This window comes from Chlamydotis macqueenii, chromosome 2, assembly GCF_036417535.1.
Source record: "Chlamydotis macqueenii isolate bChlMac1 chromosome 2, bChlMac1.mat, whole genome shotgun sequence".
Taxonomy (NCBI): domain Eukaryota; kingdom Metazoa; phylum Chordata; class Aves; order Otidiformes; family Otididae; genus Chlamydotis; species Chlamydotis macqueenii.
The window spans coordinates 139,512,714-139,634,937 of NC_141557.1; the positions used below are offsets into that span (position 1 = coordinate 139,512,714).

General features: G+C 44.3%; 4 protein-coding genes and 1 long non-coding RNA gene across 9 annotated transcripts; 2 read left to right on the top strand and 3 right to left on the bottom strand.

The window, feature by feature from the left end:
* Window positions 1–19,084: 19,084 nt before the first annotated feature.
* On the bottom strand, window positions 19,085–30,781 carry GDF6 (growth differentiation factor 6). The gene is made up of 2 exons (XM_086742490.1): window positions 30,460–30,781; window positions 19,085–21,660 (listed from the first exon to the last, which is right to left on the bottom strand). The coding sequence occupies exons 1-2, from the start codon at window positions 30,779–30,781 to the stop codon at window positions 20,756–20,758; spliced, it is 1,227 nt and encodes a 408-aa protein (XP_086598616.1). The 3' UTR covers window positions 19,085–20,755.
* Window positions 24,104–26,254, top strand: LOC147601841 (uncharacterized). Its single transcript, XR_015257874.1, has 3 exons — window positions 24,104–24,229; window positions 24,328–24,485; window positions 26,092–26,254. It is a non-coding gene; the product is annotated as an uncharacterized LOC147601841 (long non-coding RNA).
* A 32,954-nt stretch (window positions 30,782–63,735) lies between the features above and the next one.
* UQCRB (ubiquinol-cytochrome c reductase binding protein) lies at window positions 63,736–68,466 on the bottom strand. Of its 3 annotated transcripts, none has more exons than XM_086741061.1 (4): window positions 68,324–68,466; window positions 67,071–67,142; window positions 65,144–65,310; window positions 63,736–63,977 (listed from the first exon to the last, which is right to left on the bottom strand). In XM_086741061.1, the coding sequence occupies exons 1-4, from the start codon at window positions 68,412–68,414 to the stop codon at window positions 63,900–63,902; spliced, it is 408 nt and encodes a 135-aa protein (XP_086597187.1). In that variant the 5' UTR covers window positions 68,415–68,466; the 3' UTR covers window positions 63,736–63,899. The 3 variants fall into 3 exon arrangements, with proteins under 3 accessions (XP_086597187.1, XP_086597189.1, XP_086597188.1); XM_086741063.1 differs by lacking the exon at window positions 68,324–68,466 and adding an exon at window positions 67,583–67,674; XM_086741062.1 differs by lacking the exon at window positions 68,324–68,466 and adding an exon at window positions 67,574–67,674.
* Window positions 68,467–71,510: 3,044 nt separating this feature from the next.
* On the bottom strand, window positions 71,511–87,346 carry MTERF3 (mitochondrial transcription termination factor 3). Its single transcript, XM_010124517.2, has 7 exons — window positions 86,808–87,346; window positions 84,472–84,624; window positions 83,259–83,448; window positions 78,305–78,452; window positions 76,974–77,045; window positions 74,020–74,181; window positions 71,511–71,765 (listed from the first exon to the last, which is right to left on the bottom strand). Exons 1-7 carry the CDS (start codon window positions 87,130–87,132, stop codon window positions 71,571–71,573), a joined length of 1,245 nt encoding a protein of 414 aa, XP_010122819.2. The 5' UTR covers window positions 87,133–87,346; the 3' UTR covers window positions 71,511–71,570.
* A 201-nt stretch (window positions 87,347–87,547) lies between these two features.
* PTDSS1 (phosphatidylserine synthase 1) lies at window positions 87,548–121,500 on the top strand. 3 transcript variants are annotated; one of them, XM_086741064.1, is made up of 13 exons: window positions 87,548–88,096; window positions 93,374–93,465; window positions 94,997–95,041; window positions 97,326–97,450; window positions 100,928–101,086; window positions 104,964–105,115; window positions 107,203–107,344; window positions 108,319–108,431; window positions 109,918–109,983; window positions 114,908–115,007; window positions 116,175–116,243; window positions 116,761–116,830; window positions 118,129–121,500. In XM_086741064.1, the coding sequence occupies exons 1-13, from the start codon at window positions 87,918–87,920 to the stop codon at window positions 118,239–118,241; spliced, it is 1,425 nt and encodes a 474-aa protein (XP_086597190.1). In that variant the 5' UTR covers window positions 87,548–87,917; the 3' UTR covers window positions 118,242–121,500. The 3 variants fall into 3 exon arrangements, with proteins under 3 accessions (XP_086597190.1, XP_086597191.1, XP_086597192.1); XM_086741065.1 differs by having other exon boundaries at window positions 118,132–121,500; XM_086741066.1 differs by lacking the exons at window positions 114,908–115,007; window positions 116,175–116,243; window positions 116,761–116,830; window positions 118,129–121,500 and adding an exon at window positions 110,092–110,221.
* The last annotated feature ends 724 nt before the right edge of the window (window positions 121,501–122,224 follow it).

Consider the following 122,224-nt stretch of genomic DNA (forward strand, 5'->3'; position numbering starts at 1 on the left):
TCTGTACACAGTTGACAAAGGAGCAGAGGAAAACAGAGGTTGTTGCTTACAGAGGGGAGGAGGCCTGTGTCTGCATCTGCAAGGGATTGGGAATCCAGAGATTATTCACTGCAGCTGCAAGCTTCATCATGGGCAACTTCAGCAGGAAGAGTTTTCCTAGTTGCCAAAAAGATCATCTCACAGTGTTCAGTTGTCCCTAGCTGTACCGAGTGAAGCAGAAATGTCATGATTTCTTTGATCAACAGTTCAAATGAGTACTCGAAATGCTGAGGTTGTTTGCAGACTCATTTTCATCTGAACCTAAAGAAGATAAAGGCAGAGCTTGTTCAGAACTGATAGTTACCATGTGGTGATCTGCTCTCCTAACAAGATTCCAGACAGAAAAGTGAGGATTTTCTCTAAAAACCTGCCAAGTCACAGCTGCCCTAAGTCACGTGAGAGAGCTGCCATTTGCATAAACCTCTTTGCAAGGCCTTCTATGTATGAAGAGGGTTTTTTTCCTAGTCTGAATTTGACTAAATCAGAGCATTGCAACTACTCAGCAAACTCACTCAGATTCCTCTGGCCATCTCAAAGGCAAAGCTGTTGGTTTGAGAGGAGCTAGGGACAGATTTCCCATTGACATCACTTTCCCGGCTGTGACAGGAAACCACAACGTCTTTATTGTTCAGGTGTTTAATGCAGTCAGAGCAGTCAGTAATAAAAAATAATGACTCTGTGTATGTATTGTGGACCAAAATCCAGTGATATGCAATCCTGTGCACTGCTCCCTCCGTGCACTGCTGTTAGTCATGCACCTCTGCTGTGTAATTCTAAAATATGTCCTTTTTTTCTATGAAATATAATTGCCTGTGGCTTTTCCTGAAGATGGTGAGAAGATTTCTCCTATTTACTGCAGGGTTCACCTCTCTAAGGACCTCCACAGAAAGTGAATTTTGCGGAAAAAGAATCCAGGGTTACGTTGCCTCCAGGGACTAAAATCACACCTACCTGCTGCCTTCACTGAAATACCTTCTCAGAGCTCATGTTTTTTACTAGCACTGCTGGTGGGAATCCTCCCAACCTTTCTTCTTTGCTGTGTAATTTAGCCAGCTTTTTCAGAAAAGTAGGTTTGAAAAAAGTTCTGAGGGCATGAAGTGATCAGCACTGTGCCAGGAAACCCCCTGCACTCCTGGAAAACAACCTCAGCTCCCTTTTGGAGATACACTGAAGAGGGTATATGTTCACTTTTTGACACAGTAAGTAGGATTTAATTGCCTCAGCATTGGTTTTTAAGGCTATTTGAGATGCCGCAGCCATTCTCATCTGGCCCCAAGCAGCTGGAGAGCAGAATCTCCCATAAACTCTCTCCCCATCAACCATGAGCAGAAGTCTCGGTGTGTCAGGACCTCTCAAGTGGCACTAGACACCTATAGTTGCGAACTGCACCGAGATGGTTGGTGCCTTCACTAGGAAACTCCCAAGGCGGGGTTAGATCACACATCTGAAATCTTAAATAGACACTTGTGGTTTAAGGCTGGGCTACTCATTTTCTAAAATGGTTTGGAAGTGATTTTGTTGCCTGACTTAATTTGTAAATACAGACAGCAGTGAGCATGTCAGCTTACATTTGTGAATGTCTATGTTGTTCTCCATATACATGTCTGTCAGTGACTGTGTGCATACCAGTTCCAGCACACAGACGACACTCAACAAGCACCGAAAGCAGGTGGAGATATTACAGGCCTGGCTTGGATCTAGATCTAGATCTTAATTCCCTTAAAGTCAGGACGTGTTTGGATTCCTGCAAACCTCAGCTTCACCTGCTCCCTCCTGCTGCCTCCCACTGCAGAGCACGAGAGGAAAGCAGGCAAAACTGACTTTGCCAATTGGGCACAACCAGGCACAAGGGGAAAATTCCTCCCTGGTCCCTGCAGGGGAGTTTGTGTGTGGTGGTGCAAGAGGTCTACTTACCTCAGTCTTTTCCTGCCCAGCTCCAAGTGTAATTAATTGATATAAAATTATCCAGACATTTTTCAAATCCTGACCCATTGTTTGAATCAGTGACCTCCCGTAGCACCAAATTCCACAAGTTGATTACATACTGTGTGAAGTAATATTTCTATCCATTTACTAACCATTAATTTCTGGCCTTTGGGAAATCTGAAACATGTATGATCACGTGAAGGCTCTTGAGCCGTTCATAGTTGTGTGTTGTGCAAAACACATTTGCTCGTTTAACTAACTCCCAAGTTCATTTGGCCCTGACTTGAGCACCAGGCAAGACAAATCAGCCCAGAAAGCAAGAGGAATAGCAAGAAGCAAGCTGCCAGCTGTTAGATGAGCAAATGGGGAGCTACAGAGATTCCCAGAGCCAAATTCTTATCTTATTTACACTAGCATAAATCTAAAGTAACTGCACTGAATTATTCTGGATTTACCCTTCTGTAAAAGAGATCAGAATCTGACACTCACTTTGGAAACTTTCTTCCTCCGATTTCCATTCTTCCTAGAAACAGAATGAGATACGATTGTGCCACAGCTTTTTCAAATATTTCTGTACAGAAAAGGATCGAATAACCAACAGTTCTGGGGGAAAAAAGTCCCTTGCAAAACCTTCAATATTCAAAAGAAATCTCACAGTTTTACAAATCCAGAGGTTGCAATGCCAAAAGAACTAGCCAGAATTAAAGTTTTAAGTGTCCTTTGTCTCTTTGGCTGCTACAACTAACTGCTGTAAATTCCAGTTGTGGGTCCCAGTCGATCCTAGCTGTGGAGCTGGATTTGATCACTGGCAAATGCAAAGAGAGAGCAGGAACAGAGATGCTGCAGATGAAAAGGAAAGAGTTGCAGGCAGGTTCGAATGCGCACTGTAAATTCAAGTGTTCACTTGTTCTTTACTTTTTTTCCTCTCCTCATTATCCCTTGCAACCGTATCACAAGGCTCTTGTGAGAGAGAAGCAAAACGCAAATGTTGCAAAAGAAACACAGAGCAGGCTGTAATGCTGACTTATGTAATAACATGCTGTTACAAACCAGACTGTCCTGAAAAGAATATTACTGCTTCCCTCATTCCTAGTAAAGCCCCCAGCTTCTTTTTTCTAACACATACTATTTTTATTGCCAGGGTGTTTTATGCAAGACGTGCCTGATTTGCAAAAGTAGTTCTGAAAAGTTTCTTAAACGATTACCTTGCAAACATTCTGGGACATTTAATTGAAATGGCATCACCCTGTTTTAAAACATTGCAGTGTTAAATAAACTTGACCTGTAGCACCAAAGCACTCATTTTTCTCCAGCTACATCATACCCTTGAAATGTATATGAACGTATACAACACCCTGACTGCTCCAGCTGAAAGACAAATGCAAGCCCACATTTAAAAATAATGACGCTCCCATCTTCCCTCTTGTCACAGAGACTAATGGAGGAAGAGGCTCTAAGAAAGAGGTGGCTTGATCTTAATTACCAACGGAAAATGAGATGGAACGGGACAGGTATTTTAAGCATACACTCGTGCTGTGAGTCCAGCTCCCATTTCTGCCACCCCGGCCAGCAGCCAGCTCTGCCTGCGTGGGTGCACTGGGAGGAGGGAGGGCAGGCATGGGGCAGGGTGTCGCACCGGGACCATGGAGGTCAGAGCATCGCTGTGCCACAGGGACACAGGCAGAAAGGGGAGAAGGGTCCCAGCAAGACACGGGGTGAGCTAAGGGCACCCACCATTGCATAGCCAACGCGTGCATGGCCTCCACCTCACCCTGCCCCTAACTGGGGCTGAGGAGGTCTCCAGCTGCCTGCCAGGAGCCATGTGATAGCCTTTGCAAAGCTTGGTAGGGTAAGGCAGAATCCCTCATCCCTTCCCCCTCTCCAGACCCCGCCGGCCGTCCCTCCTTCAGTGCACTTGTTTTGGGTCAGAATTAAAGAAGAGGAAGGCATGGCTCAGCACAGTTACCTGCATCGCATAACTGCACTATGAGAACCAATAAAACTATTAGCTGCTAGCATCAAGCCAAGAATTCATTAATAACAGACTGGTATCTCTTCAGGAATGTAAAATGTTTTACTAAATAAACATTAAAAGCAGAAAGCGTTCAACTTCTGTCATTAGGTAAAACTCCAGTGTGATTCTATCCCAAGGAGGAACAGCCAGGAGGTGAGCAAGAAAACTTTGTTTCACTGATAAAAAACCTATTTAGTACCAGGAGGAGCTGGTGAGATGTGCTTTACAGTGCCTTACAAAGCGTGATGAATGAAGCTCGATGCTTCCATGGGATCAACACACCGACTATATGGAAAGGAAAGGAAGGCAGGGATCAGCGCAGGCAGAAGGCTCCATCATGCAGGGCAATATTCAGAAATCAGCGCACCAAATTTGGTACCTTTTTCTGGCTATACAAGCAGAATTAAGAATAAATGAATGTAGAAAGCGTGCTAAAAGCCTGTTAGCCTGTTTTTTCTTTCTTTTTTTTTTTTTTAATCTGGGGATCACTGCAGTGTGCTTGCAATGTTACATGTGGGAAACATGATGAAAAAAATATAAAAGTTAATGCTCCCTTCCCCCAGAGCACATGAAATGTCCAGCCCATATCGTGGTCCTCCCAGTGCTAATGTGTGAGATCTCCATTTGAGGGCAGAAATTACTGTTCTTTGAGTCAGAGAGTCTGGACCCCAAAGAAGGTTCAAGACAAAGGCAGAGCACTGTGGCATCACTGTGCTCTTATTTGAGGTTTTCCGGTGAAAGAGACCTGAAAACCAACAATATGGACATTTAAGTTCCCACAGTTCACACGGAGGCAACTTACCCCGACACAGCTTAGACACCGAAGGAATCCATCTCTTGGACTTCAGGAGGAAAAGAGAAAGCATGGTTAGATGGCTACTTCCAATGGTTATATCATTGGAAGGATTACAGTGTACAGCAGGTGGAACACACGATCAATATTAAGAAGGCTAAGGGGAGACTTAAATGGTGGGCAGCTAAAGAGAAAAACACACAGCAAGAAATTTTGAAGACTATCAGTGGCAAGACACTTGTAAGAAAACCTGTGGCTCTTCTAAACTCATGCAGAGCAAAAGTCATCACAGGAAGGTAAAAAATATGTATATGCTGCCAGATACAGCATTGCATAGCGATAGGAGAGCCCAAAGTGTATTGTGATGGCCAAGATAAGATAGTATCACCCTTCTTGGAAAGAGGATGGGATTTCCCACAGAAGCTGAAGTCTTGGTGGCAATACCAGGTGCAGGCTCAGTGCAAGTTAGGGGAGACCCAGCTCCAGGAGTCTCACCAGGTGCTTCATACCCTGCACAGCTCTGTCTCCAGACAGCCCGCAGAGCAGAGTTTCTCTTGCCCTGCAGCTTGGGAGACAAGCTGTCTGTTTGACCATTGGTGCCCCAAATGCATGCAGCCTCTTCCACCCAAGCCTGCCCCAGAGAAGGGACCTCTTTGGTGAGTTCAGAGCCTCAAACTCTTAGATTCTCAGCCCAGATCTGAAATTACTCCTGCAGCCTTGACAAACTTTCTCATGTCTCTGGTTCCCATCCTCTGTAGAAGAAAAGTCTCTAAATCATCTTTTTACACCAGATAGGGTCTTGGTCTTCCCATGCAAACCTGAAATTAAAGACAACACACAAACTGGTCTGAGGTTGAAGTAGGTGAATGTGGTTTCTTCAGCGGGCTGGGTATGAAAGCCACCTGTGGCACACTTCCACCCGGCCTCCAGAGCCAGCACAAGAGCCTGTCTGAGCAGCGTGCTCAAGACACAAGAAGGTCTACTAGGGGATAATGCAGCCTGCCATCCCCAGAGGCAGCTTGCTGCTGCTGGGGCAAGCGGATGAGCAGTTGCTTGAGCAGGGGTTGAGATGTAGTGTCTTGGGGAGCTATTTGCAAGCGGACAGTAGGGAAAAGACTCAGAGGGGGAGCAGTGCAGAGTCTAAATCAAGTCCTCTGGGTATTGAGATGGGACCATCCAGATCTACAAGGTGCAGATCACTTTGGTGCACTTTGGGCTAGAGGCAGGGGTTAGCTGAAAGCAGACATTCGGTGCTTCAAATTTTACTCCCCTTTTTGCTCTCTGTTTTTTACACAGGGTGCTCATCTGCACAGACATGTACCAATTGGCTTGACTACAGCTACATCTATGCAGAAAGAAAACGGTTTAAAGCCAGATCCTCAGCTGCAATAAATCAAGCAGCTGTGGACCTAGGCCAACAGAGACCATACGTGAGATCTCCCAGTTTCTCCTCTCTAACTGTTGTGTTAAACTAAACATAGGATTCAGTAGCTCCCTATCTTTGCCTTGTTTTTGTACTCTGACATTTTGTCTGACTTCATGTGCCAGGGTAAATACAAGAAAGATTATCACACCAGAATTGCATCCAAATTGTCAATGACTCACCCGCTCAGACAACTACCTCTGTAAGGAAATAGGGGGATAGTTTTCACCTCTTGCTATTTTAGGGAAGAGGAAGCATAATCCATGTGGTCTTGCACAGATATCATCCCTGGAAGAAGATCTTTATAATTCTGTACCTCAGTGTGTGGGATTTAAGAGCCAGCCCCGCAGGTAGAAGGGGGTCTGGGCAGCCCTGCCCAGGGGCCATCTCTCTTGAAGCTCAGCGGTGAAGAGGTGCTGCTACCCCACAGGGCGCTGCCCGCATGGGACCACCTGATGCTGGGATGGGAAAGCCAAGCAGTTCCTCTCTTTCTAGGGTTTCTGCAGAACATCGCTGCTCTCTGTGCCACCTCAAGCCACCTGAAGGCTGCTGTCACTTGTTTGGTCATTTTTGCAGAGCTTGGTGGGCTCTGTGAGGTGTTGGTAGGAAGATGCCTTGCTGCTACCCTTTCCACGAGCACACCAGAGAGGAAAAGGCTGTTACACAGTTTGTTTCAGCAACACAAAAGGATTCCCTGGCACCACAGGCACACTCCACTGGTCAGGCAAGTCAAATAGCAAGGTGCTTTGCATAAGTAGATACAAGCACCAAGCAGCCTTTGCAGCACTGGAGGTGTCCCACTTGGGAATGAGAGAGGAGCCATGAGTGCTCTGGCACACCACAAGCTCAAGCCAACCACGGCCACCCCGTGAGGGCACCCCTGTCACCTGCTGTGCCCAGGAGGACATGCTGCACCCCAGCCCCTTCCTCTGGGACTAGTTAAACTGGCTTTTACACCCTTTTGAGAACTTCTCAGGCACATTGCATGAAAAACATCAACCCTATATAAGGCCCACAGCCAGTATCAGGCCCCTTGTCCCAGATTCCTCCTGGACCCCTGATTCAGCAAGGAAAGGGTTGTAGGTGAAAAAGAAAAAGATCCTGGTTTTTTTTTTCCCCCAACAGCTTACAAATGGTATGGCCTGGATTTCCTAACTCCATAGAGACGATTCCTGCATACAGCCCATCTAACAAACAGATGAGCAATGGCTGTGGCATCCGAAGGTGACTGGTGGCTTGCTGCTCCACAGCACTCAGGGGAGGCTCTTCGGTTTTCACATCTGGGCCAAGCTGTTACATTTGTGTGACCTTTCAAAATCAAGGGAACTTTCTGTGGAATACACAGGCAGCCAAATATTTAGGTCTGCAGAGGTATCGTGGCCCATTATTTACTTATCACAAACACAAGGCTCAGGAGAGACAGAGCTGTCCAAAGTTTGGGTTGCATGTCAACTCTTCACATTAATGTACTTTGTCTGTCATTAAAGAGCAACACTATTTTTCTCCAAGGGCTTACTCAGAGCCCATTTTTGGTAGGAACAGGTATCAAGGTCTGTTGTCCTAAGGTATTGACCAGGGCTTTCCTTCAGCACATATATGCCCTACTTCCAGACAGTCCTCTCCCTATAAAAGCAGCTCTTCTCCCTGTCACACCGCCACTAAGCACTACTCCACCAAAAGGGTTACGGAAATTAAAGCTTGTGTTTCCTCAATGGGTCAATAACAGCACATTTTCTCCATACACCACGCTTACCTCCCCACTCGGTGCAGGTGACGTGACACCCCTCGCAGTGGGACACAGGAGGACTTGCCACCAATTGAGCCTCGCACACGCCTTCAGACTGTCTGCTGGCCCTCAACACAACCGCGTGTTTCACCTCCCAAGGTTTTGTGCTTGGTGCTAAAAGGTTAAAATTGTTTAAGATCTCTTAACTTCATTAACCCCAAGGGACAAACCAAATGCTGGTTGTTGCCGTTTGATTTTTTGGGACGCCTGATTTTAAGGGAGCGTGACGCGCAAAATGTTCAGAGCATCAGACTACTAAAAAATCAAGTATTTTTTAAAAGTGTATTTCAAGCTGGGGACTCAGAAGTCAAAGACCCTAAAATTGCTTTTGTGCCTGGCCTCAATTGCTCAGGGTTGTGTGTAGCTGCAAGTGCTTGGAGTCAACCCTTTGCTGTGTAGTAGTCTTTGGACAGCTTCCAGCAGACATTTTATTCCCAAGGTCACTTCACTGCCACACGAGGGTAGAGGCATACACCACACTTTCCAACCAGGGCTGCTCTTCCTCATCAGTTGCTTCCCTCACTTCCAAGCAGATGCTCCTTGCAGAGCTCAGACCTGCTTCGCTGCTCTGGCACATGAGCCACCATCTTCACATGAAGCATCCGCCATCTCGGAGAAGTGACAGGCTCGCCTCCTTCCAGCTTCTCCCCACCCCGAATGGGCACCAGAGATATCCTCTGTAGGGTTGGGGGACCGGGCAGGGCCAGGAAAGGGATGTGGCAATGAGCTCTTTGAACTCCCTCTGCCAGAGCAACTAGACACTTGTGGCCGGAGAGCCATGACCACCTCCACCAGCTACCCCAGGGCCCCCGCGGAGGCCCCATAGGCATCATCCAGGGGCGTGTCTGAGCCAAAACACGAAGCAGAGTGCTTATTACCCTTAATGACAAATGCTGTGCCTCTTCTGCTCACTCAGTGTTTACGAGCGGCTCGGTCCCTCACACACCTCTGAGCACCACCACTGCATTTGCATTTTGATTTAATCACAAACGTCCAGAACCGGAGCTGTGCTGCTGAGCCACTGCTGCTCACGTTACGGACATAATGTCCTCTCTCCTCCCAGCACAAATAACAGCAAATCCAAAGCATGACAACTATGCAATTTGCTTTTTACCTGCACTTTTTAACTTTTTTTTTTTTATTTTACATTTGATATTGTTAACAAAATTAGCATTTTAAAACCTAATGTTTTTGTTGCCTGTGGAACCCAAACTTTGCAGTACTTGAGCACCATGGGGACAGGAATGTAATCGCACTGAATCTGTTGCAAATCGCGACATGTAATGACAAAAAACGTGCTGCAATTTCCACATGCACCATGCAGGGCAATGTCTGTCATTGTTTTGCTGTTTTCAGTCTTTACTGCAGCATGAAAAACCTTTTAGAAATATTCGATATAATCATAGTATTTGCCGCATCAAGAGACATCGCAAGCTGTCTGCAACAGGGAAATACCGAGCTGCTCCAGAGGTCTCCGCCACGGGAGCCACCTATGCCTGCCCTCAGGTCACATACATATTTCTCCTCTTCCCACAGCCTTCAAATCTCTTTGAATTTGTGAAAACAAGGGATGGGTTGCACCCTGCAAGTTGTGTCAGGTTAGGTCAAGCAGGAGCCATGAGCACGCTCGGGAAAAGCCAGCGTGGACAAGTGCGGCACCCGGGTTGATCGCTCAGCGGTGCAAGGGAGGTGCACTCAGCACGGGAAGGTTCCTGCTCTCAGGGCCACCATCACCTCCCGGGGAACCCCACGGTGCACCAAAGACCAGCACATTCACCTGCACCCGGTTCCTGCAGCGCTGAGACCACCGGGTCACTGAGCATCCCGGCTGCCCCAGCAGCTCCTGCTGCCGAGGGAAACAGTTGATGATTTTGCAAAAAAAGAAAAAAAATAAACCAAAACCGTGCTGCGGTGAGGAGGGTTGCTAAGCAGATGAGTTTTTAATGAAATTAAAATGCTTACTCTGTTTATAAAAAATAACTTCAAGTCTTTAGGGCTTTGTCCTTTCTTATTTTGCTTGGCTTTTGGTATGGAAATTAATGGAGAAGGCAGAGATGAAAAGTCACATAAAGTGTATTTTACCTCCATCCTTGCACAAGTTTCTTTAATACCAACAGTGAAAATTTTTCAGTGATTTTTTCACACATAAAAATCTCTTTTATTCTTCTTAGAAATCTCTTTTCCAGTGGAAGGGGAGAGCTTTACATAGAATCATAGAATCATAGAATGGTTAGGGTTGGAAGGGACCTTCAAAGGTCATCTAGTCCAACCCCCCTGCAAGGAGCAGGGACATCCCTGACTAGGTCAGGATTGTAGCCATTTTTATGTAAAAATGAGAACGCAAAAAAAGGCACTGGGAAAAACAGGTTTCTTTGCACACCAGAGGCAGGCTCCACCTTCACTATCAGCGTTTTGCCAGGCTAGTTTTGGCAGAGGGTGTGAATTGAACCAGCAGGATCTCCAGGGTACAGCGTTCCTGAAGAAAATTCTATTTTTTTAGATATGAGAGTGGCCAGAGATTTGTGATCTGGGAGTAGGAAGGGGTGACTAACAGGGGAAAAGCCACAACTGGGAGAGGGAGAGGCAGGAAGAACGAGCAGATGCCGTCGTCTTCAAGGAGGCTGAGGAGCTGTGCCCTGAGAAACTACAACATCCAGGCTGGTAAGTGGCTGCACAAGATCTTGCAAGTAAAACTCAGTGCAAAAGGGACAGAGCCTGCAAAAGAAAAAGCAGAGGGAGGGGTGTGAGAGGGAAGTGCTGTTAGCCTGAGCAAAAGAGCGGGATAGTTATTTACTAGCTGTGCTTGGCTGGGACGGAGGGGAGCGATGTCAGAGCCTGGACGGGTGCAAGGGAGCAGAGCGTGTGATCAGCAGGCAGGGAACGGCAGCGTTGAAAGGGATGGATCACTCCAGGGCAATGGTTTACACTTGCTTCGTTATTTAAAAGTAGGCTGAGGCAGGTAATTACTCATGAGCCTGACCACGAGGTATTTAGCAGTTGAACCACAGAAGAAACTGCACGCACAGCCTACCTCTGCCTGGCAGAAGGCATAAGTTGATGATTAATACAGCTTAAGTCACTTACAGCTCACCTCTCCGTGGGCCTGTTTTCCTTGAGGAGTAGGTCTGCTGCATACAGCTTAGCTCCTGCCAACTTAGAGATGCTGCGAAAAGATGCCTGCACCTTGCGAGGCCATACAGGAGCAGAACGGCAGCCTCTCCACCCAAAGACACCCACCACTCCCATCTGGCTGCTCCCCACAGTGTCCCAGCGAGGCTGAGGAAGATGTGGGCTGAGGGTGGGTGCTGTGCCCTGAGGGATCGTGAGTCAGGGGCCGGGGCCTGGAAGAAGTGCTGTGCCCTGAAGCAGCATGGGCTTCATTTCTCCTGGGGACAGGAAAGGAGAAGGCATGGGCACTCCAGCCCAAAGTCACAGCTGTTCAAAGCAGCCTAGCCCATTTGCACGTGTTGGCTTCTCAACATGTACTTGGGATGTATAGCTCAGCAATAGCCTTTTTTTCAATTGTACTCTGCCTGTTGTAACAACAGGAGGCTTAATTTCGAACAGCACTACGAAACCAGAGAGATAGACATAAGTATTAGCTGATACTCAATACGAGGAATGACCTGTCTTTCATGTCCTCTCACTGTTCTGGTAGAAGCCTACCAGAATGCAGGACACATGTTTTCCAACTCAATAGCAGGTATCCAGCTGGAGAAATGTGTTTCCCTGAATTATGGCCATATGCTGTATATCCCACTTTAACATATCATATCATGTTCCCTCTGCGCAGAATTCGACACTGCATAAAACAATCTGCTTTGAATTTGAATGCATATACTTCCTTGCACAAAACCAAACCCTCTTGCTAGGCTATGAGTCTAAACGCCCTGGAGTTTCTGGTGAAGCTTGTCCCACAAGCAGAAAAGACTACAAGCAAAGCTGTAGGGAGGAGAAGGCACGACCACTGAGCTGTGCCATCTGAAACAAATTCCACCTTCGCAACGAGCAGCTTGTCCTGGTGTTTGCTGAGAGTGGACAGAGCAGAACCCAGAGCAAGAAATATTAGCAGACATCCTAGGACTACCTAGCTGTACAAAGGATGGTATGTAGGAGTACATCACTCAGGCTTTCTCTAAGCTGCTCTAGCCCATTCACATCTGTAACCATGCAATACTTAAAAGGCTGCTAGAGAGTAAATGTCTCAGCAATTTCTAATACTATAGCACCCAGAAGTATAGAAAAATTCAGAAAATTTTAATCTATGTTGAAGACAGCATCTCTTTGCACAGACTAACTGCTATGACAATCGGGCAACACAGAATGGGGTTTTTTGTTGTTTTTCAAGGAAATGAGAATGCTTTCCAATTGTTTGCCACACTTCTAATGGCCCCAGGGTGATCCCACCTGTCACACCCCCTCACATATTCACCCTCTCCTAAGGAGGGCCATTCCTCCTCAGGAAGAAATGTGAAGTCAGAAATACTCAAGAAGTCCTTAAATGATGAACACTTCTTTATTTCCTCTTTCTCTCTCAAAACCTTTCAGCCGGACTTGCTGTAGCTGCTTTACATTTGATGGCTCTGCTGCCTGTTTCATCAATGATTAATTTGTTCGCATTGCCTCCCAGCAGACCAGCCTTTGGCAGAGGTGCATCCCACGTAAAACAGGTTTTTAGCCCCTAGTCTAAAAGAACAAAAAGAAACAGCAACTGAATGATAGAGAAGGGTCAGTACAACTTCGGCACCGTTAATGAAAAGAGTCTGCTTGTAGGATATTGACAAAAAGGGAGAGGAGTATGTTTTACAGAATTTCAGTTCTTGATGACAGTAATCATTTATTTCACTCTAAAATAACAGAACAAAGCAACTAACATTTGGGACCCTGCGGCATACTGGACGCTGATCTTCTTCACTAGTGAAAGATGTACGTGAAGGGGTTGATTAGCAGGTATGCTGCATTCAGCTCACGGCTGTACGGAGGGCCTACAGACAAATCCAAGAACTACTTCGCCTCAGGTCTGCAGGGTTTCTGGTTCAAGATGGACCAGAGCTTTCTATTGCTTTTATCTGTCTGATCACAATAAGATCCAAAACTCCTCTCCGGAGATCCTCATCTGAACCAACATGAATAGTAAATGACAAACAGAACAGCAATGTCAGATTAAAACTCTTGAGGATACAAAACCCAGACTCTGAAACGTATTTGGGAGTCAAGCTGCAGGACACAGCTGGTTTTAGGAAGATTGAGGTGTGAGACTTTTTTGGCCAGCATCAGCATCAGCAGCAGATCGTGCCTGGTGAACTCACAGAAGGCCATCAAAACAGTGCATTGTTGTCATGCCATGAGCCATTGTCTGGTTTATGATGGCAACAAGAGACACTCATCCAGCGCAGGACTCCACCGAGTGGGAGCGAACAAAGGGTCTCTCTCATTCTGAAGCATTCAGCTGGCTGTATTAAACAGAATGCCTTAGATAAAGTTATGGGAGACATTTATTTCACTCTGCTCAGTACTAATGACATCCCAGCAGGAGTACTGCCCAGTTTAGGTGCCACAATAGGCATTGCAATAAATCTCCTTTTTTTTCCATTTTAAGAGAAAAATTTAGGCCTGTATTTCTCAAGGGAGTTAATTGCAGATGAGTGCATAACAGTTTTTAGGAGTACCACGGCATCCAATTCTCCTCTGTCTCAGGCAATTTATGATGAAAACACCTCAGGCACTGTGGCACTGCACAGAGTGCTCCATGCACTGAGACCCTGGAAGCTCCATCCCTTCCTCTTCTGATGGCAAGGGACCGAGCAAGGCCCATTCTGGTAGAAATATTTGAAAATATTTTTCAGAGCATAGAGAGAAAGAAGGCAAAGAACATTGGTCTGTGGACCGCGAGCTGCCCAGCCTTACATATGTATCTGTCGTGCCCAGATATATTTAGGTTCCAGGCCCTGTTAGTCAGTCTGTGGTCAGCAGACCACCAACGTCCCACCAACCCACCAGGCATCAGAAAATTATCTGCATTAGCATGATCCCTAAAACTGAACACAGAACTCTACCTGAGCCTTCATCAGTCCAAAGCATTATGGAGTATTTCTGACACGTAATATCCCAGTTACCATATTCTGGACTATCCTGCGCAATAGCATCATTTATTACATTATATTCAGAATTCATTCCACTATAAAGCCCAGATTCTTTCTTGCAAAGCCATTATCTAGCCAGATTTGCACCTTCTGCTTGAGGTGATCCTTCCTTAAGTGTAATATTTTGCATTTGTTGCTATTACACTTCATTGTACTTACGTCAAACTGCCCCTTTACTGTAGCAAGATCATTTGGAAACCCATTTTCTTAAGTGTTTGAGTTACATTTCACTCTTATCAAACAAGAACATTAGACTAGTAGATATCATTTCTTCCAGATAAATTCACATTGGATGTTTTTATCACATTATCATTCTGCAATTGCTATTATATAAAGAACTTTAAATTTTTTTGCACTATTTCTCAAAGTATTTGAGCTATCTGGGACAGGTTGGCCATCAGCAATCCTTGGTACCTCTTAATTCGTCTGTATTCTTAAATACAGTTGTTAATATTTCAGAAATGACTGCGGTTAGTTCTTCAATTATACCAGTGCAAACCTGCCCAGGACTTCCTGCTCTGAGTACATGCACTTTATTCAAATGTTCCTTCACTTCTTTTCCGTGGCCTGGGTTTCAGTTCCCTTGCTAGCTCTAACTGTGTTTGGCCTCTCGTATCAGGTGTCCCCTACTTGCAAAGAAGGTGTTTCACACTTCAGCCCGCTCTGTCGTTTGTCCTTTGGTCACTATCCTATCCCCGTGAAGTGATAATCCTTTTCCTTCTTTTCTTCTCATTTCTTTTTCTGGCCCCTTTTGCATTCTTTATACATCAGCCCTTCTCTTTTGCTTTTCCTAGTACAGTGCCTTTGCTCATTTTTTGTATGATGACCAAGTAGCTCCTGACTCAGACACTCTGATTTCTTCCAAAGCTGTCCTCCTTGTCAGCAAAATAGCTTCCTACGGGACCTTTAAAACCTTCCAAACTGCCTGTTTCCTTAAGCCCCTTTCTCCTTTCTGCTCCTCCCTGCATAACCTTCCCTATCAACTCTCCAAGGTGAGGAAATCTGCCTTACAGGAGTCATTTGGTCTTGCTCTCCTCCTCTCAAGCCTCCTTTTCCACAAATGCATGAACTCCAGTTGCCTTCTAGCAAGTTTTTCCTTATTAGTCCAATCTATCATAGCTTATCTGGCCATGTCTCCTGTAACTGCCTCCACTTTTTGAAAAAAAAAAAAAAAGTTGTCCAACACATTCCAAAAACTTGAGGAACTGTCTGTGCTATGCTGGTTTTGTTTTGTTTTGGTTTGTTTTTTTTCTTACAGCAGATATCAGGTTAGACAAAGTCCTGGATTACCACTACCTCACATCCTCAGGGCACTCCCAGTAGTTGCTCAAAAATCGTGACATTGACCTCCTCCTCCTCATTAAGTAATCTTTAGAAGCACTTTACAGTTCCCTTTATTTTATCTCCAACAGCTCTGTCTCTCCTCTCTTTCTGGCTTTCTACACATTCCTAATATACCAGATAATCCTATTCCCTCTTTTCCTGCCTGTCCTTCCTACCCAAATTATTCTCTCTCTGCTGCTAATACCAAAGTGCTGCAATTTCTTCCACTGAGCCTGTGTGACGTGATTTAAACCGTAGCCTTTGTTGTGTCCCAAGACTTCCAGTTCTTCCTGTTTATTCTCCATACTCTTAGCATCAGTGTAAAGACATCTCAGATGTTTGGCAGTTTGCCCTTACGTTATCCCTTTTGTTTTTCTACAGCCCTCCTGCAATTTCCCACTCCCACTGTAGAAACAAGTTGTCAACCAGACCTCTACTTTTCTTATTCACCTGAGGTCTTTCCTGCCCACCCAGTCAAAAACTGGTGTCCTAGGAGTCTTCTCACTCATTCTTCTCTAGTAATAAAATTCTCACGTTCCAAAAAACAATGTTTTTTCACCTGTTAAACAATGCTCCATAGGATGGAGATTCTCCTAAGGGTCTTCCTAAAAAAATGGTGCAGAAAGCTGCTAGTAGGAAAGTGTTCTTATGGGCTAAAAGTCCCCAGTCTAATTTCAGACTTCTCCATTCCAGAGAGAGGGTTGACAGCATTCATAGTTTAAACGAACGCTGGTTTAGCCAAATATAGGGTCCCATACTCTGCGTCAGGCTGCTGGTGTGCAAAACTAGCTCCAGTTAAAACCTTGGGGGAACCCTTTCTAATTCCCAGCAGTACAATACACTGAATAGTAACAGATATTAACTAAGACAGTGATACTTTTCAAGGCTGCAGTCATCAAGGAATAGGCAGATGATAAGCATAGCAGGGATAACATGTTGCCTCTCCTCCCTCACAATTATGAACAGCTGGAACATCCTCAGTTTACAAGGGGTCTGACACTGCAAAGAAACAAGAACAAATATTTGGAAATCTAATCGTATAATATAGCCGAAGGATGACAAGAGGACCCCCCTCTAGGGGAGTACACTCCTCTACAGCACACGGCTGCTGTGTGAGAGAACAAATTACATGCTATTGAAACCTCCTGTCCTGCTGCCCAGCCTCTGAATGACTGACAAGGGTGAAGTTCAGTCACTCGACTTCCTCAAAGCTTCAGACGTGCTTCTGAAGCAAGGATTAAGAGGTTATGAAGGGAGATGTCTCATACAATGCAATCAACTTGGTCCTTCAGCTAAAATTTGAGGATAAACGTTGAGGTGTTAAAAATAAACATGCTTGTTTTATACATTTCAGTAAACAGACCAACCTCTCATCTAGGTGGAGACAATGAAGAAGACGACTGGTTCTACTCTTTACTCCAGCATTTTCACACATTTTCATTCCCAAAACTATTTTCAAAAATACACCCCTCCCATAAATCAATGTAAGAGGGAGTCTGCAGTCCAAAAAGGAGTAGTACTTACAAAGTAAGGGCTTAATCCCCACACTATTTTTTTCATTCACGTACTTAGAATTTAATTGTTCCAATGCATATCTAGACTTCAAAGATGAGCCAGTGATGTTCTTGTGTTTGAGCAACACAACCACTGCGAAGGATGAATTGTGTAATGTCTGCTGATACCTATCACACCATCAGCCAGACCGACTTCAGCTGCCTTCTGTCCACTGGTGCCTATTGCCACTGCTTCACAGATTCTGCTCCCTCTTCTGGCCAACAACATAACAAAAGAAACCATTTCCCCTTTTAAAATATGATTTTGAGCATGGGGAGTTGATAAATGGAAAAGAAAATTCATATTACTTTGGCAGGACAAAGAGATCTGAGCCGCTGAATTTCCATATTTGGATTTCTCTGTAACAAATGCTTGCAGTATTTGTGGTAAAAGCTGAAAAAATAATCACTGGTGGTTTTTGTTCAGTTTACTGGTTAGTTCTTGGGAGGAGGGTGGGAGAGAGGAAGGGAGGTGCAAGGAAGGAAAAACCATCGATCAGCTTCGTTGTATCTTTTCACTCCTCCTTCTCAGCACCGCACTGCTCCTTTTCAGTTTTGTCCAAAATAATATTGCAGACCTAAATAGGGAAATGAGCAGAGATCCCATCTTCAAGAACAGCAGACTTGCCAAAATGGGCTAAGATAATGTTATATTAGCTCAGAAGCTAATTAGCACATGCTCAGAAAGGCCAGTGTTTCCTCTCTTTCAGTAAGGAAAATCCAAAAGGTTCATCTCCAAGGCGGAAACTGCAGATTCTGACTGGTTTTGCATTTTTTCAGGTCCTCTCACTTCCCTTGGAGGTTAACAAGGACAAAGCAGACATTTGGGACAAAGGGCTTTCAAACCTTTTCTGGCCATTGAAGATGTCACCAAAAACTCGGCTAATGTAGGACAAGGCACAAACTGCTGTACACTGTACGTCCAAGACAGCAGAATCTTCTCTGTTGCCTCTTTGAAGACTTCCTTTGAGAAGAGATTTCTTAGGCCTCCCACAGTCAAACTTTGTCTGATGAAGCTCCACAAAGCCATGTCTGAGGCGGAGCAGAAAGAACAGCTCGGTGACAGCTTGCTACCAAGCATGTGATGTACGGGGTTGCAACAGAAGCAATACTGTTTTTTACACGGAAAGGAAAATGCATTGAAAAGCTCAGCGTCTGGTTTTAGCCAAAGCATTGTCTGTACGCGCGATAATTCATTTGCTGACTAGACAGAAAAAAAAAAAAAAGAGATGATTCATTCAGTCTTCACTACCTGTGAATTTTGTAAAATTTCACATTTTTACATGGTGTTAATTTCCAGTTGACAGCGTCTGACATATCTTGATTACCTTTCCTCAGAGAGCATATTGCAGCCTGTTGGACACCATCTGCCCATCGCTTTCCTTCATAAAGAGAGCGGGAGCTTGATCCACAGCGGAAGACTGACCTGGTGTGGTCGGAGCAGCAACCGAAGTTCAACCTGGCTCAGAGCTGCAAACAATGAACCCGGCTTTAAAAACTAGCGCTCGTTTTAAAAGCTGTGATTTCCAAAATCTCCTATTAGTCACGAACTCGAAACACTATTAAGCCCTAAAAAGAAATATTCCTCTGGCAGTTGCACCAGCTCCAAGGCTGGACTTTCCCACAGGTCTCTCAGCTGCTGCTACTCAAACACTCGGGCCCGATTCTGCAATCCTTTGTTCAAGCACCAGTCCGAGGGGGTGAAAGTTGGCCGGAGAAAATCGCATGAGATCAGATCTTGTGATAGGGTAAAAAAAATCCACTTTCCATGAAAAGAACCTTGTTTTCAAACACATTCCACCAGGTGAGCAGCTCTTTCAGCTCTTCTGCATTGCATATAAGATGAGGCTTTTTTTTTTTACCCCAGCCCCAAGAGCGGGGGCTCACAGCCCCCACGCTGCCTGCACCACCTTCTCTGCACGCACCGCTGCAAGAGAGGAGGGGAATCCTTCTCTTACTGAAACAGCTACTCAGTGAATAGCATTATCTAAGAGATAAGCCAGGAAATATTTAATAAATATATTACCCATTGTATCAAAATAAATATCATTTATAAAACATTCATTGTCTTTTGCTCGTCATCATCATACAGTGTATATACACGTGCCCAGTACAGATGAGATTTACAAAGGCTTGCCTGAATTCTTCCCCTTAACGCATTCTCCCACTTACAGTAATCATTGCATAAAATGCATAAGAACATAATGCAGCTTCATGGCACAGGCATACACGAAAGACGGAATTAAAGATCTTGTGAGAGTACAAAAAGTCTTCAGATAGGAGGAATGGCTTTAGGTAGGTCTTAAAGTGGCACTTGCTCCAATTCAGCTCCGCAGCATTTTAGAACTGGAGCCAATGTTCAATTGAGAACTCAAAATTACTTAACCAAATAATAGAACATATAAAAGCAAGCTGACTTTTTGGAAAAAAAAACGTTTAATAGTACAGTAATAGTTGTAGTATCGTCCAGTAAAGGTGTATTGTAAAAATGTTCTGAATATTAATTTACCTCAGGTAACTTTAGAGTTGTAAATACTTGCATTATAGTGAGGTAGACAGTCAAAAAAAAAAGTTCTTTTCTCCATTATTAGCACAGAATTTAAATCTTGGAATAATATCTTAAGGAAACGATAATGTTAAGTAAGGATGAAATATTTGATTAATGCTTAATTCTGTACAACTCAAATATAAACTTTTAAAAATATTAGAAATTATAACATTTTGAGTGCATATAATGTTTTGTACATTAAAAAAAAGAAATGCATGTTGTTCATCTCCATTTTGCACTTTTCAGTCTGTTTAAATAAACAAATATTTACAACTTTTGTATGAACAACAGTGCATCCAAAGCAAAATGTGCATTTTAAATTATTGCTCCTGGTCGAGTCTATTAGCATTTTATATTATTATTCTCTTCTCTTTTTTTTTTATTTTTTTTCCATCAGTTTGTAGCTTTGCGAAACCAGATAAGCCAACAATTCGAGAAATCAGCTGGGAAAAGCCTGAAACTACGAACATACCAGTTATGCTAAAAAAGGGCTGGGCACGCTGTGAAGTGCACTTTCCTTAGGTGAAGCCGCAGCTGAGACCAAAAATGGGAAAGAAACAGAAATCTAACACAAAACGCCTCTTCCAGCACAACATTTGTGTGTAACACTGCTGGGGGGTTGCGAGGGCTGCAGAGCTGGAGCAGCCTGGAGACCGGGATGGGGCATCGTTGCGCTGCTCTGAAATCTGAAGGACTTTCCTGTCCAGTCCACCCGGGTTGTGCTTGCTGTAACACTTCGCTCTTCACAGTTTTTCACTGCTCTGTTGAAATAAAGCCTAGCTCGTCATTACAATCTTGAGCAATTTTTTTTTTTCCTTTTCTCCTTTTTTTTTTTTTCCTCTGGGGCGGGAGGGTCGTAGGCTATTTCTGGCTGGTAATCTGGCAGGAATGTGGAAGGGAGAGGGCAGAAGGGAGCAACTTCAGCGAGAGGGATCAGCCGGCTCCCCGACTCATTCTTCGCCCGCTCCCTAAATCTCCGTCACCTTCAGCGGGCGGGAGGCGACCCGGCGGAGAAAATCCCGCGGGTTCGGGGCGCGAAGGGAAGCGGGGAAGGGGCCTCGCCGCCTGCCCCGCCCGCTCGCCCTTTCCCGCCCGAGCCCCCGCTCCCGCCGCCGCCCCCCCGCCCTTGGCCCGGGCCGCGCTCCGGGCGGGCGTGGGGCCGGTCCCCGCTCGCCGCCGCTTTTCCGCCGGGGGCTCGGCCCGGCCGCTACCTGCAGCCGCAGGACTCCACCACCATGTCCTCGTACTGCTTGTAGACCACGTTGTTGCCCGCGTCGATGTAGAGGATGCTGATGGGAGTCAGCTTGGTGGGGACACAGCAGCTGGGCGGCGTGGAGCCGGGGTCCATGGAGTTCATGAGGGTCTGGATGATGGCGTGGTTTGTGGGCTCCAGGTGGGAGCGCAGCGGGAAGTCGCAGACCCCCTCGCAGTGGTGGGCCTCGTACTCCAGGGGGGCGATGATCCAGTCGTCCCAGCCTAGCTCCTTGAAGTTGACGTGCAGCGGCTTCTTGCTGCAGCGCAGCCGCGACTTCTTGCCGAGCCGCTTGCCGCGCTGGCTGGCGAAGGCCGTGCGCCGCTGGCGCCGGGGCGGCGGGCGGCGGCGGGCGGCGGGGCGCGGCGGCGGCGGGGCGGGGGTCGGGGTCGGGGTCGGGCCCAGCTCGGCGCGCAGCTCCCCGAGGAGGCTTCGCCGCCTGGCCCGGGTGAAGACCACCAGCAGACCCCTTTCTCGCGGCGGCCGCGCCCGGCGCCCAAAGCCCAGGCCCCGCAGGTCCAGCCAGGGCGGCGGCGGCGGCCCGCGGCCCGCTGAGGCCCGCAGCTCCAGGCACAGCCGCTTCCAGGGCCGCTGCTCCCGCAGGCCCTGCCGCACGTCGAAGACCTCCCAGCCGGCGGCCGGGGCCGCCCGCAGGTCCAGGGGCCGGGAGTCCAGCGGCCGCGGCGAGAAGCAGGGGAAGAGCTGCATCTGCAGCGGGGCGGCGGGCAGCGGGCGGCGGCGGGCCGGGGGTGGCCGGCGGAAGAGGCGCAGCTCAGCCCCCACCAGCTCCTCCGCCTCGGAGAGGGTCGACACATCAAACACGTAGCGCTGCCGCCTCAGGGGAGCGGGCGGGAGATCGTCTGCAAGATTAGGGAAAAAAAAAAAATCATCATCATAATTACGGTCGGTTGAGCTCAGGGGGGATCTGCCGAGAGGTCTCTGGGGAGGGGAGGGGGCGGGCAGGGCCGGCGGCTGCACGGCCAGGGACGCTCGCCCCCGCCTTGCCCCCGCCTCACCCCCGCCCCTGGCCAGGGCCGCCCCCGGGCCGCGACCAGGGGCTCCGCTGGGAGCGAGAAGGGAGGGCGGGGGGGGGAGGAGGAAGAAGAGGAGAAGGAGGAGGAAAAGGAGAAGGAGAAAAAAGAAAAGAGAGGAGGAGGAGGAAGAAGAGAGGAGGAGGAGGAAGAAGAAGAGAGGAGAGAGGAAAGAAGAAGACATATGGAAGGACCCCACACCAGACAGGAGCCCGCTGTCCCGCACCAGAAGCAGCCCCTGCTCCGTGCACATCCCCTGCCCGTCATTCCCGCCAGCGATGTGGGCCTGGCAGTGTCTGTGTGCTCAGGTACGTAAGGCACACATATAGACAAGTAGACACATATATATTCTCCTTCCAGGGAAAAACCTAGACTTCTTTCTTGACACACTGGTGTACGAAGCGCAGTGCAGAAAACAAACCAAATTCCCCTGAGCTGCTTTCCAATAAAATTGGAACCAGCAAATACAAGAAATTCCCAAAGGTCCTGGGTTTCCCCAGAAGCCAGTAAAGCTTGTGTAGATTTCAATAGTAAAAGTGTCACTGCAGCCCCTCGCTGCTTTCCCAAGCTCAGCCTGCTCCGGAGGTAGAAACGGAGACAGAAGAGAGAGACAGCCCCCTGTAATTTATTGATATCGGAGGTCATTGCGGTTCCTAATCAGTGTATTTCACAACCTCGGCTCTACCTGACAGGTCTGGGGGGAGGTCCTGGGGGGGTTCAGGAGGGACCACGGGGTGATTTATGCAAACCGAGACCCCCCAGACGCTCCACGGTGATGTAAAAAATCAGCGCGGATTAACGCGCAGTTAATCAGCGCGGATTAGCACACTCCAAAATCGCCCTGCGCTGCTGCATGTTGCCCCGGGCGCCGAGAGAGAGACGGCAGTGTGAACGGCGAGCCCACTCCGGGCCACACGAGTCCAGGGCGGAGCCTGCCCGCCCTCCCTTCGTCCTACTCCGCGAGAACTCGCCGTGGGAGGCCCACGCCGCACCCACGGCGACATCCCCACCGCATCCCTGTCGGGCACCACACACCTGCCCTGGCCCCGGGGCGGAGCCGGCAGGGGAGTCTGCCAAAAAAAAAAAAAACAAACCCACCCCACACACAGCCCGAAAAATGTCGTCACAGTCCCCCGGTGACGACACCGGCTTCTCTGTCTATTTGCTGGGAAGAAAAGTTAAATGCGGGGGTCGGGGTAGGGGAGGGCTGAGTGATGGGAGGAGGGGCTGGCAGCTCAGAGGGGCTCAGGGGCCATTGCGCCTTGTTCAAGGGGGTCCCGGGCAGATCTGGGATCTTCAGACAGAAGCGGATGTGCATCTCCCGGGTGCCCTTCCTCCTCCTCCTTCTTCTCGCTTTTGGCTTTCCCCTAACCCAGCGTCTCTCAGGTGCCCGAGTATCCGACGCGGCTCAGACGGGGCTCTCGGGAGCTGCCTCCCGCCTTCCTGCGACGGCTCCAGCGACCCGCGAGGAAAACAGATCAGCGCCGCTGCCCCTACCCCCGGATTTAGGCTATGGGCAGAGCTAGGCCTGGGCACAGCTCCGCTTTTAAGCCACTCCCTGTCGCCCTGGGGTGGAGGTGGGGGGAGCGCTGCCTCCTGCCCGCTGCCCCTCCGGAGCAAACACCCACCAGCTTCTCTCCATCCTGCTCCTGGCCGGTGCCCCCTCCTTGGGGGTCCCCGCATGCATGCTGGGGTGCAGGAGCTGGGCTTTCGGGGGAAAAGAGGGCAGCCCTTTCCCCCACCCACCCCCGGGACCCCCCAAGCAGGGGGGTGACTACGGTCCCGTCGGGGGCGACAGCCGGGCCAGTACAGGTTATGCGGGGGCTGAAGCGGCGAGTTCCCCGCTGCTGAAAGCGGTTTGTGAAAAGGGTCTGCAAACCGCTGCGGCTGGCGACACTGCACGGCCGGCGACACGGGTGGGAAAAAGGCGTCCCCGGGCGAGCGGGTCCCCCCGCCGAGCTCCGGCAGCACCGGCTCCGCGCCGGAAAACTCCCGCTGGTTCCCGCAGCTGCCGGCTCACGCTCCTCTCCCCGAAAGGCTGCCGGTTGTTTCAGACAAGCAGCTTCGAATCCGATCAGATAAATCGCTTTTTTATTCGCCTTTCTCACCTCCTAATGCCAGATGAACGCACAACCCTAACCCAGCGCTGGCTCCCTCCCAGGGCGGCAGAGGGGGTGGGAAAACCGGCGGAGGGCGGGGAGGGGAAACCGGTACCTCCGGAGCCTCCCCAAACCGGAGAGAGAAGGCTCTGCTCTGGGGACCCTTTGTTCCAGCGAAACTGCCGCCTTCCCCGCGCACAAAGAACGACGGCGTGGGGACACCCCACCGACTCCCTCACCCCCCCGTGAGGAGCACACACGGACCGGGGCTCATCCTCGAAACCCACGGAGCGGCTGGGGTGAAACCCGGGCTTTCCAACATCCAGCTCGAGAGCTGACTGGTTTTGGGTTTTGGGGGGGGATTTTAGTTTGTTTGTTTGTTTGTTTGTTTCCTCAGGCCGGCCGAGGCTGTCGTTATCGTTAATCCCGTTACCGAAATATTTGGAGAGAGAGGCAAAACCATCTCGCATCCAGCTGGGATGGGGAAAGCAGAAAACGCACCGAGGAGGTGCGTTTATATTTCTAACCTTCACTTAGACCAATGTTAGTTCCGCAGTAAGTATTAGTTTTATTTCGACTCTCCGTTGTTTTGGTTTTTTTTTTTTTTTCTCGGGCGAAAAGAAAACACTGGGAGCGGGAAGGAGGGAATAAATCTGGAATGTAAGCGTGTGTCGGGGGTGGGGGACGACAGCAGCCCGAAGTTCCCAGGCAGCGCCGTCCCTGTGCCCCCCAGGCGGGCCGGGGCCGGTGGGGGGGCTGCCCCGGACCCCCCCCCGCCCCCCGCCTTTTTGTCGTCTCCGAGGTGAAACGAGTGAGCGGGTTCCTCTCCCTTTTCTCACCTCGAAGCCAGCATCCCGGGCTTTGAGGCGAGCCGGGGGTTAACGACAGCTCCGCAAAGTTTTCCCTTTTTCATGGCAGATCAGGTACCGGGCTGCCGGCCAACTCATCAGGGCTCAGATGTGAACTTTTACATCACTGCAAATTACACCCAAACCACACTCCAGAAGAATTTTCCCCTTTCCCAAATTCTCTTTCGAGCAGTATTTAAACTCGCAAACCAAAAGCACATTTGCAGTTGAAAGACCCTTCGCAGGCGCTCGCTCAGCAATCATCTGGAAATTAAAACCTCTGTCCCCCGCAACGGCGACGACCTGCCCGCACCTTGTCCTTGCGGAATCGCAGGGCTGACAGGTATCGCTTTGGGAGCGTTACCCGAGCTTGGGAGCACGGGGCTGACTCTTCATGTGCGGTATTTCTCCGGGGCTCCATCTCGCATCTCCCAGCGCCTGGTTTGTGGGGTTTTTCTGTTTTTTTTTTTTCTTTAAATGTTGGGTTTTAAAAAAAAAAAAAAAGAAATACACTGAGAGATTAGATTTAAACGTTTCGTTCCCTTCGCTATCGAGTGACCAGTACAGACCACACCTTCCTCGGACGAATTCCCAGCCCTGCCAAAACCCCAGCGAACTGCTGGAGTGGCTGTTTCCAGGTTTTGGGTTTTTTTTTCAATTTTTTTTTTTCTTTTTATGTCCCCGGAGCGAGGAGGCACCTGGCTGCGCTGCACCTTTGCTATCGTCGCTTTACTGTACCTGCTCCGGGAAGGCTGCCTACCCTTGCCCAGCTCCCCTTCCCCGCCCCCCCCCCACTGCCGCCCCCCGCCGCCTTCCCGGTTCCCAGGAGCGACGCTCGGCCCACGGGCGCGGAGGGATCCCCGCAACGCCCGCGGGGCATCCCGGGGATGCGCCGAGGCGGAGAGGGGCTTCCTTGGAGGGCTTCTACCTGCTGTGACGGGCGTGAACCGAGTTCCTTTCCCTTTTCCCCGTTTGCGGCGATTTCGCTACCCGAAATCCTCCGACCATGGAGAAATCCATTCCTCCCAAATTATCCATGTTGAGAAAATCAGACCGAATATTCCCAGCTCTCGGAGCTGAGAAACGGAGCGAGGGGATGTTTTGGAGGGTATTTCCGAGCGATGCCTGTAGAAGCGCCGGGATACGGCAACGACCTGGCCGCGACGAGCGAGGGCTGAAACCTCCCCTTTCGCTCCCAAACCAGGCGTCAAGCACGGAAGGGCTCCCAACCTCACTTCCAGCCTGCCCCGAAATCGCAAGGAAAAGAGCATTTCTCCTATCGGCTGCTTTTTTTTTTTTTTTTTTTTCTATAGGACTACGAAGCGAGGAGGAAAAATGAGGGCGAGGCGCCCGGCTGCCGTGCCCAGCGCCGGGCTGGCCCCGAACTGAGCCAGGTTTTCTCCCGAAAACTCAACCAAACAAAACAATCCCGAAGCGGAGAGCTCGGTCCTACCGTCCTCAAAAAAAAAAAAAAAAAAGAAAGAAAGAAAGAAAGAAAGAAAAGAAAAAAAAGAATTTTAAAAAGTTAAATTAAACGCAGTCTCCTAGCAAGCCCCGGATTGCTTCTGGATTTAAAAATTTTAAAAATTTTAAAAATCAGAATCGGGTCCGAAATGAGCCACTGGAACGGCTTCTCAGGCTTCGCTCCTTCTCGTCCCCTCACGGCGCTTGCGGGCTGCGCTTTCCCCAGACCGCTCTCCCCGTCCCGCTGCGCTTCTGCGCGCAAACCTCCGCGCCCTCGCAAAATTAAAAAAAAACCCCAACAACAACAAAAAATACAAAACCAAAAAAAGCCCCAAACCCCCGGTTTTTGGGAGGGAGAGGCTAGCGGTGCGGCCGCGGCTTCCGAGGGGCCGCTCGACGCCCACGCCTCAGCCCCGCGCAGCGCTCCGCGTCCTCCCGCGGGGACCAAAAAAAATATCTAAAACCAACCAACCAACCAAAAAAAAAAAACCCACCCGAACCCTCAAACATCCCGCAGGGGTGGCCAGTGCGGAGGCGCGGCCCTCCCCTCCTCGCCCTCTCCCGCGCTTTGCCGGCTCCGCCGGCGCGGAGGCTCCGCTGGGGCGCTGGGTCGGTCCGCGGGCGCCCGGCGGGGATGGGCAGCGGCCACCGGCCGCCGCACTCCGGCCGTCTGGTCCGCATTAGCGTTTTTATAAGGGGCTCAGACAAACCGAATACAAGGTCACCAAATAATTAACAGTTGCGAATTCCCTCCTTCCCCATTAAAATACTTCCCTGCTTATATTTCATTTTCCCTCTGCCAACGACAACACCGCCCGGGCAAAGGCGCTGCACGGATTGCGCTGCACCGCAGCTTCCCGTCCACCCAGAAACCCGCTGTTTTGCATAAACACGTTGCGCTCGATGAGCTTCAAGTGGGATTTACGCCCTTTTCTTCCGCCCCACGCGCAGCCGGGCCGCTTCCAGCTTCCACACACGGGATCCCCAATTCCTCCTGCCCCCCCGCCCCGTCCTCACCCCCCTCCCGACCTGAACCGCTATGGGAAAACATCGACGGCCGGCCCCCCGCCCGCTTCTCAGCGGGAACACGATGCCGCACGAAGAAAAGGCGGAGAGAGGAAAGGGGACCTCGACCCTTTTGGGTTTCCCCATCCCTCAAGCGCGGAGCTCAGCGTTCCCGGTGCCAGGGCCCGGCCGCGGGCAGCTCCGCAGACGCGGGAGGAAAAGGCGAGAGGACCCGAAGCAGCCGGCCCCTGTGGCAGCCCCCTCCCACGGGAGACTACTTCCACAACGGCGCTCCCTCGCACTCTGGCTATTTCTTTTTTTGTTGTTGTTTTCGGTTTGTTCCGAGCCGTGCCGCGCTTCTTGCTGGCTGTGTATTTGCTTGTTTATAGCTCCCTTCTCCAGCTCCCTCCCGCTCTGTCTTCTTTTTTTTTCTTTCTTTCTTTTTTTTTTTTTTTTTCCCTGCCCCGGTGGAGTCCTTGCAGCTCCTAATTGTCCTGCCTTACTGTGGAGCTCCAATGCTGGGGGTCCTGAGGCCAGCGAGAGCACCATCTGCGTTTTAATGAGTTACTTCATGTGCCAACAGTAATTTTCCTACATTCAGCTAGGTCCTGTCTGATCTTGCGACCGTAACAAGGGGGAGCGAGTGGGGGGCGGGAGGGGGTAGAAAAGGGGGAATCGCCAACGCTTTCCCCAGCTTTCTGCACTGTACCCCAGGGAAAAAAAATACATATATATATATGTATAATGCGGTGGTGTGGCTTTCCTCCTCTCGAGCGAGGCTGAAAGCGATCTTATGAGCTTCAAGTGGGGAGGAAGGAAAGAAGAAGGGAAGAGGAGCGGCGGTCCGGTCGATGTCCGCACCGGAGCGCTGCGGGGACCGGCTGGACGCGGGGCGGCTGCAGCAGGCGGGAGCCCGCAGCCGGGCTGCCTTTCCCCCGGGAACGGTTTCCACGGACACGCAGGCACAGCAACCCACGCCGGGTGGGAAGGGAGTAAAAGCTGCTTGGCGCTCCTCTCCCCGCTGCAGCCGTGTGTGTGCGTCCCGCGTCCCGCATCCCAAACGCTGCGGTGAGGGGTGCCGTGCGGGATGCAGAGACGGCCACCGCCGTCTCCCACGGGAGCTACCGCTTAGGTGAAGAGCAGCCCATCTAATTGGGTCAATTTGGGCGACTATATTGTCTGCGGACGAATTGACAGAAACTTTCCTCCCCTTCCACACCCCCCCCCCCACCTCCCCTCCCCACTTTCTCTGAGCTGTGTTCATCAGCAGCACAGCTCCAGCTCGCCAATTAACTGGGCTAGGAGCCTACGGGGAGGTGGGCAGTAAAATAGCTACCACTTCAGAGGAACGGAAGCTCTCTTGAAGTTTTTTTCGTGGTGGTTTTTTTGGTTGTTTTTTTTTTTTTTTTGTTGGTTTTTTTTTTTTTTGGTGATGTGCCATTGGCTGGTCCGCTTCATTATGGGAGACCAGACAATATTTGATATGTTATGACATGAACACTCAATTAGATCACTGAGTTGAAATACTCCAATCAGCGGCTGGATGCTAAGCAACCCTCGGAAGGTCCAGCAGAAGGTCACAGCCTGTGACACATCAAATCAAAATCAATGGGGAAAAGTGAGGCTTTTCCTTAATCAAACCAGGACTTCTGTGAGCAAATCACTTCCCCCGGAGCAGAATCTCCCACGCAGCGAGATGAGCTAAATTTGGTAAATTAACTGGCTTTCTTCTGGTTATCACGAATAAGATGATCTTGAGCTCGGCTCTATTTCCCCGCCACTCGTGGAATTGGTACCCCGTTTCCTCTCCGGGAGGCAAAGAGGGCCAGACTTCCCAAACCGTATTTCTAGAAAGCGAGTCCTCTTCCCCCCATCTCCTTTATAACAGCGACGGAGAAAACAACCCCAAGGAGAAGGCGGAAAGCAAAAAAAAAACCCCGCGCCCCCCTCTCCCCTCGGAAAGGGCTGGGCGCTTCCGACCGAGGGTGGGACTCAACAAGAGGGCTTCCACGCACCCACCCGAGCCCCTCTCCGCGAGGGAAGACCCCCCGAGGGGACGGGGCAAGGGGTTGAGCAGTGGGTACCGGGGAAGGGGCTGGTTTGGATCCGGGCTGGTTTGGGGAGCGAGCGGCTCCTGTAGCTCCGTGCGGTTTTCCCGGCGCCGTGTTTTGCCCTAAAAGGACTGGGAAGCGGGGAGATCGGCCCCCGGCAGGTACACGAGCAGGGTCCCAGGGGGGTGGGGGTGAGGGACACGGACGGAGGGGAGGGTCTTCAAATCGGGGGAGGAGTAGGGGGGAGAAAGAAAGAATGCGCAGCCTTCATTACGAAAGCTTCCCCCGCGTACGAGGGATAAAACAACGAGAGAAAAGCAGAGCGGGGCCCCGGCCAGGGCTGTGGGTCGCGGAGGGGTCCCGGGACCCCCGCGGCACCGGTGCTGCCGGGGATGAATAGTGGGGGCAAGGCCTGGGGCCCTAACGGCCCCGGGCTCCGCCGCCCGCCCCGTCCCCCTACCCCGCTCCGCGGGGCCGCCGAGGGTCCCGGGGGGGTGGGTGAGGGCCAGCCCCGCACACACTAGGCTTACAGGGCGTCGGATGCGGGGCCGGGAGTTCCCTGGGCTTCGGGCTGCCCGCCTCCCGTAAGCGGAGCCGTCTGCGTCCCGGCCCCAGCGCTTCCAAACGGGGCTGGTGCTCTTCCAGGTAACCCCGATAAAGCGACCCCACGGGAGCGCAGCAAATGTTTGCCCTCGGTCGGTTTGAGCTCTCCATTCGCCTTACAGCCGCTCTGGTAAGAGCCATCCTTGCTCCAGGGACGGACCAGAAGACCGTTTGGTGGATTTTTTTTTTTTTTTTCCCCGAAGGTTGCATTCGCACCCAAAGTGCGCCTCCAAAGCCGGGGCGCGTTTCCCACCACCCCGTGACGATTCGGGGACGAACATGCATGTTTCTGGCACGCAGCGATTCACGGCTGCCACAGCCCGGGTTGAGCGCCGCGGGGCAGTTTGCTTGAAAATGAAACAAGGCGATCCACAATTTACAAAAAAATCCGCTTTTTTTTTTTTTTTTTTTTTTTTGCAATACCGAGCGTTGGGGCGGGGGGGGGGAGCGGGGAAACACCAGTGGTCGATGCAGCGCGTTCCCAGTGCCAGGGAAGGGGCGTCCGCAGCCCGAGGGGACGGTGAGGGGCGTGGGGTGGGGGGGGACCCCAGAACTTACCTCGTCCCCTGTCTACAAAGCTGGTGATGGTGTTCGCGGATTTGGAGGACTGAAAAAAGCTGGCGTTGATGCCCAGTTTCTCCGCGATGGAGTACGTCCTGAACAGAGACAGCATGTACTCGTGGGGTTCCGCCCGCGGGAGCGGCCGTCCCGCGGCGTGTCCCCCTTGCCGCGGGCGGTTATCCCGTGGGGACCGCGGCACCCTGCGGCCCCGTCCGTCCTTGGAGGGGGCGGCGGGGAGGGAAGCCGGCAGGCAGCAAGGTAAATCCCAGAGGAGGCCGGCGAGCAAGGCGGCGGAGAGCAGGGCCCGGTGCGCATTCATAGCGGGAGGAGGAAGAGGAGGGCGGCCCGACGTGCGGCTCCGGCGGCCCGGGGAGCGGCGCGGGGACTGCGCGGCGGCGCGGCGCGGAGCGGGGACTGCACCCGGGCGGGCTCGGCCCGCGGCAGCCCGCCCCGCCCCGCGGGTACCGCCCCGCCGTGGACCGCCCCGTGGGGGCACCCAGCCCGCCCCCGCGGGGCGGGACACCCCGCCGTCGGGGTCTGCGGGTGGGGGGCGAGGGACTTAGGGGGGTGCCTTTGCTCTCTTCTCGCCGTGGGCTCCACGCGGGATGCGAGGGCCGGGGAGAGATGCTGGGCGCCCGGCTGCCACCCTTGGGTGCTGCTTCTCATCAACCGATCTGCGCTTTGGGGCGTTCAGGTGCTTCTTGCGGTTTCGGGTGTGGGCAGGCTCCCGTGATGCTGATAGTCTCACTTGAGGCTCTCCACGTTCCCACGGCTATGTGCCTGCCGAGAGCTTGGAACATAGCAGGGGTCTCGCAAGAAGAAGAATTTGGCAGAAAGTGGGGTGTCTCGCCATGGGATGAACCAGGGCCCAGCCTTGGGGCAGGCCCTGCTGCCCATCAGAGAGGGAAGGGAAAGCAGAGGAGGAAAGAGCCAGAGAATGTTCTCCTCTCAAAATCTGCACAGCCACCAAGAGGGGACTGGCCTGAGAGGAGCATGGTGCTAGGTTGGGGCCAAGGAAAATGCAGCGGTGAGCAGGCAGCACCGGCAACATAAGTGGGGCAGCCTGGGACAGGCAGGAAAGCCTTCCCTCAGCGGGGCACGGATCCTCTGGTCATGCAGAAGGCAGCAGTGAAGCTGTCTTCTGCAAGAGGATTCACCCACCCTTTCTTATTTGGCATTTCAGAGGTGCATCCTCCAGTACACGACCAGTGTTGACTCTCCAGATGGTTTCATCCAACCACCCATCTAGGGTTCACGGCCATGGACAAAGCACGGCAACAAGCTTGCGTGACCCTACCTGTCCTACTGCCTCCTTGCTTCTTCCTGACCACCTCCTCATCCTTCTGCCTGAACCATAGCACTGCTGCTGCTGGCAGCCACAGGCCACCCTCCTCCACTTCCCCATGTTGCTTTCCTTTGCCTTGTACTGCACTTCCCTGCTCTCTTCTCCTCATCTTCCCCCACTGTCCCTCATTCTCCACTTTTTCCTACTTCTTATACCTGCTCCAGCTCTGCCACTGGTAGATTTTCCTCATTCCATCAACAGATGCTGCAGCCTAAGGGTTGTGTGTGTTGGGCAGTGAAAGTTCAGTCCATAGCAAATAAAGGGAAGTTGACTTTCACTCCACGTTGAATCCAACATCTCTGACTGTGCTCCTCCATCAGCAGCTGTTCTTCATGGGCCATGTAAGACTTTCTTGTCTTTTTCTTCCCTCTTCTCATTTTCCACCAAGAGTGGGCAACTCGTGCCTGGGCTTTTGGCACTGCGAGCAGTGCCACCAACGCATCAGTAGTATGAGGCAGACCCAGCCAGGTGTCTCTACTGGTAGGTCCCAGTTTGCCTGCAGCGAGCTTGGTCCCACTGTGCTCCCCAGCTCTTGGGGAGAGATGCCAGGGGAGATAAGGAGCATGAAGGGGATGTTCAAAGCAAGCAGGGTACTCAGGTTCCAAGTGACCGGGGCTATGTCTGTGCTAGGGAAGACGATAACTCCAAGGCAGGGGTTCATGTGCTTCCCTGCAACCCTTCACACACAGCCTAGTGAGCTCCCTGGCGGGGTTTCAGCCCGTGCCAGCTCCCTCTTTCCCAGCCAGTGCCCAGCCCTGTTGCAAGTCGTGGCTTCAGGTGCCAGGGGCTGTCCCTGGATGACCATTTGGATGTGACCGTGTGGGACACATCGTACAGCCTGGATTAAAGAATGGGACCCATCATTGCCTTGGCTTCTTTTCAGTAGGACAGACGTGGTGCTGGCAGGTGAACTGTGCAGAAACAGGGCTACAGAAGAGCACCGGGGACAGTGCAGAAATGAGGCAAGCGCTCTGCAAAATCAATTCCCACATCGCTCCATCCTGGTTTTTCACCCCCTTTTATTTATTGTGCTTTCACTCCTCCTGCCTGTCCTCCGGGTTTGCAGCTGCCCTCCTGACCATTCCCCTCCCTTTTCATCAGTTGCTTTCTGCTTTGGGACTTTTCACCCTCCTCCTGTCTCTCCAGCTTCACTTTTCAGATGCTTCACTTTTGTCACTTCTGCTCCCGTTTGCCGCTCCCATCCTTTCTGCTTGGTACTTAGCAATTTGGCTATTTTTTCTTGCCATGACCCAGTTCCTTCCGGAGCCTTATCATCACTTTTTTGTTTCCTTCTGCCCCTTTTGTGCCCTCTTCACTTATTCCACGCTCCTGCCTGCTATCTCCAATCAGCTGCCCAGCTCCAGTTTCTTCTCCGCCAACTTCTGCCCAACCCTAGTCCCCCAGGCTCTTTCTTTTCCCTCCTGCTGCATTTCATTGTCCTATTTAACTTTTCTGATATTGTTTCCACTTCCCACATCCCCTCCTTGCGGTCCCCAGCACTGCTGCCGCACGGCTGCCCTTTCCCACTCCCACCCTGCTGGTTTCCAGGGTCCCCTCGCTGCTCCCGGAGTGTCTCTTCCCTTCCTGCCTTTGTCTCTCCTGTCTGTCTCTCCTCTTCCCTCTTTGTTCTCGGCTTTTTCCTCCCTTGGCCTCCTCCTGTCCCAAGGGAAGGCGGTTTCATGCTAATGCAAAGCTACGAGGGTCAAATGGTCTGGAGAGCAACTCCCATCAGCCCGATTTCAGTTCTACCTGCTGCTTTTGCACGTTTTAACACATTCTCTCAAAACAACTCGGACGGCTGCTTTCCACCCTCGCTTCTTTATCGGAGGGCCTGGCTCGAAGCCCTCTGCAGCCAACAGGGGTCCGTCCCCTGGCTCCGGGGACCTTTCCAGCAGCACAGAGGCTGGGAGAAGCTCACACCCAGGTGTTATCACCCTGAGACAGTGATGCTTACCAGGTGACAGCGCACGCAGGTGGTAGCAACAGTCATAAAGTAGGCAGCACTGCTCTCCTGCCTGTTTCTCATGGTGTTATGCCCCGTCGCCTTGGGTGTTCCCTTGCCATTTCGGAAGACAATGCCATTGTTCGATCCAGTTAATTGCCAAGACAGTCACTTAAGGGGACAACAGAGCGCAGGGAACCGAGAAGACAGCAGTCATGGCGCCTCAGGCAGCTACACAGGCAGATCACTGTCAGGGACTTGCATACGTCAAACCATCTTAAGAAGTTTTGCTCTTGATTGGCATTGAGAAAACAGCGTGGAAGCAGACCTGGGAAGAGCAGGCAGGACCGGGCACCTCGCGGGGCAGCGCAAGAATGAATCAGCGCCTGTGAAACACTTGGAATCCCGGCTTTGGAGCTCGGCAAAGGGCGTAATAACGGCAGCAACAACAATAAGAAGAGTAAAATAATAGCAGCCACCAGAAAAGAAGAATAGCATTTTTAAAAATTATTTCCTTTCTGGTTTTCTTAACAATAAAAGTTGGCCAGATTTCAATTTATGATTGCATTATAAATATTTTGTAACAATTTTTTAATTTCAAATATGTTTCTTCAAACTAAAGACATTTTAGAACTGCAAAACGGCAGCTTTAAAACCAGTTTCATTAATTTCCTTGCACCAGCACACACAATTTTAACATCTTTCAAATGTCTTCCTTTCTGTGAATTTAGTGTTCTGGAGAAAAGAAAAATCATCAGGGCAAATTTGAAAACCAGGAGACAGCCAAAATCAAATGTAAGTTTTTTCCCCTGGAACTTTCATGGAAATTTGTCTTGTTACAGCCATAAAATGAGCGGCAATGTTGAGGACTAGTGTCAGAGGTTAAAATTCGTCCCTGCACAAGCGGTCAAGCCCAGGCCTAAGCATCACTTGTTTAACCTTTGGTTCGTGGCCTTTCAGAAGCCTTACTGTGGTGCATAAGCAGCATTAGTATAAAGCTGAACAATTTGTAGACAGTCCCTCTTAATATCTTTTTTTCTTTTCTTTTTTTTTTTTTAACAGCTATGTTGTGGCTTATTTTAACATGAAGGATCCATTTTAAGGTTTTTATTTCTGTGAACCAAAATCATTCTCTATTAGGATGACTAGAAAATGTACCCACTCAAAGCACGGGCTGCTTCTCCCTTTACCACACAAAGCTCCTAAAAGGCCGTGGTCACACCACATAATCAGGGGGTAGGGATTCCTACTGGCAGAGCAGTTAGCCTAACAATTTCTGAAATGCCCATGTAGTCCATATGTGCTGGTTTTCAGCAAAACACAAGCCTCAGCTTTGAAAATGGGACTTTCTTTCCAAGGCTCTGGATCTGAGGTGTTAAACTCCCATTGCTTTCAGCTTAACTGCATTTAGCCCCTCTGCTTCTTTGCTGCCATGCTCCTGAAAATGTTGGGGTTCAGTGCTCCATACTAGCAGGAACATTTGTTTTCAGAAGGCAGATTTTGACCCAGAAGTTGCTTCCCCTTCCCCAGACGGATCTTCCCTCGTGTGTAAGGCTCCAGCTGCTCTCCCTGCCTCCGTCCCAGCCAGGCTGCTCTGCTCTCGGCTGGGGGCATCCTCAGGGATGGAGCACCAAGCTCCCTTCTCTGGTGCCTGCATCATGGACCATCATATTAGACAAATATAGATTTTATTTATTTTTTTTTGCTTAATACAGCAAACCATCAGGTTGTTTTTTTTTTTTTTTTCTCAGCATATTTGTTTCAGCCTGCCTGCTCTCCAAACTGCTAACATAAACCTCAAAAGTTTAAGCGGACCAAGAATTTTAACTGTCAAAATTATGGCATGGGAACTAACAGGAGGTGAAGGAGTGTACCCAAATAAACAGGGTCACTTTAGGAGATTCTGAACCAGCTCCCACATTGCGGTCCTCCAAGGAAAGTTCTGTTTACTTTCTGAGCATCCTGCGAGGGATCTGCGCCTCTCCCAGCGCCCCACAGCCCACGGGGCTCTGCCAGGCGAGTCCCGCGCGCTCCGGCTCAGTGGAGGTGCAGCCCTACAGCACAGAGACAGGCTTTCCCATTTCTCTTCCTTTTGCTCCTGCTTTTGGTGGTTAGTCTTTTCACAAGAAAAGTCAGGAGGAGTAGCAGGGCTAACCCTACGCGACACTGCTGCTTCTTACAGTGTTTTATTTTGCCACGAACCAGTGGCAACGCTGCTTCTCTGCGAGCTCTCTGCATTTTTGTCACTGCCTTAGATTAGAACCATATTGTCTCTTGCACACAGAGAAAAACTTAATATATGGGCACGAAGAGTGAAGCCACTCCTGCATTCTTGGTGCATCGAAACACATCCTGACGTCGGGGAAACAAACAGCGGCGTAGAGAGCGGGAGAAAGGGAAGAGGTTTGCAAAGAGCGGCTCTGCTTTCGTTCGCTCTGGTGTCGAGAATTGAAATTATGTAGGAAATTGTCTTTCCTGATTAGGATAGACTTGGTTTTGAAAAATTACTGCTAACTTTGTAAACATTAAAATAGAAGCAATAAAGATGTGAAATTTCACACAGGGGATCTACAATGTTTGTATAATTATAAGCATATGGTTACTTTACATGAGGTCTCTGTTACACTTTTATTTACTAGTGCTCGGGGAAAACAGAGGTTCTCAAATTCAGCGTTTATTTACATGTGTAGGGAATGTCACAGTCCCCATTAACCTGTCATAATCTGTATTTCTGTCTCGGAGCTCCAGCTATACAAACTGAACCCCCAGTTACGTTATAATTTCTAATTTGTTCGGCTACACTGCTAACTCAGACAATTTCTGTTGTTTCCAAATAATGTATATCCTGCTGCTGGTGGCAGGATAGGAACCACTTACAGCCCCGGCGCCCGCTCGTTTCAGCTCTTGCAGGGCTGAAAGTGAAAGGCCATTGCTTCGATGCAGTTTTCTCTCTTCTGAGGAGTTTTGTGGCACTTTAATTTATGGTTTTCTTTTTAGTCTGACTTTCCACCAGGCTGCGAACCCAGCCCCGGAGGATACTCAGCATTGATTCTTCGGTGCAGAGTATCCACAATCCCTAATTTTGTAGGACACAAAAGGACCTCAGCCTCAGCAGGATCCAGCCCTCCATTTGTGGGCTGAATTAAGGCTATTTGTTGTCTTTAATACTTAGTGGCCATACGGCTAGGGCTGCTTTTTGCTTCAGTGCCCTGAGTGCAGGAGCTTATCTATGCACAGTAACTTCCGATCTTAGAAAAAAACGTAGCAAAATTTGCAGACACTTCTTGCACTTTTACATTCTACATAAGGATACTTACAGTTTTGATGAGCTAGATTTAACTGTAGATTTTGGTGCATTTTGGGGTGAGTACCTCAGCTCAGGCTTCCAGCTTTTGCTTCAGTGAGGCTGATGCTATGCAGCGATGCTCACTGTCACGAATGATCACAACTACACGTTCTGCCTGGCAAGGGACAGGGACATACAGCAAATTCCTTTTTAAAAAGGATGAAGAAGTCCATACAAAGTGCTGCATCATCACAGTTTGGCCTAACAGCACGAAGAAATTTATTTGCATCCTTTTATTTTACAATTCCTTTCTCGCTCCTCTCATTTTTCCCTTGTTTCCCTCTCGTCATTTCAGCACTGCATAGGCACTTTGAGCACGGCAACTGGATTTTCTTGCGGGCCCTGAGATGACTTTAAGGCATCTCAGTTCCTGTCCTGTTACCAGCATCGGGAAGCAGGCGAGCAGCTTACCTGAGACCCCGAAGCCGTGGGAACCAATCTCATCCACACTCACACTACCTCAGGAGTTTCATTCCATCTCTCCTTGCTGCTGTTTCTGCCTCATTCCTTGTTCTGACTGCAAACTCTTCAGGACAGGGGCTGCTTCCCACCTTACTGCTGCTGCTTAATTTTTTTATTGGTAGGGAAAATTAAATTTTTGTTTACATTTCTTCAATTCAAAGCAGTCTGCCAGTGCCAGCTCTGCTGAACCCACTGGGGGTTTTTTACTGCCTTCCTGGGCAAGGAAGGCGTGTTAATTCCACTTTTTCCCCCCTATTCTGTTTTCTGTTGGGTTTACTGAGGAGGCTGTGAAATGCGCAGAGGGGAAATAGGAGGGGATCAAGGAAGGAGAGGGAAAGGCAGGCTGGCAGCAGTTTTATGTCAAAAGGTTAGCTGTCAGCTGGATCGTCCCTCCTAAACAGAGAGGCACCCTCAGCGGGAATTCAACTCCATCTCAGAAAACAGCCACGCATGCTGCAAGTGTCCCTTCCCCTTGCATTTCCATTTTTGCGGTTTAAAATCTCTGTAATTTTAAAAAGCCACTTTTCCTATCCCTGGTACAATGTGAGAGACAGGCACGGCAAGGCGAAGCCGCTGGCTTTCCCCGAGGAAATGGTTGAAGTGTTTCTCCGTGGGAGCAGTGCTATGGCACGCAGCCCAGGAGAGCTTCCCTGGCACACAGACCAGCGATGCCACGACCCGAGCCAGTGCGGCGTCCACATCCCAAATTAACTCAGTTATTCTGCTGAGTAAAAGATGATTAAACAAGCAGTAAGATGTTATCGTTAGAGGCTTCCTATTAAACTGTGCCTATAAATACTGGCACAGGGAGGATAAAGCTTCCTTAAGTTAAGCATGTTAGCAGCTAATGTTTCCTTAAACATTGTCCACAAAATGCACTGGCTGACCAAAATGTTTATCAGTGTTACCTCTTAGGAAACCAAACCAGTTTATTTTCAGTTCCTCTGACTGCTTTATATTTAGTGCAGTAATGTGGTTACCTTTTACATAAAGCTGCATCATTAAATATATTCCCCAAACGATTTTCAACACCACAAAGGCAAAAGACTAATGCAAAGGAATGTTGAGGCTGAAAAAGCAGCACTCACCAGCCAGAGCACAGCAAAAACCTCTCACCCATAGCATCTTTTGATTCCTTTGCAGCTTAATCATAATTCTGGATTCCCTTATTTGAAACGCTTGTTCTGGGATTAATTAAATCAGCTGGTCCAATCCTTGAGCCCCTGATGTGTATGCTTATTCTTTCTTAATGTAGAGTGGGTTTTTTCTGTATACAGGAGCACTGGTAGCAAGCCAGAAGAATGCCAGCGTGCCTTAGCGAACAAAAAGCTCTAAGGTGGATGCTGGAGCATCGCTCCTCTCTGCCGATGCAAACACTGCCCTGGCACAGGGAATTGTGCTCCTGCCCCTTCTGCCACCACGCGTGCACAGCTGCCAGCAAGGCAGGAGGGAACCGGGAGCAACGGCAGACTGATAATATGAGTGCATCTAAAAGCAGAAAATGCGGGCATTGCTTTTTTCCTGGGTATTTTACCTGTGCCAATCGAGCAGCAAAAAAGTCTGTTAGGAGAGCCAAGCCAAAACTGTGCAAATGGTGCAGACAACAACCCCCGTGCTCATTGTGGATAAAAGAGAGAATAAATGTACAATGCTTTGGGGGGTGCTGGTTTGCCTCTGCATTTCCCAAGTCCAGAGAGATTTATTAGTTCTGGGCCCAAGCCCAAAGCTATCCGCAGGCACGGGGAGTCTTGGCCGGGGCAGAGTGTCAACCTTTTTATGGCAGGGCTGGTCTACAGTGATCGGAGGAGAGCTGCTTCCATTCAGCCCATGTCTCCTTCAGACAGGGAAAGGCGCAAATATCGCTCTCCCTGATACTGATGGGAATTACGGTTGCAGCTTTACTTCCTCACACGCCGAGGTATCCCACAGGTAATGGCCCGGGTGTGGGTGTGTGAATTAGTTCTTAAAGCTGCATGCGTTTCTCCTCTTTATAAAAGAAGACCAGGCACTCTATAACTGCTAAGAACAGGCTATCTGAAAGGTGTTTTATTAACTAAAGTTGAGAAAGAAAATGAAACTGAAAAGAATACGACTGCATATTAAACTACATGAAGTGGTCATGACAACTGGGGATCTCGGTATCATAAAATTTTAACAGCTGGATGCAATCAATGGGGATTTTCCATTTTTCTTTTTTTTTGTTAAGCTTAAGAAAGAAAGAGAGAGGAAAAAAAAAAAAAAGAAAATACTCATTTTACTTGAGCAAGGTCTTTATCCAGCTCAGTTTTCTTTGCTTAATATCAGAAATTGTCTTTACTTCTCTATAAATCTCAGCACTGCCTGTGCTTGGCCGATGCTGTCCCTTACTCGGGGCAGGGATTCCACAGCAGGAGGTGTTCAATATTCCCAACAGCAGCATGACAAGGAATGGAAACCAGAGAAATGCACGTTACAGGGAGACTTCCCCAGCACGCACACAATTTTCAGAACTTACCAAATAATTAACTGACAGCAAATTTTGCCTGAAAATTAATCAAGACTTATTTGTGCCTGAAATCCCACAGTAGTTCTTCAGCAAAAGGACTGAGTTCCATCGTAAGTCAATAGAGACACCTTACTGTTTGGCTGGGCATCTTCCATTTCATCATGTGTAATCACAGCCTGGGCTTTCCCTTATGTATGTTTCTTTTGCTTTAGCACTGCTTCCTTCTTGGTGATGTCAAGACTTGTTTTGAGGTAGCTGAAGAAACATTTCACAGACTGAGCTTTATCAGACTTATAGAAAAGGAGAGCATTGGCCAAAAATAATGTAATGGGCTTCTTAAAAAAAATATGCATATGTTTAGAAAAGAAGTGCAGGATTGTATATGACTTACTGGAATCATGTTCTTTGATAGCTCCATCGAGGACTGCCTTATTCATTCGGGGAGTAATGGGATATTATTCAGCGTAAGTAAGTTTGCTGGCTCTCAGTCTGACTCGTATGGCTTTGCTCAGGCAGCCTTACAAGTAAACGTGTTTCCTCAGTTTGTTGTTATTTCCGTGTCTGTTCAAAAGCAAACCGAATCCAAACTTCTGACTTCACCTTCCAATGGTTACATGTGAATGTTTGTTTATTAAAATAACTTCATTTTTCATTCAGTGATGCCTCATGAAGCCTACAACGCATCCACATATCTGAAGAAAATCTGCTGCTCTGGCAGCATTTTCAGCTCGTCTGAACCCCACTTGCCTCCGAAGTTGCAGGTTTTCCAGAGCAGAGGTTGGCTTCTGGGTAAACTCCTAAGCCCCAGTTTTGAGAACTGCAGGTGGCTCTTGGATCTCCTGAGGGAAGCTGCAAAAAGAGCAGATAACAGCCTGGGGAGTTTTCACCTTCAGTGGGTTGCCCTAAATCTTGTTTTCCGTGTTTCTCCCACAAAAGCCATTTGGAAACACCTGCAGGAGGGCCAATATAAACAGCAGCAGATGGTGATTGGAAAATGTCGTAGGCTGCCCTTTGCCCAGGGGGCTGGAAAGGGAGCAGAGCACGTCACAGGGAGACCTGGTGGTGCCTGTGGCAGCGAGCTGTGGAGAAAACAACGTCTGGGCAATGAAATGCAGGCTGGACTCGGTGACTGCTGAGAGCTGGGACGGAGATCCAGTCTCTGAATTTCGGGAATACATCTGGACTGTGCCGGACTTCTGAATTGTGTGTTTGCTCCGACAGCAAATGTCTCCAAACTAAAGTGAGGCATTGCTAAATGATATTTTGAAGTGGCTGCAAGTGTCTCGGCCTGCAATGGGAGCTCAGAGCCACCATCCCCGAATGAAATGATCAGAGGGAAGAGACAAGAAACGTGCTTATCTGTAGAAGATCTGTTCATAGTCGTTGATGCCCCATCCCTGGAAACATTCAAGGCCGGGTTGGACGGGGCTCTGAGCAACCTGATCTGGTTGGAGATGTCCCTGCTCCTTGCACGGGGATTGGACTAGATGACTTTTAAAGGTCCCTTCCAAATCAAATTATTCTGTGATTCTATGATTCTATGACAGTGGGAGCAAACCACAGCGATTGAGCTACGTGATCTATTCCATAGATCGCTCATACGAGGCGCTGGGCAGGGAGAAGGCTTTTTCTTCTGTTCCAGGAGAAATTGCTGCTTCAGAGGGTCCTTGGGAAAATCACTGAGCCTTTCCATGCATCACTCAGACCGACCCCACGTGAAAACCTGGGCAGCCTGTGAATAAACCCTCCCGGGGGACAAGTTGGGCTGAAAACGGGGACCACGCTGGCACCTGATGCGCATCACCGGAGTGTCCCATACACCAGTGGGGCAACACTGAACACGCTATGCGGGAACTGGCCCATCGGCTCCCAGCAGACTTTTTTACCCTGAAGGGCACGACTGCCGCTTGCACCGCGGGGGGCGAGGGGTGGGGGGGCACACGGTGTAACGGCTTCTCATTGTCCCTTTCCCGAGCTCCTCCTCGCACCTCCCGCTTACAGACGGCTCGGTGTGCGCGCACCCCGGCGGGCACAGGGCCAGGGGAGGGCAGGCCTGTCCCTGTCCCCACCTCCGTCCCCCATCCCCCCGGGCAGCGCCCCCCCCATCCCCCCCCGACCGGTGCGGCCGGGCCCTGCCCGGGGCGACAGCGCCACCTGGCGGCCACAGCCAGCCGCGCCACTGCCGCCGCGTCCGGTCCCCGGGGCAGCGGGGTGGGAGACCCCGGAGGAGCCCGGGCCCAGACCCCACCGCGTGTTTTCCCTGCTCTGAGTCTGCTCGTGACGCGGAGGTGCACGTACACGCGCGAGCGCATTACCCTGAGTGTCTCCCGCATGCCTCCGTCACAGCCACGCAGCTCATTTCGAGGACAGTTCCCTTAATTTTGTTTGTATTTCCTGGGGTGGGGCTGGATCGCTGAAGTGCCCTGACTTCTCCACAATCTCTGACCTCATTTCTCTGTTCATTTATTTTGCATCCTCATTTCTGTGCTCGAGGAAGAAACTCGTAAACCGCTTTTTCCATATGCTACTTCACTTGCGCGCTGCAAGGAGCAAACAGGGATGAGAGCAGAGACGAAGCAACTACAGAGAGCATCCGAGGTGAGGAAACGAGACGGCAAAGGCTGAAACAGCGGGCATCCAACCTGGAAATCACACAAGCCATTCGCAGCGCAGGGGGATGATGAGATAAAGGCTTTTCTCACAATAGTGAAGAGAAGGCATGCAGGGGTATGTAAAATTGACAGACTTAGCAAACTCCTGAAATAGTGAGAAGTTTGTGGAGAAGCAGTTCAGGACATGTGGTCCATGGGCATTGTCAACCTGATGGGTGCAACAGCCACACGAGGGACTGCTGTGGCCCTTGCTGCAGGTGCTCTTGCAGAGAATACAAGCTTTCTGAGGGCTCATGGTTTTTTTTTTGCATGTCCTCAAAGGACAGCTCATAAACCCTGCCAGAGCTCTGCCTGAGCTTACGGACCCACAAAGATATGCTGCCAAACATTAAAGCCAGCATGAGCTTCAGGAGTAGTTCCATAATGCGTACAGACCTGAAATCCATGAGCACGGGTTCTCATGAGGCTGTGCCGGAGCCAAAACCCTGCCCTGTGTGTCACTCACCAGTGTCAGAAACACCACTTGTGTTTCCAGATTCCTCTTTGTTATGGTGTAAAGTGCTAATCTCTAAATTGTGGCAGATAGAGTCACGTTATATCCAGTCTTGTCACCCCTGCTAGGTATCCATGACTTCCAGCAGACTGCCAAGAGGCTGGCACCTCAGACAGGTATGGTGATGTCTAACGGAGCCTGTTTATCTGCAGGAACTGTGAGATGTACAGGCTTAGCATCCTAATGGTCTGTGAGGCAACGTGTGTGGCTCTGTGCTTCTGCTCGCGTGGCCAAGACTCAAGTGCAGAAGACAGGTTCCTCTGCGAGCCCTGCAGGTCCCTGTTTTCCACTCCTTGGAAAGATTTCTTCTTGATGTAGAATGGCCTTTTAATGATTTTTCTTTTCTAACATTCACATACATTTTGTCCTTTCAACTAGCTGATAAATGTAGCAGCCTGCTTTCCATTTTCACAATGTGGTTTGAACTTAATCTTCTCATCAGATGCCGAGAGCTGCAGAGGCACTTGGAAAGCACTCAGCTCACATGCGCTGCCCTAGACCACACCTTCTCCTCGAGGAATTCCCAGGCTTTCAGCTCGAGACTGTGATCTCTGTATACCCTTGTCTGTGATGTCTGAATATTTGTAATGCTTCTCATTGTTCGGGATTTAGCCTCGTCCAAGTGCTTGCCATTCACTGGCAGAAGTGTGCCAGGCTTCCTCTGGCAAATCTTCCTCATCTCCTGAAGCTCTCTGCACACGTTGGCAGGCTGTGGTGGAGGGCTGGGGGCAGAAAATCACAGCTCCCCCTCCCCCAGCAGTCAATAGAAAGCTTTCTGCTGGCATTTGCTGAGTCCATGCCATGCCTTCCACGCGGACGTCTTGCCCTGCTGCCCCCTTGGGCAGCGTTCCAGCTCAGCCCCCAATGAGGACTTTGGCTTCTCTGTGTTGTAAGCTACATCCCTGCACAGCAGATGCTGCCCTGGCCAGGCAGTGAGCGCAAACCTCACTCAGTGCCGGTGTCCTGCTGTGTCAGCCACCAGCCACCTCTGTTAGATCCAAGTTGCTTCATGGCCATCAATCCCACAGGAGTTTGTGGGTGGGAGCAGAAAGGCATCGCTCTTCAACGTACTTGCTCTGGGCATGAGAAAGATGAAGTCTTCAAATTTTGCCTGGACTACTTGGTGCTTCGTAAGCTTTGGTGCAAGAAAAGGGAGAGCCTGGGAGTTCCAGTGAAAGAAAAAAGTCCACGGTATGTAAATAAGATTTAAGACTAATGGAGCTGTAAGAACAATAATTGCAGAATTACATGCTGGTAAATTTTTATCACACAATAATACATATGGCACCAGCAAAGAGTCTCTGATTTCCTCGCTTAAGTGTATAAAGTACCACACATTTATAAAAGCAACCATTCCTATTCTGTTATGCTGTTCGGAATGTGTTTGAAAAGCACATTAAAGTGTGGGGAAGTGTCCAAAAGAGTTGGATCGGTCTGGTTTATGACTGACAGGAAAGGCCAAGCAATTATCTGAACTCCTGATGGGACAATTTTGTTCAGATGTATTTTGGGGTCAGGAGGCAAGGATTTCATCAGAGAGAGTTCTTCAGCTTATGAAACGTACAATGTGTCCAAAACAAGGTCTGAAGTTGATTAGACTTAAGTATTCAAAAGGAAATGATTTACATGACAGCCCTGGATGTATCATCCTCTCAGTAAGATCTGACCCAGCAAGGCTGAGATAACTGACTTATGAAATAGGACTTGTGGACCCAGCGAGGCAATTCTTTTTTTTTTTTTTTTTTTTGTTATAATGCTTTGCAGGGAATTAGAATATAAATCTTCATGAACCAGGTGAAAATACAGGAACAGTTCCTCAGCTGGTGTAAATCAGCATACCTCCACCAACTGCGCTGGTTTGCGTCAGCACAAAACTGGGGCCGTGATTTCTAGAAAGGCTTTGCTCTGTTTGGATGCTATTTGTCAGGTGCTTTGAAAGAGGCATTTTAGGGCATTTTTACTCCATTTCTAAGGAGCTACCATGGACAAATGACGGGTTCATGAATTTTAGTGGAGCTCCTGTAAAATGATGCCAGTGTGATTGAGTTCAGCATTCAGGTTGCCTGAGCTGGCCAGGCTGCCCAGGTGGTACCGAGGTCTTTCCCTCCAGTGCAGCACATGCCACACACGTGTGCAGCTTTGCCATCTGAGGATGGCCAAAGCCAAAAGAGATGGCTCTCTTGCCCGACGGGGCTTTGCCACGATGGGGACACTGGGGACACCTGCAGTTTGCACCAGCAAGCAGCAAGAGGACAGGGGTTTTGTCTGGTGCAGCATTTCCTTCTTTATCACCTGGAAGCCGTACAGTCTGAGTGCCTTCATAGGGAAAGATCACATAGAAAGTTTTTTTAAAAAAAAGTTTTCCTGCATTTTCTCCTCTTCATTCTTTTTCCTGTTACTTTTTTTTTTGGTGTTGCAGTAGACAAAGCAGCCTATTTGCAAGTGTTTTATCCTTGGTGTGTTTAAACGTTGTCATTTATTTCTACACCTTTTGCATTTTTGTCTTCAAATTCTGGCACACATGCAGAGTTTGCTGTGAAAGATGGAGAACAGATATTTTACAATTCAAACAGATTCACTTTTGCAAGCTTTCTCCTTACAGGTGAGATCCCTTTCTCACACCTTCTTAGAGGGGTTTGCAAAGGTCCCTCATGCTTTTAGCATGACAGGCTTGATGTCTCCAGAAGATTTATTAAGAGCCACAACTTAATCAAAGAACCAAGAAAGATTCATTTTTCCTGCACCTTCTACAGCGTCATTGCATGAGAGACTCGGCACTAGTAAATCTTGCTGGCATACTGTGAAGGGTGACCCCAAATTTTCAGAGACTCCTCAAATGCAAACTGAAGGCATACGCTGCTTTATGTCTCTTTCCAAGCCGAAAAGAAATATGTTTGGGAAATAAGCCCTTTAGATGGTAATTTAATTTGGGGCAGATGTGCCCAACAGCTATGACATCATCCTAAAGCAGGTCTTTTCTCCTTCTCCGCTCCCCGCCCCCAGCTCAGCTTTAGAGGAAAGATGTGGAATGTAAAGGGATTTATCAGGTGTCTTATCATAAATGTGCTTTATATCCTGAAGTGCGTCTGCGAGCTGGTTCTCGTAGGTAAAACCAGCTGTTAGCTCCGAATCAGGACAAATAAACAGAAAAAGAAAAAGATTTTGCACAGGAAAGAAAGAATTTCCAGCAATCGTGTATGTTGTGGGAAGGAAGAATGAAATCGAATACGCATCTCATTTATCTTTAAGCATGTGATTTCTTTCACTGGCAGAACCGTAGGTGAATTTGCTTTCATCTGAAAGCGAATTCAGCTCTGGATTTAGCTGCAAGCAGAGCTCCTCGCAGTGAACCTGGGGAGACCGTCTTCGGCTGATAAATCCAGTTCCATCCATTTAATCCTCAGCAACTTTGCCAAGGCAGCCAACGCAGATGTAAAGTAACGCTGCCTGTCGTGGTGGTTTCGGCTCTCCGAACGCCCCTCCTCAAACCCTCCACGCACCACTAAATTGAGTTGCCATCAATTAACAACTACCATCATGCCTGAGAGACACATGGAGGGCAGAGGTTGGTGCTGGGAGGTGCCGCGTGAATGCAGGTACCATCTGGGAGGAGACAACCTTGGAGACTAAATCACAGCTTAGGATCTAGGTGGGTTTTCGAGTCTTAAGTCCTAATTTAGGAGTTGAGTTTTAGGTGGCCCAGATCTTACTCCTATTTCATACCAGAAAAAATATATTAGAAGGAAGAAACATGGGGCTTCGAGATGTAGCAGGCATAAAGGGATTTTGTAAGATGCTTTTGTAGGTGTAGCATGGAAGGGATTTTGTCTTCATTTTTCATACGTGTATTGGGAAACAAGGAAATCCCATAGTCTTTTCTCAGAAGCTTTTTTATGTTATGCTTTTTTTTTAACATGAAGGTCTTCAGGTTTTCACAGAGCAGTAATGTTCAGCCTTTTGACTAAATAGTGGCGATCTCTTGGCATGGGGCAGATTGCAAGGGGGAACATGTAAGACACCCCATCACTTCAGCTAGCACTTGTGCCCCAGCATGCTGAGTGTGCTCCCATGACATGATGAAAAACTCCAGTGCTTTCACCACCCAAAACCACGTTTTGTTGGGTGAGGGGGAAAAGTGCCTACCCCAAGGAGAAAGGCTGCTGGGACAAGGAGTGTTGCTCATCACCACACAGCCCTTGCTGGGAGAACAATATGGCATACGCTGGTTCTGAGAGGGCCAGGGGAAAGTCTTCATGTCCATAAAAGCATAAATATCTGTTTAAATGAACAAAGAGGAGGAAAAAATATTACATTTAAAAAAAATGCTAACTGCAGTCCTCACTCCTTTTGCTCTTTAAATATCTGCAGCCAGCAATGCTCAGAGCAAGTGCCAGGAATATGAAAAGGTTGATGAAGGGCGAGCGCCAGCAGTCTCAGCCTTTTCACACTTGTTGCTGCTGAATCATACATAGCTCCACATAACTCCATGCAGCCCTCTTTGGGGGTGTGCAGGTCCTTGCCAAGACAGTGACATCTTCGGGCCAGCCTGGACTTTCACGGTGTGGAGAGCTGTGTTGACCATGCTGAGGGAACTAGGGGGGCAGGATTTATCCAAACATGACAGAAATATGACAGAAATCTGGGGAAAAAAAAAAGATATCAGGATAAAATTAATTTTTACTGCAGCCATTTAGGTCTTGGCTTTGTGAAAACTGTTTCAAGCCATTGCCTTTCCTTAGGCAGGTCAGCTGGCCAAATCCAATGATAAATACAAAACTCTGAGATCATTATTCCCTTCTTGGATTTTAACTGATGAAAAGCTCCATTCTGTTTGGCTGGGCTGCGGTCCAAAGCCCAGTGACCACCCTGCTGCAGCAAAATGCTGAATTAGGGTATTCTTGAAAACCTAAAACATCACTTATGCTTATCCTGATAGGAAACAGATAAAACTCCGCTGTGTCTCTATCTTTAGTCGTCTGTGCCCTCACAATCGTCTTCCTCTAGGCTCGATAAAACCCTCTTGCTGTCAAAGGGTGTAGCAGTTGGGGCGCTTGGTGCCAGTGCAGGTTTTTCTGAGGAGTTTCACTCCTGGAAGGCAGAGAAAGGCTGGCTGCTGGCCCCTTGGCTGAGCAGTGGCTAGGACACACACCTCTGTGCTATTTGAAGGTGTTCACCAAAACCCAGGTTGAGAGCATTGTCTTTGCTGGTGTTAGCAACACTGACTGGATCTAGGTTGAAGTCATGTTTTGCTTCCACAGGTTTTAATTTGGGGCATGACTTCAGTGCATTTCCTAAACAGTCTTAAACACTGATTTCCAGTGGTCCTGTATGTTCAAGCTGGAATATTTTAATGTTAAACTCCACTTTATTTCTGGTTTTAAATGGGGATGAGCATTTCAGGACAAAAAGAAACCCAGGCCCCTTAAACCTATCCCACCTCCACTGCAGTAGGTGAAACTTGCTTTCCACAAGAATTCCCAAGCATATTATGGCAAATTTCCCCAATCTTTCTGCAGCTGTGCTGGCAGGGGGCCAGCAGGCTAAAGGCAGTATCAAATTGAATATAAAGGTGCAATATACATAGCACAGAGCTACCAGCACAAAAGGCTCAGCCCTGGATCCCGCGGCTGCACAGGCTGCTGCGGCACCCAGCCCTGGGCAACCAAAGTGTGTATTAAAAATTATTTCCCTCTTCGCTTATGATGGGTGACAAAATCTTGTTGCTCCTAGAGCATATTCTTCAAGCTTGTGCCTGAGGAGCACAGCCAGCCTTTTCCCAGGAGGACATTTCTCCTCCCTCTGGGAGATGGGCTTCCTCCACCAAAGGAGGTTTCCCCAAGCTTTCTTTCCCTGCAGCAGTTGTCTCTCTTGGTCCGGGTAAAACAATGTCTCTCCATTTTCTGAGGGCTGCATGGAAATGTTAATCCTGTCTTGAATCAAGGAGAATGATTTTTACCTGGCAATGGAAACAGCATGACATCCCTCAGCCTTTCTGGGGCTCTGGGTGCTGCTGCTCTCACTGCTGGCTCCCAGAGGTGTTGGGTTTCAGTGTGGAGGGGGCTGTGGACAAACCTGGGTGTTGATGCAGGATTAGGGAAGGAGCCTCAGGACAGGCTGCTGCCTGTGAGGGATGCTGCCTTGCTCTCCTCCTCCTTTGCTTAGCTCTTTCCTTGGGTGCTTGGTAGTAGCATTACAGACTCGTGATTGTTGCAGACTCCAGCATTCATCAGCCATAAGAAACATTGTATTTGACAATGTAGTTTTTTACAGTTTTAAAATAGCCATTGCCAAAAACTTCCCTGACCCCAGCTGATGCTTTGCAACTGGTTGGGCAGGAGTCCTTCTCCTCACTGCCTGGTACGGCATGACCAAGGCGAATCTGATTTGGAAGAACAAAGATATTTCCTTTCTCTTGGCAACGGACAGTATGTACCTTGACTGGAGTGAGGTGTTTGAATGTGTCACCTGTGACGTTCTTATAAGGCCAGTGAAGGAAATACAGGCCAGATGAAACCATTAGTCAGTGGGTGCACAAGTGGTTGAAAAACGTGCTGAACTTGTCACGGTTTGCCATCAAACTGAAAATTCATTTTTAATGGAGTCACCCACGGTCTGTTCGGGGCCTGTTGCTGTTTGATATTGTCATTAGTAACTCGGATAATGGAATAAAGTATGCGTATAAAATCAGCCCATCACACTAAGCCAAGAGGATTGTGAGCATATTGGGGCCCAGGATTAAAATTCAAAATAGCTATGAAAAATCTGAAAGGTTTTCCAGAATCAACAAATGGAAACAAAGAGAGACACGTGCAAAGTGCAAGGAGGTCAAAAGGACTTGTATTGAAACAGGGGCTAACTGACCAGAGAGCAGAAGAGAACTGGGAGTAAGCACAGACTGGGGGACCACAGTGGCACTCATGAGTGTACCCACGGGGATGGGAAAGCCCAAGGGCTGGGTGGTAACTTCATGGTGCTGGTAACTTCTCAGCTTGAGTGCTGTGTCCAGGACTGGACATCACCTTTTAAGAAACACATAAATGAAATGGAAAGCCCCAAGAGGCCAACAAGGGTGTTAAGAGGTTTATAAAACCTGACCTGTGAGGAAAGGCTGAAGGAACTTGGGGTTGTTTAGTCTAGTGAAGAGAAGATGGATGGGACTGGAGGGAGCAGGAGAACAGCTTTCAAAGATTACTTTGAAAATCTGTTGCCTTGATGTCCACCGAGAGTGAAACGAGTAATAGGTTTAACTGGAAGCAAGGGAGATTTAGATGAGATATTAGGACAAACTTCTCAACTATAATCAAAGAAAGATAAGTTCAGGAGCAGGCTACCTATGTGAGCACAGTCGTTAGAGGTTTTTAAGAACAGATTAGATTAATATCTGTCGGAGACAGTCTACCACAGCTCTTCTCACCTCAGCACCAGGGAATAAGACACATGGCCCTGCCTTGCTGGGATTGCTTTACCTTTCCTGGAGTTTTGCAGGAGCTGAGGGAGCTGTGTCGATAGCTCTTGGTCTGCTGCTCAGGAAGCAGAGCAGCTCTGGCAGAAGGAAAACCCAAACATCTACCTGGGACTTGAGTAACATGAGCACGTGGTGGCTGGTACTTTACACAGGCATTAGCCACAGCCGTGTGTCTTTGCTTATAGAGAAGACATTGCAGAGCTGCACTTAAATTCAGGCTGGCTTTGAGCTTCCTCGCTCAATGGGATCCTTCCTTAACATATCTCCTAAGGCACCTGAAGTGATGAAGTTCTCTCAAGCCTCATTCCTGATGTTTAAGCAAGTCTGGTACTCGGAGGTGGCTCTCGCAGGAACCATCTAATGCCACAGTACTGAAGTTATAAATTGAGTCAGTCTCCACGACATTGTTCCTAATTAAAGTGCTAAAAAGTAAAACATCAAAGCTGCCAATGGCAAAGGCAACCACACTGCTTTGTACACCAAACCAATTGTACACTGGTAATTCATTGTCTTCCTGTTTCCCTGCCTTTTTCCGTGTGATACAGCCTGTGATAATATGTGCTTTAAAAAGCAGATGGTTAAACAAGATGTGCAGTCTGCTTACTATTACAGCTTCTGCCCTAAGCTGTGAATCAGTGCCTCTTCACTGTGACAGCCTGGGGTTATTCCAGCGAACAGGTTTGTGTTCTAGGAAACAGTAAAAACTGTCTACTCAATGATAAGTAATTGCTTCTTCTTTAGAAGCACTTGTTATCACCTCCTCGTACTGAATATTTTAGGTCTAGCAAAGTATCTTCTTTTCAGCTCCCTTGAGACATCTGCTTTCCATATGGTGGACTTGCCTCTGCTTCCACAGCCTGTTTCTGGGAAGGAGACTCCTGATATGACAAATTGGAATTATTTCCTGGTCTTTAAACACTTCACTAGTTCCTGACTCATGTAATTGAGCCTAACAAATTCTGCACAATTGTGCATGTTTTAATCCCTCTTGCCTACCTAATTTTTGTCATATTGCTTCCGCTGTCAGCAAGCTGCCCTTAAAACATCGACATGAGGTTGGCGGCGGCAGAGAGCCACTCAGGAGTCAGCGTTGGTGCTGAGGCCACCTAGGGTACATTGATCTACCGAGCTCCTCTGCTCCTCAAAGGAAACTCTCTGGAAGCAGCACAGTCACCCCATCTCAGCTGTGACAGTGGGGTCGCTGGTACCGGAGTGCAGCCCCTTCAAGCATCCACGCCAGTTCCTTAGCACCGTGACTCATGCAAGAAAAATGGAACCATCCCATTGCAATGGGCCACGCTGCTTACTTTCTGTGGTTTCTAAACATCTGCAATTACACAGAAGGGGGACAGCACTTTTTTTTCTTTTGGTTTGGCAGCGAATGCCAGAGGATGGATCAAGAGCTAAAAAATAATCACTCATGTTTGTGTGTTGTGCACATATCTATAGTTACCCTCTTATTCCCTATTGTAGCCTGTGATGTATGTGTACTTTCTGACCTCACACTATAAAACACATGCACTATTCAAATATATTTCCTCATGCCTTACTACAGGAACTGTCAGGTTGAATTTTTCCAGGAGCTGTTACAGTACAAAGAGACACAAAGCTCTGTAAAGTAATTCATTCAGCACAACAACATGATATTGCAAGTAACAGCAGAGGAAAACCACACGGCTGATATTTTAAGGGCAAGACCTTCATAGAGAATCAGTGAACAATGCTGAATATTGATATCCTTGACTCTTAATGTTTGCACATTTTAGTAACAATCAAAGGACCATTTCTCCTTCTGTGCTTGCAGAAAGCAGAGAAGTGCCATACCACCCAACTGGAAGAACGCCGTGTGCGTGGGGAGGAGCAGCACCAACGCCCCGCTGAGCTGCAGAGAACCCCTCATCGTGCTGACCCCTCAGCGTGCCGCTGGTCTTGGGTTATACTGAATGAGCTGTGATTTCATCTTGAAAATCTAATGTTTTGAACTATCAACACGATATTTTTTCCAAGAGCTGTAGCTAGAACTCCAAGAATATAATATGTGGCCATGAGAAATGCATCTGGCCATACTGTATTTTCTACAGTACATACTGAATCCTTCTTAATAAGAAATAAGAGAAATCAATTGTTTTGGCAGCTGAGTGCCACATACAAAGTACTTGGAGAAAACAAAAGTACTCCACATCCTACTGAAAATACTGGGGACAAAGGAAAAACAGAGTAACCCAGGTGAAAAATAAAACCTGAGGAAAAAAACAATGTTTTTCAAAATTTTTGGTTAGTGAGAAACTAACATACCTGTCTTTTTATCCTTTAAGTAAGATATGTGGAACAAAGATTTTATTTCTTGCAAATTAAAGTAATATGTAGACTTGCTCTTTTGAGACAGCTGAGAAATCTGTGCTTTATGGAGGTGCAAATAAACTTTGCATATGAAGCAGCAGGTAGGGCGCATTCAGCAAGCATGTTATCACTTAGCTTCTGCATATAAGACAGTTTCTGCAGCTAAACAATGTTAAATGTTTTGGTAATTCATTGCATCATTAAGGACCTAAAGGGCAAAGACGTGTCAAACCAAGTACGCTGCTTTGTCTCAACTTTTCTGACATCCAAGGTTACAGCAGGACAGTTCAGTGGCGTGTTCCCAAACACTGAGCCACTGCCAACATTTTCTTAATGGGATTAAATTGTGCCTTGTTACTGTACAAAGACATATTTTAAGTATGCTTGGCCATTTATTTGATGTATGATTCTCTTTGGCTGAATTATTATCCTGGATTTGTGACTGGTAAAGTCTTTATTTCATTAGTTGCTGTAATTCTTCTCCTAAAATGTATCCAATTAGTGATAGAGATATTAATAGAATGGAGAAGCAAGTTGGGTAATTTAGAAGTTTTTCCCATCTGTTAGTTTTCCCCATGTATTACTTTATCAGTAATAGAATAAATACTAGGAGAAGTAGAGCATCTTGATGTATGTACAATTAAAAAAAAAAAAAAGAATTGATAAACAGCTGTTTGGAGGGACTGTCCTGAGACTACACCCTGCCTTGCAGCACCAGAAGGAGGGGTTTGAAGATGGCAGTGATACCCACCACAGCTAAAACAAGGCACGGGCTGATCAGTGACAGGACCTGGAGGCCAGGATGGGGATGGGGAGGGGACTTCTGCCAGGCCAATTTTCCTTGCGTTGCTGAGCACCCGGAGCGAGCCCAGGCACCAGAGCCCTGTGTCTCACACGAGCAGAGCAGAACCACGTACTCTGCTACAAAGAGAGTTTTCAAGGTCTCATACGGAACAGTTTGTTGACAGCTGCTTTTGAGCCCCTGTAACAACAGTTAGTGGACAGAGGGGACTGTTCCCTGCTCCACCACCCCACTGCAGTAGCTCCACAATGGTAAACCAGAAAGCTGTCATTTTAGACATATTATTGGTAGATGTCAGCTCCAGGCAGGTGACACTCATGCAGGACCCCAGCCAGCAGCGCTGGAGACCTCTGCATGCCTTAAGACATAAGCTCTTACTGCTGAGTTGTTAACCATCATAAAATGTGTTCTGCAATAATTTTTGAGAATTCAACACTCACTACGAACATATCATGGCCGGGACTCTACACCACTTTTGGTTCCTGAAATTGTTCAGCAGTTGAAGTCCTTCACTCACTTAAACATTGATTTATTAAAGAATTGATTCTGATCTTATTTCACAGCTATGTAATTCCACTGCTATGACGTGATCCCAAATGACTTTAAAATACAATGCATAAATGTGGAAAAATTAGGAGGATGGCCAAAAGGCGCATGGGCAGAACATTCATATATTTGATTTTGATGCTGAAGACCATAAGCCTGATTCTCCTTTCTTGAAGACTGGTAGTAATCAGGATGAGTATATCGCAGTTACAAATATAGGAGGGTAACTAAGACAATGACTTATATCACAGATCAATATTTTCTGTCTTTCATTTCACTCTGAAAACCTTTGCGTTTCTGTGTGTAATCAGCAAGGGTGAACGCTGGTGACTAACTATGCTTTGTAACACAGCAGGGTCGCTCGGCTCCTTCCCACAAAGGATCCAAGACAACACTACCAAGGTCCGTGCCGCTAACAAGGACTGCACTGCTTCCAGCGCAAAAGCCACCGCTGGTAGAAAGAAAACAAATTTATGGCAAAAATTAAAACATTTATATTTTAACATCTCCAGACTTTATTAGGTGTTCTTTATACAGTCATCTGGTATGTTTAAAGAGTGAGCAATCATATAAAAGGAAATATGGTCATAACTGATTGAAGTAATAAAACCCTGAAACTAAATAACATCTCATAACTCATTACACAGCATATATTAGATTTCATTACATCAGTATATGACTTAGTAGTAAATTCTCCTGTTGGTCATAAACCTCTAACGTGTTGTCATCCTGAAAAATGAAATTAAAAAGGAGAAGAAGACAATGCCAGGACACTCCGATGGTGTTTGTACTGCTACAGCACAGCCCCACCTTGTGTCAGGGTGAGCTGGCCTTGCTGGGCCATGCTAGGGATGGGCAACATGTTTCTCCCCACTGCTGCCATGATGTCCATGATGAAACCACCTCTCAACATGGGGGACTGGCATTGCCGGGAGCTCATTTTTGTGTAGCCAACCTGCTGCTGAGCTCATCACCCTTGTGTGCTGATGAAGCTGCATCCATCTCTGGCACTGAGGAGCTCCTGCAAGGGTGACAGGTCGGCATGCCTTCCTGCTGCACTCCCAGCTTTGCTGCTGCTCAGCGAACCCGCTGGGCTGGTGCTGGGCAAGCAGCGACGTGCCAGTAACAGAAGCCAGAGCTGTGGGCTGGGTGCCTGTGTTCCCTCTGTTGTCACACCCAGGAGCGTTGGCTGCTGGGGCTGTCGCTCACCACCTTGGGCAGGGCACATGGAGGGGTCACTGCCCACCCGTCCTTCTCACCCTCTTCCAGAGGCCGTGTCACTGCAGCGGCATGGCATCACTTCCAGTTTTTGACCGCCACCGTTCACAGCCTGACGTACTGCTGTGAGCTGGTGAACGCAAGCTGGTAGCTCTGCCGTGTGCCCCGAGCTGGATGTACACCCCAGCTGCTCGCCACCTGGGGAGGGGCGAAAAACAGCCCAGAGGAATGGCGTAGCTGGACCACAGTGGGACTGCGAGCTGGGGCTGTTGAAAGGGACCTCAGAGATGTAGCTCACCAACCCATGTTACCCCATGGAAACACCAGCACAGGGGCTTTCCAAAATCCCCTCTCTTTCTTGAGGCTGAAGCATCTCCCAACACGTGGGCTGCTGAATCTCAAAGGCTCTTGAGGGTGCTGCTGCCTTCTAGCGTCCTTCAGAGAGTTGAGCAGGGGGTCACTGGTGGCCTGAGTGCACCCCACGAGGCCAGTGCCCTGCTCACGGTTGCAAGGGGGTAGCACCCACCCTCAGGGAGGAGAGGAGTTGGGGCTTCTTCCTGACGCAAGCTCATCTCCCTGTGCCCGCAGCTCCTCTGTGCTACAAACAGCAAGTGCTTCACAGAAACTGCACAAAAACGCATCTTTGAGCTGGGGAAGGACTCTGGTAAGTGTTTGAGCCAGCCAGTTACAGCATCAGGGTCCTGCTCCCTGTCATCTTGCAGCCCTCAAAGTTTTGAACTCTTGTTGCACTGCAGCACAGCACCGACATCTCATCTGAGGCTCCGTCCTCCAGCTGCACAGCCCAGGTCCAAGCAGGGAACCAACCTGGGGCCAGGTAAGTTGTTTCCCTCCAGGGCCAGCAAGGCTGCAGCTTTTCCCCAGGTCCCTCCTTTCCTGTTTGAGCTTCAAGGCTGGCATCTCCTGCCTCAGGACCAGATGGGCTTCTGCTAGTGAGGTGGGCTGCAGGTACCTCACCCCTAGCTGGGAGATGCTGCCAGCTTAATTTCTGAGCAGCCCTGGGATGAAGCTCCTTGCTGGGGGTCTCCTCCGCTCCCCACAGCATGCCAGAGCTCAGGCATAAGGAAGGCTCTGAAACATGTCCATGACACTGGCCTGGCAAAGCCAAGCATAAGTAGAGGCTGTCGTGGCAGCTGCAAACAGTGGATCTTCTCTTCAATTCCCCCAAAGGTTTTAATGTTTTTTTTCCTTTGAGAACCACCCTCCCCTCCTCCATTTGACAGTTTATAATTACCCAGAGCAACTGATCAGCAACTGGGCTGTTTGCAACATCTGGGAGATCTTAAGATAGATCCCAGTCCAAGCTGCACTGATGTAATTGTTTTGCTGGGTGAAGGATGATAACCCTCCCTACGTGTGTTTGTACTCCTTCAAAATAATCCAAAGGGTTTTTTGAAGCTCACTTATGTCAACACGTGCTTTATTGTGTCTTATGTGTTTTTAAAGTGCTGGGTGGAAGCAGCTGGAGAAGTCCCCTCTCAAAGCATACCTCCTCATGTTCTTTTTGAAGGAGCTTGTTGAATCACTATAAAGTATCAAGGCTTTAATGGCTGTTTTGGAAGTGTTCACCCACACCACCGGGTTAGATATGCATATGACAAGCTAAGTAAAAATTCATGAAAGAGATCCCACAAACCTCCAGGGGTGGAGGTGGCTGCACCCCTCCTTCCCATGAGAAACAGCAAGAGCCTGCGATCAGGTAAGAACAAGGCTGTGCAAAGCCAGGTACTCTGCACCTGAAGCTCCGCACCAAGAACCATCTCTGGGGAACAGCTGCAAATCTACGAGTTGTCCAGCAGAAGATGCTGCTCCCAGCAGAAGTTGCCTTCAAGACCTGGGCAACAGATCGGGTGAATAATGGTGCTTTTTAGGGTAAGCCAGGTGAACCTGGACTACCATGTGCAAACATTAAATTATAGATCTAAAGGTCTAATCTGTAATAATTACATCATGAGTCTTATAATGGGAATAGCAGCCTCCCCATAAGACAGCTGTACTTCTGAAAGGAAATATGCTTTGTTATTTTTTTCCATGGAATTCCCTTTATTCAGAGTTTGGGGTTTTTTTTGCTGTTTTTTTTTTTTTAGAAAAATAAAGCATCTCTGGCTGCTGCCAGTGCAGACTCCAGTCCTGACTTTGCCCTGGTACAGCCTCAGCGCTCATAGGCAGGGATGGCTGCCTCCATAAAGCTCCAAAATGCTGATCTCACTCCTCCTCTGGTACCTCGGCTTTTGCAACGCGCGGAGCATAGCCGAGCCGAGCCAAACCCCACCTGGCAACCGAATACATTTTGCTTTTTATCAGAGCCACCTCCACGCTGCCGTGACAGTCCTGTGAGCTCCAGCAGGCAGGCTGGGCGCCGAGCATCGCTGGAGGCCGGCTTATATAGGGGGGAAAATTAACAGAGTTTTCTTCCGTCTTCTTCAGGGTGAGAGTCTGCAGCTGAGACACATTTAGGATTTGGAGAATTTTTAGTTAATTGAAGTAAACCAAACATATCTAGCTGCTTTTATGACTATTCCATAATAGTATCTTTTTAAGCTAATACTCCACCAGGGAGCACAACTTGCAGACAAAAAAACTCTCTGAAGTGCCTTGAAGAGATCTGAGCTTTGGACTCTGAACTTTGCTGCTTATAAACAATCATTTCAATCTGCTGGGCCGCAGTGGGAGTATGAGGCTTCATAAAAGGGCTTAGGTGTTGTAATACTGAGCACAGCGGCCTTTAACTCCACGTCTCGCTATCCAGCCTCCCCGCGCAATCTAGAAGATTTAGACACAAAGAACCAGATCTGCACAGGCCAGCGGGGAACCACTTCAGGAATGGCTGAGGAGAGCTCAGCCCAGCTGTGCTGAGGTGCCTCTTTCTGATCAGGTTTCAAGCCCCAGATCCCTTCCCAGTGCAGGAACTGAAGCAGCACACTCTCATAAAACAGCAACAGCCATTTCAGCACTTGCTTGGGCTTTGGAAGAGAAAGATCCAGTGCTCCTCTTTTGCTGCAGAGGTGTGAGCACCCCAACCCAGACTTGCCCTGTAGCTGTTGGGGCATCCTCTTGTAACCATTTTGGTTTTCATTGAAAGAAACAGATGGGTCAGAGGAGATGGACACTTAGGTCATGTCCAGGCACTCCGGAGGAAGGACAGGGACAGCTTGGGCTCCCCTCATGATCCGGTTCAATGGATGATACTTAAAGAGTTTTTAGGGAAAACTTAAGCCTCAGCGAGTGCCATGAACTTGAGGTTCCCAAAGTTAGGACACGCAGGCGTCACCTTCTGCAGTGGCCTGCAAAGCACCCTGGCCTTTGCCAAACCACCACATACCTCTCTCTCCTCCTCATCCTACTTAGTGGTCCAATTTCCCAAAAGGTGTTTAACCACATGTTTTTCTTTCTCCCCCTTCTCAGTGGCCATCTTTGGTCTGCATGTAAATGTCCCAATCTTGTCCCATCCTCACCACACACCCCTAAAGCAGGCAAAGGGGATGGAGGTCAGCTTCTTTTCCCCATTCTTCTTCCAAATACCTGCACATGGCTTCCTAACCTTGGGTCTATCCCAATCCCTCACTTGCCCCATGTTCCTTACTCCAGCCCTTGGCTTAGCTCCTCGGCCCGGGTGCCAGGGCTGGCTCAGGGCTTGGGTACTGCAGGAGAGAGCTGAGCAAGGAAGAAGCCATGACTACAGACAAGTCGGCTGGTGGGCAGTAAATGCCCAAGCAGGCAGAAGTGCCTCTAGGCAGGTGGAGTCAGGCATTGCCCTTATTTTGAAGCAGCTTAGGAAACAGCTCTAAGCAACCTACTTAAGTCAGAATCTCTCCCGAGTGCAGTTAATTACACCTTTCAGAGCAGAACAGTCAGCCAAAAGGGCTAATGGCCCTACTTGCACTCCAGAAAACATGTTAATTAGAGAACTAAAGCATTCACAGAGAAGGGAACTGTGAACCCACACCTTTTCATGAAGAAAAAGGAATTGAGCTTATGATTAAATCACCAACCAGCAGAAAGCATTAAGGGCTCCTTCTCGAAACACACCATGGGAACACCCATCTTGCCAGGGAAGCAGAAGCGTACCTGATTTCTGGCAGCCCAGGGTGTCAGACCAGCCTGTCACCTAGCCCCAGCACTGAGTCCTGAGCAAGCCAAGAACTATTTGACACTGAAGGATTTAATAAAACTGCACCGAAGAAAGCTTACAGCTCCACACGGCCTACAGAGGAGTTTGGGGAAACTGAGTTTTGGGATAAGGTCTGGTTCTTCAAAGATACTTAGATGCTAACCCAAGTTGTTTACAATGGAGATATTTGCCTACAGATTTTTCAAGACCTTAGCCCCATGGGCCTTAGAGTCACTAAAAGAGGCTAAGAGAAGTGAAGCCACTCAAGGCATTCAGGTCAGCTCCATACCAGGTGGGACACCGAGTTCCAGCCCTGGTCTCACCCCAGAGCAGCGGTGGCTCAGATTGCCTCTGCCTGTTCCTCACTGCAAGGACAGCCCCTAACCCCAGCCAAAGTTTCAGTCCATGAAAACTGACTGCAAGGGTGCAACAGCACTGTGGGGAAATCCTTAAGATAATCTTTGACCTTTGCTATCTAGAGAGAAAATGCTTCAAGTAGAAATGTGTTTACGATATTAATTCTAAAACAGTTCCATTATAATGACAAGCATGATGTTTCATCAAAGTTCTTACAAGATTTATATCTGCTGTAGCTCTCCTTCGGTTAGAAGTTGGATGCAAAACAAGCATATGTTTCTTGTTACAAAGCTGCAAAAAATCCATTGTTTCTGGGTGGACTGATTAAAAATTTAAAGAAATCAGTCTGCCATAACAAACATGATATTCAGCAATCAAAATATATTCTTATATTTCACTATATATTTAATAAAAAAACCTCAAGTGAAGCGCAGGTTCACTTAAAAGTGATGAAAATTAGTTCAAATTAAAACTGTCAGCAAACTGGAGGATTAGCAATATCAACTCAGGCTCTCTTAATTTGACATGCATAATTTAGATGTGCCAGACATGTTGTGAACTCAGACTACAAAAAGACCACAGTAATTTGTGGAATCTGGGTAGAATTTATATCCAAACCCCTACGTTAATGAAAATTAGGGTTTCAAAGTCAAGTTAGGAAATGCAAGATGCAATGTTGCTTTGTATGTTATGATATGACCTTAAATTGCAGGTTTGCGTTTTTCTCAGTAAGAACCCCCCTCTCATTCAGGAATTCTTTTTAATCCTCTTCAGTGCATGGGACAACCTTACTTTCTGCACTCCATACAGGCCACAAATGTATCAGCTTCTCTGTAAGTATTTCTGCACTTACCATCAGAGGAAGGATTGTGAGGTCTTTTTCAAATCTGTGAGAATCCCTGTGAGATTTGCTCCTGGTACCACCTGTAGTATCCATTGTGTGTATGGATGAAGATCCACACTTTCACCAAGTATTTTCAGAGCAGATCTACTGAACCTAGACACGGATGAGATTAGTCTGTACTTCTGCAGATGTAGCCCCAAGCACCATATATTAAGCATTTAGCAAAATATTTTGCAAGTTTCTGCAAAGTAGGTGTCTCAGTGTTACAGAATAACCTTGTGACAGAAGCAGAAAGAAAACTCAGTCCCCCAACCAGAACGCTCTTTCCTTCATCATCAGACTATCTTTTCACCTCAGGCAATTTGACCCTCTTTACCCTTACCAAGCTTTTCCTTAAAATGAGGCAATTTTGCAGACAGCAAGCTCATGGTTGCACTGTCCTAGATCACGCACAGAGGAGCACCCAGCCTGCACAAGGAATACGGCAGGATCCCACAGAGAGCTGCAGAAGTGGGATGGATCTGTAAGTCCATTCCTTCCCACCCCAGATATTTTTAAGGATAAATGCAAAGATTCAAAAATGGGAATCACGCTGACTCTCCAACTTGTCACCAGCGGGATTCAGATGTTTCATGCAAGAACACTCCTGTTTCTTCTAGCTACAGATTAATGCTTGTACCACAGTGTGCACAGAGGGGAACACCAGAGGGTGAAATATGAAATGTCTTCAGTTACTCATCTATTAGCCAGTAGCACAAGCATCCAAATCTCATATAATATATTCTAGATAAGAGTTTAGAGTCTCTAACACAAAGCTGCTACAGCTCCTGGTTCCAAGGCAACAGATATCCCTCTCTTACACCCACCTCCTTCTTCTGTGTTTCTCAGTGTTTTTGGATTCTCATAAATATCTCAAAGAATACACACCTATCTCTGCTAAAAAACAACAAATAGACTTTCCTTCCTAATATCATTCTAAGATAGAGCTTAATAGTATTAACTGAACTTTTTCAAAATACTTCAACAGGAGACTACTGCACGTTATGGGAACTTCAGCAGCTAAAAACATGTCTAAACAAAAGCTGTCAACCAACCTCTGCCTCAGTGAACAGGCAAGCTCTTAACATGGCCTCCTTTTCTCTTCTTCCCTTGAACCGCTATAAAGATCACTTGGAAAGACACTTTTATTAACTTGTACAACTCGCCTCTGACTCTTAAAATATTACATTTGAGTGTTAAGAGGTCAGTGATTTCAGATGTGTTAGGCCAGTTGGAGCATGGCTGCTTTGCACTCCACTTAAAAGTCAGCCTATTTTTAAGTCCCTGATGCCAACAAACCCCTTTTTTTTTCTAAACTAACTAATTTTTGAACCACATCATTCTTAATCCAAACCTATGCTATGGTCAAATAAAGAGATGTTGTCTTTCTACAAAATCCTAGCTTCTGTAGAAGTTTGACCAGCTATGCCTTTCAAGTACTACTTCCATTTTATAATTAAGTCTTCTAATATTATTCTAACAGATAATGCAATAGTTCTAATTCCACTGGAAAAAAGAAGTAGTCTAATAATTCCATAAACAGAAGTGTGAACTTCAGGTCCTATTTGTCTCTTGGAAGAAAATTAGCAAGTTCTCAAAAACACATCAAATTATGTATGCTTCAATCATAAGATTTTACTACAGGAGATGAAAGAAAGGTCACATTCTAATGATAATCTCCCCACAGACTGTTAAGGAATATTGATGATGCAAATATTCTTGCAGCATTTTGTTAACTGCATCAGGCTGTGAAGTTTTGAAATAAATATTTCACCCAGGGATCACTGTATCCATCCTAGAGATGTACGCAACTGAAGCAAGCAGATGAAGGTTAACAAGAGTGATGCCTAAAGCTAAAAGACAGCTTCCATCCTAACTTTTAATCCAGCGTTGTAATTATCTGGCCAACCAACGTAAAACTACAGACATGGTTTGCTCTTTTTTTTTTTTTTTTTTTTTTTTTTTCTCTAAACTGCTCTAGCTTTTGGTCAATCAATACTTGCATTTGGCAGACAAGCATGCATAAGAAAAAAAACAAACCTTGGGACTATCACACAAGATTGTGTAGTTCACACAGAGGGCTATATGATAGGCTTTGAATTTTGCATGCAATACCAAAATCTGTCTCACATTAACACTACCATTAAACTATGGAAGACTAAACTCAAGGTCTTCAGTCAGCAAGGGCTGGTATTTTCTTGACAGAACTGAATGTAGAGCCCGAATTCCATGTGTATCTCTAATGTCGTTAGTAGTTTAAAATACTTGATACCAATCACCGTAAACAACATCATCCCTTTAAAAGGATAAAAAGTCTCAAGAAGCTGAAGTGAGACAGTCATTGTGGTTTATACAAAAATAGTCTTTTAAGGATTAGCAATGTATATGGTATAAAAAGTTGGTGAAACATTTCCTGGTTTTGTGATTAAGGAATCTTTTTTTTTTTCCGTTATTGTAATATATATGTGCTTAGATGCACAGAATATTGCATCCTGCTGTCTCATAACACCACTGTAACATCAAGCAGTGGTCCAGTACTGCTGTCTCCAGGAAGAAGTGATGAAGGAAATAAGCAACCCCTTCTTAATTTAACAGAGCAGCTAGCACCAACAGCCTTGTGTGTTTCTTACCCAACCCTACAACTGCAGAAAAGTGCTGTACTATGAAAAGAGTAAGGATGAGAAAGCTGGAATGAAGACTTCATACCACTCCACTAATATGTAATGTATATGCTCACAGGAAAGACCTGAACATTAGCTTCTTAACATCTACAAAGAACTCTTCCAAGTAGATTTTATACTTTGACATGTTTATTTTAGTTGGATGAACAGATTCAACGAACAAGCTGAAACAGTATTCCTCAGCCTCACATTCGCCTCCCTGTAGACTTCCATAACCAAATGTTTAAAAATATCAGGAATATGTGGGTATTTGCATGAAGTAGTTCAATAGTTATTTCTTGTTCCATGCTTCTCTTTCAAGTCTTTCACGGATTACTTCTTTTAGGTATGGTTCAAGATAACGCTTATCCTGAAAAAGAAGAGAATATATTTAAACTTATAGGGAGGTCCAGAAACATCTCAAGCCACTCCTACAGATTACTTGTCTCTCATTCCTCGTATTTGACTAAAACCCAGCCTCTCAAGAAAGAAAAAAACCAAACAAATATTACTTACTCTGAAAATGTAAACTTTGTATCTGCCAAGTCTGCAATGACAGGTTCTTTACTGCAGCAACCACCAATCCCCAATTCCTCGCCAACATTAACAAGCAAAGTGACACTTCCAGCTATACCTTTAGAAACAATATTCATTTGGCAGATACCCAAATGTAAAAGATCCACTTTAATTAGTGCAAAGTCCAACTAAAGTACTCTGGAGAGACTCCTTCTGAACTTAACTTCTAAACACCACTATAAACGTGGATTCGATGGAACACCTTGACCGTGTTTAACACTTACAAACCAAACTGCTGCTTGAGGAACTATGCAAACAGCTGTTCAATGCAGCAGTTACCCAAATATGACCAACAGGACCACAAGAAACAGCCTCTGCTGTTTATACTATACTATATGTTTATACTTATACTATCCTGTAGTCAAAAGATTAGTGATAAGATTCCTCTCTGCCTGATAATTTGGAGAAAGTTGAGATGGTTAGTAACGCAAAGTCAATCAATCCACTATAAAACCCCTAAATTTTAGTTACATCTGAAAAGGAAGGTGTAGTTTGTTTTTCAAATTACAAGACGACACTTATTTTAACATAAGATTTCCCTTCAAATTATTCTTCCTTGGCATCTTCATGAAGAAAAGCTCTGGCTTGAGATTTTCTATAAAATTAATAAATTCATCAGAAAAGCAAAAGACCTTTTATAAGAATTTCCAAGCTAGTTACAGTGTATTTCTTTATCTGATAGCTTAGAATAAATATTTTGTCTGAATACAAACAATGTACTATGGCTCTGAGTTGTAGTTTAACCTTTTGTCATCTTGAGAAAAACTTTGTAATAGCCACAGAAAAATGGAGATTTTTAAACAGCGATCAAAAGCTGTGTTTTCCAGAGGCATCCTACAAGATACAAACTCATCATAAAGGACATGTAAGTGTGGATCTCTTCAGAGACCAGAAATCCCGAAGACCAGTCATAGCAGTGCCATTTAAGACCTCCACCTTGGAGACCCTCTGTACACATACCTCTTCATACTTCACCCACTGGTCTTTGGGAAGGATCCGATGTTTCAGGCTTAAGTCGAGGGCTCGCTTTATGCGAAATATTCTTTCATTGTAAAGATGTTCTGGAAGTCTCTTCAGCGCTTCTTTTACATCATCATCTTCATACAATGTATCATCTCGCATTAATCCTGGACCAAAAAGATTTTACAGTATCACTGAATAAATGTTCTTAAGTAAGATCTAGGATTGACACAGGTCTTTCTAATTAACATGGGCAAAAAACTTCTACTGCAAAATTACAAATAAAAATTAAACCAATCCAGGAGAAGAGAACCACTAATTGCTCACAGAGAACAAACTCTAAATGCCGGCTTTCACATACTCCATTGACTTGTTTTCACTACTTTGCTTAAGGAGGAATAGTGAAAATGGGTACTTAATTCAATGTGTTTCATAACAGTATATATACACAGAAAATAAGTATTCTGGATCTGAGGATTGGACTTACGCTCACCTAATTTTATATCTATATTTAAGATGGTTGTCTAGGTAAAGGGTATAAGAGCTCTGAATCTATTAGAGTCAGCCAACCACAGCTATGAATATTTCAGTACTGAAGAATTATCCTCTAAACTCCACTAAGCATAATGACTAGATTTCCACTGACGATACTAAGCTATGGAAACCTGAAGGTAGACATTTGTGTGCAAGTTGGTTCCCTCCCACGCTGCCCCAAGTTAGAAGTTAAATCAGGGAGAAGTACCTAGTCTTCTCAAAAGCCCTACACTGTTCGTGGAATGAAGGATTCGAGAAATTCAACCAACTCTGCTTCAGCACTAACAACATAGGACAAGATGTTACTTCTGCAGCATTCCAAGACTGATGCAGATTACAAAAGTATACCTACTGACTTGTGGTTAAAGGTTTTGATCTCATGTGACCGAGTTGGCAGTAGTCTCCAATAAAACAGAAATTTATTTTGAGCTACGTATTCTTGAATCAGTTTTGTAATTTATTTCAAAGGCACAAGGAGCCTGTCTGCTAGTTTAATCACTAGACTAAATTCAGTGTTTCTCCCCAGTTTTCAGTCGTATTCTCAGAAAAGTGGCAAAAAGTATAAATGCCTTCATGAATTTCAGCAGACAGATATAAAAGGAGGGGCTAAGCACTGCATGTCTGGAGGAAAGACCTACGCTTATTCATCTAAAGCTGTCTTGCAATTTCATTCTAACTTCCCCAGGGCAGGTATGTTAGTTTCCTTCAAATGATTTGCTCATATTGTGGTCAGCAGTAAATTACAGCCTCTGAATATTCAGATTCTCTTGTCATTCAAGAACAGTTCTGCCATCTAAATAGTTGAAACAAACTTAGTAATAACTCTGAACATGTTAAAGACAACATCAAGGAAACCTCCTCTACTTAATGAAACACTATTTTTACACCTACTTCACCAACGCGCAGGCCAGAAAAACACCAAGTGAAGTTAAAGTGATACAAAGGGCAGAACTAACTAAATCCTTTTTTTTTTTCCCTTTGGATACTTTGCATAAGTATTGCAGAGAGACTGCTATCAGTGGGAATCTCTCCAGCTTCAAGACCAGCCTTGGGGTTAGAAGATACTGGCCAGTGAAAGTGATTTGGTGGGAAAAGATAAATAATCAAGCTTTCAAGACTGCTTTGTGAAAGTTTTTTTCAACTGCTCCAGCTTAACCTTAGCTGTTCATAAGTTATTTCACTTAAAACAACAGCAAAGGCAGAAATAACAGAAAAGTCACCAACTCATTACTAAGTAGCAATCATGATGACTGAAGCTATTGCTACCTTTTTTCCCCACAAAAGTAGTAGTTAATTTTGATCAAAACTGCATGTACATAAGCCAGTTACAAACCATAACTAGTCTGAGGATTGTTACATTTGCAGAGGTTTTAAAACTCAACGAAACACTTACCAAGTTTGTTGAATCCAGCTGCATTATAATACCACTTGCGAATTCTGTCTATCAGGCGACCACCTCCTGCAACTAAATGCAACCATCATCAGTTGCACAGCAAGATAAAATTCAACATTTACACACTACTATGACAGTACACAAATATTTGTTGGCCTCCTTCACATGTAGTAACGCAACACTACATCACATTTGAATATATATGACTTGGCTGCTCTGCTTTTGAGTATCCCTTAACTGACACTGAACAGGTAGAATGACTGCTTGTTACATACAATAATTTGACCTGTTTCACTAAATTTGAATATTAGACTGCTTTAAGACTTGGAATAATGCTAAAAGTTCATTGTCAAAGACAGCACCAACACTTTTAGGATCCATAACTCTTACTTGAGCTAAAAACATAATGTCCTACATAAAGCAAAACCATCATGCTTTTCAAATAATTTATTTAAGTTTCACAACACTTGCTATGCATTAATTCAAGGCCAGCATATTATTACATTGTTAACCTTCAGCTCTCCTCTCCAGTTATATAAATACTATTCCAGAGCTTCCTTCTTCAAAGAGCTGCCAAAGTCAACTGGCAGGTCAACACCAAAATCTCAAGGAAAAAAAAAAAAAAAATCATTTACTTCTAATGATTCATCCTTCCTTAACTGTGATTTTTTTACATGTCATCAAGCACAATACAGTACCAAACACCATCAGAGGGTCTAGAAATCCAAAACCAGGGCAATAGGGGCAACGCAGCCGGGGCAAGCTATCTTTCATGACTTTAAGTCAGTTCTCCTACTAAGTCACCCCATAAAACCAGTGCTACGTGTGACACCGTTACGCCATTAGCACACTACCTCATTAGGCCTTATTCCTTCCTACTTTAAGACCCGAGAAGGAACAACGTTAAACCAGCTAAGCCTGGAGTCAGTATCCGGGCAGGACAGCGACCCCCGAGGCCCGCCCAGAGCCGCCCAAGGGCTGCTCCTCCAGCCCTCCTGAGCACCCTCTGCCCTGCCGCTCCTGAAAAGCCCGGTACCGGAGCCAGGCTCCCTCCGCTGAGGCCCAGACCGAGGGGTACACCAGCTGCGGGCGCTGCTCCCGTCAAGGACACACAGCGCACGGCGTCCACCAGCTCACCGCCACCCCGTCACGGCCCGCCTCGCCTCCCAGTACGGGACAGGGCGAGCCCCGCGCCGCAAACGCGAATGGCGCGGCCCTGCACGATCGTCCCTGGCCGCCCGCAGCCTCCTCACCCGATGCCCTCGCCGCCATCTTGACCTCGAGCGGCGCGTTGCCTCGTGGGTAACCCGCGGCGTCCTGCCCCCCGCTCAGGGGAGGGCACATACCCGGGCCCACCAATGCCGCCTCAGCGCTGGCGCATGCGCCCCGGCGGGGCGGGGGCGTCGAGGGTCCGACCGGCACCGGTCGGTACCGGTCGAGGTCCAGTTTCCGCTCGCCCGTGGCTTGATCCGGGCGGGTGGCGAGCATCCCGAAGGGTCTCTGCCGTGGCGGCCTGTCCCTGCTTCTGGCGCTGGGTCGTAGCCGCCGCGGGGCGCCGGGCTGCTGTGAGGCAGCGGCCCGCGGGCGGCGGGAGAGGTAAAGAAGAGGCCGAGGCGGGCACGGTGGAAGCCCGTGGCTCTTACGATGTTTTTAAATAAGGTTCCGGTGTTGTAGAATCGGTAATTAAGCCAAGATTAATCAACGCTTGCTCAGAGCAAGGAACACGGTGCAGTCTCCTCGCAGCGTGTGTGTTCCGTAGTGCCTCTGCAAACTGGCAGCGACTCAAAAAATCAAAATATTTTGCCGCCATAGTCCGACCCGTCGCCTTTGCTGGCGGTGGCCACGGCTGCAGCTTGGAGCCCGGAGAGCTGATGTGAACAAGCACTGGCTTCCGTGCAAGGTAGCGTGGCTGTCAGTGGAGGCCGCTGAACTAACGGTGCTGTGACCTCTTCAGACGAGCAGCTGCGATCGGAGGGGTAAAGGTGAATATTAGCTAAAAATGCTTACGTTTGTAAAGCACAGTAAGCAAAGTACCAGGTCAGTCACAGAAAGAGGTAGAAACCTCTCTCTGCTCAGGTACCACAGCTGCCAGCTCTGTTTTCTGAGGCAGAGATCACTGCCTCACTCCAGCAATTTTTTTCAGACCACCGCATTTGTAAAGAAATAAAACAAATGTGTGGAATTATTCCAGAAATACTGCTACAGTGGGCAACTTCAGTCAGAAAAGCATGTGGCTGAATGCGATGGCACAGGCAAACAGCACAGCTTAGAGCGTGTGTCGGCAGACCACAAAGGGTGGTTGCCATGTTGTACCCAGCACCCCTCAATTAATCGACATGCTCAATCACAGGCTGCTAGCCCTTATCGAGAACAGCAGACTACCATAAGTTTGGTAATGCTAGGCCAAACAATTCTTCTAAAGAGTTTTTTTCATCTTAAAGCCAAAAAGTATTTGGCACGCTCCTCAAAAAGTTCTTCTATCCTCTCTCCCCTTTCCTTTTAGCGCTCCCATAAAAATCTTTTGCTTCCTTTCTTCGTGGTATTTCTGGGAAGCTATTTTGGCATAAGCTCATGCATTTAACATTTCAAAGAAACTGGTTTAGCTCTGGCAGCAATCACTTTTACATTTAAAAATATTAAAGTAATTAAAAGCTCAAATTTGAGACATTAAAAATATACGCATTCTGTAATATGATTTATGTTATAGTGGTTTGTCAGATAGTAATATAGATTGTGGTACAGACAGTGGGGTAAATCTGCAAAAGCAAACCCTTTACTTTGGCATTGTGAACCCATATATTATATATTAATTTTTACTAGATTGTTTGAAGATTATAGTCAAAATCTAAGTAAGGATATTGAATTGGACTTAGATATTTTATTTAAAAGGAAGGAATGGGGGAAAGCGTTTAGCCATCACATTTCAGGCACCACTTCAGATGAAATTTGTTATCCATCTCCACCAGGAACTGTCTACTTAATAGAGGATTTCAAGTGACCTTCCCAAGCCAATGAAGTGGGAAACATGAGAACAAAGGACAAAAGAGAACATCTCATGTATATATTGCAGACAATGAATGTGGCTTTTTACTTTGTTTCAAGTGAGGACGCCCCAGTAAATCATTTTGCACCCTGCTTGTTCTGGCACCATTCCTTTTCTTGGGTGTTGTAACTCAAATTCCAAATTTTTATTTTGGACAAAAGACCCAAGTCACAATCCAGAGAGCACTACTATTCTCATTATTTAAATGTCTCTTTAACCTTACTTTATATCACATCTATTAGGGGAATTTAACCTTTTGAATTTTATTCTGCTAGCTGCATACAAACTGGTATTTTAAGCTCCAACACTGAGCTTTTGAAACATTGAGGCTTTTACATTAAATAAGCTTAAATCCAAATGAAAACATCTGGATTTCAGTTTCCTGAACTGTTTTAACTGAAAGAATGGAAGCTTCTAAACAATAAACTGTCAGAGAGTTTGCATTTGGTTTTAGTCAGTTTCTTCACTTTGGGCAAATAGGCTGTGAAGCATTTGATAATTCTGCGTTAACACCGCTTGTTTACGGATAGGTTTAAGTAGTTTTAATACTCCCATGATTCGCAATGTTAGCGTTTACTTCAGTTGTTAGACTGAGCAAGAGAACTCTGTCAGCTAAGTACATACTGCAGCCTCTTTTTGTATGGTTACTTACACACTAAAGCCATACAAATCTCACTGCGGTGGGGACAAACTGCTTCCCCCACTCAACAAGGGGAAAAATGACTTAAAATAAGCCCCTTCTAGATTTCAGGGACATGTATAGTTTTATTGTCTTTCTGTAATTCGTATAGATTCAGTTTGCTGATTTTCTTTGATATTTCAAACCAAGTTTCACTGTGCAGCTTTTAGGATATGAACTTCAGCAGCCAGCTTCACAAGGAACCACATTTGTAACCTGTTAAAAAATGCCTTTTTGTACAAGGAGCTTCACATATGTAATAGTATACTTCTTTCTACCATACAAGGAAAAGAATGACATTATTAGCTCTTAAGATAAAAGCAGGTAAACACATCACTACTTCACTACTGCATTAGTTTGTTAATCTAACTTTTGCGAGGGAGGATGAGAGAAGACAGAGGACGAGACAAGGAATAAGTCACTAGCAACTTTTTCCATCTCCCCAAATTCTGAAATTACTGGAAGAAAAAAAGAATAATAATCCACTTTAATTTACTTTTCTGTTGGTCTGCTGCCTCCTTCACTCTGAATTAAGTTAGCTGTTAATTTACAAGGATTGTATCAGTAGCAATCAGCATATATTCAGTTAATCCTTCTGAAACATATTTTCAAATCACTGTAAAGAATATTACTGTAAGGTTTTTAAATCCTACAAATGTTTCATAAGCAACAACTTTTTAAACCAGTAATTAAGAAGTTAAGAGACCATAAAGAGGAGTACTTTTATAAAATGTTTATTTCATAACTTTATTCTGTTCCTTTTTACATGTGTTAGTAATTAAAGTGTTTTTAAGAATTTTTCAAAGTCCCGTATAGAAGCTTTGGCAATCTCTGTACAAAACACCTCATCGGGCAAGGATACTAGCTGGTCCAGAGAGATGTAGCTGGGTTGTGCTGGGTCATACTGGGCTCTTCCCAGAAATGTAAGAAACATATGTCTCTCTTTGATTCGTAATAGCTTTGAGTTGAAAACCTAAAAAAGAAAGGGAAGAATCTTTTAAGTTGTCTAAATTTCAGACTCTGATCAATCTAAAATAAGAGCATTTTTTTAGACAAACTGAAAATCTAGGAAGAAAACAAGTAATTTGCATCTTTTCTTCTCATTTATATAAAACACTAGGTAGGTTACATTCATACATAAATTATCTAAATTCTAAATAAATGTTTCAATACAATATGCCGATATACACATACACGGGAAATGAAGAAGCAATAGAACTCTCAAGCATGTTGGTTTTTTTTATATATAATAACTATATAACTTTTGTGTAATCACAGCCAAGAAAGTGGAGAGGAGACATTCAGAAACAGGGAGCAAGAAAAAATAGCTAAGCATTTTCTGTACATTATCAGAAGTATTTATGTATACAGCCATATTCAGATGAGCATTGTTATAAGGAAGAAATGAGGAGGTGACCACATTGCATCATACAATTGAGTGAATTGCAGTGGCAACGGAAAAGGTGAGTGGCTGTCGCGGCACAGTGCAGTGGTTCAAAACAACCACTTGTCTTCTGCTGCACAGCAACGTTTACTTTTGAAGGTATTTGTCACAAAAGAATCGTAGACAGTCAAAGGCAAGAACAACGGTAAGGGAAACATGAAAAGAATCAGTGGAACATTTAAAAATAGAGAGAAGCTGAGAAGACAGATGCACAGTTAAGAAGTCTTAAAGGTAGAGATCTAACTTGACATTTCCTAGTAGCACAGCTGAAGAAAGAGACGCTGCTTTAAAGAAGATAATAGTGAGAACTTGAATGCTAGAGCAATGAAAGCAACCAGAGTTTTTACTAAAAAGGAGAGACTGCGCTACTGAAAGAAGGATTTCATGAGGAAACTAATTTATTTGAACTAGGACAGAAAGAAAAACTACTGTTCCTCCTCTGCCTTCCTTAAATTTTAAGAGGGATTCAGAAGATGTGGGAAAAAAAACCAAACAACTGTTAGGTTATACTGGTTATGAAGCTGGCTAATAGGAAGGATGGTTACAACAGCAACTGTAACATTAGAGAGGATTTGACAAAAAAAAAAAATCCAGTATGCCTCCTATTTTTAGCATTATTGTCATTCAGGATAAAAGCAAGAACAGATGGAGACAAGTACACATTTGTGAATGCACAAGTTAATGGCCAGACCATATACAGATTGAGTCGCACTAGCCATATCCTGGAACTCACAATTTTTGAGGATGGAAGGGAAGAACAGGGAAGAGAGGAGGTGACTGCACCAAGAACAAAGAGCAGAGAAAACTCTGCACTTACCCTTCCAAACAAAGGGAAGGAGCGCAAGACTTGTGGTCACTTACAGGTCAAGGAGGGCAAAAGTGACACATGGACTGGAGTTATAGCAAGCATCCTTGTTAAGTAAAGATATATTAAATAGCAAGGTAAGTAATCAAAATCCTGAGGACTACTTTTATTTCCCCATATAATTTTGGCTCTTTAGACAGTTAGATTAGACGATTAGATTCTCTACTAGACTTGCTTTAGGAAGAAAATTATAGCAGTTCAGAATTTGCAATTTGTGCTTTCTTTTTTTTTTCCTTGTAAGAAGCTAGTGTGACTGCATGTCAGCACTGGATGAAGTGACTATGCTTTCAACTTTTAATTTATGAGGAAATAACAGTAATGAGGAGATAGAAAAAACCAAAAATAGTCATCAAGAAACAAATCTATTTTCACCCCTGTGATTTTTTTAGCTATTGCTGCAGCAATAGGATGGTAAATGAGAATCTGATAGACAAAACTTCTCGTAGCTTTAAACTCTATTTTCAGATCCTACAATCCATAAAATTTATTTTTTAACTAGACAAATCTGAAAGAAATGGTTTTATATCTGTTATCTAATGAACATATCTTATGCTTTATGTGTCTTCCCTTGTGTTTCTTAGCTAGGTAAGATTTCAGGACAAGGAATCCCTACGCAGGCAGTACTCTCTTGCATGAATCCAGAAGAGATGAGCATGACTACTTCTGTTGAAAACTTAAAAATTCACAAGACTGAGGGTGGTGGTGTCACATGTGCCAGGGAGAGAAGGGCACTTCCACATTGTAATCCTCAATAGTTGCTGAATTGCTAATTAAAGTTTTCCCAATCAGAGTAAAAGCCACAGACAAGTTAAGTACTCACATGTGTCCTGCATACAGGGAGGCTCTACCTTCAGCACCAAACTAGTGAAGCAGCTGTGCAAAGAGCACATACAGTCTATTCCCAGATTAACAGCTCACCTGAGGAAAGCGAGTAAGCATCTGGTGGGGAATGCCCATTATGTTGTGTAAGTAGTCAAATGTCTGTTTGAGTCTCTTTTTACTTGCAGTTAAAATCTTGGGGGTCTTAAAGACAATCTGTTGAATTTCATTGCGTTGAAAACCAAGTTCAATCTGACAAACCTGAAAAAGAGCACAATTTTATCTTCAAAAGTTGTTTACAGCAAACTCATCTTATTTTAACATGCCACTGAAATAAACTTATGCAAAATTCTTCTACCCTTTGTCACACAGCAACAAGAATGCAACCTACAGTAATATTTGCCATTCCAGTTGTTCTCAAGTCAGTGCAAATTATTTATCATTCTTGATTAAAGTGTAGTTTGTTTACAGAATATCTCTGAACTAAAGATGACTTCTGTGAATGCTATGTATTTTTCAGCTTGTCTGAGAAAGGAACAAAAAAAGCTGTGTCTCAGTGTCCATGCCAGTTACAAGCATAAAAATTCTCCCCTAAAAGTCTTTTATCAGTTTCAATACCAAGCTGTCAAAAAGACACTGACTTTCTAGTTGTGGAGCTGTTGAGCTCTGTAAAACACAGTAATCAAATAGCTAATGACTACTTTTGTTAATGTGTTCTTTGCTTTGCTAATGTATCTAAGTCATATTTTTATATTAGGGAGTATAGTTTCAGTCCTGTAGTCTTCAACTGAAGTCTGCTGAAGCTGAAAAAAATGTGCAGAATATGTGATATATTCAATTTATTTTACAGTTGGTTAATGTCTAAAGTAAGATGTCTTTTTCACAGACCGCCTTGACTTCAATTATGGTTTCCCAAAAGGAAAACAAAACACATTTTTTCAATAAAATCACGAGCGCTCCTCCCAAAGCACAGAATGGCAAGCAGTTCATTGAGTTGTTGAGAAAGGAATTCAGCATACAAAAGTGTCTGATAACTCAGCCATTTCTTCTATCCTCCAGTGACATTTACAAGCAGCTTGTTTTCAGTCGTGAAGTGAGTGTGCTTGCCAGTCAACATAGCCAGACTTTCAAATCCAACTCAGGTACTTCTTCAGTTGGCAGAAAGGTCGTGCTTTTTTTTTTTTCCAGTTTGATGTGCCAAAATTGCAGCTCTTTTCCAAAACTGCCTAGCAAATACAAAGGAAAAGGCTTAGAATCTGGGTACTTCCAGATCCTTACAGGGAATTGTTTCTAGAAGTTACTATGATCAGGTCTTCCAACTCCTAGTTCTTTCTTATCTGTGTTATAAATATTGCATATCACAAGAAATACTGATCAACTAAGACAGCATTCAAGTATGAAGAGATGTTTTTGCACTTTAGTAGTGTCTTCCACAAATCTGAGTTGGCAGGGGTAACTTACGGCATTAAGATACACAACCAAGAGTAAGACCTGATGTTAAATCAGTGGAGACCTACAGCTGGCCCCACTGTGGAGGTAATTGTGGCAAGAATCTTGGGCTGTTCTCTTCTACTCTGTGAAATGGAACAGCTCTCCCGACATGAACAGTGAGCTCAAGTGTAAGTTGCTTTGACTGTACTCAGTTTGACAGCAAACATGTTTAATATTCAGTAACTCTTTAACCCACATATGCTAATATCCTTACTGTGTAAGCCCCAGCAATATTCTGCTGCATAACCTGCAGTGGTAATGCAAGCTTTCCAGTTTTACCCTCTCAGTGAATCTCTAATTGTGCTTGATGAAACCTTCAGAGGATGGAATAAGCCACCTCTCAGCTCATTTAGTCCATGATTGGTATCTTTTGACAACCAGTATCAGCTGCAGCAGTTATTTCTAAATAACAGCCCACTTAGAATGAGGGATACCACCAGGTCACTTCTGAACTGCTGGTATACGGTTTCACTTTCCGAGTACTGCCTTGCCTACCAGCAGCTTAGAACATGCAGGTCTGAACCTGGATTCTGAATTGGGAGTCATTCAGCCTCCTGAAAGGCTGGAGCTTCTACATATCAGTAGGTTCTAAAAATCCTTCCTCTCTCTCTCTAGAACGTGTTAAAAATAAGGATGCTGCACTTTACACTTTTTGGTAGACAGACAAGACAGTCGCATAGAACTGAGGATCTTAAAAAACACACTAATTATAATATACTGAATCCCTAGCCTGTGGAAACAATGTTCATTAAAAAGAAAGCACTATTAATTGGAACAGTCTGCTACTTTCCAATCTCCTCCCTTACCACACACACTTTTCAGATTGCAAGATTCCCAGTGTTTAATAGTTTCAGAGTAGTGAGACTATCTGAAAATTATATATTTTAATTCATAGTTATGTGTCATAGGATAATGAGATTTCTCAAATTGTTACACTACATCATGCTGTTTGGCCTAGATGGTTTTACAGCACAATAATTAAAGCAATACATAGTTATGTTTTCAAAGGGGAAAGGAGTCTCTGTGGGTTTGAAGTTATTTACCCAACAGTTGTTAATAATGACCATCTGCTATCAGACAATAGGTGTCAAATGCACATTTTGGCAGGCTAGCTACCTGCCAAGAGGAAAATAATCAAATGCATATTTCTTGCTCCTAAATCCTCACAGACAATCCAAGTTTGAAAAAAAAAAAAAAAAACATAATTAAGGGGAAAAAAAAAAAAAGGAGGGAGCAAGCCCTATTTTTCACTCGTTGTAAAGAAAGGGGTAACAATTTGTGTCATCACATACAACTTTTGGCAGGAAGGGACCTAGATGAAGTTTCTAACCTACATCAGAGTAGAAGATGGAATACGATACTGCTCCATGTATGCTGTAAGCTTGCTAGCTACAGAGGAAAAGAAATTGTTTAAAAAAATCCTCATTTTTTTTTAAATCTTTACTAAAATTATTTAATTAAATTCTTTCTGTGCAGGATTCTCCTCCAGGAATTTTATCTTCTGTCAACTCTTAAACTATGTGGATACAGAGTACACTTTTAGTACCTACTAATAAACTCACCTGAAGATTTTCTTTTACAGGCTCTAATTTGCCAGTCAGTAGCCTTGGAAGACGAATTACCAGATCCTTTGTCTACAGTTAGGAAAACACACAAAGGAAATATTATTACTCAAACATGTTTGTGAATCCATCTGTGGAAGAAAGATAAAGAGCTCATATAAACTTTTTTTTTTTCTATATGGAAGAGGGATGCACTTTCATTTGCATTTCATTTTATTTCTACCCCAAAGATGAGTTTGCATGAAGCAGCAGTATATTAAGATGCAAAAAGTTACTAAAATATCTTTGTCTGGAAAACAAAAAAAAAATAATGTAGCTGTTATAAAACAGACAGGAAGAGGGAGTAGAAGCATACCCCAAAAGTAGAAAGCATGCTCAAGTGCTCAATCTTTTTCAGTGCTCAAATTGTTTCTTCCCATCTTTTTTTTTTTTTTTTAAAAAAAAAAAGTAAACAAAGCACTACGTGATAGACAAATTCCACTCTTTCATAGCCTCTATCTCAGCATCTGGTTAGACAATAGTATTATGGCAATACAAGAAACTATTCCACATCCCCCAAGACACATGATTACTTGTAATCCGCCCTGAGTACAAGGCAATGACTAAACCCTTGTCCAGTGAGGTCTCTTACCTCAAGCGTGGAAAGGCCAGGATCAGGCACTGTGACAGCTATAGCTGTACGGCTACAGAAGCCAACAGAAGAACACAGGGTTCCACCGGGAACTAGACATTTGTTGCAATCCTCAGCTACTGCAGGAAACAACTGACACTGTCCACTTATTCAAGTCCAGCTACTACGTCCTCTGAAGATCCTGAAGCATGGTGCTAAATACCTGCTAAGCATGTAACCTGGGCAACTCACAAGGCAACTCAGGCGTTACCCTTAGTGAGCTGAGCATATGACTCGGCATTTAGTTTGATATGATATTCGCAGATTAGACTATTTTTCACTGATGAGTTAAGTGTTACAGTATCTTGAAGAGATGAAGAGAGCCAGCTAATTTTCTAGAAGTTAAAATGCTGCTTGCAATTTCAGCAATGGATTCAGTCTTCTGACCCATCTCAGATAAAACTGGACATACACATGCTTGTTTTACAATAAACGGCAGCGGATCATCTTCAAGAACTGTATTTCAGAATCTTTGAATGTTAGATGTCCATATTACTTGTACAGACAGTTAAAATAATGTTATTCTTCTGGTAACAGAGAGTTACATCGGTAACGTCACTAATGTTTGTTGATAACCTCCAAACACTTGAAGTATTCATGTTCCACGGCCTTATAGTTGTCACTGACAAAGTACATAAAGACTTCAATGTATAGTTTGTACCTTTTTTACACTGAGGCCAAGTTCATTTTTGAAGAAACCCAGTCGGTTATCCAGTCTTTCCACTGAAAACAACAGCAAATATGGAGCTCTTGAGACCATCTGAGCAATTTCTGCCTTACCAAATTTTTTTGATTTTAGGTAAGCCACTCTAGAAAGAGAACAAAAACAAAATAAAATCCAGTGATGAAAATTTTATTGCCTCCATTTATTCAGTACTTGCTTAAATTCCTCAGTGATATCTTATAAACGGACAGATGTTCTAGCATTAACATGCAACCCTGCCAAAAATAATTAGAGGGAAATCTGCAGTTATCATAAAAGCAAAATACCATCCCTTCCAATTAATTACAAGTAAAATAAACCTCAGAGCAGAATGTCAATACTGAAGACAGATTTTAATTCCTTCCAGCTGTACTTAAGCAGATAACTATGTTAACCTACATTTAACTACCAGCCTGTCTCCTAGATTGCAAACACATTAATAGATCATTACAGGGTATGGATAATAAAATATATACAGCCTTTTGCTATTTTAATGAATTCCATTTCTACTGCTGAAAGAACAAAGTACCATACCGCATACATCCCTGTTTTGCCAATAGCGGTGGAGTAGAAATACCATACAACAATGCTATCTGTAGAGACAGTGTCTAAAAAGACAATTCTAAATCAGCTGAAGTTACTTTTGTTACAATAGGTCCCTACTTTCAGTCCCTGGTCCAAGGATTTAGTTAAAAAACATCTGGTTGTCAGAAAGGAGAAGGAACTGACCAAAGTTTTTATGTTCAACAAAGCTTGCTTGCTTTCTCTCTTTCCAACTCAAAACGTTTTCCAAACTTTGTTGAATCAGTGAAAGTGAAATCCTATTTCAAGTACTACTTGCAGTAGATTGTTACCATGGCTCCCGGAAAAAGGAATGAGGGGAAAATACAGCACAGAAAATAAAGAGAGACCTGATTAACCCATGTACCACCATTTACAAAAAACTGAACTACAATTTGAAGAGGTTCCCTTTGGTTATAGATTAACACATACAGAAGTATTTGCTGTCAGATTAACTTAGAGCATACAAGAACTGAGTTTATCTGGCAGTAATTAAGATACTAAATAGACTGCAGAATATTCTGCAGAAGCAGATATTGAGCAAAATATGGGCTACATGTTAAAACATGTCTTGTGGAAAGAAGAAAATAAAAATACCTTCCAGTCACTACAACCTCCCTCTCTTTCCACAAACCCTCAAAAATTAAGTCATCACAAGCCAAAAACCTCTAGGCAGAAGATCTAAGAACAAGCTCTAGAGGACCAATTCCTAACTGGGCAGGCACCCCAACACAGAAGGTAGCAGCCTAGGCTCCAGATAATGCTGATGGAACTGGCTGCAGGAGCCTCAGAGACAAGGAGAGGTTAGGAGAAAGAGAAATGCAGAAACCAAAAATAAACAATTGGCCCTTCAAAAATTATCCCATTATGTTTTGAATGCTGCAGCTTGGCTATGCTATACTTCTTCCATTCAATTTTTTCAAGAGCACAACTGCCAAGCATCCCAGAAACATAGCTAAATGAGCAGATAAAAATTAAAACCTGTTACTTGTCCTGACTCCCCTCCACTTGTTTTCTGTTAACAAGTCATTAAGATTCACACCTGAAGCATTTCTTCACATCCTGGAAAAGCAAGAAGCTTAAAAGAGGGATGGCAAAATTTTAATAACCTGACTCTAGAAACTTGTATATTAAAGAAGCACAATCTTCCAACCTGATCAAGGTTTGAGATAACTTTGTGAGTGTTGGCACCAAGGTTAGCTCTCGTTCTACTACAGGGGTCAGCAGTTCTATGTAGCATGTTAGCAGTTTTAAATCATCATTAACAATACCGTCAAACAAAGCATCTGGTGCAGCTGCAGTACAGACACTGATTTGCAACTGTCAGAATTGTTATGAATTATGGAATGTTTTGACTTTTACAGTGTTTATCTGAAGTCAAATGCCAAACCTATTGAAATTTGTGTTTTGTTTCCTGGCAACATGGAATCCATAGCAATAAAACATTCCAGAGTTATGTAACCAATACCATGTCCATCTGCACTGAAGTGTTTATGCAAAGGTGATACTCGGCTTTCAAAAGACAGCTATCTCAGACACATTCACTTCGCACCCTCTGCAGCACACTTACTTTAAAGCTTCCAGGAAAGCATTCACCAATGCCAAACAGAGAGAAACTTCCCGAACAATGAAGAAGAAATTGGATTGCCCTGTTCAGCCTATGCTTCACTTACCAGGTAGTGCCACAGGACAGTCACCGAAAAGCAAAACTGACTTCATAGCAGACTTATAATGTTTATTATAGAAAGAAATACTCTCTTCAGAAGAGTATAAACAACTCTGACATCTAGACAACGACTGCTGAGAAATGGCACAGGTTTTTTTTTTTGGATATTGCTTTTGAAAGGCCACTTACTGAACAGGAGGATGGAAGAACAGAGGAGAAAGAAGAGAAGTCAGGTCTGTGTTAGACATAAGTCTACTAATGTGCCTGTTTCCAAAAAGCCATATTTTTAGATTTCTGTCTTGGACAGCTACTATGTGCAAGAGCCAAGCAGAAAGACTCTCCTTTCTGGAACTTTTAAAGACCAAGATGTTTTGAGTTCATTACAAACTGCACACACACACGTTGTTCTGTAAAAGAACAGTTGAATTAATGCAAACCTGTCTGCAGTAATTTTAAGAATAAAAGTCAATTTTCCTGCAATTTTTTTCTATAACAACACACCTAATGGAAGTATGAATCAGAAGAACAAAGTATTTCAATTTCAGAATCAAACTTGTTATAGGAATAAACAAATACAGCTGAGTAAAAAAAGCTAGGATGTCTACAACTGCAAGACACAGATAAGATAATAAAAAAAAAAAAATACAACCCCATAGTCTGGTGCTACTACCATAAGTCTCTTGTGTCTTAATGGGACCCCACCTGCAAAAATCTGGAAGGAAATACTAAAGCCAAGGAATACAGAGAAGCTGTTTGTATCCATAAACCAACAAGGAGGATGAGGAAAGAGAGCAACACGATTACAAGCCACCACACCATCCTTAGGGCAAAGCACCTTTGCAAAAAGCGACTGTAGATTCACGAAAATACAGGCTCAAAACCTACATTCAGTTATTTCAGATAAAATGAAGAGTTAAGAATAACTTTTTTTTTTTAAATAGATCATTTATATTATTACAATACATTATGTTAAAGATCTTGAATATTTTAATTCCAGTTATTAACTTTAGGAAAATTTTTCTTCAGAAGTGAAAGGCTTTCTGCCACAAATACAAACCTCATCTTTAAAGCTCTAGAACTAGTCCTCCAAAGTTAACAATGCAAAAACACTAAGGACCGGCTTCTGTGAATAGCTACTAACAGTTAAAACCATAAGACCTCAACTTGACCAGCACCAGCACAGGTATCTCAGTCACTGCAGGATGAAGTCCAGCATCCTGGCTTAAGCCACTGAGGGAACAGTCAAAATCTGCACTCATGCAGCCCAGATGCACACATACAGTGACAAAACAGGACAACAATGCTTGATTTCCAACACAGAGAGAATGGACAGCTGCTATCAGTAATGTGTTAGACCATGCCACGTAGATCTGCCACAGCTCCTCAATATTCTTATTTTGACCACCTTTATCCCTTTAACTCAGCTACAGGTTTTTAAAGCTACTTTAAGTACCAGTATCTCTAAAGCTGACCAGACAAAGAATTCTTAATGAACTAACAACTGCCATTAAAGAGGAAGTCCCACTGTTGGTAGAGAATAAGAAATACAATTACAGTTTCATTCAGACAACACTTGAAATACTGAAATCATCAGACTTCAGTCAACTGACACAAATCTCATCACTTTCCAAGTCATGCTGCTGGAGGGAGAGGAGTATATGGATATAGTTGTCTTACTTCTTCAGCGCTTGCTTTCATTCAAGTAGTCCTTATATTCAGAACACAGTATTTTCTGAAGTTAGTGTTCTCTAGCTAGATCATGTGAAGTACAGTCTGCAGTACACAGCGTCCACATTTAAGACATTAAAAAGAGCAGAGAGGAGTAGGAGAGGGTGATACAGAAGACAAAAGTTTGACAGTAAATGGAGAAAGCAGCTTGTTTCCCCTAGAGTCTCAGAAGAAAGACCTACAAACACAATCACTTTTCTATTAGAGAAAAAAAAAAAGCTTTAAAAAAAAAAAAAAAAGCCTGCACAGGCAGGCCTGCAAAGGCAGCTGCCTGCAAAGGCAGCTAACTAAGTAAGCTTTGGTCTAAGATACAAAATCTTCTGAAGAGACTGGTATTTACCCTTATGCACAGACAAGCTGGATGACACTGAGGAAACAGTCTAGGACCATACAAGTGTGAACACACAGAAAAATTAGTTCATTGTAGTCTTGTGCCCAGTTTGAAGTGGACAATAGGAAAAAAAAAAAGTCACCAAATGTCGCTGCTGCTATTAAAAGCAAACATAGAAGATATCTGGTCTAGTTATTTTACTGCAGAATTCACAAGGTATGGGTAGACATATCATCTAGAAGAGTGGTTTCAAAGCATGACTGAAGAGGTTAATATTGTCCCACAACAGGTAAAGCCTCAGGGACCAACAGTGCATTTCAGAATTTAAGCTGACACAGTTAAAGCAAGTGGCCCAGGATGGCAAGCTGCTTCCTCTGTGACAGACAGACAGGGGTGAGCAGTAAAATTTGTTAACAGTTAGTTTTCAGGTGGATCAAGGTGTTGATTCGACTTATGATACCACCACATCTCAATGCTGACTGATTGGAAGGCACAGGAACATGGAGCAAGGGATCGAGTGTGAAATGAAGCAGCAGCAACACAGGTTTAGACAAGGTTAAAACAAGTGGGAAACCAGATCTTCAAGCCAATGGGCTAAACACCCTACTGCCATTGGAAAGGCTTACCTGGTTTCTAAAGCTTCCAGATCTTCAGCAAGGATGTATGGATTTTTGGTCAGGAATGGTCCCAGCTGATTGTCTTCTACACCAACATCCTTAAGAAACAGAAGTATTTTTCTTATATCTTTTTCAAAGTCCAAGGTCAGTAAGAGTTGACCTGCCTTTTGACGTTTCTCCACTTGGGATAAGTCCACTCCTACAACAAATAAAATCATATACTGTTTTAATTAAACACAGACCCTACTTCCTATAAATGTTTCAGGAAGGCATGTTGAAATTTATAGGACTGCTCCTTTTTTTCACTGATTTAGCATATTTCAGTTGCTCAACACAGCAAGGTCACAACATCTTGTATATTCTGGAAAGATTCCAGATCAAATAAGCAGTCATTTTAGATGCTTTTGTTAAGTTTATTTTTTGAAGGAAGACATTTGCAGTGAATCCTGCACATGAGGAATCAAGTACACTAGTACATGCCACATGCAGAGACCTACGTTTGTTGCACAGAAGTATGTCTGCAAGGAATTCCCAACTCCATCATACAAGGGAAAGGGACAATTTTGCACTGAAGTGACTTTGGATACTGGCTCACACACAACAATTTGTTACTGCATGGGGCCAGATTTCCCTCTCTCAAATATTTATTTCTCCAACCTCCTTCTAGTGTTCCTTGCACTTCTGGGAAACAAGGAGGTGACCAGCAATCTTGAACTCTGCTATCCTTGCAAAGTCTAAATGCTTTTTGATGAGAACTGAAGTTCTCTTCCATCCTTTCCTCCTTGCCTCTCCAGTTTTACTGTGCCCCACTTCTACGGTTCTGCACAGCAACTGCCCTCCTTCCTTCCTTCCAAGGATGAAAAGCTGCAATTTCTTTTGCAGCAAATTAATGCATCCTTAAGGAGCCCAAAAGAAGAGAGATCAATCAAGTTACAAAAAGTCCTCCCCACCTCCAGAAGCTGTGGGAGATGTCTCCTTCTAACATCCACAGCACTAAGGAACTAAAGCTAGCCGGCCTTGTCTTCAACTACTACAGCACTGCTAGTGAGTCATGCGGTCCCCTCTCTTTTTCCATTTACCCTGGATAATGTTTTGCTGCCCTTAGCGATTAGTCACTGTTCCTATTTTCAAGTTTATAAGTGACTAATAAGATCAAACCACAAGTTATAGAAACTACAAAGCTCCAGATATAGGCAAACCACATGAACAAAATCACACATACCTAGGTGGACAAGTTTTGCCAGAGTTTCCGAGTGATCAACATAATCTCGGAGCGTGGAAGATTGAAGGGGAAGAAGCGGTTCTGCGATGATCTGCATGGCTTCTTCTTCAGAAATCTCCTCCAAAGCAGATGAAGGTTGGATGTCATCCCAGTCTAAGCAATAAATATAGACGACCCAAATGCATTTTGTGAACAACAAAGCTGCTCCCACCAAATGCTATACAGATCTCTTAAAATTCATTTCCAAATGCAAGAACACTGTGCATGAGATGAACAGTCAATCTATTATTATTTGAAAACATATGAAAGCAAAGACTCTCCCCGCAGTTTTTGTCTCTGTTCCCTCTCCATGTCACTGCCCATCAACTCTTGCTCACATGGCCAAATCTGAGTGTGGTACCCAGCAAGCTTGCCTTCAGTCTGCTGCCTTGATCACTAGAGATGACAGATCACATCGCCTTCTTGAAAAACAATTTTCTCTCCTGTCTTCATAAATGCATTCTTGCCTGATCATATCCAGATCAAAGGCTACTGCAAAGATTATTTTTCATAACCTGACAAGCCTGCTACTCCGTGCCTCTTCTGAATCTGATGCCTGAACCACAGTTGTGTTAACTCTCAAGGCGTTTCACAGTGAACTCCAACAAAGCCACCATGTCTTACCCATTACAGAAAGACTGCTGACTGCCACCACCTTTAACAGCTAAAGAAATTAAGCTCAATTTCCTACTCATTAAGGTTTCCAAGTGAACACCATTATGCTTGTTTCCCCTTAAGTGTTCAAAGTCACAGAGCTCAGAATCTTTTAAAAAATATTTGTCTAAACTGATCTATTTTTCCATTGACAAGAGCTCACAGAAGCTAGATCAAGATTACTGTTTTGCAGGCTGGCTGCTAGAATCCACCTCAATTATCAAACTGATTTCTAATCAACAGCCCTAATTATAAACTCCTCAGGATGGGCATCTTCTGTGCCCTGTACCTTCACACAAGGACCTCCTAGAGACTAGGGTAACACTCTTCCATGTCAAGAAAATAAAGCTACACCAGAACTACCAAGACAGGTTCCAAAATAAGTAGGAAGATCTTATTGTTCCAGGAAGAGTTGCACAACTAGCTCAATAGCTGCTGAAGGTCTTGCTGCGTCTTCTTCTCAAAACCCCAGAAACAAAAACATAGTAACATGTTTTTAGCAACATTTACACCTTAAACAGTAATAAGAACTCTCTGGGCATCTATATGGATATTAAGTATTTCCTTTCAACTTGTTGAGGACTGAACTAACTGACACCAAGGTCCATTCAGGAAGCATAGATGTCCTTTCTTTGCCACTTTAAGTTTTTTAAACCTCCTATCAGGAGCATATAACACACCACAAGTTGCCAAAAAAAAAAAAAAGTTAGCAATTATGTTTATTCCATTATATACATTGCCAGCTGGGCAAAATGCTCCACACACATACACACACCAGTAAGTCTGCTGGCAGACAAAAATTTGGCACGTAAATAAACTGCACCGCAGGTGCAGACACAAACGAGCTGGCTGACCTGTCAGTACTGGTGCAGCACTGTTTCCAGAACCAGCTGCACAAACACACAGATCTCAGTTGCAGCTCTGAGCCACCCCAAAAATAAGCTCTGTAGGATCCAAGTTGGCTAGACTCAAAGCTGAATCTGAACATAGAAGACTGCTTAGTAATTCAGAGCAAGGTTCCTCAGTACACTAGACTTGTTTTCAGAGGGTGGTATTTTTTTTAATCTTTGCTTAGATGTAAGAGTAGAGAAAAATGAGGCAATTTCCTCAGGGCAACAACACCAAGGCGACCTTGTATCTATCTCCTTTCCTCAGGAGACAGCTGGAAGTGCATTTCTCATCAGGGCAGTGTTCAAGCAGGCTTCACCCGCTGCTGCCTCCTGTTGTTCGTCCCCGATCATTCAAACGGCTTCGGCCTGCGAGCTGTTTCAGGGGTGGCTTTCCTGACCCTTGCTCAAAAAAAAAAACCAAACAAACCAAATCCTTTATTTTGTACCAGCACAAGTATGAGGGAAAGGCAAATGCTCAGCTGCTGAAGGTAGTTATGAAAAGAAAAGCCTTTCAAAGAGCAGCTCCACTGGCATTTCTACCCTAAACATTGTATATTTATTTCACCTTGAGGTGTTCTTTGTATGCTAGAGTGACCACAGGAACTCTGCATTAACTGTGGGGCTAAAAAGAAGCGAGAGTCAGGAACTTCAGATAAATATTTCAGATGAATAAGCCAAAATAGGAGAGTCAAGGGTAATACTGAAAGCAGGACTTGGAGATTCAGGAGAAATTGTATCCCTAAGGCCTCTTACCTTCATACAGTACTTTTGCATTCAGATCAGGCAACGTTTCTGCTTTTGTTTGCTCCTGTTTTACTGGTGAAGGCAAGTTACTTTCGGGAGAAGAAAAGGATCCATCCTTGGCACTGTCAGGCGGAGAACAGCTTCCTCCAGACACACGCCTGTACGCCCGCAGTCTCCACGGAAGAACGTCATTTCTAGAGGGCAGCAGAGCCAGCGGGGCGAACGCACGGCATGCCTGCGCCGCGCCGCTGCGGCCGCTCGGCCTCCCGGGGAACTCGGCAGCGGGGGCCGCCCGCAGCAGGCAGCGCCAGGCCCGCCGAGCCCACAGAGCCATCTTCCCCCTCCTCAGCACCGCATCCTGCTGGGAGAGAACGGGCTGGGGAACAACGCAGGCGCGCTGCCTCGCCTCGCCTCGCCCGCCGGGCTGGGAGCGTGAGCGTTACCGCCCTGAGCGCTAAAGCTGAAATCGCTCGTTACAAAGCACCGAGCAGCTGCTTCGCAAAGACTTAAACCCTCTCCGCGGGCCGGGGCCCTCACCTCACCTCACGGCGCGGCGCAGAGCAGGCGGGAGGGAAGCTGGGCCGCGCTCGCCGCCCCAGCCCGGCAGCCTCTGCGCCCAGCCCGGGTGAGGGCGTGCGGCTCCGCACGCAGCCAGCCCGGCCCGAGGGACGGAGGAGGGCGAGCGCGGCCACCCCCGGCCCTCACCACGCAGCCACACCGCGGCCGCTGCCACCCGCCAACACCTCACCTTCCTCACGCGCCGCTCCCGCCCGCAACCCGGCCCACCTGCGCGCCCCCCGCCCCGGCCGCAACTCGGACGAGACTATTCGGGAGCAGTGAAAGGGGGGGGCACGCAGAAAAAGGTCCTTCCCACTGCTTGCTTGAAGGGGGCGGTGTGGTTCCGTCTCCCCTCCCCGCTCCATTCTTCCTTCCCAGCGTGGGCGGCGGGGCGAGCTCCTCCCCTCGGCGAGGCGGGCGCGGTGTTTCCCTGCTCAGCGGCGTCGCCTCAGCGGGAGGTGGTGCGGGCGGCCGGCCGGGCCGGTTTGGGTCGCGCCGCCCTTCCCCTCCCGGCTTCGGGAAGAACCAGAGCCACGCTGAGGTCGAGGGGAAGGGGGCGAGATGGCGTCGTGCGTGGGGAGCCGGACCCTGAGCAAGGACGACGTGAACTACCGCCTGCACTTCCGCATGATCAACGAACAGCAGGTGGAGGACATCACGCTGGAGTTCTTCTACCGACCGCACACCATCACCCTCCTCAGCTTCACCATCCTCAGCCTCATGGCCTTCGCCTTCACCAGGTGCGCGGCCCCCGGCACCGCCGCCGGGACCCTCCCGCCCCACCCCTGGGTGTCGGCCGTGGGGCGAAGAAGGGGGTTCCCGGGGCGGGGCCCGGTACCGGTTCCCCCGGGGGCGAGGACGGGCGGCGCGGCCTGGGCGGGCGGCGGTTCCTGCTGGGAGCGGGTTAACGGGAGGCTCGGTGTCGAGCCGTGGGCCGCTGCGTGCTCTGCGGGCTGGGGTGCCCGCTGCTCGGGCGGGCTTCCCTTCGGGGAGCGGGTGTGCTGGTCTGCTGGGAGCTTGTTGCTCGTTTTGAGGCTCCTCTGTTAAGGTCTTTACCAAAACGTGTGTTTCAAGCAATTGCCCAAAATGGCCTTCATTAGACTGTCAAGAAGCCCAGCAATGACATCACTCAAGTAGATGATTTACCAAGCCTTCGGTGGACAGGAGTGACTTTTTTGTGTCATCGTTTTCATACAACATGCTTTGTCTGTGACCACTCACGTGCCCTGGTATGGATAGGCTTCGGCACGTCCTTTCCCCACCACAGGAACAGCTCGGTGGACTTTGCCACTGCAGTCATTCATGGAAATAAAGCTAAGAATGGGCACAGTTATTTTCAAGAGCCTTATCTGTAAACAAAGGGTATAGCAGTGCCATCTGAAGGGTATCTTGCAGTATTTTTCTAAGTTGTGCATACTTTTCATTGCCCTCTACTGACTGGGTCTGTGAAGATGGTAACAGAATCCTCCTTTAGGCTAAATCGTGTGGTCTCTGGGCAAACAGTGGTTCCTGAGAGGTTTTTGCTGAGTTGTGCAACCTGTTTTGGGCTCATTTACACTTTTGTGGCACTGTATGTACACAATCACAGATTTCAATGGCCTTGTTGATTAAACTCTGCATTTGACAGAACAATGTCAATTATTTGTTCCCTAGGCCTGATCTATAATTCAGTCTGTAATCTTCTATCTTGTTCGAAGAATCCAAATGTATCACTTATCAGCTGTGAAAACGATGGTCAAGCCTGGGTTGAGCTGAGAAAGGAGCATAAGGAAACACAAAACAGTGTAGCTGCAAATGGTCTGAGGTGCGCCTTTTCTTGTTTCAACTTGTGTATGGCCTCAAGGAAGATATTTTTGGTGAACACATCCGTTCTACTTAGGTAACAAGAGCTAAGCTAAGGTAGAATATCTCAGGGCCCCATTCTTAACTCTTAAATTGGAGAGGTGTTTTTGTCTTTGGTACAATGTTTAATTAGAGACCTTTGCTACAAGTTCTCCTCTTGTCTTGTTTCCCCCAACCAAATCACTTTTCTCACTCTAGGGCTAATTTAGGTCAAACTTCTGAGTTACTAAAGGATTCTCATCCAGACATCGTTCTGAAGGATTAATGGAATTGATCGCTTGCCTTTGGGGAGGAAAGAAATTTTGCTGTTAATTCTTTCAAGCAGAGGATGAGCCGAGCTGCAGTTTAAAAACGATGGAGTCTTTTGGGCTCGAAGAATATTGCTTGACTTCTGGGATGTTAGTTTGCGTTTTTTTCCAAGAGGATTTCTAGCTTTTCTTTCCATTTGTCTTGCTAGCTTTCTAACTCTGCCTTCTGTTTTGTTTTCTTCCCCCCATCTGTCTCTGCTCTGCCTCACTTCCTGTGTTTAAATACCCATTGACTTATCTTTAACTTTTGTCTGTTTCTCCTCTTCTCAGGTTGTGGAAGGTACGCTGATTTTTCCCTTTTTTCTTTTTTTTTTTCTTTTCTTTTCTTTTTTTTTTTTTTTTTTCCCTTCCCCCATCCCCATCTTCTGCTATTTCCAACTATTGCAGGAGTTTCCAGCACCAAAGTGCTGCCTATGTTGCCTTATTTGGGACACTGCCCAAACCACATGTAATCTTTGAGAAGTTGGGAGGTTTCCCACATGGTTACAGTGTGTGCTCCCAGGTCTGGTCTTTATATTCCCTTTATATTCAGCTTGTTGCATTGAGTTTCCGGTGACAGTGTTCCTATTTCCACCTCCTGGGCCCAAGGTGCTGTAGACTTCCCAGTAAGGTGTGACAAGTTATTCTTTGCTTCCCCTGTGCTGTCAGTTGTTCCATAGCTCTCCTGGTCCGTTTGTTAAGCAGGGGGTTTTCTATCATACATTCATAGTGATGTTGTTAAGTAAAATTAATTTTTTTTCAGGAACTTCAGCATTGGCAGAGGAAATTCTGCTTCTTTTAATGTTTTTCTTGCCTCTTCTGTAATTGTTTTATGTCAGAAATATGGGGGAGTTCAAACAAACTTAGAAAATACTTTTCCCTTGAATGTACCAAGCCATAACATGGAATCTCCCTTGTGATCACTGAGAGCAGTTGGTACTGTCTTTGGGCTGACAGATAAAGGTGAAGCTGAACTTCAAATAGCAATAATAATACAGAAAAAGAAATGTGTGTTTAACTTCTCCATGTTAAAGTGGGGAGTAGAGAGCGTTCTGTTTTTTTTTTTTTTAAGCACATCCTTCTAGTGCTTCTGACAATGGCTGCAGCTCCCTTGGTTATTTCCTGCTGAATGGGGCAGACACAGGCTCTTCTGCTTCCAGGCTGTGCCCTGGAGCAGAGGTGTGAAGCGGCTCTAGCTTTCCCTGTCCTCTTCCTCCCTAGAGAGAGGGATGTGGCCTTCTCTGAGCCTGGAGGCAACCAGCAGGAGGACAGGTGGGTGCTGGAAGGGATATCTTGGGGGGCGCAACAACAGGTCTGAGGAAGGTGACAGACTGATAGCTTCTGATGTGAAGCTGCGGGGTTTATGGAAGCAGGAGTAAGACCTATGAGGATGTAGGGCTGTTGTCTTCCACATCTCTTGATTAATGGAGTTGGCTGAACTGGATTATTGTGCATTTGGGGAGTTTATGGAAATTCTTTTTGTTTGTTTGTTTTCTTTCTCAAACACACTCTAAATTTAATGTCCTAGCTATTTTTTCCTCAGTTTGAGTATCCTCATTTTTAAAATTCATGATGTAATAACTTACTAGTTTACATTTTGGTAATGTTCCAGTGTAATGTAGTGTTCTGGAGCAGGAGAGAGAAAAAGGTTATGCAGTTACTATGTGCTTTGTTTTTGTTTTTGTTTTTTTTTTTTTATGATTTCTTCTCCAAAAAGCTACAGAATTGAAAAGTGCGCAGGTTTAAATTGTGAGAATTTTCATCTGTCCTCCCACGCCAGCGTTAGGAGCCTTGTTTTTGCTTCATGAATGCTTATATTTCAAAGTCAGCATCAAAGTTCCTCAGGCTAAGTAAGGAGATGATTTAGCACATTTTCTTGATTATTGTTTGTGTCTTTCCCCCAGCAGTTATTTTGCTTCCCTGGTTTTTTTTTGGCATTCCGCAAAATAGCTCTTGCAGGCAAACACTATAATTCTCATCCTAACTAGTGCACAGAGGTGAGTCTTTTGCTCCCACCTGTTTTTACCTGCTTCTGGCAGGAAGACTGGATGTCTCTCCCTTTTGAAAGGTATCTGCGAGCCAAAATGAAATGCTTCTACCACTCATTTGGAATGCAGTGCAGTTTAACACCGCATACAACATCTTGTTGATTTTGGGGGGAAGTGGTGCCAACATGACTAGGACAGCTTTCCTGGAGCTGAGTATTACTCAGAATCCTGATATGCAAAAGTGAGGACCCTTCAGCCTAGCTGGTGCGACCATTAAGTGATGCGATCACAGTGTCTTTCACTTTTTTCCTTGGCCGTGCTGAATTGTACAGTCATGTGACTCTGGTAATTTGTTCTCCCTTCAAATAAAAAAAAAAAAAAAATTCCCCCACTTGGTGGCACCTGTGACAGCACGTGCCTCTATGTTGTTTGCATGTGTTAAAACAGGAACATGGCTTTGCTGTCTGAGCCATCAGAGCCTGAGGCTCTGGCTGGGAAGTGCACTGAACGGGATGAGGCTCTTGAGATTGCCAAGGGAGCCAGTTAGCCTGTGCAGTGTGCTTGCTGGAAAATGACTGGTAAATCTGTACTGAGCTGGTTTATTAAAAAAAAAAAAAAAGGCTATGGGAGTCCCTGAGGCCTGCAGGGAAACCCTTAATGTTAAATGTTCTCTTTCCTGCCTCACAGTGCTTAAATGCCTCACAGTGATGAAAGTCTGTTTTGCAGCTGTTAAGGTTTAATTTTGAGGGAAAGGAAAATAATTTGACAAATTGAGAAATATTTTATAACTACAGCAAATACCTAATGTGGAGCACATTTATGCTGTAACATACTTTTTGCTGAACCATCCAGAAATGTGACAGATGCTTAGCCAGAAAGAGCTTTATCCCTCTAAAGTTTACTGGGAATATTTTGGTATCATAGGTTGGAAATAAATAAATAAATATTTTAAAGTAGATAAATTGATCCTAAGTACATGAAAATTACCCAGATAATAAAGCTTTAATTTGAGTTGTAGTTGAGTTGTAGTGGGTGATACATTATGAAATATTAGCTGTGCGTATCATGGTAATCTGAAGTTTGTTTCCATTTGTATTACTAAAGTATCCTCGAAGTTGACTACTGGTGAGAAGACTTGAGTGGGCTTTCCTTTGTTAATCTCACTGGTATACACTGTATTCTACCTGCCTGGAAAGAAAGATAAGCTCAGTCAAGTTTGCCTTGGCATTCCAAACAAAATTCTTAGGTCTCTCTTCTGGCCATAATATGACAGTAGCACAAAATAATAACTGGCATTTTGTTCAGAGCTTTGGTTTAATAGAGCTAAAAGCAAGTTGATATTTTTCCCTGTTCTCTTTTAAGTTTTCCTGTCTCTCTGTTATACACAGATTTTAAGCTGTGTAATTGTTATTTCCCCCCTCTCTGCACTCACCTCAGGCATTTGGCATTGGGAACAGGCCAAGGGAAGTGAAGGGGATTGCGAGCAGCACCAAACAGTAGAGAGAAACCTAGGAATTGCATTCAGGCTTCCACAGTTTTTGGTCTAGGTCTCTGTTTACTCCATAAAAGTACTTTTGATGATGTTTCTGTGAATGTTAAAACAGGAAGATATTTTCACCTTGTGTTAAATTTAGTCATTGCTTCTGCATTGACTTCTAACAATGCTTATGGCTTGTGTATTGATTATATGTTTAATTCTCTTGTGAGAAAGGGATAACCAGATGTGTAGAGTGAAAATCATTTCAGTGCAGTTACTATCTTGACTTGTTACATAACCAGCATGCTTGTTTCTTATACTTCTTTCCATGTAGTCTTTATTTAAATAATATGATATCTTCAGAGCCTTTTGATTTCATCCTTATAACGTACTTTAACACTTTGATGTTGTCTGTCTCTTCAGGGATGATTCTGTACCAGAGGATAATATTTGGAGGGGTATCCTCTCTGTGATTTTCTTCTTTCTAATCATCAGTGTTCTAGCTTTTCCTAATGGTGAGTAAGGTTTATACTTCACTTTTTGTAACGTGGATTTCTCTTTATTGTCACTATATTTATTTTGATTTTTATTGAAGTACCACTTTTAAATGTAGGGGTTTTTTTTTTTTCTTCACTCTTTTGAATTCCTTTATGTTAAGGAACAGTCTAAAAATGGGTTGCAATCATACCAAGCGGAGATAACAGTAAAATGCAAGTTATTTATAGCTTGTCTGTATACAGCATGGAAGTCAGTTTTCCAAATCCGTGTCTCTGTTTGCAGGTGTACAGTTGCAGCTCAGATTGCTGTGTAATGATGCTGCCAGATCCTTAAATAATATTTAAAAGGAGTCTGCCTCAGTGTGTTTTAACAGAATTGTCGTTCTACAAATTCCCTGAGATACAACACATTACATAAATCACCTTACCAGAAGCTAGTGATAGTTAGAAGTGGCTGAAGTCACATTGCAAGGTAAAACCACCGTTGCTCAGTGGAAATTTAAGTTGGACAAAAGTTTTGGTAATAGTGTGAGGAGCAGAAAGTGCAAAAAGTAACACTTAATTCTGTGGAGGAAATACTGTCTTCCTGGTGTGTTGGTGTTTTTAATTATTTATTTATTTTTAATTTTTACTTATTGCTGTCAGCAAGAACATATTTCTTGGGTGAGGTCTAAACTGTTTCAAGATTGGTGGTGCTCAGGAAAAAACAGTGGTTGTGCTTAGGGCAGCTTTGTAGTTCAGAGTCAGGATATATTTTTTCATATTTTAAGAATCATTAATCCATACTTTTCATGAAGCACTCCCTGAAAAACTGAGTGCTAGAGAAAAATTAGGCTCTGTGCATACAGTGGTGAAAGAGCAGTCCACAGTGTGTGCTGAAAATATTTGTTCAGCCACTTCTTGCTACTTAAATGTATGATTTATGTTTAGAGGTTTTCCAGTTTTAGCAGTTACCTTCTCTGTTCTTCACATTAACTGAGAGATTTTTAATCTAATAGTCAGCTTAATCACTGACTCTAAGGTAGATAATATTGACACTGGTAAAAAGCATAGGTATCTTACTACTTGTCAGATATGTGATACTCAGTTTGGAAGTTTTAGGGGGCTTGTTTGCTAACGTTTCGTGGTCGTCTGAAGGCTAAGCATCATGTTTCTTTGCTAACACATAGAAATTTGTATTTGATGACTTTATTGGGAGTGAGCCATGTTTGGAGCTATGGTCTAGAAACCAGATCAAGAGATCCTCAGGTGACACCTGAGATACAGTGTCTGCTGAGCAAACAGCATATTATTGTTCTGGAAACAACTCCATAAAAATAATTGAAAATTTTGTCTACACCCTACTAATTGGCAGTCTCCTTTTCCTCTCTGAAATCTGCTGTTACCTCTTTTGTTTTAACATAGAGCCCCAACTTTTGGGTATATTATATAGTTTGATGGAGAACCGATCCACGCTTGTGCCAAATCCTCATATGAGAGATACTCAAAAATAGATTATGTGGTTCTTATTGACATGTCTTCTGATAGGCTTTTTGTTTACTGTCCACAGGACCCTTTACACGTCCCCACCCTGCAATATGGAGAATGGTTTTTGGTAAGTTCAAGTTGTGTTTCTGACTTTTTCAGTGCTTCTGTAGGACTGACCATTTTAACTTTCAGATGAATAGAATTGTCTTGAAATATAAGGGTGCATCAAAGTTGTATGACTGTCACTTCCCTCCCACTTCTGAACAGTTGCTTATAATCTGTTCTTAATTATGTTTGGGAATGTCATTGTAGTTACTCTTTGTCAGAGTGGTTAAATTAAATCACCAGAAAACGATCATTCATTCCACTACTCTATTTTAGTCCTGTTTTGTGTTTGTGATTCCTAATCTCCTTCCCCCTTCCTACTGCCATCTCTTCCCACTCCGAAAAAATTTGAATTTTTTTATAGCTCGTGCGTATACTATCTGACTTCTAACTAAATCTGCTTTAGTAGGGTGCTTCTTTTCATTATTGGCAAAATATGCTATTAGTTTAGATGTTTATTAAATTATATATTTGTATAGGTTAACATAAATTTATTAATATTCTTAACATGTAAATATTCATATTCTTAACTTATAATTTCAGCAAAAATACCTGTAAATATTAGTTGTGTTCATAGTTTGGAAAATAATGATATTAACTATGGAACTTACCGAGTGAAATCCTACTCCTTAAACATCTGAATTACATGGCAAAGCCACAAGCAATTTTATTTTTAAATAATTCAGGGTTCACAGAGCATATCCTAGACTTTAAGCACATTTGCAGGGAGTTGGGCACATTGGATTTAAAAGCTGATCTCTTTCTTTTTAAGAGAACTGGATGTTTTTCTCTCCCGCCATTTTATATAGCTAAAAATAAGTAGCCTCCCAAAGTAGCTGATTACTCATCTGTTGACATTGAGAGGATACTACTGATTACATAGTACTTGTTGAACAGTTCTGCACCTTTTGAAGTTTGGGAAACACAGGCCCTACTGCTCATTTCAGGTTTCAGCAAATGTAAATTAGAAGGGCGTTCTCAGTATTGATACTGACAGAGCTTGACCTTCTGTACTTTTGGGAAAAGGCTGCATGCAAAATCAAGAGCAGCATTTTTCCCCATATAATTCTGCTGCTTCTGGCATGGCTTATTTAGCTGTGCTTGAGGTCTCAGTCCTGTTGGGTAGATGGAAGTCGGGAGTAGTGTGTCTTCAGCATTTCAGGATGCACCCTTGCCTGCAGGCTGTACTTCTTGTAGTAGTTTCACCGCTGGTGTGTTTTTAGGATGTACTGCAGAGGACAGTGTATATATTTTCTGTTCATATATGTGTACTTGAACAGAAGTTGTCCTCTAGCATATAGTGGGGGTTAATAACACATGAGTTCTGGTTCTAGTTTAAAAAGTCCTTCCAGAATTGCTGCTGTTTATTTTGGATGGCAGATACTAAGTTTATTCACATTGATCTTTCTGCCTTCCGTGACATTGCTGCAGGATGCAAGTAAGTTCGAGTGCTAGTCTGTAGAAATTGTGTTAGTGATTATATGCCTCTTCTGAATATGGTTTTAGATATCTGTGGACGTGTGAATAATGGAAAGATATGCTCCCAGCAGCAGCTTCATCTACCCACGGATCCACACCTAGGAGTCTTAACAAGTTACTTAACTTGTAACTTCTTACAAATTTTTCTTTTATTAAAAAAACAAACAAACCCATATTCAGACATCAGGAGGAAAGAGGTGGTAGTGCCAAATGCAGTAGTGTTTCATAATTTATAATGGTGTGAAAACAAATAATTATGATCTTTATCATTAAAAGCTTGAAATAGCAAATTATCCAGCTCACTGGAGTAACTCAAATGTGTGATAGTTTATATTTATTACTACTCTTTATTGGTTGCCAGCATATCTGAAAATTGCTAGCTGGGATTATTAAATTGATCGTTGTGTTGAAAACTGCATATAGGCTTAGGGACCTGAATTAATGAGACCAAGAATGCTTAAAGCAAAGGAACAGAGTTAGTCCAATCTTGGGGTCCTAATGTATCTCTTCCTAAAGAGCTTCCTGATCACAGCCTTGTACTACTCATGTCTAAAGTGATTGGACTGATTTTGTTTTGATTGGGCTCATACAGTTGAGCATACATTATATCACTTGAAACAGGAGGTGATGTGAAGGGCTGAGTGCTCAGAGATTACCATCAAACTTGTGTCTCTTAAGCTTTTTTGCATGTTGCCACTGTATGAATAAAACTGATTTGTGGAAACTGGGTATGTATAGAGCAACAGTTTGAAAGCAGCTTTTTGGACTCTCTGCGTCCCAAGGAGTTTTGTGAGTGAACGTGATTTTAAAGCTGTGTCTTTTTGCAGGTCTCAGTGTGCTCTATTTTCTGTTCCTGGTATTCGTGCTCTTCCTTAACTTTGAGCAGGTAAAAGCAGTGATGTACTGGCTGGATCCTAATCTTCGATATGCCACAAGGGAAGCAGATATTATGGTATGTATCTGTGGCACCTTATTGGACATTTTGACTGCTTTAGGCAGATAAATCTGAATTTGCTGGTATGATCAGTGCAAGTTTGTGCCTATACTTGACAGAGTCAATGAGTCTTTTGTATCAATTGTTATTTCTTTACGTTGAAATCAATTAGTGTGAAAAACAAAGCAATCTTCTCTGTATTTTTTTCTTCTAATGCAGACATTCAGATGAGTGTGCAGTTGGGAGTGTGAGATATGTTTGCGCTAGAGTGGCTTTGGATTCCTTTAAATAATAAGTATGAACCTGAATACTGAAAATAGACTTAGCAAGGTACTATGTAAATGAGGCCTGCACCGTGTGTGTCCCAGGTCAGTTTTTTTTGATGCCACAGTGCTGCACTCAGAGAACTTTGGTCTTGCCTTATTTCTCTGAGCTTAATACATGACTGGGATGCTACTGAGCATGTGGAAATACAGGTACAACAACTGCAGGGCTCTGCTGCCTTCCAATCACCCAGCTAAGTGCTGGTGTTGTAAGCATTGGGAAATTACTTCCATAGACTATGACCTGGAGTGACATGGAAAGCCAAGCTTGTTGTTCTGCCTGTTGAGCAGCTTGCAAAGAGATTTCAATACAGAGAACATTCCCCTTCAGGTGAGGACACTAGCTCAGGGAGTTGAGGTAGTAAAAAGAGGCCCTGGAGAAGTGTGTGAGGTACAGGAGACAGGTGGAAGAGGGTGTGAGCAGTTGAGCACCAAGCAGAAGAGGGTTGCTGCCTGGAAAGGCAAGAGTTACCAGTCTTGTCCTCTTCACTGTCCCATCACATTAGTGCCCACCACCTGACCAGCATGCTTCCTTGCCCTTCGGTTTGTGCATTTGTGCAGTGTGGTCACCTCTTGTGTAATAGGTGCTGTTATCAGACTCGTACCTCTAAAGTAAGGAAATACACTGATTGTCTTTGTGTATGCAGTAAATAGCTATTTGCCAAACTACTGCACAGCATCTAATCAGCAGTGACTGCAAACTGTAGCACGTAAGAGGGAATGGAAGTCTTTACAGTGCAGTGACCGATAGTGAGGGCTGTATAACAGGCTCCTTACCTGGAAAACTCTGAATGCTTCAGGTATTGCACCTCATCTGATCATCAGTATGTGCTGTGCAACTCCAGCATCCAGAGCAGGGCTGTGGCTTTCTGTTCTGCAAGAGAGGTGTGGTGGTGGTGAGGTGTGGGCAGCCTGCTCTTAGGGTGGTGGGAGGACACATTGCTAAATGGAGCATGAGCATGGGGGTTAGTGATGTTGCTGGGCAACAAAAAAAGGGAACTGAGATAAGGAGTGTGTTGGTAAGTCAGATTCACCTGGCTCTCCTGTCATTTAAGTTAGAAATAAATAGATTCTGGTAAGGGGAGGACTACTATTACTACTGGCAGAGAACCACAGTACAGCAGATTCCCTGACTGTGGCAGTCAGCGAAAACTTACTCTGTACTACTTTGCAATCCTGGTACTGTCACTTGGAGTAAATTTTTAAAGTGCAACTATGATAAAGCTTGGTCTCTTGCACAGGGCTGATGAAGTTGCTTGAGTATAAAACCAAGTTCAACACATGTCACTGTGTGACTGGCAGAGCTAGGTATATAGAAAAAAAGCCTTTTCAGTAAAAACAAAAGCAAAAAAAGCAAGAGCTCTGAAAAAGAAATTTACTTTTGGGGTAACCTTAGTGTCCACTCGTCATAGAATTTCATATATCATGGTGTAGCTAGGAGCCTGCACATTCCATTGTGCATTTTGTGCTTTTGATCAGAAAATGAAACACAGTGGTTCTAAGATTTTGTGTGCATGTAGGTACCAAAAGGGTGTGCAGGGTACCAAAGCGATTTCAACTTGAAGCTTGCTGGGATTTGAACCTGGATATTTTTCTGCATATAAATATATATGAGCAAAAAGAAGCAGAAAAGTGGAACAAAGCTGCAGTGTGTGTGAATTTGTGCACCATTCTGCCCAGGTGTTCCAGTTGTACTGGAAGTACAGTAAATGACCCCGTTTGAGATCTCTTTGGGTACATGCACGAAAGCTGCAGCTTTGCCATCATTAGGACAGGTGGTGCATCTTTCTCTGAATGACTGGGAGCATTGGCATGTGTGAGAAGCAGCACTGTGCTTTCCCTTCAGCCAGCACCAGCAGTAAGGGTTACTTAAAGTTTCACTGTGGGACTTATCTGATTTCTGAGAGGGAGTGTGAGAGATGGGAGAAGTATTTGTGAGAAATGGTGCATTCTTTTCTCTGTGGAGACCAGGATGTAAATCTTTCTCTGTCTTCCTCTTTTCAACTTGACCATGGTTCACTTGTGCAGGATTAGCAATAGTTCTGACCTGAAAAAGAATCCTTTCTTAATTCAACAGCACTGAGCAGTGCTGTGTTGTCACCTGCAGGTGGCAATGTATATTTTAGGAGGGTTGGAGAGCAGAGGATTTTTTTAAATGTGTGTTTCCAGTTGGGAATAGAATCACAGAATCATAGAATGGTTAGGGTTGGAAGGGACCTTCAAAGGTCATCTAGTCCAACCAGGACCCCATCCTCCCGAGGGAGACGTGCTTTGGCGTTCCCCACAGCCACAGGAATTCAGAGCCCTCTGAGGCTGTCCAAGACATGAGGAAATGACCTGCTGACCCACGCTCCGCTTAGGAGACCCCACACTTGTAAGTTCAGTTTGAGCCCAGTGATGAGACGGAACCCCACAGATGCAGTCTCCTGATGGCATACAGATTTTTTTTTTAAATTGGGCGTTGATTTCTAGCACTTGCTGTACAGCATTATGAGAGAACACGTTTCCTTTGTTATTGATGACCAGAATACTAATTGATAGTCTTAAGGGATCTGGCACTGATCTGTGACCGAACAGTTCTGGCGGTGGAGCTTTTTGGGTGGTTTTCTTTTTGTCTCCTCTTCAGCCCTGTGACTGAACTCTCTCAATATAAATGTGTTCTGGGAAATTGTTTTGGTGAGGAAAATAAGACACAAAAGATAATCAAATGATCATTGTGATGAGTAACATAACATCTCAGACTGGTGAGGATTAGCCAGTGATGAGCCACAGCTGAACACCAGACAGCATAAAAATGGGGAAAGGTGGTTATTTCAAACCAAGACCCCAAAGAAAAGCAAATAACTGTTTCCTGGAGTATTGTTTGCTGGTTTTGTTATTATTGATTTTATTGCTCCTGCTGTTCCTCTGTCACATAAGAGATACGTGCTCCTTCAGGCACCAAGGTCTATTAGAGCTGTACTATGCTGACACTGAGTCTTAATACTGAGAGCTTTTCTAGAAGAACAAGGCAGTGGAATAATACATATTTTAATATCCTTATAATTTCAGCCTTGTTGCACTGCATAGGAAGAAGTTTCTTCACTCTAGTGTTTCTGAAGTTGCCTGTTCGTTGAGGTCTTATGTCGTTTTTGATTTTTTTTTTTTTTTGTTGGTTGGTTTTGATTAACAGGAGTATGCTGTGAACTGTCATGTTATCACCTGGGAGAGAATCCTCAGCCACTTTGATATATTTGCTTTTGGGCATTTCTGGGGCTGGGCTATGAAGGCTTTGCTGATCCGCAGCTATGGGCTGTGCTGGACTATTAGCATCACCTGGGAGCTCACTGAGGTAGGCTACTCATTTATCTTAATTATAAGCAAATGTGTGAGACTTGAATTGTTCTTAGGGGGAAGTGTGAATGTTACTAGAAGGATGACTTGCTAGTTCTTGCATAGATTTACACTTCAAGCCCTATAAACCAGATGCTGAGCAATTGGTGCAGTTGCATTAGTGAACGCTGGGATTAGCGGCACGCTGGGATTTGGGTAAGTGACTTACTTCTACTTGAACAGGAGGGAAGTCTAGTCCAGTCTGGTGCCATCTATACTTTGTTTTTCTGCTGTTATGGGCATAAACATTCATGCTACTTCATATGTTGACTAATATTCAGAGCAACTGTTCTCCTTTTTCACCTTCTGTTATCTGTGATCTACTGTCATGATCCCCTTACCCCAAATACAACAGTGTTACACAGTGTGTATAGTCGTGCATACTGTACAGTGAAATGGAGTTGAGGGATCCCCGAGGAAGGTGTGAGAACCTATGAGGAGAAGTCTATATGGAATGTCAAGACTATTGGGCATGTTGTTTTCTGTTGTGAGACCTGAGTGCATGGCCACTTCTTTTGTTAAATCGTACCCCACAAGCCTAGTTTATTCATGTTCACCAACATAAAAATGTGATTTTTGCTAGACCTGGGTCTAAGCTAGTTCAGATGCAGTGCAGTTGCCCTCCACCATGGCTTGGAGGACTGCTGACTTGTTTTTGTTATCGAGCTTTACCACAGTTCTCTTAAGCATATGCTTAAATCATTTGACTGTCAGTGCTTTCAAATCCTATTTTGACTTTAAAAAAAAAATACAGATACTGAACTTGATTCAGTCAGTTGACTGTTGCTTGGACTACTGGTCCTTACTGTTAGGACCAGTTACTTATATTAAGAATTCAAGCTGATTAATTTCTACTCTAAATATTCTAATTTGTGTGTAACCTAGAGCTTGATTAGTAAATATGTGTCACCTAAAATACAAGGTTGACTTTCTATAAAAATGAGTTTCATTTCATTGTGTGGAGAGACATGGATTTACAGACAGACCACTCAGTGGATAAGGAATTGGCTGGATGGCCACACTCAAGAGTTGTGACAGTGACATTCCTTTTTGTCGACGACATGGACAGTGGGTAGAGTGCACTTTCAGCAAGTTTGCTGGTGACACCAAGCTGTGTGGTGCAGTCGACAGGCTGGAGGGAAGGGATGCCATCCAGAGGGATCTTGACATGCTGGGGAGGTGGGCCTGTGCAAACCTCATGAAGTTCAACCAGGCCAAGTGCAATGTCTTGCATATGGGTTCGGGGAAATCCCAAGCACAAATACAGGCTGGGCAGAGAATGAATTGAGACCAGCCCTGAGGAGAAGGACTTGGGAGTGATGGTGGACGAGAAGCTCAACGTGAGCTGGGCAATGTGCACTTGGAGCCCAGAAAGCCAACCGCATCCTGGGCTGCATCAAGAGAAGCGTGGCCAGCAGGTCGAGGGAGGTGATTCTGCCCTTTTCCTCTGCTCTCATGGGACCCCACCCGGAGTACTGCATCCAGCTCTGGAGCCTCCAATGTAAGAAGGATGTGGACCAGTTGGAGAGGGTCCAGAGGAGAGCCACAAAGATGATGAGAGGGCTGGAGCACCTTTCCTATGAGGACAGGCTTGAGAGAGTTGGGGCTCTTCAGCCTGGAGGAGAGAAGGCTCCAGGGAGACCTTAAAGTGGCCTTTCAGTACCTACAGGGGGCTTATAAGAAAGATGGGGAGAAACTGTTTAGTGGGGCCTGTTGTGATAGGGTGAGGGATAATGATTTTAAACTAAAAGAGAGTAGATTCAGACTAGATATAAGGAAAGAAATTTTCACAATGAGGGTGGTGGAACACTGGCACAGGTTGCCCAGAGAGGTGGTGGATGCCCCATCCCTGGAAACATTCAAGGCCAGGTTAGATGAGGCTCTGAGCAACCTGATCTGGTTGAAGATGTCCCTGCTCCAGACTAGATGGACTTGGACTAGATGACCTTTAAAGGTCCCTTCCAATCCTAACCATTTTATGATTCTATATTCTTTGATTGGACAATTCAGAGAAAAAAAAAAAATCCAATTTTTATCAGCTTTTGTGACACCGTAATCTAAAGTGTCACAATACTAAGTGTAGATACAAACACCTGAATTTAGTCTTTAAAATCATAGTTTTCTGTAGAGCTTGCTGCCTTGAGAATGCTTGGCTTATCTGGCAAGACATTTATAATTCAGAAATGTAGATAAAGATTTAGGTTTTTGTTTTTTTTTTTTTTTTTAAATTAAACTTCTGGGTTTGAAAATACTGGTGCCCTGAGTTCCTTTTCAAAACATGTTTTTGTTATGTAGCATTGAAGAATATGCTGTTTTCTAAGTTATTTTGAATGTGGTTAAGATTGGGATTTTGCAAGTACCCATCCACAAAAAAAAAAAACCCCAGCTTTGCTAGTTACTGTAGTCATTTTTTTTCCCTCTGGAAAAGAACAAATTTGGATTTGTTTCACACACACACTCTTATCATTCAGCTGATCATCGCACAACCATCATCATCAATTTGACATCGCAGGGGGTGTCTGGTATTCCCTAGTGTTGAAAGGCAGATTATTGGAACAGACAATGTGTTGGATAAGGTTCAACATATAGAGAGGTTATCACCACTGAAATGGATTTTTAATGAATTAGTTAGTTCAGGACAGTCATTAGAAACCTGCAGAAGTTACTAGGGCAGTTATATGGGGATTTAGCTGTGCATCTCCTATTAGCATTAATGGATTTCAGCTGGCTCCCCATTCTGAAATGGGACACTTGGCTCATGCTCCATACTATCAGATTAAAGTTGGGATGCAGGTGGACCTTGGTCTCTTGTTCTGAGAAAACAGTAAGCACCTACGGTACGCTCTATAAAAAGAGTAGTCACCAAATGTATATGTAAGTACATTTAATTGCCTTACTGATGCCTCATAGTGGTCCTCACTTAAGTTGAGGATTCAGAAAGGAACAGATTGCTTCAGAGGTACACTTCAGATTTGTACGCTTTCCAGAGAAATCTTTAAGGGACTCTATGTGTTGATATATCCAGCTGGTGTCAGCTTTTCAGTCTGATGTTGGTTTGTTTCTGGACTGTTTTCCAGTATCTTAATCATAAAAGTACTTTTGTCATTAATGCTTAGCAGAGACCAAGCAGGAAGGGAGAGTGGAATATCCTTTTAAGTTCTTGCGCCGTTCTGGATCAAGTATAGCAGTAAGGCTCATAGCACCCAAAGTATTGCTGAACTCTTAATCTTTTCACAGTCACTAGATTTCCTAAAAATAGTAAATGAAAGAAAGAATTTTTAAATAGAGCAAGTCTTAAGTCCTGATTTCCAGCATAGAATCATAAAATGGTTAAGATTGGAAGGGACCTTCAAAGGTCATGCTTTAGTACTGACAGTTGTTACAAATGCATCTGTTCTACTTACTGCATCTCCTTGCTGGTTTAGAAAACATACTTTTAAAAACTGGTTATAAAAAATAAAACAAAGATTCTTTTCAATTTATTTTTTTTAAAGCAAAACACCTTCTTCCCTCCAAGAAATGTAGTAGTTTTTCTTGATTCATGCATTTCTATTGATACTCTGTGTATTGTCTTTGAGAGGCCAAGAGCTGCATGATATCCTTACGTACAGAATAGCTCCAACAGGGAATGGTGAGAAGGAAATCTCTGATGTCTTACTGGTTCTGTCCGAGGCCTTGTGAAGTTAATGGAAGGATGCCCATCAAATTTCAGTAATGTGGCTCATGTCCTTGAAGTATGACATATACTGAAAAGCTGATCTTTGAATGTGTAATTAAAAAGTGAATTTATGAAGTCTGTTCTGTTCCTTACCCAAAATCTTTTCTGTATTCTGTAGCTCTTCTTCATGCACCTTCTGCCTAATTTTGCTGAGTGCTGGTGGGATCAAGTCATTTTGGACATCCTGCTTTGTAACGGGGGTGGCATCTGGTTGGGCATGGTAGTTTGTCGTTTCTTGGAGATGAGGACCTATCACTGGGCAAGCTTCAAGTAGGTCTAAATAAAAGCTTGATAAACATTGTTTGATGTTATAACGTTAAATTCATATCCTTGGGAAGTCGGCTGCCTTCTTTGCGTGTGTAAAATGCGTGTGATATAGAAATGGCATGCAGTCTGCATGTGCTAACAATGCTGTACATTTATTTTGAATGTTTAAAGTCCATCTCGTAGTATTCTACTTTACAGCATATATTTGTAAATATAATGATGTATATACAATTTACCTTTGTGATCTAAGTTAAAAGCATTGATTCCAAATTAAAATACAAAGTAGTAAAGCTATTGGCATTTTCAGTTTATTTTTTACAAGTTAAACTTTGAGGAATGCAGTGAACAAATCTGGTTGTAATTGTTTTCTCATTATACAGTGTTTTTAAGCTAGATTTGGGCTCAGCTTGATGAGACATTAGTGTGGCAATCTGTCAGCACTAGTTGTAATTGCAGAAGAGCAATCAGGCTGATTGCACCTGTGTTGTGAATTGCCTTACCCCATTGCTGACCCTCTAAAATAAATTGAGTTATTGCAAAATCAAGTAGCATTTGTTGTGTAAAAAGGCAAGGGCTTGTGGCCTTGTAAGTGTCAGTTCCCGATTGTCCAGGTGTGGTTTCTTCCATAGTTTGTGGTTTTTGGGGTTTTTTTGTTTGTTTGTTTTGATTTGGGTTTTTTGTTTGTTTGGTTTTTGGTTTGTTTTTGGTTTTTTTTGTTTTTTGTTTTTTTTTTCTCCTGCTCTCTTGCCTTCTTCCCTACAAGTTGGTGGCAAGCATGATTATCTGCACGTTACCAATGGTATAGATGAAACGGAATCAAGCAATTCCAAAGGATGTTGCCTTGAGAGAGGAAAAGGAGCTCAAATTTTGACTTTCAAATTTGTAGTCTGCATGAACTTCCGTACTGCTTTCTTTTCTTGCTCACAAGTTTGTTAATTGCTCTGAGAACCATCCAGCCTTTACTCTCAATTCAATTTTCCCATATTTCAATTCAGGAGGACTAATGAACATTATAAAGTTAATGGTCCCTCTGTTTTTATAGAGAGCTCACTGAAAGTTAGAACAGCAGATATCTATGGCAGGACTAGTCTTTATTGTCTTTGTGGAATATTTTTTCCTCATGTTCTTTTAAATGGATGAGTAGATATATATATATATATATATATATATACATATTTTTAACCTTTAATATGAAGAGGAGCTACATAGAATGAGAAGCTTTTAGTTGTGCATTTTTGTTTTCTTTTCCTTTTTTTTGTTGAATAAACACACATCTTAAAGATTGGAGTATTACACCTAACAAAAGAACACAAGTATCAGAAATATCAAATCTGAGTTGTCTTTTTTGTCCAGAAGAGCCAGGGAAATAACAGGGTGAAAACTGACTTCTAGCCCTGCTAGTCCTCCTTCAGAAAATGAAACTGAGTTTTTTTTCAATTCGCTGTCCTTTGGATGCTATTGCTCATCTGAATTAATGTTATCAAAAGCAAGAACCAGTAACACATCTGTCAGATGAAGCTCCATTCACATCCACTTTCAAAAGGGAATGTAAACACCACCTAGCTTTTAACAGTGCTATCGCATCTCTCCAGATGAATGCAAATCTTCTAATATCAGAACAACAGGGGTTGTGTGTGCTGGGAGTGCAGTATTTTCAAACCTGTGGAGCCAGCCCCTTGTAGAACTAATGAATAAAGAATCTGGCAGATTCTCGATGTCGGTGAGCTCTAGAACAAGGAGTCTTTGGGATAAGAGGAGTGGCAGCATAGACCAGGAAGAAATATCCTCTGTATTTTCCAAGGGGATTACAGAATTGCAATCCTTGTTTCTTTCCTTCATGGAAAGAATGAGAGATATTTTGTCGTTAGTTACTGAGTAAGGATAGAGGAGAGTGGGCTTTCATAGCAGAATGCACCCTCACTGAAATGCTTAATAGATTATGTTTCTTAATTCACTCTTTTCTGGTACGCAGTTGTGTTTGTGAAGATGTTTACTGTCCAGCAAAAAAGTGTAATTGTTCTGAAATATCAGTAACATGACTACTGCGTTTTTTCCCCCTTGTGTTTACTCCAGCTATCCTCTTTTTTTAGGGACATTCACACGACCACAGGGAAAATCAAAAGAGCTGTATTACAGTTCACTCCAGCCAGCTGGACCTATGTCCGCTGGTTTGACCCAAAGTCTTCATTTCAAAGAGTGGCTGGAGTCTACCTTTTCATGATCATTTGGCAGGTAAGAAATAAATTCAGTGAAATCTAAGCTGCCATCAGCTCAGTTACTTATTGGCTGTGTTTGACTAGAAGATATTCTAATGCAATGTATGTCCATCATTGAGATACGCGGTTAAATGAACTGATAACACAGAATCGGTCAGGGCATTGTTCATGGGAGTTACATGATAGTTCAGGAGTGTAATTACAGAATCTGTGGAAAAAAACAAATGTTACAGATTGCTTAACTGGACATAAGATTGCTCTTTGCAATTGATGCAGTTTTAAAAACTGCTAGACAGTGGGGGTTGGTTTGTTGTTGTTGGTTTGGTTTTGTTGTGTGTTGTGTTGTTTGGTTGTTGGTGGGTTTTGGTCTGTTGTGGTTTTGTTTGTTTTTTTTTTTTTTGTTTAATTTCCCGTTGAGTGGGTCACTGATACTCAGAATTCAGACCTTGACCTGACAAGACTCCATAATATGACCCAACTACTTTGGTACTTTGTCATGCAAATGGTAGCAGTGTTTACTAAAACTTTTTTTTTTATTTGATTAATTTAGTTTTTAAAAGGAGAACCAGAAGTATCTTATATATATGTATATTTTTTTAATATATCTTTTCTACTTCTCTACCAAATTTGCCTCAATCATTCATCCCTGATTTAGGATATGAAAGTTATCAGAAGATCTCTGCAGTGTGTATTAGTGTGTGGTCCCCTAATGGATTTCTGGAAAGAGAGGAAATACTTTTATAGAGGTGTCTAGGGGAGAATTCTTTGTTTTACTAGTGTATTCCTTACTTGTCCTGGAGTGGGAATCTTAGACTCCTTAAATCCTCAGTCTAAACAGCAGGGCTATACTACAGCATAGATAGTTTCTCTTAAGTGTTTTCATTCCGTATCAGTCTTAGCTCATTAAGATTTATGTAAGTTGAACACTATTAACTAACTTTTTTTTTTGGTTTTTTTTTTGGTTTGTTTTTTTTTTGTTTGTTTGTTTAGCTAACTGAGTTGAACACATTCTTTTTGAAACATATCTTTGTGTTCCAAGCCAGCCACCCTTTAAGCTGGGGAAGAATTCTCTTCATAGGAATCATTACAGCACCCACTGTAAGGTAATTTTATTGCTGTGGTGTTTTTTCTTAACTTTAAAGTAGCTTGACTTCTAGGCACCCAAGAACTGCATGTAGTTTGTCAATAAGTATAGCACATTTCAAGAAGTTTATGCTTTTGCCACTGTGAAAAGCAAAACATGTTTTCTGCCAAGTAAACTAGTAAGATAAAATGTATATAAGCATCTGTGTTTCCATAGGGATGCGGAACTAGTCTGTTCCATCTTCTGTTTGTGCAGCATCTGCCTGTATTTGCATTAGCTGCATATGTTATCCTTGAGGACTGCACATGAAAGTGTCCAAGTTGATGAGTCAGATGCTCACAAAAGTGTGGATGAGGAAAAATAGAGCTGTTGTTTTTTCTAACTGAGCTCCTTATTCTGTTTGTCTACAGGAAATATTAGCATGTTATAAGAAAAGATAGGGTATTACTGTATTCAGTAACAGAACGGTATATATGCAGTATTAACAGTGGGGTAGAAACATTAACCTTCTTTTAGTCATGCATACAATTTCACATTGTTAGCAGACTCCCCCCATTGTTTTTTTTCTTTTCCCTGTGACACAGCTAGAAGTGGACAGGATGCACACAGTTTTGAAGTTAGAGGCAGGGAAATTGTGATGTGACCTTAGACATTTTAGTGGCAGTTGTGCATTTATTTATTCCTAAAATTCAGCTGTTAGTATCTCAAGTTATGCGCAGTGATTTCACACTTAATTAAATCATCTTGAACATCCTGTAAGCTCCTGTATAGGTGAGCTTTTAAGTATTTTTATGGCACTTGCCAACCTGTAGAAGTCTTTATTATTAACCATCCTTGTGTTGTTGGATTAGTCATCTTCCCATCTGCCAGCAGAAATCAGGAAACAGAGCCTGAGAAAAGGAACTTTGGTCCCACTGCTTTGGGATTTCCCTCTCTGACCTCTTAAAATTTAGGAGCGTACAGAGCATAAAGAACAGAGCAGAATGGTCTCCTGACTGTTTTCAAAATACTGGGAAATTCTACTATGTTCTTGAGAGGAAAAGATGCCAGTGGTTAGAGCACTCACCCATGATATGGAGTAGGCAGATTCTGTTTATTTCATGATTCAAAGCCACATATCAAGAAAAATGCAATTGTTAATAAATTAAAGACAAACTGTGGAAAAATTATTTCAAAGCTGTTGCACTTTACCTAAAATACTTGGAGATTCAGTGGGGACACAGGAGACAAATATGCAACTTTGTTAGCCTGCAAGTTTGGGTACTTTCCCAGTCCTTGCTCTCAGGATTGTTTTCTGTGTTGTTTCAGGCTATTTGATCTGTGTGATAATCTGTCCTACTAGAATTGAAGCCATCTGGTATACATCTAGCATGATTGCATGCGATTTTGACCATCAGCACTTCATTTTTAGTATAGATACATTTGTAACATAAACTCATTTTCTAAATGTAAATATTCTGAGGACTTTCAACTTCACTGAGTAATTTTCTTGTTTCCCTCCACAGGCAATACTATGCGTACCTCACAGATACACAGTGCAAGAGAGTGGGAACTCAGTGCTGGGTGTTTGGGTAAGTGTTCTTGCTGCATTCTTAAAGCACTTGGACAAGTGTTAAATAAGAGTTTAGCATAGAAACAGGCTTCGGATTAAGCCAGTCCTTGTCTTGTGTTGGTTTTAGTTTAAAGAACAGTATTGGAGAGATTTTCTTCTTTTGCAAGTTCAGAGGAAAGGAAAATTCTGGATTTGGAGGTAGAACATGGGAAGTGGTGGAGTAAGTAAGAAGAACAGCAGAAGGAAGAACTAGAAACTGCTGGATAAAGCTAGGCTTCTTGAAAGTAGCATTGGCCTTGCTGCCCTTATTCTCAGTCAGGTGAGAAGGCTGAAGCTTTTACCTCTACCACTTGCCTGTCATTGGAGCAATGTTTACTTTGCTGTCAAGGTGAACATCGTTGCTGTTAGCAGAATCACAACAGAAGACAGTTAAATAAATCACAGAAGACAATGAAACAAACCATAGTTATCAACTATTTCTGTTCTATTCTCAAAGAGGGAAAAGAGTAATGCTACAAACAATGGTTACCTTGGCTACAATCTTTTTCTACTTGTCTCTTGGAGGAGACCTTCCAATGAAGAGTTTGCATGATTGCTTTTGGTGAGAACTTCCTTCTCTAGATGATCTGACTGAAATGTACTGTTCTGGAAATCTTAAGCATATGCTATTGCAGTGTTGTGAAAGCTTCTTGTAAATAAGCAGTATCCCTTTTTGATATGTGACTTGGAAGCTTACAAATGGGAAAGCATAGAAGATCCTAAATCACGTCTTAAAGAAAAAACATATATTTTAAGAAACTATTCAAGAAGCAAATTTCTGATGGCAATGATTTTAAATGAAAACAGCCATTTCATTATCTTTTCAAGGTTAGTGTATGTCTTATTTCCAGAATTGTCTGAACCATTTTTGTGTTTAATAGAGTAATCTATTACTGTTTGAAATTCAAATAGCATTTCAGTGAGCCATAAAATATTCACATCTAACTTAGAGACAGTCCTCTGGCAAACTTATCTCACCTTTCCTGTCAGTCTCAACGATGTTAGAGTTTTAGGAACAGTGCTGGGCTGGAAGGCATATTTCCAGGTGCACCACATTACTGTAAAGAATACCCCTTTCTCAACACTTAATTGAGATGAGAGCAGAGCATGCTGCAATGAAATTGAAGGTATTTCTACTCTTGTTTTAAATGTACCCTGGAGAACATGACATATGTCTCCTTGGGTTGGGCTGGGCTTAAACATTCACCTCTCTCACTGGCTAATCCCCTTGCTGGATGGATCAATTACTGTCTTCAGCTCATAACATCCAATGGACATACAAAAGGTAGTAACTCTGTTCTTGTTTAGTTTTACTGGTGCAAAGTAGGAGTTGATAATATTTTCTGTAAGCCTAAATCTCCTTACTTAGGGAGGATCCCCCTTCTCAAAACATTCTTTAGGAATCGTAATGTGAGTCTGTAACACACAGTCCTTAAAAAGGCATTGAATCTTTTCAATGATCGTGGCAGAGTAACCTGTCTTTCTAGGTTTGGTATGGATGATGCCTTAGTACTGAAGATAACTAATTAATCACACAGTTAATATGACTACTTAATTTACAATTAGAATGAAATAACCTTGCTCTGTTTGTGCATGAACATCTAGTTACAGATCAACTGTATGAATATCTTGGAGATATACACTTGAGTACAGACATATTACTGAAATCTATATTTAAATGATTTAGGAATTGAGTTGGTTTTAGGAGTTGATGTTTATATGAAAAAGGAAATTTTCACAACTATAGATGGTAGTTCTAGAATCTTATAGAAGGCACATTTTAAACAATTTTATAATTTTGGGGAAAGAATTTTCAAGTTCTGCATTATGAAGAAAGAAAGATGAACTTCAGTTTCATCCAACAGAAAGAATGTAAACATTATTTTGCAAACTGAAGGGAGACATGATGCTAAATGTTTGCTGTCTGGCTTGAAAAAATTGTTAAGGATTACAGAAACCATCATCCTTGGTTCAAAGCTCACTGAACACATTAATATTATGTATGTCAGTAAATAGATGCCTAAATATCTCTTTACAATTGCATAGCAAGAACTGCAACAGAATATTTGTCTAGAGTCTGATCTAATTGTGGGAAATGTGAATGGAGTGAGTACCCTGGCCACGAGCTGTCAATGTGCGTTCGCAGCCCAGAAGGCCAATCATATCCTGGGCTGCATGGAAAGATGTGTGGCCAGCAGGTGAGACCCCACCTGGAGTACTGCATCCGGCTCTGGAGCCCTTAGCACAGGAGAGACATGGACCTGTTGGAGGGAGTCCAGAGGAGGCCACAAAAATGATAAGAGGGCTGGAGCACCTCTCCTGTGAGGACAGGCTGAGAGACTTGGGGCTGTTCAGCCTGGAGAAGAAAAGGCTCCAGGGAGACCTTATAGCAGCCCTTAAAGGGAGCTTATAAGAAAGACAAGGACAAACTTTTTAACAGACCCTGTTGTGATAGGACAAAGGGTAATGATTTTAAACTAAAAGAGGGTAGATTTAGACTAGATTTAAGAAAGACATTTTTTACGGTGAGGATGGTGAAGGACAGGCACAGGTTGCCCAGAGAGGTGGTGGTTGCACCATCCCTGGAGACATTCAAGGCCAGGTTGATCGGGGCTCTGAGCAACCTGATCTTGTTGAAGATGTCCCTGCTTCCTGCAGGGGGGTTGGACTTTAAAGATCCCTTCCAACCCAAACCATTCTGTGGTTCTCCTTGGTACTGCGTACTTCTGTAATCTGCTAGAAAAAACAAAGCAACACCAGAAGCTCCTGTTGTTTGTTGGAAAAGCGGTACTCTTCCAGTAATTTAACTATCCAGAATATAATTTCTGAAGCAATTAAATGCAATTAAATAGAATGTTAATATCAGTGGTAAGCCAGACACACTTCTGAAGTTACAAAATTAACAGCTTAACCATGGGAATAATTAAAATTAGTGCCTTGCATTGATGTGAAACTGTGTGCTCTGCGGCTTGACATATACTATAGCATTACTCTCAATAGATGAACAGTAAGTGATGTCAGGCATGAACAAGGCCAGCGCAACAACTCTGCTGGAAATTGCACCATTTTCATTAAGATGAAGCCGTTCAAAAAGGGATATCTGTTAGGATGTTACAAGACCATTTTGATTGAACAAGAACTTACTGTGTCTCTAATTCTACTGCGTATTCTCATCGCCCTTCAGTAGGACACTAACACCTTTCACTGTGAGCATTCTTCAGTCTTTTGATTTACTACTTCTTTAACTGTAATAGCTGTCCTGTTGTACAATGCACTTAACACAAGTATTCTTGACAAGAATAATGGAAAGAATGTATAAATGCAGCACAAACAGCTATACCATTTTTGAGTCTTTGTTGAAAATAGCCTATTGTTTTGTTTATACCTTCGAGTAGATCCTACCCTTGTATGTTTTTTTTCCTGATGGCAGTCTTTATGTTCCCACTGCTGTAGTTGAGCTTAACTATTTTTAAATCTGCAACTGGATCAGTTAGAAAAATATAAACCCAAGAAAGCAAAATAGTTGGTGACCTAACAAAGAGTAACACTGCTCTCAAATTTTTACAAATATGCGCCTCATTAATTTAGAGTATTGGTCAATTAGGTGTTACTTCCACTATTGTAAGTTTTATCCCCACTCATCATGCTGCAAGTCACATTAGATGGTGCAGAGAAAGCTGGAATTTATTATTTGTACAAGGACCATCTCTGCAATTCCAGCGGTTGTCATGCACACATCCTTCCTCTGTCTTTCACAGAGGGAGCAGGGTCCCGTGTGCCAGACAGTAAAGCTAGTTTTGGCAGCTCCCTGGTTGTGGAGAGTGCTGGTAGGGAATGTGTCCTGCAGTGTTGAGCTTGGGAGACCAGAACGCTTGACCAGATGTAAAGTCTACCCGCACATGTTTGAGGAGGAGTTTTCATGTATGTGCTCCTATGTACAACCTCAAAGTCAATATTGAGCATTTAAGTATTAAACTTTTGTACATTTCATAGTTTTCTGCATTATTTGCTTCAGCTTGAGAAGAGTCCATTTTTTACACTTTCGCTGCCTCAGTCATGTTTCTACACTTGTATTTGTTAAAAATATGTAACTTTGTGTCCAGAACTTATACAAACTAAATATATTTCCATGGTAGGTGGTGGAAGTTTGGGGTTCATAACCCTTTGTTCCACACCAAGTGGTAGACAAGCCTCCGTATGGCTTTGAGCCTGAAAAGATGTAAATAGCTGATAACGAGGAGAGAGCTGAAGATACTTGTTTTGGTTCTTGTAATGCCAGAGAGGAAAGTAAATACTGCAGTTTTTCCTCTCACATTTCTCCCCAAATCCTCTGATACTGTAGTGTGGACCTGAGTTTACACATAAACCAGAGCAAATGCATGGATTCTCAGAGAATTTGAAATGCTGTTTCATGTTAATTTTCTCATTAAAATCCATCTGAAGCAAGCTAAGTAGCCTATTTAGAATTGCAATAAATTTACATCCAGTAGAGAAATACCCAAAGCACAGTTCTAGTTCACCCAACAAGGAGTCTGGTTGTTGTTCAGCACGGAAAATAAATTTGTATCTGATGAGGGCTGAAGCACAGTGGTAGGTTTAAACAGAAATTCTCTGCTATTGGCACATGCTCCTGCTTGTTCCCTGGACAAGCAGAGGCTCATGGAATTGTGAACTGCCAGTGTATCACTTTTTGTATGCTCTTTATGCTGAAGAAAAACATAGAAAGAAGAACAGATTTCCTAAAGATTTTCAGTTAGTGGTGGTGTTGGGGACGTGTGTGCTCACTAAAGAGTACCGCGTGTTTAGAGCTGACAGTCTGGGGTCTGAGTTGTGAACATGTGAGTTAAATCCTTAGTATTTGTAACCACTTTTTTCCCTTCCCTCTCTCTTTCATTTACCCACAGGGCTATTGCTTTCATTGAAGCTATTGTGTGCATAAAGTTTGGACAGGATCTTTTTTCCAAAACACAAATACTGTATGTTGTGTTTTGGCTTCTCTGTGTGGTAAGTGAGATTTCTTATGTGAAACTTAAAGCATGGCAAAAGCATTGAAAACATCTAAATAGCTTCCTCTCTGGAACATTGGCAGCAGGGGATCTTTGTGGGGAAATGCTGGTAAAGAGCTTTGCGCGCGTCCTAAGAAAAGCAAATGCTAGATTGTTTCAAACTGACTTTGAACAGACTAGAATAACTTTCTTCTTCTTATTTCCTGGCATAGGAGAATATAGCCACTTTACCGGTGCTTAACAATGAAACAAATGCTAGTTATAGGGCACTTTATGAGAGAAAATGTTAGTTTGACTGAGGCTAACTTTGGTGGTGCTTGCTAAGTGCCCACTGGAAAGCAACAGGAATTAATGAATAGCATTAATAAGTAATGCATGTTGTTTCCCATGGAAGTCTTACAACTATGTAAACAATCCTGTTTTATCAGGCAAATCATTCTCACTCAGCCTGCAACTTTCTGTACTTCAGTGTGATTACTGCAAATGCAGCATGAAATGCCCATTTTATAACGGTAAATGGATGTTTGTCTTGACAGACTTGTAACTCTGATGCCAAACACATTTTTAATGGCCAGTGAAAAATAAGGCATTTATAATGGGCTGACAGATAAATAATTCTCCCTTGTAGCTGGGAACACAGTTTGAACAGGTGATAGGGAGTCAGAATTTATTGTTCTCTTATTTAGCATGACGACTCTATTCCTGAAACTTTGGAAGGGAAAAGTATTGCATTGCTTCCCGAATCAGAGCACCACAAAACCAAACCTGTAACCCAGCTTGAAGTATGGGGCAGAGAGGAGAATTTGTTTTTCTCCCAGACTGGTTGTTCCTAATGATGTACCTACAGCTGCCTTTGCTTGATGACTCTACAGGGTGAGGACAAAAGTAATATTGACTATGTATCCTGCATATATGTGGGGGATCTGCATGTATTTTCATGCTCCCATTGAGAGCTGGTCTGCGTAGCCCATGGTGGTAGAATATATGTGTACCTTGAAGTTGAAGCGTGAGTCTTACTCATCCTGACAAAGAATGAAGAGAGAAACAGAGCATGAAAGTCTCTGAATGTGGAATCTCCAGGGACTCTAAAACCTTGAACCAGCAAGTTATTGGAAAAAAAGTTTTACAGATTATTTTTTCTTTTTCTTTTTCCTCCCTTGTTTAGGCCTTTACAACTTTCCTGTGTTTATATGGTATGGTTTGGTACGCAGAATACTACGGCTACCGAGAAAAGGTACTTTATTAGGAAGCCTGTTTTTGTTTTATACCAGAGTTAAAACCACAAAGCTCCTAGATATTAGAATTCTTTACCAGAGCTAGTATAAATGGGAGTGAGGGGGGATGGTCCAGAGTCTAACTGAAGTCAATAGAAAGAACTCTGAATTCAGCGGGCCTTGGACAGATCCCAAATTACACTGTGGTTTCTAAAGAATGCTGTCCTCTTAGTTGCTCAAAATGAGGCTGTAATTTTATCAAAGCATTCAAGGATGAATGGTTAGCTAATGTTCCCATTGTACAGGTGGAATGCTAGAGGAATATTAAGAATACTTGGTTACACAACAGATCACATGGCAAGGGGTGAGTTCTTATTGTATCATCTATGTTGTACCTTCTTAGGAGGAAGGGAAAACTCCTAAGTACTGGCTGAATGTTTTATGAGGACTTTACATTTACAAGTCTAATTGCAAAAGGGGAAGTGCTGATCACAAGAAGCAGCATCCCAATGACATGTGTCCTTCTTGTTTTTGCAGACCTTATCAGAAAGTGAAGACAGCCCATACAGTCCAGACGCTTCCTGGCTTCATTCTAAATTCAGTAGAGGTATTGGGACTTTTGAACCTGTACTCTTGAAGTGGTAGCGTTAAGGCTCAGCGCTAGGAAATGAGGCTTGAGAAACTTAAGTTGGAGACAACTGGACTTATTTAAACATCCCTGCAGGAGCTGTACAGATAAATCATTTGCAAAGCTATTTGGCTTTACTGCCTTTTTTCCTTCTAACTCTTGGAAATGTATTTATTTTTTAATAAAGCAACTGAATTTTTCTGCCTTTGGTTCCAGGCCATTCTTGTAGGTTTAGGGCATTATGCATTTCATAACTGTTGTGGACAGGTTTTCTCTCTGAACATTACAGCTTTGATTTGAAGCATATGAATGTGAATCCTGCTTTTATTCTTGCTTGCTAAGTAACAGTCAAGAATGTGCCCTGGAGCTTGTGTTCTTACTGACACTTACCCAGTCAACGCAGTGCTCATGGTCATAAACAGCTTTCTCTGTCCTAAGCAAAGACAACCTCCTTCTCTGACTTATTTTCCCTATACTAGAGGTCAGTTAAGTTACCTGCCTCCTCTGTTAACTCTTTAGTGTGCTCTTGCTTATTGAACAAATACAAAGATTCACACCTGGAAGTTATCTCTGTCAGAGTTTATGCTGTAGGTGTCTGTATCGTTAAAAATATTTATTTATCATATGCTTGAAAAGCACATACAGCAGAGCTTATTTATATTTCATACATGCTTTTTCTGGATGCTCATATTAATTTATTCTCAGTCTGTGGACTTTTTGACAAAAACTGCATGCAGTCAAAATGTTTTTCCCAATTATATATGTCGGAGAAATCTGGCTAACCAAACTTTCTTTTACTTCATTAGTTACAAACTTCATTCCTCTTTCATGTTTTCCTCTTGAGTTCTTATTTAAGTCCCCATTGTCTGCCTTTGCTTTCTCAGAGTCAAACATGGTCAGTCACATGAAGGACTGAAAAAAAGAAATATGCTCTTACAAGGATCTGTGATTTTGCTTCCACAGCTCTTAATTTCCGATAGTAGTACCTGCCAATGATAAAAATGGAGATTTAATTATTGGTGTCATTTAAAATGGAGGATGTTTCACCACTGTATTCTGCTATTGCAAACTTCTGAATGTTTTTGGAGGAGGAAGAATTTTATGGAAGTCTTAAGAATTGCTTTTTAAAAAAAAGAATAGGCCACTAGATGGAGTACGAGTATCAACTAGTTTGTATTAGCATGACATAATCCATACTGTAAACATTATAGCTCTAGAAAGCATTACTCTCTTTTAGACAAGAGCTTGACAATGTCAAAAATATATTTATTTCTCAGCAGGTACTGACAATAGTCCACCAAAACATACAGTCAATAGTGAAAGCCATTCATCTAGACGGAGGAATCGGCACTCCAGATCAAAAGTAACGAATGGAATTGGCAAGAAATAAAAATGGTCTCTGAAGATATCCTACAGTGTGACCAGAGGTGACAAAGAAAATCAGACCTGGCTCTGAATTTTCAAATGGAAGATTGATTTTTAAATTTAAAAGTTAAAAAAGGAGATGTAGAAGAAAAGGATAATCAAGATGGAGCCACCAGTGTAGTGCAAATCCTTGCCTGCTCACACTTGCCATTCACTGATTTAAATCAAGTTTCTTTAGCATGTGACACCAAAAGCTAATGAAGAGGATGCTGGAAGGAAAAATAAATTTGTCATAGCAGGTACACCCTGCTTTGCGTTCAGGTGTTGCAAGTGCATTATTAATAACTTAGTTGAGGACTTAAACACAAAAGTTAGTAAAATGATAATCAGTTCGCTTAGCTGGTTGTATTTTTTGTTTTTACTGTGTTTTTGCTGTTTTCTAGAGGAGTATGCAATCCTTTGACAAAAAGCAAATCTGCCCTTCTTTCTCAGTCTCACAATTAAACTTTTCTATACAACAGTTAGTAAATATTTAAAATTTCCATACTTGTATCCAGCTGCTTGCCTTTATGTAAAGGCTCTTTAGACCTGGTGGAAGACTTCTACCAGTGCAGAAATGAGTCTTGATTTCTTGTAAAGGATGTGAAATTGACCTTCAAACACATTCTTTTGTTCTTCATTGTCCTTCTGCTTGGTTGTTACATATTCAATTTCTTTTAAGTTTTTTAAATACTTGTATAGAAACCTGTTGGGAAGTACAGGACCATGCCTTCTGCCCTCAGAGACAGATGTCATGTCATTTAGTTGTTTTTATTCCTTTACTGCAGTGTGTTTTTTGCATCTTAAAGTGCAAATATGTAATTTTTTTCAACTGTGTCACATTGTGTACAATGTTCCTTCTCACTCCCCTCTAATTTGCCTCTGCCTCAGCTAGAACAAGAAATCCCAGCATCTTCAGCCTGGTATCAGAAACTGCTTTGAAGGCTTTGATGCCCAACTAAGCCTGGTGATAAGGCAGTGTTTTGCTGAAGTTGAGTTGCTTACTACTTCCATAAGCATAATTATTTGTGAAGGCTTGCTGTAGTCTCTGGTGTCTGAGAGGCAGCATGATGTTACTGTGATATACCCCGTTGCTTTGGTGTTTCCTGTCATGCATCAGATACCCAACAGCAAAAATCACTTTCTTGCAGATTCTTTTTGTGTGTTGTGGTGTTCTGAGTTGTTTTAGGTTTTTTAAATGTATTAATTCTGACATCTAGCAAAGTGGATAATTCTCCAGCAGTGAATGTAATGATTAAGTCAAGAGGTAAAAAATCAAGAGCAATGAGTTCCTGTGTTAAGCTATCAAAATGTTTTTGTGCTAATTAGATTTTTGGCATTTGTGGGGTTCAGAAAGGTAGATAGCTTAAGCAAGAATAAGTAATACCTATTACTCACTTCATAAGAAAATGGGATTTCCTTTTTGTATGAGTAATGTTACTGTGATTTGCCACAGGCTAAGTACTAAAAAAAAAAAAAAAAAAAGAGACTTTATACAAGTGTGTGATACTGTAAATAGAAAAAAAGTATCCTGTGTAAGCCATGAATTCCTACGTGCCACAGATTATCGATGTTTTCAATGCACTTAAGAGTTGCTGCTGAACTCCTCAGAGGCCCTTTGTTTCCCACCCTGCTTTTCAATCAAAGCTAACGCGTACACCTTGGGAAGCAACAGAGTAGAAGCTGCTGTATCATCATTGCTATGGTGACATTAAATGTTACATGGGTAAAAGTGTTAGGAAGACCTTCAGGCTTTCCTACAACTACTTGTTTTTCATTCATATTATAGCAATTCCATGTATTGCCTCCTTATTTGTAATGTACTCCATATTGATGAATGTATTTGTAGATTTCTTTGGATATTCAGACCTGTAACTTTTTTTATTTACTTGGTTAATAACTCGGTCTGTATAAGACTGAAGAATGACATTGTAAATTTTCTATCGATTCAATACCAAAGCAAGAGATTGGAAGTCTAATGGTTTAGATATTTTAAGTACTGTGGTTTTCAAAGGTGGGAGCCTGTTTTGTACTTGTGAGGTGTATATACACCAACTACGTATACAAAGCTTACATGTGTAAGTAGATGCTGAAGTGCAGTATCTACTTGCCTGTGGGGAGACAAGCACACATTTTGTAAATGCAGACCTGGTGCTCACACTGCTGAATTGCACCCTAAAAATATTGGAAAGGCAAATATGAAGTGTCATCTTGTTGGAAGTTGACTTCTGTATGCTATTACAACAGCTTGGCCTTGAAGAAATGTTGTTTGACAACACCTTTAAAAATATTTCCCATTATGTTTGTTGTTTGTTTGGAGTTTTTTAGTACTTTAAAAGAGAGATGGCTAGGGAGAGGAGGGACTAAAGTAAATTATTCAAGTGCTGCTTGGAAAATGGCACTTCGTGTCCTCTGTCAGCGGTTCTGGCTGGAATTCATGTGTTCTCACAAGTCCTTCACAGACTGGCAACTGTATTCTCAGCCTCATAGTCTTTGGACATGAGCTTTGCACTGGCAGGCGTTGGAAAGGTGCTTTTGGTCACTGCTGTAAAATTAGTGATCCAAATTTTAGCATTTACTGTGCTATTGCTGAATTCTGTACATGTGTAACGCCTACAATGACAAGTCACTTGAGCTGTTTAGCAACAAGCATCCATGTATGAATTCTGCTGCTTGAACAGTATTCTGTAGTGGTCACGGATTCACTGTGCTGTTGTTAACTACTCGTTCTGTCACAGCCTCTCATTCCTACTGTCCTGCTTCTGATGTTCTTTCCTTTCTCTGCTGATGTGGAGAGATCTGAATTGGCTCTCCAGAGGCTGTCCGTCAATGGTGTCAGTCATTGAAGGGAGGCTAATTCAGGGCACCATGGTGTAAGCAGAGGGTAGTGGGAAGAACTCTTAGTTGTGGGTAAAATTAACATGGAAAGTTTTAAAATGCAGGTATACAGTAAACCAGAGCTAGCCTTGAGTACTGGATTCCAGTATTAAAGTTGCTGCATAGATCATACACCGTGTCTCACTAAATATTTGGAGTGTGATTTCAACCAGTGCTTTTGTTACTCTTCTGTGAAGATCATCATTTGATGTTTCAGCTGTTAAAACTTTAATATTTTTTTACTTTGTTATCACAAGAGGACACAGATGTTACCATGTATTTAATAGTTTTTGAATAGACTTGCTCTGTATTGATTGCAAAGTATTGTATTTTGCAATAACTCAGTAAATCAACCCATGTCACCATTATGTCTGTTTGTCTGTATCTGCAAGGCATAGGACATGATTACATACTGCCTTGAGAAGCTATTATGTTTTATTCTATGTAATTGCACACTGACGAATGCAGCAGTTCCTGAGCAGCCTACAATGCACACAAAGGTTTTGCTGTAATGTATTATTTTGGAGTAGCAGGTCTGATAATATGAACAGTTATATTACACCTTCTGGAATTTCTCTGGTGTGCAGGATAAGTCTTGTCTTAAACTTATTCTTTTTTGATTTGTTTTACTTTTGGATGGGAGAGCCGAGTGTGGTTGGTTAACCTTAGCTGGATGCCAGGTGCCCACCAAGCTGCTCACTCCCCTCCTCAGCAGAACAGAGGAGAGAAAATACAATGAAGGCTCATAGCTTGAGATAAGGATGGGGAGAGATCCCTCACCAGTTACCATCATGGGTAAAACAGACTCCATGCAGGGAAGTTAGTTTAATTTATTACCAATCAAATGAGAGTAGGATAATGAGAAATAAAACCAACATCTTAAAAACACCTTCCCCTCACCCCTCCCTTCTTCCTGGGCTTAACTTTACTCCCCATTTTCTCTGCCTCCTTCCCCTGAGTGGCGCAGGGGGATGGAATGGGGCTTGTGGTCAGTTCGTCACATGTTGTCTCTGATGCTCCTTCCTCCTCAGGGGGAGGACTCCTCACACTCTTCCCCTGCTCCAGCATGGGGTCCCTCCCAGAGGAGACAGT

What these genes read in the sequence shown, in the direction of transcription:
- PTDSS1 (XM_086741064.1), top strand. Translation starts at nt 87,918, where the DNA reads ATGGCGTCGTGCGTGGGGAGCCGGACCCTGAGCAAGGACGACGTGAAC. An exon ending in TGTTCTAGCTTTTCCTAATG is followed by an intron (nt 93,466 to 94,996) that starts GTGAGTAAGGTT and finishes TACTGTCCACAG; the next exon opens with GACCCTTTACACGTCCCCAC. An exon ending in TCACCTGGGAGCTCACTGAG is followed by an intron (nt 101,087 to 104,963) that starts GTAGGCTACTCA and finishes TGTATTCTGTAG; the next exon opens with CTCTTCTTCATGCACCTTCT.
- UQCRB (XM_086741061.1), bottom strand. Translation starts at nt 68,414, where the DNA reads ATGTGCCCTCCCCTGAGCGGGGGGCAGGACGCCGCGGGTTACCCACGA. An exon ending in GATGGCGGCGAGGGCATCGG is followed by an intron (nt 67,143 to 68,323) that starts GTGAGGAGGCTG and finishes GGTTGCATTTAG; the next exon opens with TTGCAGGAGGTGGTCGCCTG. An exon ending in AGTGGGTGAAGTATGAAGAG is followed by an intron (nt 63,978 to 65,143) that starts GTATGTGTACAG and finishes CTTCTTTTTCAG; the next exon opens with GATAAGCGTTATCTTGAACC.
- GDF6 (XM_086742490.1), bottom strand. Translation starts at nt 30,781, where the DNA reads ATGAATGCGCACCGGGCCCTGCTCTCCGCCGCCTTGCTCGCCGGCCTC. An exon ending in CTTTGTAGACAGGGGACGAG is followed by an intron (nt 21,661 to 30,459) that starts GTAAGTTCTGGG and finishes CTAATCTTGCAG; the next exon opens with ACGATCTCCCGCCCGCTCCC.
- MTERF3 (XM_010124517.2), bottom strand. Translation starts at nt 87,132, where the DNA reads ATGGCTCTGTGGGCTCGGCGGGCCTGGCGCTGCCTGCTGCGGGCGGCC. An exon ending in CTGGAAGCTTTAGAAACCAG is followed by an intron (nt 78,453 to 83,258) that starts GTAAGCCTTTCC and finishes TTCTCTTTCTAG; the next exon opens with AGTGGCTTACCTAAAATCAA. An exon ending in TTGGCCTCAGTGTAAAAAAG is followed by an intron (nt 77,046 to 78,304) that starts GTACAAACTATA and finishes TCCTAACTGTAG; the next exon opens with ACAAAGGATCTGGTAATTCG.